The 120,807-nt window shown below is 52.8% G+C and overlaps 32 protein-coding genes and 1 non-coding gene across 33 annotated transcripts in view; 21 read left to right on the forward strand and 12 right to left on the reverse strand.

Moving 5' to 3' along the window:
* Positions 1-931, forward strand: part of CTHT_0072830 (uncharacterized protein) — a gene marked incomplete at both ends in the record, with an annotated part of 1,285 nt that extends 354 nt beyond the window's left edge. The window contains one exon of the mRNA XM_006697478.1: positions 286-931. Within this exon, the coding sequence (XP_006697541.1) occupies positions 286-931 (646 nt within the window). The remainder of the gene's footprint in view (positions 1-285) is intronic.
* Positions 932-6,396: 5,465 nt separating this feature from the next.
* Positions 6,397-7,135, forward strand: CTHT_0072840 (uncharacterized protein; the record flags this gene model as incomplete). The annotated part of the gene is made up of 2 exons (XM_006697479.1): positions 6,397-6,544; positions 6,795-7,135. 2 exons carry the CDS (start codon positions 6,397-6,399, stop codon positions 7,133-7,135), a joined length of 489 nt encoding a protein of 162 aa, XP_006697542.1.
* Positions 7,136-12,412: 5,277 nt separating this feature from the next.
* On the forward strand, positions 12,413-14,277 carry CTHT_0072850 (uncharacterized protein; the record flags this gene model as incomplete). Its single annotated transcript, XM_006697480.1, has 4 exons — positions 12,413-12,630; positions 12,711-12,784; positions 12,863-13,064; positions 13,149-14,277. 4 exons carry the CDS (start codon positions 12,413-12,415, stop codon positions 14,275-14,277), a joined length of 1,623 nt encoding a protein of 540 aa, XP_006697543.1.
* Positions 14,278-17,026: 2,749 nt separating this feature from the next.
* CTHT_0072860 (uncharacterized protein) lies at positions 17,027-18,748 on the forward strand (the record flags this gene model as incomplete). Its single annotated transcript, XM_006697481.1, has 1 exon — positions 17,027-18,748. One exon carries the CDS (start codon positions 17,027-17,029, stop codon positions 18,746-18,748), a length of 1,722 nt encoding a protein of 573 aa, XP_006697544.1.
* A 316-nt stretch (positions 18,749-19,064) lies between these two features.
* Positions 19,065-19,549, reverse strand: CTHT_0072870 (uncharacterized protein; the record flags this gene model as incomplete). The annotated part of the gene is made up of 2 exons (XM_006697482.1): positions 19,065-19,089; positions 19,170-19,549. The coding sequence occupies 2 exons, from the start codon at positions 19,547-19,549 to the stop codon at positions 19,065-19,067; spliced, it is 405 nt and encodes a 134-aa protein (XP_006697545.1).
* Positions 19,550-20,207: 658 nt separating this feature from the next.
* Positions 20,208-28,097, forward strand: CTHT_0072880 (uncharacterized protein; the record flags this gene model as incomplete). The annotated part of the gene is made up of 2 exons (XM_006697483.1): positions 20,208-21,559; positions 21,611-28,097. The coding sequence occupies 2 exons, from the start codon at positions 20,208-20,210 to the stop codon at positions 28,095-28,097; spliced, it is 7,839 nt and encodes a 2,612-aa protein (XP_006697546.1).
* A 223-nt stretch (positions 28,098-28,320) lies between these two features.
* Positions 28,321-28,980, reverse strand: CTHT_0072890 (uncharacterized protein; the record flags this gene model as incomplete). Its single annotated transcript, XM_006697484.1, has 1 exon — positions 28,321-28,980. One exon carries the CDS (start codon positions 28,978-28,980, stop codon positions 28,321-28,323), a length of 660 nt encoding a protein of 219 aa, XP_006697547.1.
* Positions 28,981-29,617: 637 nt separating this feature from the next.
* CTHT_0072900 (putative ubiquitin-protein) lies at positions 29,618-32,294 on the forward strand (the record flags this gene model as incomplete). Its single annotated transcript, XM_006697485.1, has 3 exons — positions 29,618-29,656; positions 29,739-32,050; positions 32,123-32,294. 3 exons carry the CDS (start codon positions 29,618-29,620, stop codon positions 32,292-32,294), a joined length of 2,523 nt encoding a protein of 840 aa, XP_006697548.1.
* A 1,888-nt stretch (positions 32,295-34,182) lies between these two features.
* CTHT_0072910 lies at positions 34,183-34,253 on the forward strand. Its single transcript has one exon. It is a non-coding gene; the product is annotated as a tRNA-Gly (tRNA).
* Positions 34,254-34,467: 214 nt separating this feature from the next.
* CTHT_0072920 (uncharacterized protein) lies at positions 34,468-35,134 on the reverse strand (the record flags this gene model as incomplete). Its single annotated transcript, XM_006697486.1, has 3 exons — positions 34,468-34,552; positions 34,619-34,805; positions 34,861-35,134. The coding sequence occupies 3 exons, from the start codon at positions 35,132-35,134 to the stop codon at positions 34,468-34,470; spliced, it is 546 nt and encodes a 181-aa protein (XP_006697549.1).
* Positions 35,135-39,066: 3,932 nt separating this feature from the next.
* CTHT_0072930 (putative pheromone protein) lies at positions 39,067-40,449 on the forward strand (the record flags this gene model as incomplete). The annotated part of the gene is made up of 1 exon (XM_006697487.1): positions 39,067-40,449. The coding sequence occupies one exon, from the start codon at positions 39,067-39,069 to the stop codon at positions 40,447-40,449; it is 1,383 nt and encodes a 460-aa protein (XP_006697550.1).
* A 776-nt stretch (positions 40,450-41,225) lies between these two features.
* CTHT_0072940 (uncharacterized protein) lies at positions 41,226-42,697 on the reverse strand (the record flags this gene model as incomplete). Its single annotated transcript, XM_006697488.1, has 4 exons — positions 41,226-41,655; positions 41,796-41,979; positions 42,140-42,223; positions 42,688-42,697. 4 exons carry the CDS (start codon positions 42,695-42,697, stop codon positions 41,226-41,228), a joined length of 708 nt encoding a protein of 235 aa, XP_006697551.1.
* A 400-nt stretch (positions 42,698-43,097) lies between these two features.
* CTHT_0072950 (RNA methyltransferase nop2-like protein) lies at positions 43,098-45,857 on the reverse strand (the record flags this gene model as incomplete). Its single annotated transcript, XM_006697489.1, has 10 exons — positions 43,098-43,739; positions 43,798-43,852; positions 43,904-44,169; positions 44,223-44,357; positions 44,418-44,532; positions 44,590-44,659; positions 44,710-44,779; positions 44,837-44,885; positions 44,944-44,980; positions 45,041-45,857. The coding sequence occupies 10 exons, from the start codon at positions 45,855-45,857 to the stop codon at positions 43,098-43,100; spliced, it is 2,256 nt and encodes a 751-aa protein (XP_006697552.1).
* Positions 45,858-46,594: 737 nt separating this feature from the next.
* CTHT_0072960 (putative clathrin heavy chain protein) lies at positions 46,595-51,862 on the forward strand (the record flags this gene model as incomplete). Its single annotated transcript, XM_006697490.1, has 4 exons — positions 46,595-46,684; positions 46,786-47,157; positions 47,218-51,447; positions 51,506-51,862. The coding sequence occupies 4 exons, from the start codon at positions 46,595-46,597 to the stop codon at positions 51,860-51,862; spliced, it is 5,049 nt and encodes a 1,682-aa protein (XP_006697553.1).
* Positions 51,863-52,824: 962 nt separating this feature from the next.
* CTHT_0072970 (60S ribosomal protein uL5) lies at positions 52,825-53,462 on the reverse strand (the record flags this gene model as incomplete). The annotated part of the gene is made up of 3 exons (XM_006697491.1): positions 52,825-53,201; positions 53,262-53,403; positions 53,460-53,462. The coding sequence occupies 3 exons, from the start codon at positions 53,460-53,462 to the stop codon at positions 52,825-52,827; spliced, it is 522 nt and encodes a 173-aa protein (XP_006697554.1).
* Positions 53,463-53,916: 454 nt separating this feature from the next.
* Positions 53,917-54,816, forward strand: CTHT_0072980 (putative RNA splicing factor; the record flags this gene model as incomplete). Its single annotated transcript, XM_006697492.1, has 5 exons — positions 53,917-53,949; positions 54,033-54,041; positions 54,110-54,163; positions 54,218-54,623; positions 54,683-54,816. The coding sequence occupies 5 exons, from the start codon at positions 53,917-53,919 to the stop codon at positions 54,814-54,816; spliced, it is 636 nt and encodes a 211-aa protein (XP_006697555.1).
* A 1,308-nt stretch (positions 54,817-56,124) lies between these two features.
* On the forward strand, positions 56,125-57,068 carry CTHT_0072990 (uncharacterized protein; the record flags this gene model as incomplete). The annotated part of the gene is made up of 3 exons (XM_006697493.1): positions 56,125-56,197; positions 56,518-56,590; positions 56,846-57,068. The coding sequence occupies 3 exons, from the start codon at positions 56,125-56,127 to the stop codon at positions 57,066-57,068; spliced, it is 369 nt and encodes a 122-aa protein (XP_006697556.1).
* Positions 57,069-61,366: 4,298 nt separating this feature from the next.
* Positions 61,367-65,630, forward strand: CTHT_0073000 (pyruvate carboxylase-like protein; the record flags this gene model as incomplete). The annotated part of the gene is made up of 10 exons (XM_006697494.1): positions 61,367-61,493; positions 61,664-61,684; positions 61,759-61,766; positions 61,851-61,862; positions 61,930-61,967; positions 62,025-62,056; positions 62,122-62,241; positions 62,304-62,365; positions 62,419-65,460; positions 65,514-65,630. The coding sequence occupies 10 exons, from the start codon at positions 61,367-61,369 to the stop codon at positions 65,628-65,630; spliced, it is 3,579 nt and encodes a 1,192-aa protein (XP_006697557.1).
* A 1,944-nt stretch (positions 65,631-67,574) lies between these two features.
* On the reverse strand, positions 67,575-69,845 carry CTHT_0073010 (uncharacterized protein; the record flags this gene model as incomplete). The annotated part of the gene is made up of 1 exon (XM_006697495.1): positions 67,575-69,845. One exon carries the CDS (start codon positions 69,843-69,845, stop codon positions 67,575-67,577), a length of 2,271 nt encoding a protein of 756 aa, XP_006697558.1.
* Positions 69,846-75,049: 5,204 nt separating this feature from the next.
* CTHT_0073020 (uncharacterized protein) lies at positions 75,050-76,354 on the reverse strand (the record flags this gene model as incomplete). The annotated part of the gene is made up of 4 exons (XM_006697496.1): positions 75,050-75,164; positions 75,443-76,017; positions 76,093-76,190; positions 76,279-76,354. The coding sequence occupies 4 exons, from the start codon at positions 76,352-76,354 to the stop codon at positions 75,050-75,052; spliced, it is 864 nt and encodes a 287-aa protein (XP_006697559.1).
* Positions 76,355-77,493: 1,139 nt separating this feature from the next.
* CTHT_0073030 (tetracycline:hydrogen antiporter-like protein) lies at positions 77,494-78,963 on the forward strand (the record flags this gene model as incomplete). Its single annotated transcript, XM_006697497.1, has 1 exon — positions 77,494-78,963. One exon carries the CDS (start codon positions 77,494-77,496, stop codon positions 78,961-78,963), a length of 1,470 nt encoding a protein of 489 aa, XP_006697560.1.
* Positions 78,964-80,067: 1,104 nt separating this feature from the next.
* On the forward strand, positions 80,068-81,041 carry CTHT_0073040 (uncharacterized protein; the record flags this gene model as incomplete). Its single annotated transcript, XM_006697498.1, has 2 exons — positions 80,068-80,530; positions 80,674-81,041. 2 exons carry the CDS (start codon positions 80,068-80,070, stop codon positions 81,039-81,041), a joined length of 831 nt encoding a protein of 276 aa, XP_006697561.1.
* A 478-nt stretch (positions 81,042-81,519) lies between these two features.
* On the reverse strand, positions 81,520-83,478 carry CTHT_0073050 (putative ER to golgi transport protein; the record flags this gene model as incomplete). Its single annotated transcript, XM_006697499.1, has 3 exons — positions 81,520-81,542; positions 81,631-82,798; positions 82,954-83,478. 3 exons carry the CDS (start codon positions 83,476-83,478, stop codon positions 81,520-81,522), a joined length of 1,716 nt encoding a protein of 571 aa, XP_006697562.1.
* A 2,434-nt stretch (positions 83,479-85,912) lies between these two features.
* Positions 85,913-86,720, forward strand: CTHT_0073060 (uncharacterized protein; the record flags this gene model as incomplete). The annotated part of the gene is made up of 2 exons (XM_006697500.1): positions 85,913-86,082; positions 86,156-86,720. The coding sequence occupies 2 exons, from the start codon at positions 85,913-85,915 to the stop codon at positions 86,718-86,720; spliced, it is 735 nt and encodes a 244-aa protein (XP_006697563.1).
* Positions 86,721-86,953: 233 nt separating this feature from the next.
* Positions 86,954-87,918, reverse strand: CTHT_0073070 (uncharacterized protein; the record flags this gene model as incomplete). The annotated part of the gene is made up of 2 exons (XM_006697501.1): positions 86,954-87,182; positions 87,254-87,918. 2 exons carry the CDS (start codon positions 87,916-87,918, stop codon positions 86,954-86,956), a joined length of 894 nt encoding a protein of 297 aa, XP_006697564.1.
* Positions 87,919-88,796: 878 nt separating this feature from the next.
* CTHT_0073080 (uncharacterized protein) lies at positions 88,797-89,168 on the forward strand (the record flags this gene model as incomplete). The annotated part of the gene is made up of 2 exons (XM_006697502.1): positions 88,797-88,807; positions 88,886-89,168. 2 exons carry the CDS (start codon positions 88,797-88,799, stop codon positions 89,166-89,168), a joined length of 294 nt encoding a protein of 97 aa, XP_006697565.1.
* Positions 89,169-89,712: 544 nt separating this feature from the next.
* Positions 89,713-92,541, reverse strand: CTHT_0073090 (dipeptidyl aminopeptidase-like protein; the record flags this gene model as incomplete). Its single annotated transcript, XM_006697503.1, has 2 exons — positions 89,713-89,813; positions 89,871-92,541. 2 exons carry the CDS (start codon positions 92,539-92,541, stop codon positions 89,713-89,715), a joined length of 2,772 nt encoding a protein of 923 aa, XP_006697566.1.
* A 1,209-nt stretch (positions 92,542-93,750) lies between these two features.
* CTHT_0073100 (uncharacterized protein) lies at positions 93,751-95,237 on the forward strand (the record flags this gene model as incomplete). Its single annotated transcript, XM_006697504.1, has 4 exons — positions 93,751-94,012; positions 94,067-94,353; positions 94,429-94,891; positions 94,972-95,237. 4 exons carry the CDS (start codon positions 93,751-93,753, stop codon positions 95,235-95,237), a joined length of 1,278 nt encoding a protein of 425 aa, XP_006697567.1.
* Positions 95,238-97,012: 1,775 nt separating this feature from the next.
* CTHT_0073110 (uncharacterized protein) lies at positions 97,013-97,986 on the forward strand (the record flags this gene model as incomplete). The annotated part of the gene is made up of 2 exons (XM_006697505.1): positions 97,013-97,627; positions 97,729-97,986. The coding sequence occupies 2 exons, from the start codon at positions 97,013-97,015 to the stop codon at positions 97,984-97,986; spliced, it is 873 nt and encodes a 290-aa protein (XP_006697568.1).
* Positions 97,987-99,372: 1,386 nt separating this feature from the next.
* On the forward strand, positions 99,373-101,871 carry CTHT_0073120 (uncharacterized protein; the record flags this gene model as incomplete). The annotated part of the gene is made up of 8 exons (XM_006697506.1): positions 99,373-99,444; positions 99,670-99,824; positions 99,990-100,046; positions 100,098-100,218; positions 100,274-100,739; positions 100,956-100,980; positions 101,048-101,543; positions 101,605-101,871. The coding sequence occupies 8 exons, from the start codon at positions 99,373-99,375 to the stop codon at positions 101,869-101,871; spliced, it is 1,659 nt and encodes a 552-aa protein (XP_006697569.1).
* A 3,922-nt stretch (positions 101,872-105,793) lies between these two features.
* On the forward strand, positions 105,794-107,045 carry CTHT_0073130 (putative thioredoxin protein; the record flags this gene model as incomplete). Its single annotated transcript, XM_006697507.1, has 3 exons — positions 105,794-105,875; positions 106,058-106,611; positions 106,680-107,045. The coding sequence occupies 3 exons, from the start codon at positions 105,794-105,796 to the stop codon at positions 107,043-107,045; spliced, it is 1,002 nt and encodes a 333-aa protein (XP_006697570.1).
* A 4,640-nt stretch (positions 107,046-111,685) lies between these two features.
* CTHT_0073140 (uncharacterized protein) lies at positions 111,686-113,311 on the forward strand (the record flags this gene model as incomplete). The annotated part of the gene is made up of 1 exon (XM_006697508.1): positions 111,686-113,311. One exon carries the CDS (start codon positions 111,686-111,688, stop codon positions 113,309-113,311), a length of 1,626 nt encoding a protein of 541 aa, XP_006697571.1.
* A 2,734-nt stretch (positions 113,312-116,045) lies between these two features.
* The window catches only part of CTHT_0073150 (GTPase-activating protein (GAP)-like protein), a gene marked incomplete at both ends in the record, with an annotated part of 5,251 nt that continues 489 nt past the window's right edge, over positions 116,046-120,807 (reverse strand). Inside the window, 2 exons of the mRNA XM_006697509.1 lie at positions 116,046-120,099; positions 120,180-120,358. Coding sequence (XP_006697572.1) covers positions 116,046-120,099; positions 120,180-120,358 — 4,233 coding nt within the window. The remainder of the gene's footprint in view (positions 120,100-120,179; positions 120,359-120,807) is intronic.

Consider the following 120,807-nt stretch of genomic DNA (forward strand, 5'->3'; position numbering starts at 1 on the left):
GTATCCCATCTGCCTCCTTGATGAAGTACTAAAAGACCCTGAAGGACATCTCTCCTTCCTGTTGCCGTGGCAAGCCTATCCGGGTACGGGCATTCCCGACAGAAATGTGTTCACAAAGCAATTGGTTCGATGGAAGGCGTTCCGCAGTTGGCAGAAAGATTGCCGAGGGATTCGCACTGATGAAAAGGAATTCGACGCATACGTTGAGGATACTAAGCGCAGAGATCCCGAATGGAGAGGTGAATCGAATTACGAACATCAAGAATTGATCGATCAACATCTCAGAAGGCTTCAAGCTGAATTTGAGAAGACTCCCGAGGCAAAGGACAGCAACAACAAAGGCGCAGCCTTCCGGGAGTTCGTTGAGAAGAGGAAACAGCGCAATTTGGAGGTTGGATGCACATGGCCGGGAATGACAGAAGCTGAGTATCGGCAAGCGCTCAGCGTGCAGTTCAACCTGGACAAGTACCGTCATTATCGAGCTCACCTTGGTCTGCTGGCTCTTGCCCGAGGCAAGCACGGATTTCCCGAGTACGTTGCCAAGGCTAGGCGCCGTCTATCTGAATTTGGCCTCACCCAGACATTCGAATTTGACGAAGACCCAACCCGCCAAGACAAGCTGACAACATGGATCGAATATCTCTATTACGAGTTGTTGTGGCACGATTACCATGAACGTTCCATTAATCGGATGCAAAGAGAGTATGACGAAGCCTGGGAAAAGCTCGTTGCCTCAAGAGTTTTACAGTCGATGAAGACGGACGAGACACTGCGAACAACTGAGTCCATACTCCAGCGTGCAAGCGAGAGACAGCATGCTGAACAGGCTTTGGCGGCTGCTGAAGAGCTGCTAGAAAGGCATTATTGGAGACCGCCAAAGCTATCCATGGTGGTTCGAGTCTTTCTCTCCAGCAGCGGAAGCAAAGATTAAAAACAGCTTACACTGGATTGCTCAAGGCCAAGAAAACGCTGAAGATCATCACAAGACGAAACAATCTGATTGCGGAGTTTCTCCAAAAACACGGGGCTATTCAGAGGCCAAATACAACTTACAGCGTCAGCAACTTCTACTCCAGTGGATTCTTGCTCAGGTACCGCATGTTGAAGAAGAGGTGAACGCATTCAACGGCAACAACACTATAACATCTGGTCTGGACCATACGCATCGCAAGAAGCGCCATCCGAGCACCTCTATAGAGGATATCGGTATTTTTGCACACCGCAGCAATGAGCCTTGGGATGAGCGGCCTGCTAAGCGAATCCGGATAAACAATCAAGGAGGTGCACTGGGGAACGAGGACGTCCAACTTCGCCGCAGCGCTCGTATTGCAGCGCGGCGCAGTCACTGTTGGAAGACAAGAAGCAAGCCAGCATTTGCCTTCGTCGGAGCGCTCGTCTCGCTGCTAAACGCAGCTTGCAACGAACATAGGGAAATGAAAGGCGCCGAAGGCAAGCCTTCTTAACTCCCCTGAAGGAGTGGGATTCTGGTAGTATAACACGGATCACAGCCAGGGCCCTGCTCTCTCCCAACTCCGCCAATTTGCGGGAAGGCATTTCTAGCTGAGCTAGGCGGCCGCCTTTGCTGCAACTATGTTTGCATGATGGAAAGGTTCTAACAGTAGAGATACCCCAAACAACCGTTACGCACACTGCTTTTGATGTTGGTTGGTTCAGATAGCAGCTTGTTCCGTTGTCTTGTACTTATGAACTAAAGAGTTCGGATTAAACATTGGGATGCACGCAAGACTTAGGCAACCTTTTTCTCTTGGCTTTGAACGGTTCAAGTTAGTGATTGGTTGGCTGGTTAGGGTTAAAGTTGAATAGAGTAGGGAGGGAGATATGTTTGAGTTCCATGTGTTCTTCGGCTTCTTATTTAAATATATGGTTGAAATAAACTCATTTATATCCCCCTACTTTTTTACTTTCAACCACAAGTTCCACAATAACAATTCTCTGCCTCAAGCTTCCTTCCTCACTTACAATGTGGGCCGCCAGCTATATATTATTTCTTAGCCTAGCTTTCTCTACTTCTTCAATTCCTTACCTTACCATCCTTCTACCTTCTTTCACTCATCCTTCAACCCAACTACACACACCCAATCTTCTCAAACTCACATGATCAGCAACAACAGCATATACTTAACTATCCTTCAGTCAACTCTACCCCCAAATCTACGAGTTCTAATACACGCCACAAATCCTCGAGTAACGGAACTCTACCATCTACTCACTCGTAATATAACTCTACCCCTCAATCCACCCAAAATCGCAAGCATTTGGATGACGGAGATTTTCAATCCACTCACTCGCAATCCAACTCTACCCTTCAATCTACTCAAAACCGTAAGCCCTCGGGTGACGAAACTTTACCATCTACTTACTAACTTTACCCCTTAATCTGCTCAAAACCGCAAGCCCCGGGTGATGGTGGCTTACAATCTAATAACTCTGTACCCAACTCTACCGCTCAATTCACTCAATCCGCCCACAAGACCGCAAGCCCTCGGGTGATGATGGCTTACAATCTAATAACTCCATCCAACTCTACTCCTCAATCCTCTAAACGAGCGAAACCAATGATACAAAGCCGCACTTTCTCACAGGATGAATCTACTCACTCACTTCCTAACTCTACTCTTCAATCTACTCGCCCCACTATACAAGGTCCTAGGTCCTCGAGGGCTGAAAATACTCTGCCTCAGCCCCAATGTCACGACCAACAACGACTTTAGCTGGAAGAGTGGCTTCAGTGCAACTCACTGATCGGAGTAGAAGGGAGTTGTGACCCATCAAACTCAGGCATCCGCCCCAACAACTGAGCATTGGGAAAGTGTTCCTCAACACCCAAGGATGTTGACTCTCAACAGTTTGTGTTATTGAGGAAGAAGGAAGCCACAAGAGTGCATGAGATGTATATAGATTCCAAGCAGGGCCATCTGGCCCGAGAAACTGTCCAGTCAGCATACAAACAGTTACTTATGAACTGGTGACTGCAACGGCCACTTTGGTTGTGTGAGAACTCCTGTCTCTCAATCCAGTAGCCTAGCATCTCTCGAACCCATCTCAGGAGGTCTGTCTGGATCGTTACAGAGGAGGCACAGGAACTGATCCGTGAGCACTTCCGCGATCACGAGGCAGCCACTAAGCATGCGCAGCTCGCAGCGCAGGAAAGCCGTGGCTCCATTGAGTACCCTTTTGTGTATTCCTCGGAAACGGAGAGAGATAGGCCAGAGGGACAGCCTGCAGGAGGACCAGAGGTCCAGAAGACCCAAGCCAATGCAGTTTCCGCTGTGTGTCGGAACACTGTCACAGCAACCCTATGCCCGATCGAATTTGAGCAAAGTTGGGTTACACCCCCTAAACCCCTCTCCAACCGAGGCAAACCCTCCTTACATCATTGGTGTCCTTAGGGAAGAGGCAATTTACTCGAAAAAGCTGAGTCGCCACTGGAACAACGCGGCCCTAGTCATTTGGGCTAAGAGCCATGTTGAGATGCAGGATATCGGCGTACAAAATACGACGAGACTGCCCGGCTTTCTGCTAGCAAGAACTGACTATAACATAGGGAGGATGAATACAGATAGCCGGCGGATGAGTCTCCCGAACAGAGATAAACAATTCGCGGAGCTGGATCACTACGCTAGTGTTGCTTCTAAGATCCATCTGGCATCGCATCGGCTCCTTAGTTCCCTGCTACCACGGCCCCGGTCTCCTCCGTCGGGCCATCAGCTGCTGGTGAGCTTGCTCGAGGCTGGCTCCCAGCGTGTTTTCTCTCTCTTTTTTATTTTCCTGCAGCAGCGCGTACTTTAACATCACTCCTCGGTGTGGCAATATAAGTCCCAGGTCATGGACCAAGTATCTGCGACCCTGGAAAGACAATCAAGACCGAGAAGACACATTGTGGGCCTCTGTGTTCTAGACCGCATTGCTTTCTCCTGAACATTCTCCTCCCACCTCCCTCCTTTGTGTCCTTGTTGGCATGTGTTCTGGGGCACATCCGCAAGCATCATTGGATCATCTCCACACCCGCTCACACCTCCCGCTGTGCCTCGTCTGACTCCCCCTCACATCATACTCTTATCATTAACTCCTCCTAACAACAGCTAAACTTCTCTGGACACACCTTGACAGCATCAAATGTGTGGAGATTTTTCTGATGTGCACGGCGAATACCCTTGTCATCTTCATCAAAAGCAAAGCGAGAGTGGCTATTGGATATTGGCGTTGTAACCGGAAGGCTTTCCGATGCAATTCAAACGATGTGACAGGGAATTGAGTTTGCTTCGTTGTATCTACTTACGCCCCAAATCCTTTTTCGTTATATGTGCATTTTCCTCTCACTGTCTCATGTTTTCTGCCTGACAACCGCTCTACCAATAGGATAGCGCTAGCTGTTGATCGTGGTTATGCAGTGAGGACGCCTTGCTCCCATCTCTATGGAGGCTCCAGCTCCTTTTTTGGCGCGTGAACTTGAACGTATGGTTTGCATACTAGATGCCTAGCCTGGATAGGACTGTTAGCTTTCAATTTTCCATCACCCTCGTTGCCAAAACTAAAGCATTATGCCACCCAAATCTAAGCGATGAGTAATTTGTTTTGGTACCAGCATTCACAGAAAGAAGCTCCTTTTAGCCAATGAGTGTATTGGTGAATTGCGCACTTCCATGCTTTGATGCCATTGCTTGCCGGCCCCGGCAATCAGTAGTGAGGCCAACTTCAGCCCTCAGATTCGGGTTGGAGCAGGACCACGATGTCCATTCGCAGAAGACGCGAGCCTGCCGCACAGATCATGGAGGAGATACTGACCACCGGTAGCTGGGATGTTGGTTAATCAGTGGCCATCTGTGTTGGCGTGAAGAATGGATCAAGGAAGGGATTAGGCAACAATTCACCAATACTACAGGTGGTCTGGTAAGAAAGGGAGTCAAAGTGCTTTTGCTAGAGAGGGAAGCCCCAGCCAGGTGCGGGACTGGAGCTCCTGTCAATGAGTGCAAGGCGAAAAATCCCAGATTACAAAATCGCAGGGACTTTGCAGGGGTAGCAATGCAACCCGGCAAGAGGGTGCCTTAACTACACAACGACCACAACTCAAGGCCTGAGAGATGATCGAGCCGCATAGTTCGCGCACTAGATGCCTTACTCGCGTACTACTATTGGCTTTTTACCTGCCTACCTCAAGTTATGATATATAAATGTTAAATCAGCAAGCCTACTATATCTTCTCAACCACTTTTCCTTAACCACCAGCGCTAGCATTCATTCCCTAACCAATATCTATTTTGTCATCATCTCGCAACCACTATCAGCCTTCTTTCCGAGGGGCATAGGATCAACTCACCGAATATGGAGCCTACCTCGGACTTGTTAAAAAAAGAGTCCAATACCAAGGCCATCACTGTCGAACAACTTGCGACTGAAATCAAGGGCATCTATGATTATTTGGTCGTGGTTGAGAAAAAATGTATTGAAGTTGATAATGCTCAGAGTACCGGGCGAAATGTCTCCCTGAACAAGCTCTCTGATGAGCAATGGAAAGCTCTCATCGCACTTCATTGCACATACCTCAACGAACATTGTGATTTCTTACTTGCCAGCCAACATCCCGCTGCAAATGAAGCAGTCCGTCTGTTACCAATCAAATATAGTATGCCCGCTCGCATGTGGAGGTACGGCATTCATAGGTTCTTAGAAGTTCTGAGAAATTGGCTCCCGGCTAGCTACGAGCATATGATCTCATTCATATATTTGGCATACTCCACGATTGCTCTCCTTTTCGAGACTGCGCCCGCGTTCGAGAAGACTTGGATGGAATGTCTCGGTGTCTTGGCACGGTACCGCATGGCAATTGAGATGGATGACAACAGAGACCAGGAGATTTGGGCTGGTGTTTCACGTCAATGGTATTCCAAGGCGTCCGATAAGTTCCCGACAACGGGGCGTCTTTATCATCATCTCGCCGTTCTCCCCCGCCACAATGCAGTTCAGCAGCTGTTCTACTACTTGAAGTCGTTATGTGTTGAAAACCCTTTTATAGATGCTCGGAAGAGTATCATGACTTTGTTTGACCGAATCATATCTCCTACGCAAAACGCTCAACAAGCGAAGCTCGCACGCCCTGAGCTGCTTTTTGTCAAGACTCACGGCATTCTTTTCTGTATGCTTGAGGGTAAACAGCCCCAAGAAGATCCAAAGATACCGATGAACGAAATGTTCCAATTACTCGATCTACACATTACGCGGTCAAATCTTTACTGGTGCTCAACTGAGTAAGTACGAGGCACGGTGAGTTTAGAGTCATGGATTTTTTACTCTTTCATCATCCCTTCTACTAGTGGGAAATGCTTGATTACTGATGTTAAAAGGTATCACATTGGTCTTGCCAATATATGCGCATTAATGGGCTATGGATTTGAGGGTAGCCCAATTGCCAAGGCTCTCAAGGATCAACCATCTGCCGGCGATTCCCAGAGTCAGAAGACATCAGATGAGAAACCACAGAAGTCTGAGGTCATGGACATCACTCTGAAGATTTACGATGAGACCTGTAATATCGTATTGCGACGGTTCGGCGATCCCAACGTCCTCTCTTTCCTTCATGTCAACTTGGTCTCTTTATCATTTGACTTTCCGACCAGACGCCTTACGTTACGTTACAGCCTTCTTTCCTTGGAAGCTAGCAGCTGAAATACTGAATACGTTGCTCGATGTTTATACCACGGACCAGGCTCGTCCTCTCCTGGTTGCACGCATGGAAAGCGATGAGTTCCCAGCCTCAACTGACATGTCCAAATCAGGTTCGCAGTCGACCGCTACTGTTATGGTTCTCCCTCGTCCTCTCCCTAATGACTATGCTCTCCGTGGCTTCTCTTGGGTTGAAAATTATTTCCCGAGGAATAATGAGGATCGTTCAAAGGACTGGTTCGCAAATGATCGGATTGATGATGAAGAAAAGTATCTTGAGCAGAATTCCATGGCGGAAGAGCGCAAAGACCGTTGCTTGTGGCTTGGTCACAAGATCGCCATGAAGCTAGACATCAAGTGGCTGCGGTATGATTCCAAGACTCACAGATTTAGTGCTCTTGACAACATGGCGCCTTGGCTGCGCCACGACTATGACAGTGGGTCTGAGGGGTGACCTTGATTATACATATAGAAAAAGCAGAGAAACCTATGGGAGAGTTGTTTAAGGAAAAGAGAGGAAGTGATATACATCAAAATATATATTTAAAAAGTAATCTCTGTTCCATTTTACCCCTTATTTTTGAAATTCCTCTCTACTTGCCCATTGAAATAGCTATTCTTTAACAGTGTATAGACTTTCTTCCTAACTGTACAATGTGTTCTAGATTAAATGTTGTTTTAGCTGCTTTTTATAACAATTCTTTCCACAAACAATCCATTTACCTTCATCAGAAGGTAAATTAAGGATATGTTTCGAAGCTAGATGTTGGATATGACGATCCGAATAGACCTTCTGAAATGGGTTCGAGAAATACCAGGTCTCTGGACCTGAGAGACAAGGTTCCTCACACGGCCAAAGTGGCTATCGTGGTCACCAGCTTGTAAGCAACTTCTTGTAATTGTCATGACCAACAATGACTCTATCTGGGAGATTAGCTTCGTGCAACTCACTGAGCGGAGTGGAAGGGAGTTATGACCCATCAAACTCGGATATCTGCCCCAACAATTGAGCATTGGGAAAGTGTTCCTCAACACCCAAGGATGTTGACTCTCAACAGTTTGTGCTGTTGAGGAAGAAAAAAATGGAAGCCACAAGAGTGCATGAGATGTATACAGATTTTAAGTAGGGCCATCTGGCCCAAAAAAATCTCTAGTCAGTAATACAACATTTGCTTACCAACTGGTGACCACAACGGCCATTTTGGTTGTGTGAGAACTCCTGTCTCTCAACCCAGCAGCCTGGCAACCATCGAACCCATTCCAGGAGGTCTGTCTGGATCGTTACAGTAATATTGCTGACTGGAGAGCTTCTTCGGTCAGATGGCCCTGCCAGGAATCTATATACATCACGTACACCCTTGTGGCTTCCCTTCCTTCTCAACAGCACAGACTGTTGAGGGTCAAGATGCTTGGGTGTTGAGAAACACCTACCAAATGCTTGATTGGTCGTGAGATTGGATGATTGAGATTGTTAATTGATAGTTGGAAGGGCTCTGCGCTTTCATTCAAAACAAAGTCAGCTCTTGCCCACCGGCGTCGTGAGCACGACCGAGCATCCTCATGGATAATATGGGTCAGAAATACAATTTAATTCAAGGTGAGCTCTGATGAAAGTCAAAATAGCCAGGAGTAAGTTATTAGTAACCTAGAGGGATAAGTTAATATAATGTAATATAGGTATAGGAGTATAACCCTGAGTCATAGGTAGACTCTAACACCCGTATCTCGGTCAATTCAGGGAAGTAAGGAAACTGTGGTTTGCAATATTCTATATCTTTTTTGCGGCTGTGTAGTGCTAGGTGCATGCCTATTGGGCGCAAAGTTTTGTAGTCCACAGTTTTGTACCATTTCCGACGGTGAGCCTCCCTCGACCACTATACCGGCCTCCCCGTCAACAGTGGCGACTTCTTTGTCCCAACACCACAATTCTCGCTCGCCATATAAAGATTCAATCCAACCGCCAGAGTATACAACTCCGCGCTCAGCTGATCCCATGCCCATTTATCCTTCCGCGCCACACCAATATAATCCACCGTCAACACATTCGGCCAATGCTCCGGATCCATCCCGTTCACCCCAGAAAAGTACAGCGCCGGGTTCGCTGCCTGAATCGCAAACGCCTGCAGCGAATATGCCGTTGCGGCCACCGCATCCTGCCCCGCGTCAAAGACAGCTGACGCGGGGACCAGCCTCTGTTTATTCCGCAGAAAGCACGTCTTTTGTTTACTTTATTCCGCAAAAAGGAAAGGCGCTGGTTTTCTTGCCAATGCAGTCCACAATCATGTGTGTGCATGTGGTCTTGCACGCGGATGCGCAAACATCCATAAGTCTTGCCGCGGCAGCTTGTCTGGCATGGAAAACTTCTCAAACACAAGCGCCAACAGGCCGACCGGGGCCCCAAGCCAATCCCTTTCCGGGCTGGAGGAATGGGGTCCTTCTCCAGGGCTGTGGCGTGCGATTTAGGAGCTGGGCTGCAACACAGAGCTCCAAGCGTCTGCGCTTGAAGGGCTGGCTCGGCTGCATTGGCGCCTTGGGCCATTGTGCCGAGACGTCAATTCTTTATCATCATTGGACACGCATTCGATGCTTGCTGCTTGATCATTTGGGTGAGCGGGTCGCCTTTTTAGCACAGCGAATTGGGCCTCGAACGCAACCAGCGATCAACGCGAAAGGGAGAAAGTGAAAGCCTTGTAAAGTACATCTCGATACAATTGCTGCTGTCATTGCTGTTCCTTTGATTTGCATGCACGACTCGCTCCTCATTTGCCATGTTTTTCGAGTCGATCAGATCCCAATATCGCAATCGACAGACAGAGGACAGTGATGACGAGTCAGAACGTAATGACTGGCGAAAAACAACGTCTGCTGGACGATCCTGTTCGGCCTTGGAAAAGACGCCGATGCGAAGAACAAGGGTGCTTGGTCCCAGCCCTGCTGAGGCCTGATGACGTCTTTACATGAGTAGGACGAAAAAGGGCTGAGAACAATGGGACGTTGCAGACGACGAAGGTGCCCTTTGTGCTGCTCGTAGCTTCAAGCTCTCTTCATTGTCATCGACATTTCTGCTCTCTGCCATATCGCCGACATAACTTTGATCGATGAGGAGGGGGATGGGAAACGGTAATTTCAACGACAGGACCGTTCAATACATACATAAACACAGGGCAACGCTAAAGCCTGCCCTAAGAACCCCTGCATGCCGCCCAGCAACCAGCGGGTAACCAGCCCCGCAACGGACGGGGAACTTCGTTGCTAGGGGTGCCACGGTTCGAGTCTTGGCGAGCAATTTCATGACGGAGGTATCCGTTTCCAGAATGTTGGGCTAGCAACTACAAAGATAATGGCTTCTCGAATGCTTTGATCGAACGGTGGTGATAATATCTCTTTGGCGTTTCCAGCTCATCGGTATACTCGGTTGAGAGAACGTCGTGAAATTCGAGCTGCGACAAGAACCCAAACGGCTCTGCCCCAAGCAACAACGCACCGTCATCAACATGCGTCCGTGCTCGACCTGCCCAAAACGCCAAAACGGGAAGATGCTAAGGAAATCTGAGACGCCTATCATATCTCCAGCAAGCTGTGAAGCCTTCTATTGAACGTTAACATCACGTGGGTGATGCAGCGCATATAGATAACAGGCTGGCTTCCACTGTAGATTTTACTTCAATCTTAGAAGGATGGCGAGATCAAAATTGATCCAAGGTGTTTTTAAACTGGGCTCCGTTGGTAACGACACGAAATTTGCCTGGCAAAGTCGGAGTGTAAACACTTTTGCGTGAACAAGTGTTGAGATCGATCGTTTGGTGCTAGTTCTATATCAACTGAAAGTGTTGAGGAAAAGTATATGTTCGTGGTTGAAGTAGCCTTTCATCATCAAATGTTGAGTCTATGTATTTACATGGTCCATTGAGCATTTTTAGACAACGACAGATCTCAAAGGAGGAAATGCTAGCTATTTGGTGGCCGAATGGAAGCAAACTCGAAGATCGAACAAGTGTTGTTTGCTTTGTGACGGCATCTTGTCTATTTGTCCAACGTTCCATGATCAACCAAGAAAATTTCTTCCCAAAGGTGTTTAATCAAACTCTTACGCATTTCTTCATCAATATGTCTTAGTAGGAATTTGTTCAACGATGAGACATGAAGTTGTTGAATTGGGGGCTGCTGCTGACAGCTGTGATCTTGGGGCGCCGAAAGCGGCACATCAAACATCTCCCACGAGGCCGTGTCGCAGCTAGAGTTAAGACCTATGATTTGTGTACATGATTCGAGCATGAGGTCGATAAAAGTGACGACATGCGCCATTCTCAGCCCTATGATTTAAGAGGTACCCTCTATCAGGAAATCACACACGAAACGTTACCTCACTAAGACAAGAGCTGCATGAGGAAGCTCCCACAACCCCACACATGTGCTTCGAGCGCGGGCAGGGGTCAGCTCTTCCTTCCACAAGCTAGGGGCGCTGCACTACCCTTGCACCAAGCAACAGCAGTAACCTTGCTGGAGCCAGCGACCTCCGTCTCCCCTGACAACCCGGAGGAAAAGCGAGCGCCGTTCGATCAGCAGGCTTCCCTGTCAACCCTGCTAACAGTGCACAACTTGTCTGCAAAAGAAAATCCTTCTCAACTGCCTACCTAGCAGCCTTCGTGAGTGACAATTTGAGCAGTTTGCTGCCAGCAACATTTTCACATCAAACATCTTATCTCAATTCGAGAACGGAGCTGGAGTTCCAAGATTCAGCTGAGGCTGGACCGGGCGTGCATCCAATCCAGTGTTTGAGGCGCTCCATATCAAGTTGGAGGGGTCGCAATCTTCAAGGTCACTAAGGTTACTGGTGTAGCCTGCTTCCATCTGCAGCTCCCGCCCACCTGCATTCCCGCATAACCATAACCATTCTCTTCATCCGACCTTGCATCATAAATCTTCCCTTTCATCCAACATTTACCAATTCGCGTGATTGCTGCGCCAGTCTCCTCGCTGTCATCGGGACGATTGGCAATCACCGTCTCGCAACGCCAGATCCAAAAACGGACGCCCCGACAGTACGGTACTTGCTCTCGCCGTACACAGCCCTGCCGCGCGGTGCCTGAAGTAACCTGCCGGCCAACATCAGCATTCTTTTTTTTTTCGACGTCGCTTTGACGGTCGAGACCCGTGCAAACAAACCGCCTTTTGTCAGGCAGCTACCCGACCCCAGCCCGGATCTTCCGCTTTTGGGGCCCTTGAAAGGTCGGTTCGTGGCCTGGGCTGCAACGAAAGCGGGACCCCCGCTGTAATTTGTACGGCTTTGACCTCAAACTTACCGTCCCTGGTTCTGCCAGTCCCAAAACCGCAGACCGCCCGCGTTGCACCGGACGACGAGAAAACTGAAGTACGGGCCCAGCAACCACCAACTCCTGCGCCCGATCCTTCTTAACCACAGCCAACACCCAGAGCTGTTGCTGCCCATTGATGCAACAGCAACCTTCAGAGCACTTCTGCGGCGTCGTTGCAGCATTCGAACATTGTTGCTACAGTCAGCCCGCGAAGTATACCTGCGTCGTCCCGACCTCGACATTCCTGGTCCGTCCCTGACTTCTGAACCGCGCCTGCACCTTCACCTGCACTTTGACCTCCAACAGTCCACAGACTCAGGAAGGCCGACTGTCCGAGAGGGATTGACAGCCCTTTCTGGTCCAACACACCTGCTTTCTTACCCTCTGTGCATGCAACAGCACTCGCTTGTCACACAATGGACGCTTCTTCGCCGCTGGCTGCCATGCGGCCGGCGCCCGCCTCCCCCTTTAACCAAGGCAGTGTCTTCGGGAAGCACCTGAGGGCGAACCGTCTTACTGGTACATACAAGTTCCAGCGCAACAATTCCGATCTATTCAAGTCCGTTCGGGGCTCCTCTCCCGCGGCGTCTCTTGCCGCCGACTTGTCGCAGAATTTCAAGCTCAACGATGCAAGGTAAGCATTGGCATCCAAACCCCTAGCCGACAGCTATGACACTTTCACTTGTACTTTACTTACACTCCATTGTCCTATAGCAGCCCGATGTTTCCTACTCCGCGGCGCTCCCTCTTTACGACGGCAACGATGATCGATGCCAGCGAGGGGCGTGGTAAGTGCATAATCCCTTTGTTGCTGGTTGACATTCGCCAGTCTGGATCGAGGGACTAACAGGGGGCTCTTGTTTTAGACTACGCTACTACGCCGCCTCTGCCTGAGTCCCCAGCCCTCGATGATTCGGATATGATGGATATGTCACCGCTGCCGCAAAAGGCTTCCCGTCTCGCCCATGTCGAGCTGTCGTCTCCAACCCCCGGTGCCGACGAGATGCTGCTGGAATCCCCCACTCCGCATACACATTCCCTCGATACAGTCAAGTCCGGCGCGGTCGAGTAAGTTTAATTGCACATTTCTACAACCACATCATCGACTACCAGTAGTGACTAATCTCCAACTTTTCTCGTGTCTTAAAACAGCCGTCGAAAGTTGTGTCTTAAGCGCCCATCTCTTCTTCGTACCAAGGGTCTCACATCGAATGGTCTGACATCCCGTGCTCATGGGGATGTCCAGGCTCCTCCTTCGTTCCGGTTGTCGACCGGAGATGACTCTAACATAAGCACTTCATCCTCCCCTATGTCTTTGAGCGAGTGCTTTGAGGACTCCCCCCCGCAGGAGCATTGCTCTCTGAACATAGAGAGTCCGACCACTATGGCTACTACCCGCGCCAGGGCTCACCTGAGCGCTCTTCACTCAGTGCGCGATGGCTCGCCCATTACTGCTCGTAGGAGTGCAAATACCTTCGCTAGGACGCGCAGGCAGTACAGGCGCTCGCTCAGCATGTTCGAAAACCCCGAAGATATAATTAAGGGCAAAAAGGATGGCCCTACTGCAGCCCCTTCAACTTTGCAGTCAATCATGGACATGGAAGAACCCCATCAGCTCATCTTGCCTCACTTCTTTACCGATGATCCAACAGACACCATCCCCCGTATTACTCGTCAGACTTTGTTAGATGTGCTGGACGGCAAGTACAGCCAACACTATGACCATAAGATGGTCATCGACTGCCGGTTCGAGTACGAGTATGAAGGTGGCCACATCGACGGTGCTGTCAATTACAACGACAAAGAGCTGCTGGCAGATCACCTGTTCCGTCATCCTATGGAGGGTCGCACCCTCCTCATCTTCCATTGCGAGTACTCAGCTCATCGCGCCCCCATCATGGCCCGCTACATTCGTTCCGAAGATCGGAACTACAATGCGGACAACTACCCGAAGCTCACATACCCAGAGATTTACATCCTCGATGGTGGCTACAGCTCCTTCTTCTGCGAGCACCGTGAGCGTTGCTATCCCCAGGCCTACGTCGAAATGAATGATGCCAAGCATGTGAACACGTGTGAGCGGGAGATGAGCCGCCTGCGCCAGCAACGCAAGGGTCTTAGCCGGGCTCAGACGTACGCATTTGGGCAGCGCGGTCAGAGTCTTGACGAGTCTCCGACAGCCCTCGGCCGTGGTCACCGTGATCGCGAATTCTCCAAATTGCTCGCCGCGTCTCCCCTTGGTTCTGATCGAGCTGGCACTAGGCGTGTGGCTTCCTTCTAACTTAAGGGACATCGATATAGACTTGAGGTCTGACTCTTGCATGAGATACCCTGTTGACGTGTTGTCTTCTGCATGCGCATATTTCTTTGCTTCCGGCACATAGCTTTTCTTCCCTTATCGCCTTTAATATTGTTTCGACATGACGTGCTATTCTCCTCCAGACCAACTTCGGCTCAGGCTGCGAGACCTGTTTCCTGACGATAGGATTGGCGATCCAACGACCGTCGGCAAACACGAGCACGCCTTCTCTTCTCTTTTCGACTTCGACTTGTTGGCATAGCGCGGCGTTATCCAGGCATATCGGGCCTTGGATCCGGCATCCTCTCCGGCTCGTGACAGCCTGGATATTTTTTTTTCCCCCCCTTTCGTTTACACTGCATTGCCATAGAGCTCGACACAACCCGACTTGCATCCTCTCCTTTGTGTAAAGCATAATTTCTATCTTGGCGGAACGGCATACATCATATGATTGGCCATTCCACGTCCCAGTGCCAACAACAACATGGTCCTGGACAGCATTAATAAACCTTACCAGCGATGGCCACACGTCACTGCACCTACTCTACCTGAGCTCCTGGGTAAAGGGTCCTCTCTGGGCCTCTACCAACCCTTCAACTGTACAGACACCTATGACTATCCTGTTGGTCCAGTATCTCATATGATCAACACTCTACTTAAACTTTCCTTTGTCGGTTTGCTGTGATGATACCTCTTTTCCTTTTTCACTCTGGTATAAAAAACGTGATGGATGATGGATGAAAGAACAAGGCTAGTTGCTTTCACGACACGACCTGTGCTTCGCGCCACAGGTTTTCTCAAGGTGTGTTGTGGAGGACGGGGGGATTTTGCAGTTTGCACGAAGAATGGAGAGGGAGACTCAATGGCATTGAGATGATAGATGGCGACTTTGGACAGGGTCTTGGGTGATTCCAGCTTTTCCTGTCCCGGTAATATGGGATGGGGAAGGAGATGGGATTGGGGGAAGCAAATAAGAGAGGGAACTCATGTCATGGGGATGAAGATTCCTGGCCTCAATGAGAATATCGGGATTGGTGGAGGGGATTGATCATGGATCTCAGCTGGGCATGGAGGATAATAATGGGTTTGCTCCTCTTGGGCAATCTCCCACTCATCAGCCCCTGGGTTTGTGCGCTTTTCTCATCACCTTTGCTCTTCACGTCTGAGCTCTGGCTGCCGTTGATGATGCTTTTCTCCTGTTCCGGAGCAAACTGCACTGACTTTGTACATATGTACATATCTATTATCTCTTCTCCCCATTGCCCGACCATGGGCCCTCTTTTTATGCTCTGCTGATGATTTGGCAGATGTACACACACACACACACACACACACACAGCCTCGTAGCTAGTGAAATGCAGCATGAAATACATAGTGTAAATGATTGTACACTTATGTGATCATCTGATGCCTTGGTTGGCAAGGTGAATGTAACGAGACGAGGCTGAAGGTGCGGTGATGTGTTGTTCGATGATCGTCATCAGACTGGTGGGTCTTCAACAAACCAGAAGGGAAAAAAGTAAACATAACCCCTGCAGTGTTTTTGACGAATGAACGCGTGACCTTTTTGGTTGCTATGGCAAAGCCTACAGCATGACATGTCATTTTCGATGGGGACGTCTTGTTCGCCTGACGGCAGTGTCTTGCTAACCGTTCTGAGCTTGAGAGTCCGAGAAAATGAGACCATGAAAATGATACCGTGTCCTGGGACACAGTGCAAGATTTTTTTTTTGCCCTCTTAAGGTTACGTGCTGTAAGGATTAGGTGTCATATTATAGGTAAGAGATACGGGACAGTCCTGTTCCGTCCGGCTGCTAAGGTTTTAGCCCATAAATGACAAGGCATGCAAACAATTTGGCATGAAATGCATTGGTGGTGCGCTTACGGAACGCCCACGTCAGTGGGCATCTACCATTCCAATAATATACCGACGTGAACATTGCTGCCGAATGCAACAAAATAACTCAAAAGGCATGTGCACTCTTACAAAACAGGCCTGCTGTTTTATAGAATCTTTCGTATTTCTTCCCAAATTCTCCAGGGATCATTCCGGTGCTGGCTCGGCGAAATAAAGCAGCAGGAAGGCTCTGGGGCTAAAGGATTTGGCGCTGCTGAATCTCCGTGGTTGCCGGTCTTGGCACCGGAAATGTGGGGTACGGCACCGGAAATGTGGGTCTTTCCTCCGGCGTCCGAGGCCGAGTCCACACCCGAAAAGGCAAGCGTGGTGACCGGAGCCGGACCTGAAGCAAGACGTCGCAACTCAGATATACCATTGAATGAACCTTTTTGAGATGGTTATATGGAATATCCAACGGATCTTTGAGAGTTTCAACATCCGAAGTCATTCTATGTCCTCGGATCCTTAGGGCAGAGTGCTTTAGGATAGATGCATAACTCCAGGCTTCTCTGTATCGGGGACCAGATAAGATAAGGAATCGCAACGCGACCTGCATCATCGGCGCGACAGGCAGGCTGGACCGCGCCTTCACTTGAACAGCTTGCCAGCATCAACCTCAGGAATCTCATCACAACGCAAATGATTCAGTCTAATTGAAGTTATTCGTTTTCTTTCAGGTCAATTTCGCCTGCCGTAAAACAGGTCTATACAATTTTCGCCGCATGGGGATTTAGTTCTGGCTTTTCTCTTCCTTCTCCCTTACCACAATCTCCGTCCACTTCAGCTTCATCGCACATATTGAACTTCTGAAGCAATCAGATGGCAGCCCCCAAGATGTCAGTCCGCGACTGCCGCCAATTTGCTGGTATTACATCCACTAACAACCTCAGTGTCGTTTTCGGTAGCATCGATGGGAAGCTTCGCGCTGCCTTCGAGAAACTCACAGCAGTCCACGCCAAGAACGACTTCAGTTTTGCGATCATCACAGGCAACCTCTTCGGCTCCCACCACGATGAGCAGGAACTCGATGACCTCTTGGAGGGCCGCATCCCTGTTGCCTGTCCGACTTACTTTACCGTGGGTACCGTCCCTCTCCCCCAGAAGGTAATCGACCGCATCAAGAAGGATGAAGAAATCGCCCCCAACCTTCACTTCCTCGGCAAGCGTTCCGTCACCAAGACATTGGAGGGTGTTCGCATCGTTGCCTTAACCGGGTGCTTGAACACAGAGATCATAGCTGGCCAATCCCAGGAACAACACGAACCGATGTATTTCGAGGGCGATGTCTCGATCCTCCGCGGCGCCAACTACGCGGATATCCTTATTACGACCGAGTGGCCCGCCAACATCTGCAACAACAGTGCAAAGGCCCAGGAGCTCAAGTTTCCCCCCAACTTCAAGAGTGACCGCGAGAGCATCGCAGAACTGTGCGAAGCACTCAAGCCTAGGTATCACTTCGCCATGTCGCCTGTGGGCGACTTATTTTTTGAGCGCGAGCCCTTTGTCTATCCCGAGTCAGAGAAGCCCGACCACCGTAGGTCTACTTTCACTCGTTTTATCTCCATGGCGTGGTTCGGCAATGAGGCACGGGCAAAGTCAATGTATGCCTTTGTCCTCAGAGATCTGGGCAATGATGCCCAGCCCCCTCAGGGCAGCACCCTTTGCCCTTTCACCAAGCGTGTTGCCGTCACTCGAAAGCGTGAACACGACGAGGGCGGTTTTTCACGCTTTGCCCATGACCACCGCCACCATGACCATAAGCGACGCCGGCAGCACTCCCCCCCACCGGGCCCCGACAAGTGCTTCTTCTGCATATCGAACCCCAACTTTGCGGTACACATGGTGTGCGCGGTCGGCCTGGACGCCTACCTGGCCATCGCCAAAGGGCCACTGCCGGGGCCCGGCACCTTTGCTGACTGCGGGCTGCCCATACCAGCACACTTCATCATCGCGCCCCTCAACCACGCCGCTTCCATCAGTCGAGCGTCAATGGCAGAGGACGAGGCCTCACGCACGTTCGCCGAGATGACCCGCTTCCGCGAGTCGCTGCAGGGCATGGTCTCCAAGCTTTCGCAGCGCCGCCTGGGTGCCATCACCTGGGAGATTAACCGCGCCCGGAATATTCATGTGCACTGGCAGTTCGTGCCCATCCCCACTGAACTGATTGCTAAGGGTGTCGTGGAGGGGGCATTCCGTGTGATGGCCAATGATCTGAAGTTGGGTAACTTTGTGAGCCAGGAGTTCGGGACTGCTGATGATATGCCTGGCGACTATCTGCGCATTTGGACTTGGGCGAAAGTTGGTGATCGGGATGGTGAGAAGATTCTTGGCAATTGCCTTGTGCTCCGCTTTGACAGCCAGGTCCGTTTTGATCTACAGTATCCCCGCAAGGTGATAGCCAGGTTGTTGGACGAGGAGGACCGTGTCACGTGGCAGAATGTGGTTCAGACTCCGGAGGAGGAGGCTGCCGATGTTGCAGCGTCCCAGGAGGCCTTCTTTGAGTGGAATTTTACGTTGGAGCACGAGAAGGAGAAGAAGGATGGGGCTCAGGAGTAGGGTCAGAAGCAGGACCAAGAGGAAAAGAAGGACGAGAACAAGAAGGATGGTCAGGAAGATGGTAAGGAGGAGGCCCAGTAGGGTAACCAAAAGATGGATGAGGATGGTGTTTAAGGTAGTATAATGGAGCCCTAAACGGGCATTGATGCCGAACAGGCAAGTGTCGGAATATACCCCGTTGAGTTTCGCATGTTTCCTACTAACTCCCTTGTGATTCATGTACTGCTCGCCTATTCCTTTTCCATATCTTCCATATCACCTCCATCAGCAGTATCTATACAGAGACCGTTCTTCTTTAGGTCGAGAGCAGGCAGGCTCATATCGCGTGATACTGCATAACCCTGCCATAGTCAAACCGTCAGCATCAAAGCCCCTAGTCGATTTCCCCTCATTATCCCGAGACCAACAACAGCAGACTCACTTCCTTTTCCTCTGTTTCATCATAATCCTTCCCCCACAGTTATCACATCTCAACTGCTGGTTCGCCTCAAAACCCTCCTCCGCTCCACAGTCCTTGCACGTATAGTACACCTTGCCGTCCGGCGTGTTATACCGGTTGCGCGTGCCGGGAAAGCGGCACTCAGGAGGGGCTGGAGGCGCTGGAACGGGAATTTCGCCGGGCGAGCCGTCGCAATTGCTGTTGTTGAAGTCGCCGTTCTGCTGCACGATTCCGCTTGACTCGTCAATGTCGAGGAGGTGGCCTCGGAATGGATGGTTTTGGTGGGTTGGAATGCCCATTGGACTGGTGTAGATGTAACTGTAGGCTGGGTTGCGGGAGGGGTTGTTGGAGTTGTTCTCCATATTGTTGGTATTTCTCATTTGAAGTGTGAGTTCAAGTCATCTGGGAAAGGGACTGTTGTTAAGTTGTCATACCCGTTGACAATCGGGCAACCTAGGGTGTTTCCCTGAGGCTGGTAGGGCTCTTTTGTAGCCATTATGGACTATGTAGGTCACTGGTGGTATGTTTCTTGTGAGAGTCACAGAGGGTTCTTTCACTCCGCTACTGGAGATGTTGGCTTGAAAGTTGTGTAAGCGGAATGTCGGTCAACGCCAACGAGGATGCAAGTTCTTGTAAAGAGATTGATATTGCGATCATTTCGGACTCTATTAGCTTTATCGAATTCATCGCTCAACCTTTGGGAAACTGCGATTTTCCGTCTGATCTTTCGTTGACTACTCTCACCTGTTCAGGAGCAGGTGGATGTAAGTATATGCAATTATTCGCATGAACAAGAAACTTCGATACAAAGATCTAAATGCGTATTAAAGCAGTATCTTATCGATAATGCATCAATCGTGCAGCTCAGGCCCCTCACTTATCTTATCACCTTATCGTCCTCGGTCTCTGCTCTCCCGCCAAAAAATTTCCCAGAATCGAGGCCGCAGTGCTCGCGCTTCCTCCATCGCGCGCTCGTTGTCGCAACACAGGTCAGAAAGACGGCATCCCAACACCGCCATCATGCCGTCTGCAACATCGGGCCGCATTCTAAAGACGTCGCGGGGGTCGAAAAAGACCCCCCATCAGAAGAATCATCGATGGGAGTCCTTCAGTCAAAAGATCTCTAAACTCCATTCCCTAGACCCCCTCCGCAAGGTCCGGCGACATGATCTCGACGCCGAAGACCTTTCCGTAACGACCTCGTATCTTCGAAATGGCCTGGACAAATGGGCCGAGCTCAACATCTCCCGGCCGTACCAGGCCTTCAAACGGGAGATCAACCCACTTACCGAATCGCTAGCGCAGATCCTCTATCACGAAGATCGCATCATGGACTTGCTTGTCGAGTACATCTCCCGCCACGAGAAGGAAGCGCTTGAACCGCTACTAGATTTGGTCACAGCGTTCGCGCACGATCTTGGTGTCCGTTTTGAGAAGCATTACCCGAGAGCTCTCTCCCTGATTGTCGACTTGGCCGGTTCAATGCACGATGTCGAAGTCATTGAGTGGACATTCGCTGCGCTTGCCTTCCTCTTCAAGTACCTTTCGAGATTACTTGTTCCAGACTTGCGCCCTACATACGATGTTGTTGCACCTCTGATGGGCAAAGCGAAACACCCAGGTCACATCGCCCGCTTCTCTGCTGAGGCCATGAGCTTCTTGGTCAAGAAGGCTGCCGCCCCTAGCCATAAGGACAAGGCGCTGTCTCTGTTTATTGAACATGTGAAGAAGGATCTGGAGAGCATGGTTGGCACGAAGCAATTCGACTTGTACAGCCAGGGTATCATGACTATGTTTGCCGAGGCGATGAAGGGTGTTGGAGAGGGTCTGCACTCCACAGCCCCGGATCTCTTTTCCGCGCTGATGCGCGCTGTACCGAAAGAGGAACTGTCACTGCCAGAGCGGACTGTCTGGTCAGACGTCTGCTGTGGCGTGATCACGAGTGTGATCCATCATTCAAACACGGACACATTCAACACAGTCGAGAGTCGAGTTGTCGACGATGCAATGGCTTGCCAGCAGCAAGTCTTGTTCATCCGTGTCTTTGGCACCATGGCTGGTGTGCGGAAGGGCACGCGCATCCACGACTGGGCTTCGTTTGCCAAGGCATTGAACCAGATGCTCGTGTCTCTGGGTACCCAAGCAAAGCAGATTGAAGTGATGGACTCTTCTCGGGTATGGAAGCATATCATCGTCAATTCCGCCATCGTGTGGAGCCGGGCTCCCATGGACGCTCTCATTCCAGCGATGTCCACATTCCAAACTGCCATGACCAAGGAGCCGTGGATGAAGTGGTATATTCCCTTCTGTTCTTATTTGGCCGACCAGAACGCTGAGCGTTTCCGTGGCCTGTTTTTGAAGGAATTCCAGAAGTACGGTTCTATCCTAATCTCTCCTACTGCTCCGTGGCTGACTTGAGTTAGGTTTATTGTTGCACATTGGTCTCAAGGTAATAATGAAGACTTGCTCTGTGTCCTTATCCCCCGGATGGTAGAGTCTGGAGGTCTACCCGCCCCTGGGAGCAAAGAGATCTTCCCACTCCCACAATCATGGCAGGACCAGATTGTGAGCAAGTTCGTAAGGCTCGAGGACACTCCTTTCCCAGAAAGTGGTGGATTTGGAAAGGATCCCGAAACCTGGAGAGATAAGTGCTTGCCCAAATATTCGGCTCGTTTGCGTGTCCTGAAGTCGACCACTGTCCACCCCTCTACCAACTCCCGGATTGCCGAGGTACTCCTTAAGAAATTGAAGCTCGCTCTCCGCCCGTCCTCCTCTTTGCCGACCGACGAAGCCAACTTCATCACCAGCGATGGCTTCCATGCCTATCTCCGCATGTGCAAGGCACCTGGGTCGATTGATCCGAGCCTGGCGCCCTTGCTCAGAGCTGCTGCCCCACGATTCTGCCGGTCACCATCTTTCCTTCAAGCTCTCCTGGCCTATGAGCAGGAAATCAAGGCCAAGGGCAAGAATACTCCTGAATCGGACAGTGGTGCTGAGAGCTCACATGAGGAGCATGAGCCTTTGATCAACTGCCTTATCGCCAACCTCTCTTCACCTTCCCACGAGTTGCGGCTTGCTTCGCTTCAGATCCTCGAGGTCTTGGATTTCACACCTGACTCGAACAATGCCCTAAGCATCATGATCCAAACAGAGGAGATGCCTCTGAACTTGCAAAGTGTTCGTGCCATTGGCGCGCATCTCCGCAGGCTCGGGCTGGTATACTCCCACATTGAGCAGGACTCTTGGTTGGCTCGGGCTGTGCCGTCCTTTTTGTGGGGCATGATGACCGTCCCTCTTGCGCCTGTTTGGGATGATGCCGTCGAGGCGATGAAGAAGGTTGCGGAGAGCAAGCACGGTGAAGAGGTATTGGCCAACATTGCCTTCGACTGGTTGGACGTGCCGTCTCCCCAGTGGTCTGGGCCCTACAAGCCGCCGGCTGATGATAATCATGGGCCTCTTACCAATTTCGAGTGTCTTAATCTCATTCACTTGACCGAGGCGGCTGAGGCCACAAACCAAATCATTGAGGAACCCGGACAGGACATGCTCTCTACCTATGAGGAAGGCCAAAAGATCATCGATCTGCGATCGGAAAGAGCAAGGAGCAAGGCTCTCAAAGCGCTTGCTGCCCTGCCTTGGATGGCGGAGAGACGGTCTCGTAAGCTAGTGCCTCACCTGTTTGCCTTTACTGATGACAGTGAGACGCCAGAGGAAGATATAGAGGAGGAGTCTCCGGAGTCAGGCGAGGGGAGCTGGAATCTTGCCGACAGGAAGGACCTCATCAAGGTGTTTTCGCAGTTCAGCAACCCACGCGTGCTTTACCTGAGCCAGAAGGTTTACCAGGCTCTGCTCAAGCTTTTGGCGAATGGTGATATCGAGCTGCAAAAGCTGGCTCTGAAGGCTATCCTGACCTGGAAGAGCGAGGGCATCAAGCCGTATCAGGAGCACCTCGAGTACCTGCTCGATGAAGCCAGGTTTAAGAACGAGCTCACGGTTCTGTTCCAAGGCGACAACAAAATCCTGCCTGAGCATCGCTCCGAGGTCATTCCTGTCCTCCTGCACCTGCTCTATGGTCGTGCGATTTCCCGCAAGGGCGCGGCAAGTGGTCGCCATGGTCTTCATGCCACTCGTCTGGCCATCATCCGCCAGCTTGATGTGGAGGATATGGGCAGCTTCCTGGATATCGGCCTGGGCCCTCTTCGTGCCATTCGTGTCGTTGATGAGCAAGGCGTTCGGGAGAGTGTGTTTGCTCATGAACCCCTTCCACCGCGCAAGCAGGTCGGTCTGCTCAACATGCTTGAGGCCGTTATCAACGAGCTTGGCACCAGCGTCGAACCCTACATGGATGCTCTCGTCAACTCAGTTCTCTACTGCCTGGTCAATGCCTGCAGGAAGCTTGGCGTTAGCGCCGAGGAGCCAGAGTCCGGGGAAGGCGGACAGATTGAGAATGAATCCTTGTACAGGGTTATCAGGACGACAGCACTCAAGTCCCTGTCCAGGCTCTTCCAGAATGCTCCTGACTTCAACTGGGTGCCGTACCGCGAACTTATGGTCAAGGAGATCATCAGTCCCAGGATCGAGAAGCTCCCGGTTGAGTCAACTCAGGGTGTGTCCGCTACCTGGAGGCTGATGGCCACCTGGTCTTCTCTGCCGAAGGCAGCGCCGTTCCTCAATGTCGACAAGCGCATCCTGCCCAAGATCGTGGAGACACTTTCCATTGAGAAGGCAAAGGATGAGGTCAAGGTGTTTGCACTTGATATCCTCAAGAATCTCATCAATCTTGCGCAGGCCCCGGAAACTGAGTCCCAATTCAATGAGCTCATCAAGACTGAGCTCTTGGATCCTAATACTGACCTCATCCTCAAGACCATCGGCGGCGTGCTGCATGGTCAATCCGATATCGGCCGCGAGCTCTTGTCCAGCGCCGTTGACACTGTCGTCGTATTCGCGCCCATGATCGAGGTGTCTTCGCATATCCAGGATATGCTAGAGATTGCTACTTGGCTGCTCAATCAACCCTTGCGCAAGGTTAACCCCAAGGTTAAGGGCGCTATCTTGTTGATCCTCAAGCGGTTTATTGAACTCGACGACCTTCAGAGCAACCAGGAGCTTCAGCGCAAGGTCTACAGTACCATTTCTGCTCTCTTCGGATTCTTCAAGGACAAGCAGAACCGGCAGACGCTTGCCGAGGTCCTCGATGTGTTTGCCAGGCGTGAAGTGTGGGCTCAGGAAGTGTCGGATATCTGCCGTGGTCTCAACTCCTATGTTGAGCAGCGGCTGGATGAGCCTGATTATAATACCCGCCTTGCGGCTTTCAACTCCATTACCAAGGACCGTGATAAACCATTCACCCTCGACCAATGGATGCCACTCGTTCACAACCTCCTCTACTTCATCCAACAGCCCGAGGAATTCGGTGTCTTGTCCTCGAACTCGGCCGATGGCTTGTGCAAGTTCATCTCCGCTGTTGAGTCTGTCTGGGCTACTCCCGACCAAGCAGCATGGATCGATGTCGTCGCGAACATCATCCTGCCCGCTATCTACGCTGGTTCCAGAGACCCATCGGAGACTGTCCGCCGCGAGATCCTGCGTGTCTTCGGCTTCCTGGTCTCCCATCTCCCCCAGTGGGAGCTGGTGGCTGACTTGACCTGCCTGGTCCCTGAGTCGGAAGACTCCGATGAGGCTTTCTTCTTCCATATCATGAGCCCTGCGGTGTCGAGACAACTCCAGGCTCTTCGCGTGCTTGAGGCCGCTAATGACAAGAGAGAGTTCCGCAGCAAGCACATCAGCCAGTTCTTCATCCCGTTGTTTGAGCACTTCATTTTTGATCGACCTGAAGGTGGTGATGACCATGGCTTGAGTGCGCAGGCTACGAACACCATAGCAGCGTTGACTCTGTCTTTGGAGTGGCAGCAGTACCGTGCTATTTTGAGGCGGTTCATTTCCTATGTCGAGTCTAAGCCTGATTGGCAGAAGCGCGTTGTGCGTCTTCTGGAGAAGGAGGTTGACGCTTTGCGAACGGCCGTCGCCTCCAAGAAGCCCGCTGATGCCATGGAAGTTGATGGCGAAGCGAAGCCGCGTCGGCTTGCCTCGACTCTCCCCGACCAAGAAAAGCTTGGTGCTGAGATCGTCAACAACTTCCTGCCGACGCTCCTTAACTACATTCACGAGAAGGACGAGACTAACGTCAGCGCTCGTGTCCCTGTCGGCGTCATCATCGCCAAGCTCCTTACGCTCTTACCCGACCAGTTGCTCAATGAGAAGCTGCCTGGTGTCCTTACCGACATCTGCCACATTCTTCGCAGCAAGGCCTGGGAGTCTCGCGAAATGGCCCGTGACACGCTCTCTAAGATCGCGGGTATCTTGGGCCCGGAGAAGTTCGAGTTCATCGTCAGAGAACTGCGCGGTTCTCTGCAGAAAGGCTATCAGCTGCACGTCCTTGGCTACACGCTGCACTCGATCCTGCTGGTTGCCATCCCATCCTTCCCTCAGGGTTCCCTCGACTACTGCTTGGGTATTATCATGACCGTCATTATGGACGATATCTTCGGTGTAACTGGTCAAGAGAAGGATGCGGAGGATTATGTCAGCTCGATGAAGGAGGTTAAGAGCAGCAAGAGTCAAGACTCGATGGAGCTTCTTGCCAAGACGGCGTCCATTACACGTCTAAGTGAACTAACCTTGCCTCTTCAGTCGTTGCTGATGGAGAAGCTTGACCTGCGGACTGTTCGCAAGATTGATGAGCTCCTGCTCCGCATCACGAAGGGCCTTCTGGAGAACCCAGCGGCTGCTTCCCAAGAGGTCCTGGTGTTCTGCTACGAGGTCATCCAGGAGGTCTACAGGAGCCAGAAGCCCGAGGAACTGCCCAAGATGGACCCCCGCTTGAAGAGATTCATCGTGCAAAAGGCGGCCAAGAAGAGCGACGGCGCTGTTACTGCCAAGCATACGTACAAGATGACCCGGTTCGCGATCGATATTCTTCGTGCTGTCATGAAGAAGCACGATCATCTGCGCACGGCGGCTAACCTTATCGGCTTTCTGCCGGTTCTCGGTGATGCAGTCTTGGCCGTAGAGGAGGAAGTCAAGGTTTCCGCTTTCAAAATGCTCACCGTTATCGTCAAGGTACCTTTCAAGAATAACGAATCGAACGGCCTGTACAAAGTCGCGCACAAGGAAGCCATCAAGTCCATCGCAATGTCCTCCAGCACACAATCCGAACTTGCTCAGGCCGCGCTCAAGTTGATATCTGTCATCCTTCGCGACCGTCGCGACATCCAGATGAGGGAAGCCGCCTTGGACATGCTTCTCAGCAAACTTAAGGACGACCTGACGGAGCCTCTCTACCGGCACGTCACATTCAACTTCCTGCGTTCCGTTCTCGACCGCAAACTAGAGACTGCATCCGTCTACGACACCCTAGACCACGTCGGCACGGTGATGATCACCAACGACGACAAGGACACGCGCGACCTAGCCCGCGGCGCGTTCTTCCAGTTCCTGCGCGAGTACCCGCAGAAACGGAACCGCTGGGAAAAGCAGCTCAAGTTCATTGTGGCTAACCTCAAGTACGAGCGTGAAGGTGGAAGACTCTCGGTCATGGAGTGCATCAACCTGCTGCTGAAGAAGTCGGCGGATGAGTTCACGCAGGAGGTGGCGGCCACGTGCTTCATCCCTCTCGTGTTCGTGCTGGCCAATGATGACAGCGATAAGTGCCGGTTGGCGGCTGGGGAGTTGATCAAGGAGACGTTCCGCGTGGCCGACAAGGAGAGGCAGTCCCGCTTCTTGACGCTGCTCCGAGGTTGGATTGCGCAGGATGGGAATATGGCCGTTGTGAAGCTTGCGCTGCATGCGTTTGGGCTGTACTTTGAGGGTCGGGAGCCGAGTGCTAAGGATATTAATGACCTGACTCTTGTTTACGACAAGCTTGTCAACGTCCTGGGAGATGAGAAGGCTCTGGAGGACGATTGGGAGTTAGCCCACGTTGCCCTGGGCACCTTACGCACCTTGGTCCTTAAGCACCCGCAGAAGGTCCTGTCCGGGGATGCGACCGACCTCTGGGCCGAAGTCCAGGCCCTCCTGGCCCACTCCCACACTGAAGTTAAACTCAGCGCCATCCGACTCCTCAGCATGTACCTTGCCGACTTTGCCAAAAACACCACCAAGGGAGCCAAGCTGCCCCTTTCCGGCTCCCATGGCCTGCAGCTCGACACGGACGACGTGACCGACCTTGTCCGTCTCTCCCTCGGCATCCTGTCCGCGCCCGAAGTCGACGAGGCCTTGGCACAGGAAGTCGCCCAGGTCCTGCTCTTCCTAGGCGGGTACCTCGAGCTGGCGGGCGAGGACGACGAAGAAGAGGGCGACGAGGCCGAGGAGGACGAGGCCAACGACGCAAAGGAACGCGCGCACACCGCGGACGTGCGCTACCTCTTCTGGAAGTTGGCGTCTATTATCCGGAAGGAAAGGCCGCCGAAGCCGGAAGTGCTCGTTAGCAAGCATGTGGCGATGGATCTGGTCGAGGCGTTTTGCAATCGGGTGTCGGTTGAGACGATCATGGCGTCTATTAAGACGATCCTAAGGCCGCTGAGGAACTTGACGGATCCGTCGATCAAGCCGCCGCACTCGTTAAATGATATCTTCCGGCAGCGGTATGATGAATTGAAGAACAAGGCGCAGACGGTTATGGAGCTGTTGCAGAGGAGGCTGGGTAGTGCCGAGTATACGAAGGCGTTGCTTGCAGTTAGCGAGATGGTGCGGGAGAAGAGGCAGCAGAGGTCGACGAAGCGGAAGATTGAGGCGCTTACGGCGCCGGAGAAGTACGGCCGGGAGAAGAGGAAGAAGTTTGAAAAGAAGAAGGAGAGGAGGAAAATTAAGGGTAGGGAGGCCAGAGAGTTGCGGAAGTTATACCATTAGACGGGTTTGGGTTTGGGATTTTGTTAGATCTTTTGTTTGGTTCTATTCGGAGATCCTGTAATGAGATGGGTGAATCAATGTTACTTGTTCAAGTATGGGTATGTTCCAATGCCGTGAAATCCTCTTCCATGAACATAAATAAATACAAGCACTATCCCGACGCCATCCCGAGTCTATCTACCGTATAATACATGGCCCATCCGGTTTGGTTACCGCCCCGACACTATTCGGCCTTATCACCTTCCGGCTTCTCCCCAACCTTCACACTCTTAAACGACCACCCCGGCGGCTTGTCATCCTCAATAACGGGCTTCCTCTCCGGCTCCGGGAACGGTGTCCTCGGTGTAGCGGTCCCATCCTCCCAGAACTCGATATCCCCGTCCTCACCCAGCGTCCCTTTCTTGACCAGCTCCCCACGCTCGCGCAGAATATCCTCGACCGTGCGCGCCGTGTCCCCAAAAATGCGCAAATGGTCACTGATCACGTGGCGGTTGCGACACTTCGGACATGCGATCAGCACCGAGCCGTAGTGGTAGCCTTGTTTGGACACCCGGTGACGTGAGCGCTCGCCGCAGGGCTTGCATGTGAAGGTCAGTTCGTAGTGAGGTTGTTGGCGGATGTTTGGGATGGCGGGTTTGGGGGATTGTTTGTCGGATGGTTGTTGTTGGTCGGAAGAGGATGTTTCGTCGCGGATGGGGGCGTAGTTGCGTGGTCGGGGGATGTTGTGAGCCAGGCGGAAGGGGATCACGGGCTGGATGGCCCTGAGGGAGGTTGACGCTCGGTGCTGTGGAGCAAGAGTTGCGCAGACGCGGCTTGGTACAGTAGCTTGGAAGAGCCGTGTCAGGCTTTGGATCGGCCCAGCGAATGCCCGATTTGATGCCATCTTAAAGTAATGCCGACTTGTAGTTGAGGAAGAGAGGGCACGGGATGAAGGGTTCTGTTACAAGAAAATTGCGACAATGCATTCTTCTAAGATGTCAGCGGACTTGAACTGGCTTATCGATAGAGAAGCTTAGCGTGCCAAGGCCGCCCCGCAGCGGCATTGGTGGGGCAAATGGAGAGCTGCTGGTCAACCACGAAGCTTCAAAAGTGGGGCAGAGAACCAGGGGATCACACAGCTTCAATCCGTCATCAGGCATCCGGCAGCGTCGAAGGGAGCTTCAACTTGGGCAATTGCCGCCTGCACTCGCCATCTTTCTGACTCTGTCCGGTGAGCCGAAAATTGAAGGGGATATTATTCTCCTGTGATGCAATAATCCTTTAGCACTGACCCATTGCGCACAAACAGCTGAACAAAAGATGGTTTAAACACGCCGCTCTCTGTCCTACCCAGCGGCTTGTAACACCTTACACCATTCCCACTCCGCTAGTCACCCTGCGGTACTTCCTATAACAAAGCCTGTATTTAAATAGTTGCAACTATTCTTCTTCGACTTCAAAACTTTGACCATCACACCTACCCGAGCCTACTCCCCATCTCCCCTGCCGCGTTTCCAAGCCTACAGATTCTTCTTCACACGATGTCCGCCCGCCCGAACAAAACGCGGCCAATCCGACGGGTACGTCGTATAAGATTATCAGACCCTTGATATATATTCTGGTGGACCTCATACATCTCGCTGACTTCTGTGGCCACCACAGCCCATTGTGAGCCGTGATACTGCCGATTTCGACGTCTGTTGGGAGACTTTGCGCAATGCGATCACGGACATCCATAACAAAAACTCGAGCCAGCTCTCCTTCGAGAGCTTATACCGCGCATCCTACAAGATCGTGATCAAAAAGCAGGGGCAGCGGCTCTACGAAAAGGTCAAGGAACTAGAGGAGGAATGGTTTCGGGTCAACGTCCTGCCCCGAGTGGCTGAGCTTGTCAACAACAACCTCCTGAGCGTTGCCCTAGTGCGCATGCCTGGCCGCAGTAACAATGAGCGCCGCGAGATGGGAGAGAAGGTCCTACGTGGTATCCATCGTGAATGGGAGGATCATAACGTCTCCATGAACATGGTTGCGGATATTTTGATGTATCTGGAACGCACCTACACGGCGGAAGCGAAGCAGCCTTCCATCTTTGCTGTCACGATTGGCCTCTTCAGGGATCACATTTTGCGGAATACTCTCTCCAATGAGGCATTGCTACCAGGGCAGACGTTTGATATTTTCGAAGTTATCATCCAGATCCTCTTAGACTTCATACATATGGAGAGAGAAGGCGATGTGGTCGATCGCAATCTGATGCGCCAGATCACCGCAATGCTAGAAGATCTGTATGAAACAGATGACGAGCTTACGAACGCTAAGCTTTACCTGACCGTGTTCGAGCCGCGCTTCCTGAGGGCCAGTCGCGACTTTTACAGGAGCGAGTGCGAGAAGCTTTTGCGGGAAGGAGACGCAAGGGCTTGGCTCCGACACACTCAACGACGTCTCCGGGAAGAGTTAGAGCGGTGTACGACATCGCTCTCTACCCTCACCACCGAGAACATCACACGAGTCGTTGAGCAGGAGCTTATTTCAGCAAAGCTCGACGAATTTCTTGCCCTCGAGGGCAGTGGGATGAAGGCAATGATCGACGATGATCGCTACGAGGATCTTGAAATCCTCTACGATCTTGTCTCGAGGGTAGACAAGACAAAGAATGCGCTCAAAGGCATTCTCCAGAAACGAGTGATGGATCTTGGTCTCGAGATCGAGAAAACGCTCAAAAACACCGACTTCTCTGTGCCCGCCGCTGGCGCTAGTGCCGATGGAGAGGAGGCGGCTGAGGGCGGTGACAAAGCAAAGGCCCAGCCCCTGAACGCTGCAGCTCAACAAACAGCTGCGGCGATCAAGTGGGTTGATGACGTTCTCCGGTTGAAGGACAAGTTCGATACAATATTGTCACGATGCTTCAAGGACGATCTAATTCTGCAGTCAGCCATAACGAAGAGTTTTTCCGACTTTATTAACATGTTTAGTAGAAGTTCGGAATACGTCTCACTATTCATCGACGACAACCTCAAACGCGGTCTCAAGGGCAAGTCGGAAGAGGAAGTCGAGACGGTGTTGCAGAAAGCGATCGTTCTCCTTCGATATCTCTCAGACAAGGACATGTTCGAGAGGTACTACCAGAAGCATCTTGCTCGGAGGTTATTGCACAACAAATCCGAGATGCATACGGAGAAGGAGCTTGTCCGCCGAATGAGGACAGAAATGGGCAATCACTTCACCCAAAAGTTTGAGGGCATGTTTAAGGATATGGAGTTGTCTAAGGACTTGTCCCAAAGCTACAGAGATCATGTCCGTAATCTTGGGGACACGGAAACGAAGACTATCGAGCTGGGCATCCATGTGCTCACTAGCAACAACTGGCCACCAGAGGTCATGGGCCGTAATGCGACCCAAACCGGGGAAGGAACCAGGGCGGATTGCATCTACCCTCCCGAAATCAAGCGTCTACAGGAGAGCTTCTACAAGTTCTACCTGAAGGACCGCAGCGGTCGCGTGCTGACTTGGGTCGGTACTGCTGGCACTGCGGACATTAAATGCATCTTCCCCAAGATCCCTGGGAAGGAGAACGGTCCTCTCAGCAAGGAACGCCGCTACGAGCTCAACGTCTCCACCTATGGCATGGTTGTACTCATGCTGTTCAACGACCTTGCCGACGGAGAGTGGCTTACGTTCGAGGAGATCCAAACCAAGACAAATATCCCCCAGCAGGATCTTATCCGGACGTTGAGCTCCCTCTCGATCCCGTCCAAGTCCCGAGTCCTCCTAAAAGAGCCATTGACAAAGAGTGTTAAGACGACCGACAAGTTTGCCTTCAATGCGCAGTTTGTTTCAAAAACGATCAAGATCAAGGCCCCAGTGGTGAGCAGCACAAACAAGGTTGAGGGTGACGAGGAGAGGAAAGAGACGGAGAGGAAGAATGACCAGACCCGCGCGCACGTGGTTGATGCGGCCATCGTGCGGATTATGAAGTCAGTACCTCTGTTTTCGTTGATCCCTTTCTATCTCTCTTTATCTCGAGCCAATACTAACCTCTAGTACAGACAACGCAAGGAACTCACCCACACACAGCTCACCACCGAAGTCATCGCCCAGCTTGCTGGCCGCTTCAAACCGGATATTTCCATGATCAAGAAACGTATCGAGGACTTGCTTATTAGGGAGTACATCGAGCGTATTGATGGGGAGACTGCCGCGTACCGGTATTTGGCTTGAACGGTGAGGTTGGAGATGTTATTTTAAAAGAGTTTTTCTGTGCTTATTTTTGGCTGGGAAATGCTTCTTTGGTGGTGTTAGATCGGTACGTTTCATGGGTCTGATCTTTTTTTTTTTTGTGAGAAGCACGGGTGCATCTAAATCTAGCCTGTTGGCGAGTACATTCTGTTTTGTGGTCGATATCTTAAAGAAATTTTAGGGCGGTGAAAATTAGATATGAGGGATAATACCTACCACGCATCGTGCTATATTTCTCATATCAGAGGTCCATAGGCACCTTGGTGTATGTAGACTTTAAGGTGATCGATCTTCAACCGTTAGTCTCCTCCCAGGGTCTTTCAGGGGTAAAAGGAAAACTGCTATAACCCTAACCCCAACTCTCGCCCCCAAGTCACTGGTTACTGCTTTGCCGCAGGGAACAAAAACACTCCCTAGAAAACTGATCTTCTATTTCTTTGTCAGTCGTGAGATACAGTGAATTGTACTTATCACCACCCAACGCGGTTTTTGCGATAGTAGACTACTTCATGGCCTCCCTACTGGAAGATATGCCCGAAGACTGGCCCAGGTACCGCCGCAAACCTAACAAAGAGAACATGATCACACGCATGGCTTACACCCTCCGCGGATTTGACATGCACCTCATCCAGAAGAGGGCGTTGGATGTCGCCAACTTGTGGAGGCCCAGAAATTGTCACATGGACACGGCAGTCCAAGGAAAGGGATATCCCCGACTGCCAACATAAGGGACACCAGAGACAGGATGATTGTGAGCAGCACAAATACGTGGTTGATCCAGGAAGATGTCTAGAGCCGGATGACCGAAGAGGATGAGCCATATGGCCGAGGCATGATGAGGATTTTATGAAGGAAGCTGCCCAGTCATGATAGACTTCCCTTGGTTCCTCCTCTCCCTGGTACAAGGACACTGAGGACCAAGAAAGATTATTACACGTAGTAATTGACTTCGCTGTGCACCCCACATTGTCAGTGGCCATCATCTAACCCATTTGACCTATTGTCGATCCCTGCCTGCACCAGACCAAGTCACCCTTTACAGAAAAGGCATGTCGAGCATCAACTTGAACCGGCTGAATCGCCACATCGACGACATGCGCATGCGCGAAATGAAGTGAAAGAGAACTGGATCCAGACGGACTTCGCGACGCTCCAGATATTAAAGCAGAACGACATTTCTTGTATGATATGCTTTGAGGAGTTCAATGACCATACCAGCGTGTTTGGACCAAACCCCGTGCGGAACAAGTACTGCCCTGCGACGGGAGGACCCAACCACTATGCATTGGTTCGCTGGGGAGCGTATAATGAAATTCGCTTGAAGTGTCAATAACGAGCTGACGGGCCCCCCGCCACGGTGTCCGATGTGCCGGATGCCTTTTGCGGCAGCCGATAGGTAAGAGCCATTATTGTACCAGCCGGTTGTCATCCCAGGTACTTCTCCGTGGTTGAATATCGAGGAGGGTCAACAAGATGGCAAAGGGGACGCTGAAGCTTTTGAGACCATTTTCTGCCACACAGGACGACAAGGGTGATGAAATGGACTTTTGCGGTAATGACAGCGATGCTACGATCCCGAATGATGATAGGGATGATATCGGCTCAGTTCAAGTGGCCAGGGAGGATATCAGCTTGGTGTAGTATATATTTCAATGAAAATGTGCATATGAAAACGTACATATATATCATTCTAAAAGAGACCAATGTGAAATTTTGTGTTTGTAAAGTCTGTGAGACGGTAGCATCATGGTAAGCCACAAAGTTTGAAGACACCGTTGCGGAATCTTAACACTAGAGTTGGGGACGGGACAAAGCGGCCCTCTTAAAATTCTCCCCGCCATGAGCCCCGACATCATCAAAACGAGTGCCAGCATCAGTGGTTTAGTGGTAAAATTCATCGTTGCCATCGATGAGCCCCGCGTTCGATTCGCGGCTGATGCATTCCTTTTGTCTCGAAACCCAGTTCGACAGTGATATCCATCCTTTTGGATCTCCATTTATTTCGGTGGGGTCCTCTCTTTTTGGTCTTCAGGGGTCAGGAACACGACATGGCCACGGATCCAGAGTCTTGAATTCCCTCTGCTCTCTATTCCAGGGGTGTAAGTGGATCTTTGTCTGTGATATTCAATTGTACCTACACAAGGTTATTGACAACTCAATGTGCCCCGGGGATGTCAGCGGGATCTGTATACGGGACATCGCTGTCATCCGAGTTCCACTGATCAGTCTCAGCTGGTTTCCTGAAAGGCAGCGTTAAGCAATGTTCCTCACGTTACTGTTTCGACACACTGAACCTTAGAACTTACCAATAGTTATGACACAGCGTATCCGTCAGCTCATACATATAGCCAAACAGCGTCTCAGGATTCCGGGACCACTCCTTATTGGCAATATGGTGACGCGACGGGCTTTGCTCCTCAGCAATCCTGTCAAGCGCAATAGAATCAATAATGAAACGCTCATAATGGCCGAGGATATCCCATACATCATTGGCTAAGCCATTTATCAGCAATCAATTGCCTATTAGGCTTCAAACAAGACCACTTACGATCTCCTCTAAGCGGCTCCTCCCTCTCCCTGCTGGTAATCTCCCAAACACGTTGCTGTACCTTGGCCTCTAGCTCATCTGCATTTTGAACAAAGTACTCTTTCATAATCTCGCTGCCTAGAAGATCGACCCAACCGTGCTCTTCAGCTGGCTTGAGCCAGTCTTCGACAAGGACGGCGTGGGCGGGGGCAACGACCTCGGCGATCCAGGCTTGGATGGCTGTCCAGCTGTTGAAGCCGAGTAGCAGACAGAGGGCCGGGCGTTTGAGAACCATAGTGGTTGGTTGCAAATGGATGAGGATTGGAGTACAGCTCGGAAAGTTTGACTAGGCAAGTGGCTAACTCAGGAGATAATTTTTGGTGGTGGTAGATATGCTAAAGTCTCTGGTTATGGGAACTGTGTTCTGCCATGGGCACAGAGAAGAGCAAAAAGTTAACGATTTTAAAAATCTACAATGGGGATTATCTTGCCTCTTTCATGAAGAAACGAACTAAGAGGTCCTTAATGACGACACAAAACCGTTTTTACCATGGCACTCATGCTCAAGTTGAGACTGATCGTTTCATGCCTGGAACAATCATGATGTGTCAAGATCGCAGAACAATTCTCAAAACTTGACGCTGTACTGTGCTCGTGAACATGAGATCAACCAGGTATGCCAGAGTCAAACGGGAGCCGGCTTCATATATCTCGAAGGCGAACATCAGCACAGCAGCAATTTGCTATCACCGATCTCATGATGTTTTGTGGACATCTAGATCACAAAATACTGATTATAAAGGTCTCAGTGCATTGTACTGTGTCAATAAGCCCCTGTTCAGCTTCGGGAGTCGTCAGCCAAAACAGAGACGACACTCCAAACAAAGACATTGTTCTAACACCGCCATCACGACATTTCGAGCATCTTCTCATTGAAAATACATCATTGCTCCTCAAGAACATAAACAGCCCCTATGCTGTTTTTGTCCCCTATACACTGCCATACTTTGCCTCTCGAGCGCTCCTCAAAGAGCCAAGGTGAAGTAGACGGGCAGCTGGATCCTTTGCCCGCCCTCAAGAGGAAGCCATGACCTGCCGGGTCCTTAGTCCCAATAAATATGGAAGCAGTTACCCTCGACGAACAACTTGTTTGAGTTTCGAGCTCTGCCCTTTTTTGAGGGTAAATGTCAAACGCTCCCTTCAACAGGCTTCATCATCACCTAAACCAAAAACTAAACAACAGCAGTCATTTATCGTGCACAAGGTCCGTAGAGCTACCTTGACCAGTACCACATCCAGCAGTCCGATCCGATTGATCCTTGAAGATCTTGCTACTAAGTCACCGGCATCGGGACCTCCTAGCAGAGCAGCTCTAGGACTGGCCACTGGGAACGTGGTCAGTCATGTGGAACAACAACTATCGGGGCAAACATCATCCAAAGAGCAGGATAATACTGTGAGGCCACCTGTGTTACCAGGCTCTTGTACAGCAAGCCATTCTTCGGCACCTTGTTGTAAGGTTCACACTCATTGGCAGCCTGGAGAGAGGGAAGGTGAGAGGGAGTTGGAATGGGAATACAAATCCGTCTATCGCCTTGCCAGACATAGTGTGATGACTAATCCCGAAGGAGGGAGACCCAGCAGTGCGGTTGGATCGTCACCTGATTCTAAGGATGTTACAAATACTGCTGCTGCTATGTCATCGCCATCGGCTAAAGGGCAGAAGGAGAAGATGAGGATGCATATGGCACGCTTGGGCCCCTTGGCTCCAGAAGGGTACAAAGACATGCCAAGATGCGATGATGTTCATGATGGTCGTTATGAAAAAGACGACGGCTGTCAGCTGGACGGCGCCGTCACTAGTCAACTGGATTGGCGTGTCAATAAGGATGGCGATAAAGAAGAGGATTCCGGAGAAGCAGGGAACTTTCCTATTCCAAGGCTACTTCTCACCACCAACAGTAGCAAGACTTCTTTCTCCACCTGCCCTTGCTCAAGGAGTTTGCTAGGTCAAGAGGTGCCTTCGGATCTAAGAGGAAGGAGTAGGCAATCATTCATCAAGCACTTCCAGAATGATGCTCAAGTTGACGACAGACGGACTTTGCCCAGCCAGAGGAAACCTCTATCAAGCAATAGACACATTGTGGAACCTCGTCAGGTTGAGAGGGGATACCGTCAGGTGCTCTGTCAGATAGTGGCATGCCGACATGGCGGTGATGCGGGAGAAAGAGAGAAGCCTTGGCGTCTATATCCAGAGCTTAGGAGAAAACCTGGTTGTCGGTCATTACGAGAGTCTACAAGCAGAATGGGACAGTCGAATTGAGAATGGGTTAATGAATATTGATGTCAGGGAGAAGATGAAGTGTAGAGGGGAGGGAGCGCCAAGACGGAAGAATAAATAGATCCCTGGGAGTGATTCCGAGTGATGAGTGCAGACGGATGTGATGGAGGGGGAGGTTTTGGCACCTGTAAAAGCTTCTTGGATGTTCTTGGTACTGAAGAGTTTAGGGTTGAGGGTGCGTAAAGAGGATATCGCGAGATTTTGTTGTGAGTGTCAGGCAAAGCTGTAGAGCATATGCCCGCTTGGGTATGTGCAGAGTCGCCCCAGTGCTGAGAAGGCTATCGTGATTATTAAATTCCGTGTCTTTAAACATGCTGTTTGATGAACTTGCAGGTGGCGGTTATTGTTCAGAGTAAACATTGACTTCCAGTTTCCATCCCACAAGGGCTTGAAGCAGTGATGCTGCTAGCGATAATGTGAAAGCTGCATATTGCATATTAGAACAAAGAGCAGGTCACAGGTGATATAACCACAACTTAAACAGCATAGCCTCTGGAGTGGTGTCTGCAAGAGAAGGTGGGGGGTGGTTGTCACTCGATAGTTTTGCCCTTGCAATGGGCCACAGCAAGACCACACCGAAACCAAAACCTTACCTTTCAATTGATCTGTGCTTGCTGGCAAACTCTGGTAGAGACGAAAGAGTTCATTTCATCAGATCCGGAGAGACCAGACCCCCGGCCTTCCTCTCAGCTGTTCTTGCCGACAGAGGCTGCGTCAAACATTAACAAGGGATCGGCTAACATATTTAAGCTGAAATCAGTGACAATATCATCAGCTCCTATGCTTCTTTCTTTCCCTGTAGATCATGTTTGCTGTGAACCATACTTCAGTTGGAGGTGGCCGACAATAAAGATCCCAACGAGCCAACTTGTTTTGATCCAAAGCTGCCGTTGAATAAAGGGCATGAAACCTGGAGCCTGCGGGTCAAGCTTGCAAGAGATATTCTGCGTCATTGAAACAGTCGCCGTGTCCGGCAGATCTGCACGACTTCCTCTCATCCTGCAGCTTCCACAGTACAACCCCGTCTGCATTCCTCAGCTTTCACAAGGTCCAGAAACTTGCCACAAGCCAGAGATGTTAGAGTGATGCAAACTGCCAGAAATATTTAACGCAAGGGTGAAAGAGGAACTGTACCTGCGGTGTTTGGTGGGCGTGGTCGTCGTTCCCTGGTTGGCCGTCCTCCGGAGTCGAGGCTCCAGACCTTCCTAGAACGGGTTTGAACAAACACTGAATAGGTGTTGCCCTCCCAAATGCCATGGTGCGTATTTACTGACTCGGCCAGATCGACAAACACCTGCAGCGTGGCTTATGCAAAGCCTCGGACAATCTGGAAATGTCTAGTCGCCGACTGGTCAAGCATCCCCTGCTGAAGTTCGCTTTCCGAGACAGCATGCTCAGAGGAAAACCTTTGTTGTTTGATACGCCACTCTTCCACAAAACTTCCCCATTGGGGTATGAATAGCTCCTTGGAACATTCCACTCGACAAGGAGACTTGCTCCCTTACAGATGTCTTTTTGTGCCTTTCCAAGAGATTGTGTCGTAAGTGCGGGTTGCTCGGTCATCAGCAGCTTTGAGACTAGGTCATGCGCGAGAGCAAGGGAGAGCGAGTGCCGCTTCGGGTGAAGCATGCTTTTTCACACAATAAGCATCATCCTCCCTGAATAAATTCTCAATAAATGACGTCTATAAAACACCATCATGGCCCTCGTTATTGATGCAGCCACGATTGGGCGCTCATCCTGTTCAGAGATCTCAAGTACTACCTGAAGGGCAGCCAAATTACAACCGCCTCTCAAATTATCCTTCATCAAAGCTATCATACCAACAAAATCTCTTACCATTGTCCCTAAGTTCTTCTATTGCACATCAAGGAATAACAAGAACGATGAAATACACCTTCCCCTTCACCATCCTGGTGGCGGCCGTCGCCGTCGACGCGGCCGCCGTCGACTCGGTCAACGAGAAGCACTGGTGTGAGATGGCTGGCCAAGCCTGCGATACCGTCAAGCGCGCGGCCGAAGCTTTTGCCAACGCCCTCTCTGAGACCTCCCACCTGGCAGCCCGTGACGACTCCATGAGCGAGACAGCCTTCATTGCCCGCCGCCAACTGGACGAACTGGCCCTTGCCATCGCCGCCAGCCATCACAACCCCGTCGTCTACTACAACGCCCTGCGCTTCGGGTACCATCCCTACGAAGAAGAGGACGCTGGCGAAGACATTAGCAGCAGCAACGACGATGACAAGAAAACTGAGAAGCGCGGCCTCAGGGGCAGCTGGTGCACCCGCTTCCCGGGCCAGCCCTGCTGGAAGCGCGAATGGAACCCTGAGAAGCGCGAGGCTGTCGGCGTCTGGTGCAGCCAGCTGACTGGCCAAGCGTGCTGGGCACATGAGAGAGACCTTGAAGCTGCTGGCGTCGAGAAGCGCGGCTTGAGGGGTAGCTGGTGTACCCGCTTCCCGGGCCAGCCTTGCTGGAAGCGTTCGGATGGTACTGAGACGCTTGACCCTCGTGAGGCTGCCGACCCAAGTGCCCTCCTCCTTCCCACTGCTCAACCCGAGAAGCGCGGTCTGAGAGGTAGCTGGTGTACCCGCTTCCCCGGCCAGCCATGTTGGAAACGTTCCGACGGTACGGAAACCCTTGATCCACGTGAAGCTGCCGACCCTTTTTCTGTTCTTCTACCCTTGGGTCAGCCAGAGAAACGTGGCTTGAAGGGCAGCTGGTGCACACGGTTTCCCGGCCAGCCATGCTGGAAGCGCTCCGACGGCAGCGAGACTCTCGACCCCCGCGAAGCAGCCGATCCAACCGACATTCTGCTCCCGGTCGAAAAACGTGAGGCTTCAACACAATCTCGGTGCACTGGGCAGTCATGCTGGAAGCGCTCCGAGGTCTCCGCCTCCAAAGGCAGTGCCTCCCCGCAATCCTGCACCCGTTTCGTCGGTGAGTCCTGCTGGAAGCGCGATTCTAGCCCCGACGCTCTCTGTCAACACAAGCGGTGCATCTCCGAAGGCGGCGCTTGCTGGCGGGCGAAGCGTGCCGCCGAGGCCGTGATCTCCGCGATCGACGCAGGGAATGCAGCAAACGCTCATCACACCAAGAGGGAGGTTGAGAAACAGTCGTGGTGTAAATTGTTCCCGGGGCAGCCGTGCTGGAAGCGGGCGGCGGAAGTGGAAAGGAGTTGTTATGGCCCGGCGGGGGCGTGCACTAAGGCGACGCGGGATCTGCATGCGATGTATAATGCGGCGAGGAGCATTCTTGAGGCCAATAACTAAGTAAAAAAAGGACAAAAAACGGAGTAAGGGTTGTCGTGGATCGGAAGGGTTGGAAAACTTTCGCTTTTCGATTCAATTCGTTCTTCGCCATCGGGACATATTTTTGAGATTCAGGATGGCAGCTGGAGTCTCCCAAGCAGTATTCGGCTCGTAAAAGTATTACATCAAGTCCTCACTAACTGGGAGGTGAGACAATAATAGGGCTGCCAACCATTTTGTTTCCTTTCTTCAGCCATCAGGACATATCACTGACTTCTTCCCATCATCATATTAGAGGTGATGGGTGTCCATGGCATACTGGCAGAGTTTGATGACAAATCTGTAGCTCGCTTGAGAATCGTAGCGCTACAACAACAATAATAGACGCATTTATTAATTACCTTGGTCCAGTGTGGATGGCGGGATGGGGTTGTCGGTTGGCTGTTCTGATTGTGAATAAAAAACCAAACTGGAGTTACCTGAGAATATGGAACAAAGGTATGCAGAATGACTCCGTAACTGCTAGAACTCGTGGGCTATTGTGCGATTATATTTATCTACCTGTCTATCCTCTATGTGACATTGCCCTTTATGTGCAACCGAGTGAAGCATCGGAGCTCCTGACCAGTGCAGGGCCCATAATATATGGTGTATAGAGAAAATCTTTGTAAATCAAAGCAGAAAAGAGAGAGTAGAGCCGAATCCGTGATACTATCACGGCTATCAGCATGGAGACCGACCAGCCGTCTCCATTGCCACCCTTCGCGGCCCCCCCCCTCCCCCCTTTCCCCAACCCCTCACATCAACAAGCGCCAAGCACCCAACAACAGTGCCGCGAAACCAGTACAAACCCCTATCAACCACTGCAATGTTTGAAACTTAACCTGCTCCAACTGCTGCCTTAGCGCAGCCGCCTCCTGCTCAATTTTGGTCTCAGTTTCCTTAATCTTGAGCTCTTGAGAGACAGCCTCCTCGCGGATGCGGCCTTTCTCCAAGTTAAGGTCGAGCCGCACGCTCGCCTGCGTGCGCCCGATCTCGTCGCGCAGCCGGCTGCTCAGCTTGGCAATGTCGTTGGTGAGTTTCTCGTGTGTTGCACGTGTGGTGTTGTGCTCTGTGCTGTCGGCGGACAGGAGCTCGCTGCGTAGTTTGGCGAAGTCGACTTTTTGTGTGTAGGTGATTTTGGCCGCTTCTTCGCGGGGGACCATGGTGCGGGTGAGGTTTTGGATGCTGTTTTGTGGGGAGGGAGCTGGTTAGGGGTGATTACACTGCCTGGCTTCGTGGGTTGCGCTCAGGTGGCAGAAGAGGTGGGGGGGGAACTTGGCTTATAAGGGAGGTCGCAGGGCAAGGGGAGACTTAGAGGGGCTCACCTCTCCTCGATGACGTCGTTTAATACCCTCATTAGGGCCACAGCTTGCTCCTCGGTAAAGCCCTCAGCTTGTAGGCGCTGCACAAAGCGGAGGGTATCGAAGTGGTGGTCTCGTTGGCGAGCTGCCGAAACGTGGAACGAGCGCCGAAGCTCAGGGGAGGGGGTGATACTGCTCAAGCGCCTGACTGGAGGTCGAGCACTGCTTGCATCATGCTGCAAGGGCCCAAGAAAAATTTGCCTTTTTGGCGCACTCTGGCATGCCGTATGAAGAGACCTGCTCGTCGAAGAGGCATGCCGTCCGCATTCCCTAGCAGCTTGGGCAGTCTGTCTTGCCTGATGAAATACCACCGCCGACGCTCTCGGCAGGGTCCCAGTGGTCGACAATGGGCTCGTCCAGCTCAGGCGAGGCAGCAGGAAGCGTGGAATAGACTGTGCGGCACTCATATTCGCTGCAGTGACCCAAACGAAGGACGGACAGAGATGTGTCATGTAAGAGGGAAATCCAGCGACCTTAGGGAAACGGCGGTCCTTGACCCGATGTTGTGACCTCATCCGTTCCGAGCTGTCATTACACAAGCCTCGTATCTTATCACACTGCCACATACAAGCCACAGACCCACCGCTCAGGCAGGACCCTACAAAACCATCAAAAATTTTCCCGCTTTTTCCTCTCACTCTTTTCTCTTTTCCTTTTCCATGAACAACGCTAATTCCAACATTCTAATTTGTTCCGTGCGGTTTGAGAGGTTCCCTTCTGTTTCGACAGTTGTGTAGGACCCAGGACCAAAATCGCAGGGTACAGAATGGAGAGCGACGAAGCTTTTTCGACGCTCAATCTTGGGTGCGGTTCTCCCCTTTTTCTCGATGGGGAGGGTCGCAATGATTGAACGTACATTTCTGCATCGTACTCGGGGGTTTTTGTATTAAGTAGTAATATGCATCAAGAGCATTGTGCTTATGACATTGTCTGCTCCGGGAGTGTGTGCTTGTAGGGTCTCGAGGTGCCATTGCAGGCACGATTACTTTATTGGGGCTGCCTTCTGATGATCCAAGAGTTGCCGTTCAAGGAGTGGATTCAAAGTGATCTTTGCGGAAAAGGGAAGAGAGTTCCTGCGAATGTAAATATATAATGAGAAGTTTATGTCCTATACGGTTTCTGGTGTCATATGTTGTCAACGTGAAGCAGAGTCTAGAATAGAAACAGCAAGCAAGCAACGGATGGTTAATTACAACCCAAACCATGATATATATAGGTACTCTCTACATCCGCTCAAGCATTATCTAAACAGTGAAACCCAAACGCCTATTTCTTCCCTTTGGCCTTTTCCTTCTTGTCATTCGCCTTGTTCTGCTCCTTCACCTTTTCTTTCGCACCCTCCTTTGCCTTCTCCGTAGTCTTCTCCGCCTTAGCCTTAGGCTTCTCCTCCTTGGCCTTCTCGGCCTTCTTTTCTTCGGCCTTCTTTTCCTCTGTCTTCTTTTCTTCGGTCTTCTTCTGCTCAGTCGCGGCCTTCTTCGTCTCACCGTTGGCACCTTCCTTCGAGGCCTCACCATCCTTATCGTCCTTCTTGCCCTGAGGCTTCTTCAGTGCGCGAGGATCCAAACCACGTCTCCTCATGGCATTACGCTTAGCACGCTCCATGTACACCTTATCCTCCTCATCGTCCCAGCCGCCAAAGTCATCCTCCTTCTTCTGCTCCTCGGCGCCAATCGGTGTCTTGTCGATAATCTCCTCCTCACCCGTGGCATTCGCAGGCTTGGGCTGATCCTTCTTGCCGTTGGCGAGGACAGCGTTAGGAGGAGTCGGGCCAATTTTCTTGAACTTGGCCACGAAGAACCCGTCGACGTTGTACAGGTGCGGGTAAAACCTGCGCGTCAACTTAAGACTGGGGTGGAAGGTCTTGCCCATGTAACTGGTGAAGCCTTCCTTACCGAAGGGAAGACCGGTCTAGGAGAGAGGATTAGCGCGCTAGGCTATTTGAAAGATTGATTAATTCCGAACTTACCTCAACCAACTTGACGTTGGGGCGCCGGCTCAGGGCATAGTTGACTACCTCTTCGCTAAGAAATCGTTAGCAACTAGTCATACATTTCCAAGGTCATTTGACTTACTTCTCCTCCACGCAAACGCTACATGTCGAGTAGACAATGTAGCCACCAGTCTTGCTGGCATGGTTGCACGAGTCAATCGCAGCAAGCAGAAGCTGCTTCTGAGTATGAGGCAGTTGCATGAAATCCTTCGCATCCCTGTTCGTCTTGACCGAAGGATCCTTGCAGATAACGCCAGTACCAGAGCACGGAGCGTCCAACAGGACTCGGTCGAAACCACCGATGACTCGAGGAAACTCGCGGGCGTCATAGTTGCAAACAATCGTATTCTGTATCATTGTTAGTCAGGGGCTATCAAAGAGAAGACAAGAGGTTGACAAACCCGAACACCGAGACGGTGGATGTTACCAATCAAACCCTTAGCACGAGACTTGCTAGGATCGTTGGCGAAGATCACACCAGTGTTCTTCATCAGCGCTGCCATGTGAGTCGTTTTACCACCGGGAGCGGCAGCCATCTGGGATGATGTTAGTCTCGAACTAAATCGATTCAGACAGAATAATATGGTCCCGCATACATCAAGACAGCGCTCGTTTTCCTGGGGGCACAGGGCCATGACGGGAAGGAAAGAGGAGGCAGCCTGGAGGATGTAATGGCCAGCCAGGTACTCGGGAGTTGCACCCAATGGGACCCTGTAAGAATGGTCAGTTAGTTCATCCACATACCCACAATCGACTCTTTAGACGTACTTCGAGTCAAATACCTGCAGTCCAACCTTGGACCACTTCCCAACAGGCTCCAGAGTAACACCGCGGTTAACTCGTGAAGTTAGCATGATTCGAACGGGGGTGAGCTTGCGGGTTACTCACTCAACGCCTGGGCGAGATCGCGGCGATGTGTGCGAAGGGTGTTGGTACGGATAACGACAGGACGGGGCGTCTGGCCTAGGCGTTAGCTTGGTCTACGATACGCTGATAACAACACTAAAACACTCACCTCGTTGGCCTCGAAGAAAGCGAACGCCTCCCTAGGAGGGAAGAGGTTCCTGGATGAAGTCAGCAGGCTGCCTTGAGCAAGAAACCTCATCTCAGGGCTTAACGCACAGGAGCTTCTCGGCCAGATATTCGTTGTAGCCGTAGTCTGCGAATACCACGTCAGCAAATTCGACCCGTGAGTAAGCTGAGTGCCAGGAGAGCATACAAGCACAGATATCCTTCAATAGCTGGTTGGTATACTCCGCCCTACTCCGGCCCTCCTCAGCCAGATTCTGGAAGTCCTCAAGAACACGAATTGTATCCGTGATTCTGGTCCGAAGCATCTGAAGATCGGGGGCAAGCAGGCCATTCGTCTTAGCAGCGAGCTCGTCCTCCTCATTCCCTTCCAAAATCTTAGGTTTGTCTCCATCAATGTTGGTTTGAAGGGCCTGATTCCGGATTTCCTCTTCATTCTCCTCCGCTTCCCTGGCCAGCTGCTCGTCCAGCTTCCTCGAGAGACCCTCGATGTTGGCAGCTGTCAACTTCTGCTCAATTTCGTCCTCGTCCTCATCTTCATCGTCAGAGAAGACGAACTTAGTCTTCTTGCCGGGCCCTTCGTCCTGCTCCGAGTCGTAGACAGAATCGTCGTCGGAGGCCATAAAATCAGAACCGAGCTTCGGTTCGCTCGTATCGGATCCGCTGATGCTAACATCGTCGAGGTCGGAGCCGCCAAACTCGTCATCCATTTCCACGTCAGATTCAGGCTCAGACTCAGGAAGCTTCTTGGGCTTCGGCTTAGAAGCCTTCTCGCCATTGCTTGGTGCGCCGGGTGCCTTCTTGGTACCATTTGTTTGCTTTGTCGTCGCCTTATGTGGTTTCGTTTCCTTCTCCTTCGTCGATGTACGACGCTTTTTCGCTGAAGGGGCCTCAGCCGGCGTAGTGTCCTCGACAGGAAGGCCCTTTTTCCTCTTCAATTTCAAGAAGTGCTCCTCGGGTAAGGGCTCGGGAGGGCCCTGGTGCTTTAAGCGACGCTTGGTACCCATTTTTATGACGTCTATCACAAATGGTTTGCCGTTTGTTGCTGTTCGTTGGGATGCAGCCCGCGACCACTGCTCGCTTTGCGGCGGGACGCAGTCCTCCCGCAGAACAATTTTCCATTCAAAATCTTTATCGATAAGCCATCACGCATGGGAGTCTCGAAGGCTCAACAGCATCTTTGATTGGTCATAGTTGACCCCACTCAGCGCTATTCCCAAATTAGGACCCCTGGCGCGCCTCAGGCTGCGGGAAAGCTGGCTGACAACGAACCAAAGCACGGCGCAGCGCCTGCCAGCCAAGGGTTGTCTCTTGGACAATTAGATCGCTGTCCTGTCTGCAAGCCAGAAGCCAGCAGCCAGCTCCTGCCACACCACAACAAAGCCGGGCCTGTGTCCTCGATTTTTTGCCAATCTTGTGCGCTTAAGGCAGAGCCTTTTCACTTCTCGCGACTAATCAGCCTGCCTGCTGTCACTTTTGCCGAACATTCACATCGATTGACCCCCTGCGACAGCGGAATCTCGCGACAACTCGTTCAGTCCTGTCGTTAGGCTCCGCCCTCGTTTCGCTCTAGGTCTCCAGGTCCCGCTGTGCCGGCGGTCGCTCCACCGCATTTCCACCCCCTTTCGCTGCGAACGTCACTCTCGGAGCTGCCTACTTTCCCTCCGCCACACATCACCAACTTTGGACAAGTTGGCTGCTTCATCTTCCTAATCCTCGCGCAGCCGAGCGCATCACGACCACCATGGCGCCGGCTTTGCCCATCAAATTTCAGGAGCTGCTACAGCTCAGCAGCTTGGGCGTCAACCCGTCCTCCATCACCTTCAACACCTGCGTATGCCTCACCAAGCCCCAAGCCCCAATGAAGCCTTCCCTCCCATACGGCGACTTGCTCAGCTGCCTGCCCGTATCCTCGCTGACACTCTGCCCGTATAGACACTAGAATCAGACTCTTTCATTTGCATCCGCGACAAGAAGGATGAGGTCTCCCAGCCCGAGGTTCTCATCGTTGACCTGAAAAACAGCAATAATGTCATCCGACGCCCCATCAAGGCCGACAGCGCCATCATGCACTGGTCGCGCCAGGTTATTGCCTTGAGGGCACAGGCGCGGACACTGCAGATCTTCGATCTCGAGGCGAAGCAGAAGCTCAAGTCCACGACTATGAGCGAAGACGTCGTGTTCTGGAAGTGGGTCAGCGAGACGACGCTGGGCCTGGTCACGGAGCACGGCATCTATCACTGGGATGTCTTCGACCCTACTCAGGCGGCACCTGTCAAGGTGTTCGACCGCAATGCCAACCTTCAGGTATGTCGTGGTGACTGTGTTGTGGCTGCGGGGCCCCCCTGTTTGCTAACCCCGCCGTAGAATAACCAGATCATCAACTACCGCGTTAGTGCCGACGGCAAGTGGATGGTTGTGGTTGGCATTTCCCAGCAGCAAGGCCGCGTTGTCGGTGCCCTGCAGCTGTACTCGAAGGACCGCGGTATTAGCCAAGCCATCGAGGGCCATGCCGCTGCATTCGGCACCATCCGGTTAGACGGCGCCCCGGAGGATACGAAGCTCTTCTCCTTCGCTGTCCGCACCGCCGTGGGTGCTAAGCTGCACATCGTCGAGGTTGATCACCCCGAAACGAACCCCGTCTTCCCCAAGAAGGCTGTTGATATCTTCTTCCCGCCCGAAGCTAGCAACGATTTCCCGGTTGCCCTTCAGATTTCGCAAAAGTACGGTATTATATATCTTATTACGAAATATGGCTTCATCCACCTCTACGATCTGGAGACGGGGACTTGCATCTTTATGAACCGCATTTCGGGAGAGACCATCTTCACTGCCTGCGGCGATAAGGAATCCAAGGGCGTCCTGGGCATCAACCGGAAGGGTCAGGTGCTCTTTGTTAGTGCCGACGAGAACACGATCGTTCCTTACGTCCTCGAGAGCCATGGTACCGAGCTGGCGCTCAAGTTGGCCTCTCGTGCTGGCTTGCCCGGCGCCGATAATCTCTACCAGCAGCGCTTCGAGCAGCTCTTCGCCAATGGCAATTACCATGAAGCTGCCAAGGTCGCCGCCAACTCGCCTAGGGGTTTCCTCCGGACTCCCCAGACCATCGAGAGGTTCAAGCGCCTGCCCCAGCAGCCTGGCCAGATGTCCTTCATCCTTCAGTACTTTGGCATGCTGCTCGATAAGGGCTCCCTTAACCAGCATGAGACCATCGAGTTGGCGCAGCCGGTGCTGGCTCAGAACCGCAAGCAGCTGCTGCAGAAGTGGCTCACGGAGAACAAGCTCGAGTGCTCCGAGCAGCTCGGTGATATGGTCCGTCCTCACGACATGACCATGGCCCTGGCTATCTACCTCAAGGCCAATGTCCCGCACAAGGTCGTCGCTGGCTTTGCCGAGACTGGTCAGTTCGAGAAAATCCTGCCCTACTGCGCTAAGACTGGCTACCAGCCCGACTTCGTCCAGCTGCTGCACCATATGGTTCGCATCAACCCGGAGAAGGGCGCCGAGTTTGCCACGACTCTGGCGAACCAAGAGGGCGGTCCGTTGGTCGATCTCGAGCGCGTTGTCGACATCTTCCAGTCCCAGGGCATGATCCAGCAAGCCACGGCATTCCTGCTCGATGCCCTCAAGGACAACCGGCCGGAGCACGGTCACCTCCAGACCCGTCTCCTCGAGATGAACCTCATCAATGCTCCCCAGGTGGCTGATGCGATTCTCGGCAACGACATGTTCTCGCACTTCGACAAGGCCCGCATTGCCAGCCTCTGCGAGCAAGCCGGTCTGCTGCAGAGGGCCCTTGACCTGTATGAGGATCCTGCTGCTATCAAGCGTGTTATTGTCAACATCCCCGGCTCGGCCAACTTCAGCCCCGACTGGCTTGTTGAATACTTCGGTCGTCTCTCGGTTGAACAGTCTGTCGACTGCCTCGATGCCATGATGAAACACAACATTCGCCAAAACCTTCAGTCTGTCGTTCAGATTGCGACCAAATACGCCGAGCTTCTTGGTCCCCAGCGCCTGATCGACCTCTTCGAGAAGTACAAGACCGCCGAGGGCTTGTACTATTTCCTAGCCAGCATTGTCAACGTCAGCGAGGACCCAGAGGTTGTCTTCAAGTACATCGAGGCTGCCACCAAGTTGGGCCAGATCCGCGAGGTCGAGCGCATCTGCCGCGACAACAACGTGTACAACCCCGAGAAGGTCAAGAACTTCCTCAAAGAGGCTAAGCTCCCTGAGATGCTTCCCCTTATGGTTGTCTGCGATCGCTTCAACTTTGTGCACGACTTGGTGCTCTACCTGTATCAGCATCAGCAGTTCAAGTCGATCGAGATCTATGTCCAGCAGGTCAATCCTTCGAGGACTCCTGGTGTCATTGGTGGTCTGCTCGATGTCGACTGTGATGAGTCTATTATCAAAAACCTCCTGTCTACTGTCAATCCTCTGTCGATTCCTATCGATGACCTTGTTCGCGAGGTCGAGACTCGTAACCGCCTGAAGCTTCTGCTTCCCTTCCTCGAGGCCCAGGTCGCTTCGGGCAACCAGCAGCAGGCCATCTACAACGCCCTTGCCAAGATCTACATCGACTCCAACAACAACCCGGAGAGGTTCCTCAAGGAGAACGACCTGTACGACACTCTTGTTGTCGGCAAGTATTGCGAGAAGCGCGATCCAAACCTGGCCTACATCGCCTACCGCAAGGGCCAGAATGACCTTGAGCTTGTGAATGTTACCAACGAGAATTCTATGTACAAGGCCCAGGCACGGTACCTGCTCGAGCGTGCTGACAGGGAGCTGTGGATGTTCGTTCTTAGCGAGAACAACATCCACCGCCGTTCCGTGGTCGACCAGGTCATTTCCACTGCGGTACCCGAGTCCACGGATCCTGCCAAGGTCTCCGAGGCTGTTGCCTGCTTCCTGAATGCCGACCTGCCTGCTGAGCTCATTGAGCTCCTTGAGAAGATTGTCCTGGAGCCGTCCCCCTTCAGTGACAACCAGAACCTGCAGAACCTCCTCATCTTCACTGCAGCCAAGGCGGACAAGGCCCGTGTTATGGACTACATCCACCGTCTTGACAACTTCTCTGCCGACGAGATCGCCAACGTATGCATTGAGGTCGGTTTGTTCGAGGAGGCCTTCGAGGTCTATAAGAAGATCGACAATAAGGAGGCTGCGGTCAACGTCCTCATCGAGCACGTTGTTAGCATTGATCGTGCCCAGGCTTACGCTGAGGAGGTCGACATCCCTCAGGTTTGGAGCCGGGTTGCCAAGGCTCAGCTCGATGGCCTACGCGTCAGCGACTCGATCGATTCGTACATCAAGGCCGAAGACCCCAGGAACTATGCCGAAGTGATTGAGATCGCCGTTGCCGCTGGCAAGAACGAAGAGCTCGTCAAGTACTTGCGGATGGCCCGCAAGACCCTTCGCGAGCCTGTCATCGACACTGCCCTTGCTTTCTGCTATGCTCGTCTTGACCAGCTCGCAGAGCTCGCAGACTTCCTGCGGGCCACGAACGTGGCTAACGTTGAGGAGTCTGGTGACAAGGCTTATGCTGAGGGTCTCTTTGAGGCTGCCAAGATCTTCTACACCAGCATCTCCAACTGGGCCAAGCTCGCAACCACTTTGGTGCACCTCTCCGATTATCAAGCCGCCGTGGATGCTGCCCGCAAGGCCAATAACATCAAGGTCTGGAAGGAGGTTCACGAGGCTTGCGTCGAGAAGAAGGAGTTTCGCCTCGCTCAGATCTGTGGTCTCAACCTCATTGTCGATGCCGAGCAGCTGCAGGCTCTCGTCAAGCAATATGAACGCAACGGCTACTTTGACGAGCTCATCAACCTGCTCGAGCAGGGTCTTGGTCTGGAGCGTGCCCACATGGGCATGTTCACTGAGCTCGGCATTGCGCTGTCCAAGTACCACCCCGAGCGCCTGATGGAGCACCTGAAGCTATTCTGGAGCAGGATGAACCTGCCCAAGATGATCCGCGCCTGCGAGGAAGCCCACCTGTGGCCTGAGCTCGTCTTCTGCTACTACCATTATGACGAGTTTGACAACGCTGCTCTGGCGGTTATGGAACGCCCCGAGAACTCGTGGGAACACCAGCAGTTCAAGGAGATCATCGTCAAGGTGGCCAACCTGGAAATCTACTACAAGGCCATCAATTTCTACCTCGAGCAGCATCCCACCCTGCTCACCGATCTGCTGCAGGTCCTGACTCCCAGGATCGACGTCAACCGTGTTGTTCGCATGTTCCAGAAGTCGGACAACCTCCCTCTCATCAAGCCGTTCCTGCTTAGCGTGCAGTCCCAGAACAAGCGCACGGTCAACGACGCCATCAACGACTTGCTTATCGAGGAGGAAGACTACAAGACCCTCCGCGACTCGGTCGAGAACTACGACAACTACGATGCCGTCGAGCTGGCCAGCCGCCTGGAGAAGCACGACCTCATCTTCTTCCGCCAGATTGCGGCCAGCATCTACCGCAAAAACAAGCGCTGGGAAAAGTCTATCAACCTGTCCAAGCAGGACAAGCTGTGGAAGGATGCCATCGAGACCGCTGCTATTTCGGGCAAGCCCGAAGTTGTCGAGGAATTACTGAGATACGTAAGTTTTCACGCTACCTTAGCTCTAACACCTAACTCATGCTAACTGTTCCCCGCAGTTTGTTGACATCGGCAACCGCGAGTGTTACGTGGGCATGCTGTACGCTTGCTACGACCTGATCCGCCCAGACATCGTGCTGGAGCTGTCGTGGCGCAACGGCCTGCACGACTTCACCATGCCTTACATGATCAACCTGTTGTGCCAGCAGACCAAGGAGCTGGCGGCCCTCAAGGCCGACAACGAGGCACGCAAGGCCAAGGAGCAGGAGAAGGAGAAGGTTGAGGACAGCACGCCCATTCTCGGCATGAACCGCCTGATGATCACGGCTGGTCCCTCCTCCGCCCCGGCCCCTACCTCCCCGTATGTGCAGCCTAATGGGTTTGCACCGCAGCCTACTGGGTTCGGTGGCTTCTAAGGAGTAACTGGTGGTAATTGATTGGTCTCTCTTTGCGGTGTTGTTAGGGTGGCAGGTGTCATAAGACGGAATGAGTGGGACCAGGACCTTTGGTTGGTGTAGCACTTTGATGATTGACGGGGAGGAGGATCACAATTTCGTCTGATAACCACCTCTCTTGCTATGTGCTACCTAATTATAGTAGTGGCTTTTGATACATTTGTATGATAACCATATCCGGTTGGTTCTCTGATGGAATTTGACGTGTCTTTTCTGTCGGGAGCTGATCCGTACAATGTCTCTACTCCTTGCTGCCATCGATGGTGTGTTGAAGGGACAAAAGACCCGGCCATCTTGATATCCCAAAGTAACATGGATGCCCTTGATTCTTTTCGACACGTACGAGGCGAAGGCCGTTGGCTTTGATTGCGGCCTATCTCAGGGCCATGGCTGATCATGAGCATCCCCGTCTACAATGGCGATATTGGTTCATCTTCCAGATGGCAAGCAGTACGAGTTCAGGTATAATAGTGAAGAGCAACAACTTGGGGCTGCCTATTAACATCAGGACTTTATATTTGAGAGGCATTCCATGGGCGACGACACTACCACTCTACAGTCCGGACCTGTCACGACAAACGCCTGCCATGACAAGCGCCGCAAGGGAACTACATGGTTGTCACAGAGTTTGAGGGATTGGTAAGCCGGCATGGGCGCCGGTCGGTCTCTAAGGCCGTGGTCTCGACTGAAATCTCAGATCGAGCCTGATTGACGAGCATGAGCTCATCAAGGTGGAAGCACCATTTAGATACATGTGTTCCGAGAAAGTCCCAAACGTCCCACATTTTCCATGAACCGGCGAAACAAATCCCTCCCAGAGAACTCCCATGCTTGTCCAGCCCGAGAACTCCTCCGCTCCCTGTAATGCCCGTGCTTTTTTTGTTCATCACCAACATCCCCGTTCACCAATCCGGTTTACTAATTTACCGGACGATGCCATCGAAGCGCTGCTTGAACCAGCGGATGGTCTCCTCGCGGGTGATGCGGTGGCTGGCACCGATCCTGCTCTTGCAGCGGCGGCGCTTGGCGACGCGCTCACCGGGGCGGGTCATGCAGCAGTAGAAGTCCATGCCGTAGATACCGATGCTGGGATCGTACTTGATGCCGAGATCGATGTGTTCGGAGATACCGAAGCCGAAGTTGCCAGTCTCGGAGAAGTTGCGGCGGCGGAGCTCATATTCCTTGACCTTCAGGCCACGCTCCAGAATCTCCTCGGCCTTGGGGCCGCGGACAGTGACGTGGACAGCAATCTTTTCGTTACGGCGGATACCGAACTGACGGACGGTGTAACGAGCCTTGCCTGGAGTGAAGGGTTAATATTACGGCCTTGAACGATCTGGTCTCAACCGCCAAAACGTACTGTAGACGGGGGTTTGACCGCTCAGCTGCTCCAACACCTTGGCGGCGCGGGTCAGCCTGTCACCAGACTCGCCGACGGAGATGTTCAGGACGAGCTTCTGGATGCGGAGCTCCCGCATCGGGTTCTGGGCCTTCTCGGACGACTTAACATTATGTTAGTTAGAGTTTATTACGTTTTGCGCAATCGATTCGGGCATACCATGGCGGCGGTGTTGTCGAAATTCCGGCACTGGGCGAATTGTCGATGGACCAGAAATTTGGGAGAAGCGATGCCGATTTTCACGCTGGATTTTTGGCAATTGTGCGTTGTGGGGCCCCGTCGGAGTGCCAAGCAGGGACTTTGGTGGGGGACAAGCCGCATGTGGCGCTAACCTGAAAGTTGTGGCGGAACGTGCTTGGTACGGTGGGGCACGCGTGGCTTCTCTTCGAGGCGGGAGCTTCAGCCTCGCGTCAAATTTCCAAAAGTCAGCTCCAGCCTGCCTTCCACGCCTCTAGTACCAGATTTCTTGGCCAACCAGCGCGCGCGACTCTACAGACCTCCACCAAGAGAGTAGCAGAGAGCTCGCAACAGACGAAGTGAAAACCCTTCGTCTTCGTTTCTCACCGACATCTTCTTGTAACTCTTAAGGAGCTACTCTGTAGCCAAAGTCGCCAAGATGTCGTCGTCCCAGAACAGGCAGGGCAAGATGGTAAGCCGCTCTTCTCTGACCGACTCGCTTTACAAGGCAGCATTTGTTGACATCAGAGCACTGACAAGACTTGCTATTCCTAGGCCGGTTACGTACGTATCGCCACGCATTTGAATCTCAAAGTCTCGCTGGAAGAGGAGGGTTTCTAACGTTTTCTTAGATCAATTGGCGCATGCGCGTCACTCTGAATGACGGGCGCCAGATGACCGGCCAGGTGGGTACCCTTTCGTCTTCTCTCCATCGCAACCATTGCTAACCATAAAATCAGATGCTCGCCTTTGACAAGCACATGAACCTCGTCCTCGCAGATACCGAAGAGTTCCGCAAGACCAAACGCATGCAAGCCAAGCCTAACTCGTCGACTACTCAGACCCTCATCCAGGAAGAGAAGCGTACTCTTGGTTTGACGATCGTTCGCGGCGCAAACATCATCGCGCTTTCTGTCGAGTCTCCCCCTCCTGCCGACCCGAGTGCCCGTCTCGGCAAAACCACAGGTGCCGGGATCGCCTCGACCCTGACCGCTGGTCCTGGCGTTGCGCGCCCTGCTGGTCGTGGTGCGGCCGCCCCTATCTCGTTGGCTGGTCCGGCCCCCGGTGTTGGTGGTGCAGTTCCTCCCCCTCCGTTCCCAGGCTTTCCTGCTGCTGCTCCGCCTGGCTTCCCTGGCCGGGGTGGCCGTAAGTGTTCCTCCGTCTGCGCCTTCAATGATCGTTCCAGTCGCTGACCTTGTCAACAGCTGCCCCGCCCGGTTTTCCGGCCGCTCCTTTCCCTCCGCCGGCTGGCTTTCCCGGCGCGCCTGGGTTCCCACCTGGTTTCCCTCCTGGTGGTGCGCCGCCGCCGGCCGGCTTCAACCCTCCGCCCCGGCGCTAAATGTCATGCTGATTGCTTTATGATATGGAACATGTGGGCTGGAGATACTGAGATTATCTCATGATCAGCTTTACTCTGCCCAGAAATAGTGAATAATCCTGTTGGTGATTTTCACCACACATAATGGAGAATGGATGGGTCTGCCGGCGTTTGGGGGTTAACGGGAACTGTGGTCACGGCAAATTGCGGCCTGTATTCTAACCATACTCGTAGTTCTGAGGGCTCACTGAATGGAGTGAGTGAAAGACGGACTTCATGCCATCCACTTTCAGTTCTGTCTTGTAGCGTCCATATCTCTGGGTTCATTTGTATACTTCCTCTGTCCTATCCATTTTTGGACCAGTAGATGCGGCTCGCAGATAATCAAGCACACGTATTGCAAGGTATTTGACGGTTTCTTGTGGCATTGAATCCCGGATACTGCTTCCAACGGTCAGCAGCACTCTTATGGGATGCTAAATGGATCACTGCCCAGAATGGAGGAACTCTTCCCTCCACCTTGCTGACATTCCCCTCAACTTTGTTGGTTGCCAACAGGGAGTTAAAGGTACTTTGTGTTTAGCTCGCGCTTGAGGGAGGCGCATCAAATACACGAAGGGAGCATGTTGCTTGACATAGTTGGAACACATGGGGAGAAAGAACTATCCGTATGCAGAATCGCATGCTTACACAACAGAGGGACTTGTTTACCTCTGCTAACTCGTTTGTGTGACACAGCAGCTGCTGGTTGCAATGTCAAGCAATCTGTTGAGAAGCCGAAGCAACTATCTGGAGATGACTAGACACATCCTCACAAACATCTCCATCTTAGTTAACCATATCGCGTCAGTCTTAGACAAGTGAAGACAATCGAAACAGAAAATTGCGGGGCATTCCATCAAAATTCAAACAGCCAAATCCCATCTAGGAAGCTCTGCAAATCTCGTTTGTGGATAAAAATCGCCATCCCATCTTCTCAGATAGCCCATGTGCCAGGTGGACGTGTTTGCCCCAACTTTGCCCTCGCGCTGATATCCAACAACGGCAGAATGGCAGAACACTGCGAACCTCATTGGACTGAGATCTTGATCGGAGTGACGTTGTCAAAAGACCGCGAGCCACTGCAGGGGGTCTTGGGGTCCGTGCAGGACGGATGGACCCTTGCCCGCTGCGCTGCGTGCGTTCGGAGAGTCCCCAAATTTCTGTGCCCAGCCTGTCAACAGCACTCCGATATCCATAATCTCAAAAGTTCAGCATTGCCCACGACAAACCGTCCACGCCGCCTAACCCAACCAAACCCCTCCCAAGTACTAGGAAACTACCGTCAAAATGGCTGCTTTTATTAAGGCGGTTAACGCGAAGATCCGATCGAACCCTGTGTCGAACTATATCTGCTCGACACGTAAGTTTTTTTTGCCCTTTTACAGCCTGCAGCTATACCTCTGGTCCCTCCAGCTACACCGGCCGGTCATCGGACAACCCCCTACACTTGAGATGGCGAGTGTTATATCGTCACAACGTCGCACGCACATTGCTATGGAGGTTTTTTGCAGGCTAGGCCTCATGGATCATAGCACACTTTGCACGAAGCTCATCCTGCCAGATATGCCTGCTGGAGCTGTCATTGCTCCCCGCGGGGCATATCTGCGATTGCGCATCACATTTGGATATAAGAGTCCACATCTTACCTATGGCCCTGGCTAACTGATGTGTTCACAACAGACTTCTGGGGTCCCGTCTCCAACTTCGGCATTCCCTTCGCCGCGGTCATGGACACACAGAAAAGTCCTGAGCTGTACGTTGTTTCGACCCCTCTTCACCGCCCCCCCCCCCACCAGGAGCACTGAGTTGGGCAGCTGCGATGCGGTGCTGGATGGCTTGGCCTGGCCGTGGCAGTCTGAGTTGATTTGAGGCTCTATGGAACAGAAGGACAGACATGACATAGCATGACGTCGCCAAGCTATACACGGCCACTGCAGCTCCCAGCTGTGTCTATCTGTGTTGCTCCCTGCTTCTCGGCTTACCCACTAACACAACACGCCAATACTAGGATCTCGGGCCCAATGACCTTCGCCCTTTGCGTGTACTCAGCGACCTTCATGCGGTACGCGCTGGCTGTCACGCCGCCCAATTACCTCCTCTTCGCGTGCCACTTCGTAAACGAGTGCGCCCAGCTCACCCAGGGCTACCGCTACCTCAACTGGCATCACTGGGGTGGGAAGGAGAAGGCTGGATTCGTGGATACTCCCAAGCCGAAGGAGGAGCAGAAATAAGGTTGCTCGGGAAAGAGCGCTTATAAAGTTGGTTGGGTTCATTTGTGGGGAGAAGATGGTGGTATGGAGGAAGTAATGTGTGATTATGTGGCGGTTTGTCGAGAAGGCCTGGGTAGATGTTTAACCCGCGCTTTTCGCTCACCGTCGTTCAGTCACTCCGGGCGGTTGGGGGCTGCTTGTTCGCAGGTCTATTCGCTCGTGCCCGAGATCTCCAGACGACCTTGAGACATGGGCGTGTTTCTGCATGGGTTGTGGAGAGCCCCATTGTGTGTGTTACAACCATCCGTCGTACACTTAGGCATGAGCGCGCATCGGATCGCAGGGAAGAGAAGGGGGAGGGCAGACCGGTGTGGACTGGAGAGAGAAAGAGAGGCTGTTGATAGACAGGGTTTCACTCCTGGGTCTTACTTGCTCTTCGTATTTTGTGTGTTGGGCATTTAGACGGGGCGAGAGAGATATCACATGGATTGTTTCTTCCTGCAAGCTTCTCTTTAACCATCTTAAGGGGTTTTTCAAGCTGAGAATTCGGTACTTATAACATTAGTTTTGAGGAGGGGGAATACAGGCAACGGTTTAATGACATTCGAGAACATTTCCTTTTGTTGTCCTTCACTTTTTGTGGCACATGTCCTCAAGAACTACTTACCCATTTTTGCTTGCTTGCTGCTCAACAGCATTCTTCATGCGAGGTTGGAAGTCCAACTGCAAAGGACGCAGAAGTTTGGCAACCATATCTCAGAGCGGGTCCTACACCAAGGATTGTTTCTTTCTTATCGCGTAGTGTCAGACAAAAGGTACATGATACGGAGTAGCGTCGGCCTAAAACCCAACTTCCTGCATATTCTGTATGCAGAGACGAGACGCAAGAGACATGACCGTCTTGGCGGCCATTCACTTCTCATCATGGTGAAGGAGTTGGACCGGGACGAGGACAGCGGCATCCGGCAGAAAAGATAAACTGCTAAGGACGAACGGAGTTAGATAAGCCTACCTTACCGACGTTGCGTCTCAACCTCGACGGAAGTGTTACCAAGGAGGTGACATTATGTCTGGGAAAGGGCGGTTGTAGTGCTGTGTCAGCTCAACAAAAAGATAGGAATGATTCTAGAGCTGATCACACAGATGATGCCACCGTGGAGCACGAGGAAGGCTGCAGCACGCTTTTTTTTTCTTCCCCTGGCAGCAAAAACTTTTCGGCTGACCTAATTCGGCATTCCCTCACATGTTCTGAGGTGTGCAACATCTGAACATCGCAAGTCTTTCTTACCCCAGAAAGCGGTGGACTCTGTACGTAAGAGAGTCAGTTTAGCCTGGCAGCTTGGCCCGACTTTCAGGGGTCAAATCGATGGAGGCCCCGTGACGGGAGCCGACTATCGAGACCTTGATGGTCTGCTCTGCTCACCGTTCTGGTTTTGGCTCTCTTTGTGTGAGTCAGATAGAGAAAGTTATTCTTGTATGTCGCTGGTGTTACACAGAGCGTTGTGACTCGGTTGTGGACATTGTGTTTCTTCGATGAGCCGTCTTGGCGGGACGTCGTCACCAGAGACAAAACCCAGCATCTCTCGTCTTGGCGGCTGAAGGGAGAGATTCTCCATGGCTTCTTCTTCCCCGGATTTCCTATGGCTCCATGCTAGCCCCAATATCCTTCACACCCAAAGTGTGTCCAGATACATACGCTCCGATGTCCCAAGATAACGTTGAGCCGGACTTACAACCGTTGATGCACCTCGGCCGGCAGGCGTCCTGTGCCAATCAATGGGCACCTCAATGGGGGCGGGTCCCGAGCTGTTACAGAGTTTCCCGCGGCTTGGGACCCTCGGTCGAGGTACCGGCCGGCCAGCCAGAGGCCAGCGCAACGGACCAAGGCGGCTCCTTGGATGAAGCTCTTGGCGGAGCCTACCTTGGGACCTAGGCACGTTTCGTTTCGTTTGGGGGGGGGGGTGTGAGACCCGAGATCTCGGAGATCTCTGGGCGGCGGCGGGCTCACGGCTGTTGATGATGCAAATCAACGGCCCCTTTCTCAACTTATCCTCGGCTAGAACGAAAATGCCGGAAAACAGGCCATTGTCAGGAGACGCTGCAAAACCAAGACCAGTCTGACCCCCCCGTCCCGAGTGTCGGCGACCGGCTGCGGGCCGGCCTGGGCGGTGGTTGGTTACCAAGACCAAGTACCGAAGGGGAATGCATCCAACAAAGTGTACTGGGTGCAACTTCGCCGTCGGATATGTTGAGGATATCGACGGCTTTACGTACAGAAAGCGACTGGTGAGCTTAGAGTAGCTAAAGGTACATGGGGTTGCGTGCGGCAGAGCTATCCCCCCTCATGGCAATTGCGGGCAGTTCGTGGGATATTTGGGGGTTCCAAGCCTCAAAGTGTCACGAGTTTAGCAAAGCGACTTAGACATTGTCCTCGTTTTGGTTGGCCAGCCACCATAAAGAGAGGGAGAGGTTCAAAGTTGCGGCGTGATCGCATTGATCCCACTTTTTCGCAACGAAGGCCATGTACAACCCTCGCGACAAGCTTGTCTCACAGCGGCTCGGGCAACGCCATTTCCACTTTAGAGATCCCACGATGGCACCGATGGCACCAAGGCGCCGCGGGGCAATTTGATTAGGCTGCCGGCTGGCGGCCCTGACGAGCGACGGGTTCAATCATGGGCCATCAACCCCACGGCTAACCCACGGCCGAAGTTACCGAGTCTAGGGTTGCGCTTGACCCCACTCTTTGGCTCGGAGGGCGGTGGTGGTGGGATTTTTTGGCGGACACCACACCTCGCTGCCAGCTCGTGGCCATCACGACTGCATGTGCGGCTGGCGGCTCGTGGTTGCTCCTGGGGCTCCGATCACCGGCCTGCAATTGGCCAACAGCGCATCGCAAATGGAAGCTTGTTCTCTGCGAGGCTCCAAAACTGCCTGCTGCTGTGTGTTGTCCGGCTCGTAGGCAGCCGCAACCCACTATCAGAAAAAAAAGCCAGGGCATGTGTCAAGCGGAGCCAAGGGGCCAAATCACGATCAAGAGGAATCGAGATTGGCCACTGGCAACGCAGTCTGCAGCTGCAGCGCAGGATCATTCATCTTTTTGTTAGGATCACCAGGTACAGGCAGCATGATGCAGTGCCACAGCAGTACTTACATCCAGTCATCCATGAGCACCATATGGAAGATTCGCGTGTCTTGCAAATATTCTTCATCGGCGACATAAGCTCATGGTTGCGGACACGGACTGGATGGACATGGACACGGGTGAGGGATCTCCTGATGGTTGCCCTGTTTGCAGCTGCCTGTGGAACATGAAATTGATAGTAGCTGGTATTTGAGGGCTCAGTTGATGGGGATGGTGGGTTTGGGGACTGTTGATGAAAACTAATCAACAAATTCTACGCATTTCAACCTGACCTCCCATATGGCAGTCAGTCTTCACAGCGACTGCCGTGGTGCAATTACCTGGGACGGTGAGACATGTGAAGCCCAACAACATGTGCTTTGGAGAAAATCCCCTCACTCACGGCCAAACAGTGTTGTTGAGGCTGTTGGTAGGGGTCCCCTTTGTGCTTGGGAGCAAACATCCAGGGCCGTCGCCGTCCATCAGTCTGATTCTCAACAAGCTCCAAAGAAACACACAGATCGGACCCTGGACGTCCTCGGCTTGAACAGTGCCGTTGCTTATGGTTGCCCTCCGCCAAAAACAACCAAGACCCCAAGCAGGCCGTGGAGTCTTGGAGTCTTGGACCGCCCGCCGCTCGCCGCTGCCAAGTTCCCAACAGGACGTGATTGCTGTGAGACCGGCGGCCGTGCTGCAAGCTAAGGTTTTTTATATAATAATAGCCGGAGCTCCACCCAAGCAACAAGCAGCATCTCTGTCGCAGACCCTCGCAGTGGTGGGCACTCCGCTGCTACGCCGCTACGCTACAGTACCTGTGCTTGTCCAGATACGCTACACTACAGTTACCCCACCGCCGCGTCTACCCCGCCGTCACCATCAATCCCGTCATCCTTGACACTTGACAGTCCCAATCGCAAGTCGGACTGCGCGGGCAAGCATTTGATAGCTACCCCACCAGCCCGCCAACCCTCTTTCTCTGCCCTCTTCGGCCCTCTGCCCCAGTGAAAGTTCAAAGTTGAACCCCCTCCACATAACCTCGCTCTGCTAGCTGTCCGCCCAGTATCCACAGGTCCTGTCCCTGCACTTATCCTCCGTCTCTTTTTCCCCTTTCCCCTCTTCCCTTCCCGTCCCCTTCTCCCGCCTGAGCTTCCTCCCCGCAATTGACCGCCCCCGGCGCACGCAATCGACCCTCACCATGGCGGCCGACAAAGCAGCAAGCAAGTATGAGGACGTCTTCGAGGACGGCGAGGTGCCCAAGGAGGAGAAGACGGTGCACCGCATTCGCGCCAACTCGACGATTATGCATGTGAACAAGATTCTGGGTTCGTCACCATTGCTCCCAGTCCCGGTCCCTGGGGACGATGGCTGGTCACTGCAGATGGCGCTCGCTCTGAGTGACGTCGCACACCGGACGAGCCTCTGCAGCCTCCCAGTCCTGTCCAATTGCGTGAGAGAACATGGCTAACACAAGCACTTTGTTGCGCGCATGCAGTGGCCAACAGAGGAGAGATCCGTAAGTCATGACCCGGGCCCATGTTTTACGCTCTTTGGTCTGATCTGGGCTTCTTGCTGACTCTTCGATTCCAGCTATTCGTGTATGTTGCGATCGAATTGACAGACACTCCCCCCCCCCCAATTGACCCTTGAGATGGTATACTCACGGACTTTGCTTTCCATAGATTTTCAGAACTGTGAGTCACCTCCAGATTTGCGCCGGATCGGAGGACCATCGGACAGTGTCTAATCATGACCATCTAGGCTCACGAGCTTTCGCTTCACACTATTGCTGTCTTCAGGTTAGACCCTTCCGCATGGGATTATCTTATCTTTCTTTCTCGGCTAACAATTTGCAGCTATGAGGACCGTCTTTCTATGCACAGGCAGAGTATGCGCCAAACCCAGGCACTCCGAGGTCCCTTGAGAGAATAGCTCACTGATATATGTGCACAGAGGCCGACGAGGCCTATGTCATCGGCAAGCGTGGCCAATACACTCCTGTCGGCGCCTACCTTGCTGGCGACGAGATCATCAAGATTGCCGTTGAGCATGGCGCTCAGATGATCCATCCCGGTTCGTCGAGACCCTGAATTGCGCACTCAATGCGTAGGGCATTCCGCACTGACACTGTCAAGGTTACGGTTTCCTGTCCGAGAACGCTGATTTCGCTCGTGCCGTCGAGAAGGCTGGCCTGATTGTGAGTCATCTCCCGTTCCTACTACCAGGAGACGACACGCTAACATGCTGTAGTTCATTGGCCCTCAACCCGAGGTCATTGAGAAGCTCGGCGACAAGGTCTCGGCCAGGAAACTGGCCATCGAGTGTGGCGTTCCGGTCGTCCCGGGTACCGAGGACGCAGTCGGCACGTTTGAGGAGGTCAAGAAGTTCACTGACAAATATGGCTTCCCGGTCATCATCAAGGCTGCCTTCGGCGGTGGTGGTCGTGGTATGCGTGTCGTGCGCGAGGAGGCCGACCTGAAGGAAGCCTTTGAGCGTGCCACTTCCGAGGCCAAGAGCGCCTTCGGCAATGGCACCGTCTTCGTCGAGCGCTTCCTCGACAAACCCAAGCACATCGAGGTCCAGCTCCTCGGTGACAACCAGGGCAACATTGTCCATCTCTACGAGCGTGACTGCTCCGTCCAGCGAAGACACCAGAAGGTCGTCGAAATCGCTCCGGCCAAGGACCTGCCGGCTCATGTCCGCAATGCCATCTTGAACGATGCCGTCAAGCTGGCCAAGTCGGTCAACTACCGCAACGCTGGTACCGCTGAGTTCCTCGTCGATCAACAAAACCGCTACTACTTCATCGAGATCAACCCCCGTATCCAGGTCGAGCACACCATTACCGAAGAGATCACGGGTATCGATATCGTTGCTGCGCAGATCCAGATTGCTGCAGGTGCTACTCTGGAACAGCTTGGCCTGACCCAGGATCGTATTTCAACCCGCGGTTTCGCCATTCAGTGCCGTATCACCACCGAGGACCCGGCCAAGAACTTCCAGCCCGACACTGGCAAGATCGAGGTCTACCGCTCCGCTGGTGGTAACGGTGTCCGTCTGGATGGTGGCAACGGCTTCGCTGGTGCTGTCATCACCCCCTACTACGACAGCATGCTTGTCAAGGTCACTTGCCACGGCTCGACCTTCGAGATTGCCCGCCGCAAGGCCCTGCGTGCTCTGATCGAGTTCCGTATCCGCGGCGTCAAGACCAACATTGGCTTCCTGACCACTCTGCTCACTCACCCGACCTTCCAGGCCGGCTCGTGCTGGACCACCTTCATCGATGAGACTCCCGAGCTCTTCGACCTGGTTGGCAGCCAGAACCGTGCCCAGAAGCTGCTGGCCTATCTTGGTGACGTTGCCGTCAACGGCAGCAGCATCAAGGGCCAGGTTGGCGAGCCCAAGTTCAAGGGCGACATCGTCATCCCGACACTGTACGATGACGATGGCAACAAGATCGACACCTCGGTCCCCTGCACCAAGGGTTGGCGCCAGATCATCCTCGAGGAGGGTCCCAAGGCCTTCGCCAAGGCTGTCCGCAATTACAAGGGCTCGCTCATCATGGATACCACCTGGCGTGATGCCCACCAGTCTCTGCTGGCCACGCGTGTGCGTACCATTGATATCCTGAACATCGCTAAGGAGACCAGCCACGCTCTGCACAACCTCTACAGCTTGGAGTGCTGGGGTGGCGCTACCTTCGATGTCGCCATGCGCTTCCTCTACGAGGATCCTTGGGACCGCCTTCGCAAGATGCGCAAGTTGGTTCCCAACATTCCTTTCCAGATGCTCCTGCGTGGTGCCAACGGTGTTGCCTATGCCTCACTGCCTGACAACGCCATTGATCACTTCGTCGACCAGGCCAAGAAGAACGGCGTCGATATCTTCCGTGTCTTCGATGCCCTGAACGACATTGATCAGCTCGAGGTTGGTATCCGGGCTGTCCAGAAGGCTGGCGGTGTCTGCGAGGGTACCGTCTGCTACAGCGGTGACATGCTCAACCCCAAGAAGAAGTACAACCTGGAGTACTACATGAACCTCGTTGACAAGCTGGTTGCCCTCGACATCGACGTCCTCGGCATCAAAGATATGGCTGGCGTCCTCAAGCCCCAAGCTGCCACCATCCTCATCAGCTCCATCCGCAAGAAGTACCCTGACCTGCCGATCCACGTCCACACCCACGACTCGGCCGGTACCGGTGTCGCTTCTATGGTTGCCTGCATCATGGCCGGCGCCGACGTTGTTGATGCCGCCACCGACAGCATGTCCGGCATGACCTCTCAGCCCAGCATCAACGCCATCATGGCCTGCCTTGACGGCACCGACAAGACCCCTGGCCTCAACCCCCAGCATGTCCGCGCCCTCGATAGCTACTGGTCGCAGCTGCGCCTGCTGTACTCGCCTTTCGAAGCTCACCTCACCGGCCCCGACCCGGAGGTGTACGAGCACGAGATTCCTGGTGGTCAGCTCACCAACATGATGTTCCAGGCCTCTCAACTCGGCCTCGGCTCCCAGTGGGCAGAGACCAAGAAGGCCTACGAGCAAGCCAACCAGCTCCTTGGCGACATCGTCAAGGTCACTCCTACCTCCAAGGTTGTTGGCGACCTTGCCCAGTTCATGGTCTCCAACAAGCTTACTCCAGAGGATGTCAAGGCTCGTGCCAGCGAACTCGACTTCCCTGGCTCGGTGCTGGAGTTCTTCGAGGGCATGATGGGCCAGCCCTACGGCGGTTTCCCTGAGCCGCTGCGCACCAACGCCCTGCGCGGCCGCCGCAAGCTCGACAAGCGCCCTGGTCTCTTCTTGGAGCCGGTCGACTTCGCCAAGGTGCGCAAGGAGCTCACCCGCAAGTACGGCCCCGTCTCAGAGTGCGATGTGGCCAGCTACATCATGTACCCTAAGGTGTTCGAGGACTACAAGAAGTTCGTCGCCAAGTACGGCGATCTGTCGGTCCTGCCCACCAAGTACTTCCTGTCGCGCCCCGAGATCGGCGAGGAGTTCCACGTCGAGCTCGAGAAGGGCAAGGTGCTCATCCTCAAGCTGCTGGCCGTCGGCCCGTTGTCCGAGAACACCGGCCAGCGCGAGGTGTTCTACGAGATGAACGGCGAGGTCCGCCAGGTTACTGTCGACGACAAAAAGGCGTCGGTCGAGAACGTCAGCAGGCCCAAGGCTGATCCTACCGACTCCAGTCAGGTCGGCGCTCCGATGGCCGGTGTGCTGGTCGAGCTGCGCGTCAAGGATGGCTCCGAAGTCAAGAAGGGCGATCCGCTGGCTGTGTTGAGCGCTATGAAGATGGTATGTTTTGTCCCCCAAGGAATAAGGTTAGGTTCTGATGCTGACTTGTACAGGAAATGGTCATCTCGGCGCCACACAACGGTGTCGTCTCGCAGCTGCAGGTCAAGGAGGGCGACTCGGTCGACGGCTCCGACCTCATCTGCCGCATTGTCAAACCCGATGCGAAATGAAAGGGCGCGTGCTAGTTCTGATCGTGTGGGCGAGGAGCGAGCGCGCGCCAAGGGTTCCCACCGTCATCCTCAAGTGGATGATAAGCCCCCGCCGGACAACAAGCTCCCACGGAGAAAAAAGAAAAAGAGGAAAACCAAGGGTTTCCGGCGGTAGGTTGTGTGGTGGTGGTGTCCGTTTCAAGTGAATATCCATCCTCACCATGGTTTTAAGGGGAGTATTCTCTGGGAGATTTTTGTTTGGTGGAGAGATAGACTGAAGGAGTATGTGAATAACTTTTTTGTTGTCTTTTTTTGACGGTTTCTGTTTCTGTTTATTTTCTCTTTTGTGTCGTCGGGCGGTAACACACATGGGAGAAATCAATAAATGAATATGTTCTGGTTTTTGTTGTTTCAAGTATTTTAAGGTATGAGCAAAAAATGCATATTATCATCATCACCCCATACCATATTGTCAATGCACGATGTCAGCAGGTCTGTCATATCATATCAGTGGTAGCATGAAGGTTAGATCATCTAGGGAACGAGAAGCTGAGGGGTGCATGCAAGGTAAGTAGCTTTTTTTGTGGATTTTGGACCAAGTGGGGTTGTGAGAACCGGTTCCCATATTGTGTGATGCTGTGTTCTCGGTTCTGGAGTGTGTCCTTCTCTGTCTGTTAATAGGACGTAACACTATGTGCTGTAGAAAGTGAGACGTAACTTTATGTTGATCTTACTGAGCACAAAGTTCAAAGCCAAATTCTAAGAGACTATGGTGAGATTATAAGCATCATTATCGATGTTGTGTGATGTGTGTGACCTTGATGACGCTTTTGAAGTCTGAGTTAGACAGACGGCCGGGAGTAACAATGTGATAGCGTTGACGATGAGGCGTACACTGAGGTATCACGGCGCCAAACACCCGCATGCCGCTACACCAAGGTTGAACATATTGTAGTGCAACTACGTTACGTGTCTTTTTGTCTCTACCACTGAGGCTAACGTTCGCCAGCCAGTCAGGTCAAGTTATACTACATTCCACTCTCCCATCCTCATTCCTCATTCCATAGGGCCATGGCTGCCACTCTAACCGACTTCTGGCTGGATACTTGTTTGTTGTTGGGGGAAATGCTTTTTGGTAATGGTATCTAGCTACTGATGAGGAAAAAAAACAAGGTAAACGATATTGAAAAATGGAAACGAGAGAAATCGAGCGACAACTGAATTCAAGGTTATTTTGGCTAATATTGGGAGGAATATATGAAGCCAGCTCCGATACCCTCCTCCTCTTTCAGGTCCCAATGATTTAGCAAATCCACCGAACCAGCACCAAGCCCATTCCATACCGTTCCATGCCGTCCAGTAGCTGTCCTGAACTGTGCTACACCATTCCGTGCTCCGAACTCCAGTAGACTGTGGTAGTGTGTCCTGAAAACTTCAGAGAAAAAAAGGAGCAAATGAGACTTATCCATAGACTCAGACGAGTGGCATCAATCAATGACTTTTTGTTGGGGAAAACTTGACTGTTGTGATGAATTGGAAAGTGAAAGAACAATTAAAGGAATTGGAAAGTAAAGGAGGGTGAGGGGAAAAAAAAAAGTGAGACGTGGAATGATGGCTGCCTGCCTGTGATGTGTAGTGATGATAAGTTAGGCAAATGCTCTTGGTGTTGAGAGATCCGACCGAACAGCTTGCAACGCAGGTCAAAGATTCTTTAGGGTATTTAGGGTGTTGTTTGTTCAGCCGCTTTTCTTTGGCAACTGAACTGATGCGAATGGGTTGGAGAGTTGACGAGCAATATCATCACTGTATCTCATTGTAGCCAAGGGTATTCCAAACGCCAGCCTGGCTTTCTCAACGCTCATCAAGATAAAGGGTTCCTATGTATGAAGGTAAGTAGCCAAATGAGCTCTCCAACCGGCCGTTGATCCTCCTGGGATGTCAAGCTCCTAATGAAGAGTTGTCAACTTAGATGGCTAATACCGCCGCTTGCTCCGACCTCACACCACCCCGTCCCACGTTCCCTCCCGCCACACACCTAATCGACGACGGGGACGGGGACGTAGCAGACGTCTGCGCAGTCAAGGGGGTAGTAGACGAAGTCGAAGTCGAAATCGCCGAATACATCGACGACGTATTTGTCGAACCCGAAATAGAAGAGCTAGATGACGGAAGAGCTAGTGCAGGGGCCGAGAGCTGTGCCGCGGGGTGGTGATACCCGTATTGCATGGTCGTAGCAGGGGCTGTAGTTGTATGCGGAGGGAGAGGGAAGGGGAAGTGCGTCGTGCTGACGCTGTATGGGTTCAAATTCCCCTTCAGGGAAGTCATACTCTTTGTCGGGGTAATTGGCTTGCTGGGACCGCCGGGGGAGGAGCGCTTCTGCTTGGAGTTCATGACCCCTTTACCTCCCTGTTCCTGGCTCTGGTTTTGACCTTGCTGCATCGCTGCCTGCCTGGACTTCTTCATTGCCACCTGTCTTTTAGTTAACTGCCCATCCAACACCATATCCACCAACCTCTCCGCATCGCGATGCAACTCATCCAACTCCCTAGCATCACTGCATCTCACGGTTCCATCCTCATATGGCAACCTGAACGCAGCGAAGACAACGCCACGGTTGGGGATGCGTCTCTCCTTCTTCCCCCCTTGCTGCTGCTGCCCCCCCCTGACCTCGGACTTCGTAGTTGTAGTGGGGGGGTTAGTGGTGGGTGTGTACCCTGTATAGAAGGAGCATGAGTAACCCCGGGCAAATTCATCCAGCGACGCACCCTCGCTGCGATACTCGAGCCATCCCTTGGTGCGCAAGACCTTTTGGTGAACGGGGGCTGAGATGCGGAAGGGGCACATGATGGAGGGGAGGCCGTACGCGGCTAGCAGGCGGCCGGTCATACTGCTAGCGGTGTTTTGAGGGGTAGTGTTGGTCGGGTTGGTGGTGTCATCTCCTGAGCTTGGACCCGATAGAGGCGATGAGGTCGGAGAGTTGCTGGAATTGGAGTTATTTCGCCGCCCAGACCGGGTGATATTTGTTGGCCAAAGATTCACCACATAAACCAGGTCAAACTCATACTTTGTCGCAATACGCGCAGCCTCCAATGCCGCTGCCGCAGCAGGCCGGCTAGCGAGCGGAGGGCAGAGAGTGAGCAGCTCGAACTCGCAGACGGGAGATGAAGGTGTTGAGACCACGGGGCTCTGGGGGTTGGAAGAGATGCGCAGGGGAGGAGGCATCAGAGGCTTGGTGTGGGTGGTGGCGACGGGCTGCGAGTCGGCGATGTCTTCGTCTTTGAGGGCGAGGAACTCGCCGAGGGTGGGCTCGTGGAGGGATTGGGCTGGGTTGGAGTCGGGCTTGGAGGGTGTTGTTGGATCGGTGCCCTTTGTGGAGTGTTGGTTTTGAATGGTTGAAGTTTGAGTCTGCTCAAGACCAAAGAACTCAATTTCCTCAGGGCCCGGCATCGGCAGGGGGACGAGCCGAGGCGACAATGGCGCAGCCTCGTCGCTCCCATCAGCTGGCACAATGATCTGGCTCTCACGCTGAGACTGGACCGCGTCGCCGAGCGTCTCCTTCTCATTCTTGAGCATCTCCTGAAGTGCCTCATGGGCCTTGGGCTGCTCGAGAGTGTTGTGCGACGACCGACGTTTCCTCTCGACTTGCGACTTAGGCGAGACAGAAACAGGAGACGCCGACTTAGCGGGAGATCTGCCGCTGCTGAGCGAGTACTCGGTCCTGCCGGTCGGACTGGAAAAGTTGAGCTCGAATAGCTCAGGGGGGATGTCGAAGGTAGCAGCCGCCAGGAAGAGCGAAGATGATCGACGCGGAATATCAGGCCTTAACTTAGGAAGAAGACCCTTTTTTGGCGTTTTGGGATCCGGTCGGGTAGACTGAGGGGAGTCGGCCAGCCGGGTGCTGCTGCTGCCCGGCTTGGTTGGAGTAGTAAGACGCGGCGTGCTCGGTGACTCGGGCAGGCTTCTAGCACGACGGGTCAGGCGAGGCGCCATGAGGAGCTCATCACGGGCGACCATGCGCGAGGAAGTAGGGCGGATAAAGGGCGGTTGGGGGAAGTGCACGAGGTCGTCGTCATCCTCTTGCTGGAACCAGGTTGAAGAAGCAGCCTCGGGCACGGCGCGGCCGAGGTCGTGAGAGGGCTTCGACTTTTTGCGCTTGGAGAAGAGCTTTTCCAGCCTGTCGAGCTGTTTCTCGAGCTTCTCCAGGCTTGCTGCCATTGTGGTTGAGTCTATGGGCATAGTGTGAGCTTAATTCTCATACAACCAAGATGTGAAACGAACATACCAATACTGCTCGATTGCCAACGGTATGTATTGAAGGAGATTCAGGATCGACCGGAAATGGTCGCCTGTGGCTTGGAGGTTGGCAGATCGATCTGTTGAAGAATTTGTGGTGTAGAGATCGGACGGCGAACTGATCGACGGGATTTACACAGGTGGTGGGCACCGGGGAGAGACTCGGGAGGGTCTGTTGAGTAAGCCGACTGTCGACTCTTGACTTTGTGGAAACCGCTCGGTAATACAAAGCCCGTCAGGTACAGAGAGCAACAAGCATTGCCGAAGCGTTGGACGAAACGATTCCACGACAGGCGGATGGCGGGATCCAAAGTATGAAGTGAAACTATAAGTGCAAGATCCGTGGTGCGGCCGCAAAAAGGAAAGAAGAGAGAAGTGTGGAGAGTGTTTGGAGGATCAAGCGTTGAAGGAGTTGAAGTAGGTAAAGTCGAAGAAAATTTTTGGGAGGTTGAAATATTATTGAATTCCTCACAATAGTAAGTACATTTGCTGACTGAATAAAATGACTGCAAAGATGGAGGAATTGATGCTTGAACCATATATGCGCGGGGTATCGGCAGGAGTGTAATCGAGGCCGGCTCGCAGGAGGGCCCCAAAAAAAGACTCCTGTCAACAAAACACAACAAAAGCACACCGATCGACCTCCTTCCTTTTCCCTATTATTTTTTGCCCCAATATGCCAATCCTATTGTCTGAAGAAAAGGCTGAGGCAAACAAGCGTTGTCAACTCGGCGGATACCAGCCGGACGGGACTGCACCAGACTCGAATAAGTAGGTCTAAGGGCGGGGAGCTGTCAAAAGCAACAGGCAGCGAGAAGTTGCCGACTTATACACATCGAACACCGACTGCTCGTCTCGGCACTGTGTCCGAAAACAACAAATCGCCACGGGCCATGGGTCTGCGGCTGTGCTTGGCCAATGGCAATGGCAATGGCTTCAACTGGGGCAAAACTGACAGCATCAACAGTGACAGCTGCAGGTGAGCGAGCCCAAAAGCAGACAGACAGAAGGGGGAAGAGGCCAAGAGGAGAAGAGAATAAACGGACAGCCCCGAGCCCGGGGCCAGCAGGGAGATAGGTTTCTACCTCTAACCCACACACCTTAGACACACACACACAAACACACACAACACACCCCCATACATACATACATACATACATACATACATACATACATACATACACACATACATACTTACACTAGCGCACAGTCAGACACAGCCAGAAACACCCACGGCGGCCTGCGACTGGCAGGAATTTTCTGCAACTGCAGGTGATCCAGACTCCGGGTAACGAGCTTTGAGAGAGCGAGGGAGAGGCCGCCACCTAGACACTGGAATTAGGCAACGGACATATCGCCAGAGTCGAGTCAATGCCGTGCTCTTTGTTTCTCGTCTTTCTCTCTCGCGGCCGCAGCAGAGTAGCTCATCCCTGTACGACGCCATTGTCCTCGCAATGTCTCTCATGTCTCTCATTTGACGCATCACCATGGCCGGGTCGGCCGCCTGGAGCCGTTGTGCAAGGTTACCAGCGCGGACAGACCCAAACAGCTTGAGTTTAGAGCTCTTTAGAGTCTTGAGCTTTGACAGGTGCACAACAGCTCAATTACACAAACACACGGTAAGCAAGCCGTCGCTGTGGTCTGGACAGATCCAAGACTGAGAGATCCGCGAGCGCGAGCATATCCTTCTTCCGACGGTGTCAACGCGCCCGCAGAGCACGAAAAGCACCGGGCTTTTTGACTCTTAGCTCAAGAGTAAACGTCGGGGATGCAGGCAGCAAGGGTCCAAAAGTTGGATCATGACTTTATCAGGCAAAGTCGAAAAGTCAAACTTACAGACAGCCGCATCCCCCACATTGCCTGCCCCGGTCCCAGCTTGGCAAAGTTTTTAACCCCTGTTTATCCCCCACCCTTGATCTTGCCGAGCTCGGCTCTTCCGCCTGTCAACGGCTGCCAGACTCACAGAGCCCAGCCCTGATTTCCCTTTGGGGAAGGAAGGGAGGGCTTGGCCTGAGTGCCAGCCAATCAATGTGCTTTGCAGACAAAGGCTTGGCTACACAGTACCCAGGTGGGCACCGCAGGAGCACTGCGGGGCTGGACATCACTCGGCTGACCAGTCGCTTGTCGTCCAAGGCTCGAGCAAGATGCAGCTCTGAGATCCAGGTGGACGAGATCAGGTTGCAATGAGATCCAGATCGATGAGATTGGTGGTTAAAAGGAGAGGCCCGGGGGGGTGAGGGTGACACTGAATGCCTAACATTTTTTTTTGGCTTTTTTCTGGGAGGGAGTTTTAAAAGTCCAATCTTTTTCTGAGTTTGCTTGTCAACCGTGTTGAGTTTCCATCTCGACCCTCTCGCCGCTCAACGCCAACCTCCGTTTGCGAGACGACAAGCCAAGCTGTCGTCGACAGTGACGTGCCCACTCCCTGTGCATGCATCTCGGGGAATCCTAACCGATCGCGCACCGGCATCGCATCATAGGCCTCAGCCTGCCTTCCTGATGTGATCGACAGTGCATTACAGGACACTTTAGGCTACCCAACTAATGCGTGTTCTCCCAGCCCGCGGCGGCAAGCCCCATGCCTCGGCCTCCAATCGACGTCCTCAAAATCCATGGTCTTCTGGTTCTCACAAAAGACAAAAAATATGATAGACCATCGCGTCTGTTTAGAATGGATTTTCGGTGTGAGCTCACATGCCAGAGAACTAACAGCTCATTGGGGTTAACCAACAATCCCGACTTGCTTGTTTGTTTGCGAAAAGAAGCAAAAGTCCCTGCGCGGACGGTCGCCGTGGCTCTCAGCAGCAGGATCTTGCACACCGATCTTGCTTGAGCAAGTCCGCGGGTCGTCGGGGAAGTCTCCTTGAGTTGACAGATTGCAACAGCATTTATCATAACTTTTTCTCATTTCCCTGCAATATCTGCGGGCGACATGGCCATCATCAAGACGCTGCCGCTTTGTCTTGCAGCAGCGACGAGGGCGAAGCTATCAGATCTCCCTCGGACAAAGCCGATTCAACCGAGGCCGTTCTTCAACTCACGACTCCACAAACTGACTAGCTACTTCAACCAAGAAACTCTCTCAGAAACTCCCAGGACCATACGACTTACAAAGTACATGTTTCCCTGCTGACTGAACGGCTGACTAACCAAGACCACAAGAGAAAACTCCCCAAGCCCTATCCTCTCGTCCTCTCATTCATCGGAAAACTTTCCGACCAGCATCCGTACCCCCACACCTCGGAAGAAATATGATGCAACTCGAGTCCCCTCTTCCTGGATTCCCTCCCTCACATACTCAAGCACTCTCGAAACATCTTGCCTTCCCTGGCCCTGGATAAGCAATATGTAAGAAGGTAGGTAACCAGGAAGCTGGCTGAGGTCCAGCAGATCTCAGGTCCGTGTCCCTGACCCGGGCTTTGGGCCTTCTCTCCCTCAAGCCCCGCTTTATCCCGGATCGTCTCCATAAGGTACTTATGGAGTTATCGCTGCTTCAATGGGACGCCAGAAAGCGCATGTCTCAGCCACGGGGGGTTGGTTTTTTGCTTGTGGTGGCGCTATTGATTTTTTCGAAGGCTTTTTGTCCAATGATGGAAAGCATAGGACCACCATCACGGGTCCTCCCGTTGCCACGGCAGGTAATGGGCAAGACAAGGCTAAGCACCGGTCGAAGCATTGGGCCTGCCTCCAATGGTGGCGAGTGAGGAGGGTTCAGCTTCAGCTCTGCTTCGGATGAGATGTGAGTGTCAGGGGATGGGGAGCACGCTGTCTTTGTTTCTCATGCTATCACACGTGGAGGAGGCACACGTGAGTAATGAAGAGGTGGCTTGGGCTAGCTCAGTCAGTGGCAAGCCCTCCTCATATTAACGGGAATTGCTCCTCTGTTTCAGAGCGACCGTGTCCTGGGCCATAGACTCCTTCACATTGTATCCCTTACTTACCTACCTACCTACCTCATGGGCCCCTTCCCAGTCCCCAACTAAACTTTCCGACTGCACTCCAACTGTGGCGCCGCACATACGCTACACAACAGAGGCCATCTCGCAGGTGCACCGGAGCAAGGCTTCGATCTGTCCTGTTCTGTCTGTTCACAGTGGCCAAGGAAAGACGCTACGAACTGCCTGATCTATCCAAGAGCCCGCGCATTGATAATAATGGAGCGGGTGTAACCTTATAACCGGGTGATTCTGTGATGTTTTTTTTTTTTGGTCTTCGTCTCGTTATCTGTTTCTAGTAGTAATCTGTAACTTTCTTTGGGAGTTCTTTCAGCCTCGAAGTTAGAGGCCAGCCTTTGTGTTTTCGAGATCTGCAAATGAGCTGATGGTTGCGTAATGCAAGGTTGGCGAGGAATGTTTTGGATTAGAGAGAGATCAAAAAAACTGTCTCGCCTTGCTAGCAGCTAACTTGTCATGGCAGTGGTACCATTAACAAACTTGCTTACCCTGTGTTACAGACGAATGGGTTTGGAATTTGTCGATCTTGAGTTTGTGTGTACGTACTTTTTTTTCTCTCGAGAAAAAAAAAACAATCCATTGCCATGCTATGACTGGCATACGCTACCAAACATATGTCAAGTTTTATGTGTGTGGTACGTACACTGTCAGACTTCAGGAGGCTCAAACAGGTGCTACACTACACTGGTCGACTCTGTATACCATAATGGGTCACCGACAAAAGTTCTTGCCACGACAAGTTCCCAAAAAAGGAGGATCAGCTATCTTGTTCATGATGACTAACACGACTGTCTTTAGACTCTTTTAGATTCGACGCAACGGCGCCGAAATGAAGTTCTGAGACGCGCTGAAATGAGAATCGTCGCGCCGGTTCCTCGGTGGGTCGGTCGCTTGTTTCTGCCTTGCCCCTGGTCTGGACTCTTGTTGGACTCAACTTGGGCGTCGATCTCCCGCTCTCTTGGGTTCTTGGGCTTCTCCATTGCTACGGTTCGTCCCGCAGTGCTGGCTTAGCAGTACCCCTCGGTCGACCCCTTACAGTCCCAAACAAAGTTGCTGCAGAGGAACTGCATGGAACGTGCAGGTGATGAAGTGTAAATACATGACAGGTAACCAACAAGTGTAGAAGCATGAATATTTCCAAGTGACGACGGGGCACGTCGGCATAAATTTTCTCTGCTGTAAGAGTAATCATCATCAGAGTCTCGCCGCGCCACCGGTCTCATCACCCTCATCGCCGTCGACATCAACTTCCCCAAAGATGTTCATGAAGGCGTTGTGCACTTCGTCCGTCAAATCGCTGGCTTGTAGGCTGCGACCGTGTTTTGCGAATGCCAGGCGGGAACATTCCTGATGATGCTTTATCGTCAGCACCAAACACACACATACACACACACACACACAAAACACGCATATCCATCATCCCCTGATAAAATCTGGACAAGTAATAAAAAAAAAAAACTCACCCTCGTAACCACACTCCCCCCAAAAACTGCCAACCCCACCAACTCCCCCTCTTTCAGTGTCCCACCATGCTCCCAAATCCCATCCAAATACGCCTTTCTCCACGCCAAAAATGTTGCCACACACCCCGTCAACGTGTCCCCCTGCCCGCCGCTCCTCTTCCGTCCCCCCTCCCAATCCACTACCATTGTCTTCTCCCCATCACTTAGAAAGTCCTTCTTCCCCTTCTGTAAGACCGTTACGCCGCCAAGGGCACGGGCGAGTTTTTCCACTCTCCCTGTTTCCGAGGTACCATCGTCTTCGATCCCCAATGCTTTGGTGACGCGATCAAATTCAACCACGTTGGGTGTTAGCACGGCTAACTTGTACCCCCTTACTAACTCTGGCTTATTCTGCACTATCAACAACGCATCCGCGTCCAAGACTATCGGCATTCCCCTCTCCCGGGCGGCCGTAATAACAAGTGCGCAGGTATCATGCATGAGGGGGTCGCGGCCCAAGCCGGGGCCGATGACGAGGACGTGTAAGCGGGAGAGCATGGCTATGATGCGGGAGGCGAGGGAGTGAGGTTCGGTTGAGGCGTCGGTAGTGAGGGAAGGGGATGATGGGGAAGGGGAAGAGCGCATGTAGGGATGGACCATGAGGTTGGGGGAGTAAGATTTTATTACTTGGGCGGCTGTTGGGGTGCAGATGACGTGCGACTGGAGGGGTCAGTAATGTGTGTAGATGGAGTCAGAGGATGAGATAATGGCGGAGGAGGGGGAAAGGGGAGGTACCATATCACACCCCAACTTTGCTGAAGCCATCGCAGAGAAGTAGGGCGCGCCGGTGTAGTCTTCGCTGCCGCCTATGACGGCTACGCGGCCAAGTTGGCCTGGTTTAGGAGGTCAGAAACATGTTTCATGAAAGGTGAGTTGAGAGAGAGGAAGGGGGGGGGGGGAAGGGGGGAAGAGTAAAAGTACCTTTATGGAACTTGGACAGCAGAGGCGGGATCATCATCCTCACGCGAGAGAGGATGTCCTTTGTTGTGGCTGACATGATTGCGGGAGGTGGGGGGTTTGGTGTCATGCTTGGGTAAGAATCGATGGTTGTGACTCTGGATTTTACTCAGGCCGGTAACGGGTAAGATGATTTAGTTCGAATGCGAGGAGAATCACTTTCCTGGACCGTTTGTTAGCAGTAGCATCCAGATTGCGGTACGCCGAAGTACCTTACAGCAGAGCCTTTCTAGGGAGGGGTCCTGTCGTAAGCTAGATCTGACTTCTTGAGGCTCCAGACTCTTCGATATCAACAGGCAGTGAGACTGGGGAGATGAGACGAGCTCCAGCTTCATTGTATGATGCGTGATGTCAGAGGATCCGCCCGCCCCGCGACGGACAAGCTCCCCGGCTGGCCCCGCACCAAGCGGACGTTCCGGCGACCCACTCGGAACGGAGACCCGCCGACTTCCGAGGCTTTACTGTGTAGGTAAGGTTAGATGGTGATGCTTCAGTCAGGGGTTCGAAGCATGCCGATTCACAGTGAACTTGTGTCCCAATAATAAATCAAAAGGACGGAGATTCTTGAGCTTGGTAGGATTAAACTACCTTTTTGTTATTGTCATTGGCCATGCTGTTACCTATCTTGGGCAGCAAAAATGAAAAAGGAGGACAAAACCCTCGCTGCGGAATAATACTTTGTTTTCGAGATAACAACGCAACGTTATGTAGAATTGAGCACCAGCAAGTCAACCGAGATCAATCTTAGGGATGCTCACGTGCTGATATTACAATATCAAGCATATAAAGCTCATGAGGTCCAACTGTGCTATAGACTTTATTAATCAGGCATCACAGGTTTTGTCATCGATAAACTTAGACTCTTCTTCCAAAGGAAGGTGGTCAAGAGAATTGCGACATCACAAAGTTACGCAAGATCCACGAACACAGTTGGAGCCTGGCGTCCCCCCCCCCACCCAAAAAAAACCCCGGTTAAGACCCACATTCTATGCGATCTGGCGAATCAGATTGTTGAAGACTTGGGTTGAGATGAGACGAGAGTTGTTCCAGTTGCTGGGGCGTCAGCAAGAACATAACTTCATCCATTCTCGATATTTTCTTTCTAAGGCTCTCGGCCGACATGCGACGGATTTTCTCACACAAAATTAAGAATTTCTCGATCATCAGTCGCAGTCTAAGATGAGGTCCTCCAGCGAAAACGGCGTCAGAGACGCCACCGAGCAGACACCGCTGCTGTCGTCAATTAACAACACTGTCAACACCGAACAGCATCATGACGATGGTAGCAAACCCGATGAGAAACCGCTCCCCATCTGGCAGATCGCTGCGCTCTGCTACGCCCGCTGGGTCGAGCCAGTGGCCTTCTTCTCCATCTTCCCCTACATCAACCAAATGGCACAGGAGAACGGCCAGCTGGCCGACACCGACGTGGGCTTCTACAGCGGCCTGATAGAGTCGCTCTTCTCACTCACCCAAATGCTCGTCATGGTCCTGTACGGCCGCGCGGCTGACCGTGTGGGCCGGAAGCCCGTGCTGGTATTCTCCCTGACGGGAGTGTCCTTCGCCACGATGCTCTTCGGCCTGGCCCGCACCATCCCCCAGATGATCATCTTCCGCTGTCTGGCCGGTGTCTTCGCCGGTACCATCGTCACCATCCGGACGATGCTCTCTGAGCTGAGCACACCCGCAACCGAGGCCCGTGTCTTCAGCTGGTTCGCCTTCACTGGCAACCTAGGCATTCTGATCGGCCCCCTCATCGGAGGTGCTCTTGTCGACCCAGCTCACCAGTACCCCTCTCTCTTCGGCCACATTCGCTTCTTCCACGACTACCCCTACGTCCTCCCCAGCCTGGTCATTGGCACGATCGGTCTGACCGCTGTGGCCGTCACGTCCCTCTTCGTCCAAGAAACCCTCGTCAAAGCTAAACAACCCTATCCCCTCAACGGCTCCTCCCTTGGTACCCCCTCAAAACCCCCCTCAACCTGGAACCTCGCCAAATCCCCCGGCGTGCCCATCGTCCTCTACACCTACGGCCACATCATGCTACTAGCTTACTCCTACACGGCCATCATCCCCATCTTCTGGTTCACCAAAGTGTCCCTCGGCGGGCTAGGCTTCACGCCGCTCCAAATCTCTCTCATGCTCGGGCTCAACGGCCTAGCCCAAGCCATCTGGACCCTGTTAGTCTACCCTCCCTTACACGCGCGCATCGGTACAAACGGCATCCTCCGCGCGTGTGCGATCGCATACCCCTTCTTTTTTGGCACCTGCCCGTTGATGAACGCCCTGTTGAGGAGTAACATCCCGGGGGCAGAGTCCATCTTCTGGGCGGTTGCGCCGCCACTGTTGTGTCTGGGTGTGGGGGTTAGTATGTGCTTCACGGCGATTCAGCTCGCGCTGAATGAAGTGAGTCCGAGCCCGGTTACGTTAGGGACGCTGAATGCGCTCGCGCTGGCGATTAGTAGCGGGGTGAGGAGTTTTTCGCCGGCGTTATTTGCGAGTTTGTTTGCGGTGGGCGCCAGGACGCAGGCGTTGGGGGGGTATGCGATTTGGGTGTTGATGGTGGTGTTGGCGGGGGGGTTTACGGTGGTTAGTCGGCGGATGCCAGATTATGAGGCTATAAGGAGGGCGAGGATAGAACGGGAGTGAGGTAGTGTTTGGGTAAGGAGATTTCATCAGAAGGACAGAAGTAGATCTCTTGTGAATAGGGCATAGTTAAGCTTTTTCTATATGAGGTTTGAAGCCGAACTGGCAGAAGATTCGTAGGGAGGTGGTGTAAGTCTTTGCCTATATCTTTTGTTCCGCTCGTGATTTCCCATAGAGAAACAGTTCAGTCAACCAAAGCTTCCATCAATGCCTGCCGCTTTCGCGTAATTCATATTTGATCACATTCAAGACCCTCGATCAATCGATAAAATACCTTCAAAAGTCTATCACACCATTTTCATCAAGCGTTCCATGGCCATTAACGATGGTGAAAGACCATCATCTTAATTCCATCCGCGTCCCAAGATCCGAAGATCCCTGGCACCAAACCGCTTAAGGCATAACCCCCATTTATGCAACAAGTATCCCCACTCCAGCCGCAAGGCTGGCCAATCATATCCTACAGATCTCCCTCTTCAGCTCCCTCGCGCCAGGCTTGGCGCGTTCGGCCCAAGCTGAAAACCCCTTGCTTGCTTGCCTGCCCTGTTATAGTTCCCTTGACCTCCACACCAAGCCCCCTGTCTGGGCCATCCAGCCACCCGCTTTCCCTTTCCCTTGCTGTGCCGCAGCCGCTCAAGCGTCTTCCCCAACCCCAACCAAACCGATCTTTTCATCTTTTCAAGCCGGTGCGACTGCAACTTTGTTGTTGTGGTCGGTCGATGTTTGGTGACATCCATCGGCGAGAGAGGGGACGAGCCCGGCCAGGTTCAAGTTGAAGTGTGAAGAAGAGAGAGCGAGGACCCATTCTTGCGACGACACTTTGCGATTTGCGAGTGGAACAGCTTTGCTTGCCAGCGATCGCCTGTCTGCCACGACAGCAAACGCCCGGCTCTCTATCAACCCAACTCATGCACGGCGACTGAAAAGGAGAAGAAAATTTGAGCCTCGACTGACAGCACATACAATCGATCGGAACAAAAGACACAGTGCATCCTCCACTCACCAGTGGAACTCAAAACGAGCCCAAGTCTCAAAGAGCTCCCACCAAAACAACCCTAACCCCGGCAAATAACCCTAACCTCAACCCTCGAAATACGGATAGCAGCCATGGGCCTAATCGACGACGCCTCCTCCATCCTCTCCGCGCGCACCTCCCACTCCAAGCGCTCCTCCAAGTCCCACAAGCGCCGCCATCGCGAGCGCGAGCGTGAGCGCGGCCGCGGCCTCGAATCCGACTACTACACCTCGCGCGCAGCGCGCAGTAAATCACGTTCTCGCTCGCGCTCCCGGTCTAGGTCCCGCTCCAAGCATCGCAGCAGCAAGAAGTCATCTAAGACCGGAGGGGGGTACGTTGCCGCGCTCGGGGGAATCGCATCGAGCATTTTGGGGTTTGGGGGAAGTGGGAGTGACAGTGATGATGAGGCGTTTGCGTATGGAGAGCATTATCGAGATCCGGCGTGGGAGAGGGAGTATCAGCGGCAGAGAGAGTACCGGCGGAGCGAGAGGGAGAAGGGAGGGGGGCTGTTTGACATGCCGGATCTGACGCGGTCGTCGTTTTTCTCGAGCTTTGGTATGTTCATCTCATGCACTTTATCACTCACTCTCCCTCTCACTTTCACACTCACATCCCCACACTCATCCCCACACTCATCCCCACGTCCACTTTTACACCCAGCAATACAGTCCTAAGTGAACCTCTGCTAACACCCACAGGCCGCCCCTCAACCCCCCGGGCCTCTTACTACTCCCGCTCCCCGCGCCCAGCCTTCCTCAAGCGCCTGCGCAAAAAATTCCGCCGCGTCACCCGCGATATCCAGTCTTATGCCGAGCGCCATCCCATACAGATCTTCACCCTCGTCATCCTGCCCTTGATCAGCGGCGGGTACCTGACCAATTTTCTCGCCAAGCTCGGGCTTAAACTGCCCAAGTTCGTGGAGAAGCTGCTCGGTGTGGCAGCGAAGGCCGGTAGGGGGGATTCAATCGGGGCGGTGAATGATGCTGTTAGGTTGGTGACGAATGCCGCGGGGAGGGGGGGATTGAGTGTGTCGAAGTATGTTAAGAAGGAGAAGGGGAATTGGTGACGATGGTAAACCTGAGGGATTGGGCATGATCTTGAGGTTATTTTCTTGGTTGGGTTTATGATTCTTTCTTCTATCTGGGTACCCTATTTGCATCAATGATTTGATGGAACGATGACGGATGGCTGGCTACGACATGATGGACGGACGGACGAACGGATGGATGGATGGATGGATGGATGGGGGAATGACCGAACCGTTGTTACGGACGTAATGAGGTTAATGAAGGACTGGCCTGGCGTTTCTTTGGATAGGTACTTTAGTCCCTGTTTAAAAGGTCCCGACAACAAACACTTCCACATCTCACTGCTACCTGGGACAGATGTTCAAGGAGACCCATGACCATTTAACAACTCTAGTCTATCTTCCAACCTACATGAGATCCTCGCATCCATCATCATCATCAATCCACCCAAAAGGAGAAAGGACACCAGCCGCTCCATTAAACCCGTTACGTATGCATGCATAGGCGTAGTAGACCTTACGCAGCAGCAGCAGCCATGACTAACCGAAAAGACGAAAACCTCCCCGATCACGAACCCGCGAAACTTATTTCACCTCCTCTCTTTTTTAGACGAAGACGATGTCTTACCCTCCTTGCTGCTCCGGCTACTACGATGATGATGATGCCCATCCTTCGTCGACGACGATGAAACCTTGCCCTCCTTGCTGCTCCGGCTGCTGCGATGGTGATGCCCATCCCTCGCCGAAGACGACGACTTACTGCCGCTGCTGCTCTTCTCAACCGTCACCGAGACAGGAGCAGGCACAGCGGCTCCACCGTCATCCGACGAGCTGAATGGCTCACTATCCCCCGACAGCCCCGTCATCCCGTTGCCGTTGGTGTACCCGTTGGTACCAGCAGCCTCGGGAAGTGGCCCCGATCCATAGCTCGCGTACGCATCCATATCCACCGCCGGCATCGTCGTGGCGGTCAAGTCATTCACGCTGCCCCTCACAGACGCCGGGCCCGAGCGATACGCGCCCGGCAGGCCGAGCGACGAGGTCGAAACGTTTGGCGCGGGGCCCATAGTCATATATTGGAAGGGGTCCAGAGTAGCAGTAGAGCCGACAGCCAGCTCCGAGCGGCGGCCGTAGGAAGACGGCTCACGCTCGCTCGGTGCGCGGCTAGGGGCTCTGCTTCCTGGGTTGCGGGAGGCGCGTGAGCGGGTCGACGAAACGGTGCCTGAGCGTGAGCGGGTGCGTTGTTGCTGTTGCTGTTGTTGCTGTGGTCCCGGACGTGGAGGGGAAATGTCGCTTCCTAGTTCGGGAGACATTTCCCGGGTGTCAGCATTGTCAGCAGAGCCGCTGCTGTTTTCCTCAGACGAAGGGAGTTCCTTAGTTTCCGGCGGCTGAGGGAGAGCCGCGGTGCTGGAGCTGAGCTGGGTAAGCGGGATGGCGACGCGCTGACGGCGCTGACGGCGGCGCTTTTGTTCTTGCAGTAATTGCAGGCGCTTCTGGTAGGCGGCCAGCTCCTCCTTGCTGAGCTTGACGTCGGTGCGGCCTTTGGCGTGGGCCTTGCGGATGCGCCGCTCCGCGCGGTCCGCCAATTCTTCTTCCTCTGGGGTCAGAAGAGGCAGGCGAACGTGGTCGTCATCATCGCTGTCGTCGTTCGAATTGTCGTCTGAATCATCATCCTCCGAAGTCTCGTCGTAATAGCCTCTCCGTGACCGTAGTGCCCCGGACGACTTCCGCGGCACAAGGGCACCCTCTCCATCCTCCTTGTACACGACATCATCCTCCTCCTCGCTGTCCCTGACCTCCACAATATCCCTGTCATCCCACCATCCATCCTCCCCATCTCCCCCGTGGCGTGCGGTCCGAGAGTGGTACCTCCCACTCCGGCCATCACGCCGTGGTGGTCTTCCCCACCGTTGGGGCGCAGGTTTGGGAGCTCGCGGCCGACCACCTAGACCGCCTCCCCGGAAAAAGCCTCGTCGATCGGCTTGTCAAGAAGGGCAGCGTGGCCCAGGATGACCACGCCGCTGGCGCCAATAAGGAACATCATCGTGCCGAGAACACCAGAGATGAGAGCGATGGGAATGGCAATGACCCAGAGGCCGGTGTAGAGCTGGACGGTCGACCAGCGGTTCTGGCCGAACTCGAAGTCGCGGCCCTCCATCTTGCCGATGAAGTACATGCCAGCCGTGACGAATATGATATCGAAGAGTAGCAGCCAGTTGGTGACGACGCTGTAGACGGCGATCAGGCAGAAGACCAAGGCGTAGTTGCTCGAGAAGTAGCCCAGGTTGTAGTTAATGCGCGACTGCATCTCGCCGAAGTTGTCAGGCTTGTTCATGCGCTTGAGGTCGAGGAACTCAGAAAGGGGCCGCAGGTTCGATAAGCGGCTGGTCAGCGAGCCCGAGCGCAGGCTGGCGAGGCGGTCGCCCACGTTGAGGCGCGACGTGAGCACGTCGATGGGGATGGATATCCGGGCCATTTTTCCTTTTCTTTTTTCTTTTGTGTGTGTGTGTGTGTGTGTGTGTGTGTGTGTGTATTTGATGGATTGACTGTATTGTAAGAGATCAGAAAGCAGGACGACTGCGATTGAGTCGGAAAGTCGATGATAGATGGCGGCTTGGGTCAGTGTGGGAGATCTGGCAACAAACACTTCGGCGGTCAGTCCCTGGACGAATAAAAATAAAACTCCTGGCCAGCTTGGGGCAGCGCAGCCACAAAGTCAGGGGCAGCGGGGACCCGGGAGCGGCGCGAATGAAACGTCGCCAGCGGGCTCCGGTGGGCTCCAGTGGGTACGTACACTGCTCCACTGCCCCTCTATGCCTGTGAAAAGTGGCAGCGCGAAAGTTCGGATGGAGTCGATTCGTACCTGACCGAAGACTTGACGCTCGATGGGTAATGCCTGATGCTTGATGCAACAGGCGCGAGTGTCGTGTATTGATGTGTAATCCGCAAATGGATTACGATTCGGATGGAAGAGATGAACGTCTGTTCAAAGGGATTGCAAATCAATGGGACTCGAAAGCCAGTGTGACAAGCCACAGAGCTGGCCCCTCAACGACCACCAGCCCTGCAGCGCGGGGCTAATGGTCCTCGCTGAACCCGAACCCTGGCCTGCCGTCACTGGCGGGGCTGGGGTGACTGATTCCGAAGACAGACGCAGGCTCTCGATCCTCCGTCGATCGTCCCTCAAGACAAGTCTGGGACAGACTCGAGGGGAGGAAAAGGCTTGAGAGAGAAAGAGAGAGGGGAAACGATCATCGGCGGACGGGAACTCAACTGCCTTTTCTAGCTGCCGAAATATGGACCCGGTCGGACGTTGGGCAGAGTGAGATGCCACTTCGCCTGTTACCCATGCCCGCTATCCGCTGCGGTGCCCGCATTGCCTGGGCTCAGATTGCTTTGCTTTGCTTTCCTTGCAAGTTACAGCACCGCTAAGCTGATGAGTTGGCTGGTGGGGCGGCAGCTTGCGTCTGCAGTTCCTCCGCAGCCAGCCCGGTCCCCGTTTGCGCATCGCATTTGAATCTGAGCCTGGGCAGAAGGGTCTGGGCCAGTCAACGGCTGCAGACATGAGGCATCAAGATCGTCAGAGGCGGGGCCATGGCGAACAAGGTGTCGCATATGTGGCCTAACCCAAGCAGCATCACAGTCTGATCTGGCGTACGGATTACATGGACGTCCAAACGAGATACACGAAGTCCATGAAGCACGACACCGTTGCTGGCTGGCATCGTGGCGGGCTCCCGAGAGATTTGGGCTGGTAGTCGAGATCCCGGATGCCAACCGGATGCCAACCGGATGCGGACCATTGCTGCCCCTCAGTGCCAACGCCACTGGTTGTTGATGATGGCGATATTTGGTTTTTATAGATCAGTCTCGATTTAAATCTTGCTATGGTGGGGGGGCCTATCTCGGTGAGCCCCTCAGTGATCTCTAGACCGAGGTGAGGGGCTTCAATCTTCGGCATCACAAGCAACATGCCAGCCGCACCGGCCCATTAAACTCTCCACTCTTAACTTCCTGATCTTTTGACTCACTGCAGCCCCCCTACGGCATAAAGAAAAAAAAGGAAAGAAGGCAGTGAGGCAAACTGGGAAGCTAAGGATGAGAACTGACTGGAAAGTAGAAAAGAAGCATGATAATTACTCGTTTAGCCCCTGCCCTAGGGCCCATCACAAATTCATACTTCTAATTCAACCTTCTACAAGTCAAAAAGCAACCGTGTCTGTATTGCCAACCCCTCAAAGACCCTCCCCTGATCTATTTTTGCGGACCTCCGAAGTGGCCAGGGCCAAAATTACAGCCGACACCGGCCCTTTATGGATTTATGAAATGCTACACAACCTGCAGGATTCTACGTGACGTCAGGCGTAACCACCACGAACGCGTGCAACCCATGACAAGCAAAGCCTGCTTCATGCTAATGAGGGCTCCATGAACCCGGATCGCGGGCTGCGGCGAAGAGAAAGACCTGAAATCTGGAGAGAATCAAGTAGTAGGAAATAATTTTTGGAAATGCCCAGGGAGTGTTGCAACTGGTAGCTTCTTCTCTGGGTTTTTGGGGCTCTCCATGTATGTTCTTGTGGCATTCTGCCGGGAAACGTTCGACGGCAGCAGCACGCGGGTTTTTGCAAACATGTTCTGACTGCACACACGCACACACACAAGGAAGCCTTGGATACACACCTACTCTGGGCCTTTAAGTTTTGACCTTCCGTGTCCTCGTCCCATCCTTGATTGATGACTCCTTCCAGCACGCTCAAAGCAATGGTGTGGCATGACCGTAACTTGGAGGGATTGCTCCGGGATGCAAAAAAATATATCAGTAGCTCTTATCAAGTTTACTCCTGAATTGCTGTCTCGGTAGCCCGTATGAACATAAGAGATTCGTGTTCGATTTCCAAAACTACGTTAACATGGCATCTCTCAAACTTCTTACCACTACCAGTCTCCTAGCTCCCCTCATCTCTGCTCTCCCAGCACCTTTTTGGCAGAGCAATCCGGTTCCTAAGCGAGTAGCGCCAATTCCCCCTTTCAGAGTAACAGAATTTGCTGCAGGGGCGGTGGTACTCAGCAACAGGAACTAGTAAGAGCACTCCGCCCCGATTCCAAGCATAACTGTTCCCCTCAACAATACCCATACTAATATAGGTTCTCAGCATCCACTTCACCCTCACGCTCTCCCTTGCCGAGCCCCCCGTCTACTGCCACGCCCTTGGCACAGTGCACAACGAAGCGATTGGAAGTGTCCCGCAAACATGGTGTACCAAACGACCTCTGGCCGAACTCGTTGAAGACACTTTCCTCGAGCCGGAACTGGCGACAGGGGAAGAGATTAAGACACTATACGATCATGAGGAACCTCAAGTCTGGTTCACATTGACCGTCCAGGATGAGGAGGAGAAACAGCCGTTGCCGATCGGGAATGATACCATCCTTGATGTGAACAAAACCTCACATGGGGCACTTAATCGGCAGGCTAGTACCCTTGGAGGAACTCGTGTTAGGGGGAAAGGAGGCCCGGGGAAGCTGGGGGGAGCTGAGCTGCGAATTGTCAGGCATCTGCACGCGGGGAACGGGACGACCGTATGGGATGAAGCGATACATTATATTGATGGGAAGGAGACGCCTTGGGTTGGGGAAGGGTTGCTGGCTCATCAGGTGTATGCTGGGCCGGAGGAGTTTTGGGTTCGGGCTTGGAGGTTTGAGAGTGTTGAGGCATGATGGTGTCTGTTTGGAGTTGGGGACTAAAAGTAAGGAGATGAATGATATGGGGCAGGCTGTTAAATAGATCGTCAAAACGTTGACATTAAACTGGATAGGGATAGCAAGAAGTGAAACGGAAAGCTGGGCTTCGCGTATTTACAGAGGGGAAAAAAAAGTTATCTACGGGCTGCTGGTAGAGTCAAAAGCCCTCATACCTTGTTTATAACCACAAAAATGCCTGTCTGAGGACTTCACAAAGACACACACCCGCCAGCGCTGTCTTCCACAAAGAGTCCTCCATAGAGAAGCCCCTCATCAAGATTAGGTGACTGATAGCCCGAGTTCACCACATCACTGGTCCCCGTCGGTTTCTTCAGAATACCAATTTGGAACTGACCCTCACCCGCATTGTTGTTGTACACAGCGCTGGTTACCGCGGTCAGGGGCTCATCATCCTTGGAGTAGTAGACTTGCAGAGTACTACGCCAAAACGTCAGCTCTCCCATTCCCTCAACGACTCAAACCAACCCCTTTGTTTACAAGCAACTTACTTCTTCTCATAATCCACCGTAATCGCGAAATTCTGCCACCCCTCCCTCTCAATCTTCACCGCCCAGATCTGCCTATTATTCCGATCCAACACCTTCCACGTGTCCGCCGGCAACTGCGTCTGCCCAAGAATCGCACCTCCTTCGAAATTAAACTGATTCGCCGAGTAGTCCGCCGTCTCATGCCACACGTTCAAATACTCATGGCTCAAGTTCAACGGCCGGGCATTATCCCACCTAACACTAAAATGAATCGTCTTGACGCCCTTGCTACCCGCACTGCCAGTGTTGCTGTCCCCCTGAAATTGGAGCCCGGCCCGACGGAACCCGCGCTGGTTCATGAAGATGCTTGCGTCGCTGATGGTGACTTCAATGGGTTTGTGTTGGTCGGGGTCGTCGAAACGAGATGGAGACACAGAGGGGAACTTGATGATGTCGGACCATTTGAGGGTTTGGCCTTTGACGTAGTCCGGGTTGAAGGGGGACGTGCTGTAGCTGTCGAAGTCAGTGAGCTGGGTGGTGGTTTTTATGCGGCCGTCGAAGATGATGGGGCATTTGATGGTGCCTGGTGCGGCAGCGGCGGAGGGGGAATGGGGGTGGCGGCTTGGAGGTCGGGCGAGGACCGCTATCGCGGTGGTGAGGAGGGTAAGGAGGAGAGAGCGGTGCATTTTGCTATGGGTTGGAAGAGACGAGAGCGATGCAAGGACACTGCAGACTAGTGATTCACCATCACTAGAGCATCCAAGATCTTCCAAGGTCATATATAAGCCAGCTCTTCCGGTCAGCACATCATAAACACTCCTCCTCCTCGCTCATCCTCCCCATCCTCCCTTAATTTCTTCTCTCGGCGCTCAGTCATGCTTCGAAATCATTGCGGAGGATGAGGCCATCGCCGGCTGAATTCACGCCGCAGCCAGCGGTGCCTTTCCGAGCCGCGGAGGGTCCATTATGCTGTCTTCCGCACCATCTAAATGGCGGAATGACAATGTCGCCGCCGTGCCTTGTTGCCGGAAGGAAGCTAGCTTCCGAAGAGCTAAATTGATTGTGGAGACAGCAGTTGGGCAAGGGAACCCTAACCCTTGTGCCATGCCACTTTCCCACAGCCGACGAACCCTAACCCTTGGGCAACCCCTGGCAACGTTTCAGGGGCTTCAGGGGGACGGTAGACGCAAAGTCTCCAAGCTCACTGTTGTCAGGGAAGAGAGAGGAGACCACAGATTATAGTTGAACGTATAGTGTCACGTTCAGGGTAACTCTGGTAACTTGACTAGTATTGAGTGTTAGGTATGGGCTGCAAGCGGAAACACTCCGTCAGTTCGAACCTCTCCAGCATCCGCCCCCCAGACAACCCCTTGAGAGAATGAGAGAGCTTTGTCTCAGGCGCCCAGGAGAGGCATATCCTCCAGCCATCAACGTCATGCCTCTCTTGATTTCGCGAATAGAGTTGTCAAGATATTATGCAAGTCCAGAGTTCTCCCGGGCTCGGACACCGAGAAAGTCCCAGATTCAGGATAACGATGTCTGTATAGAGACCCGCGACTTGGACATGGTCAGTATGTGTACTCTCAAATCATCTAGTCCCGTATCAAGTCCATATCGAAAGCCTGAGCATCGCTAACCCTTCACCCTTCCAAGATCCTCAAAATGGCCGAACCTCCCCAAAACTCCCCAGAAGCCCAACAACCCAATTCTCCAATCTCCCCACCCCTCCCACCTGCAATACTTCGATGTCTCCGGCGATCCCATTTGCTGCTTCTCCTACGCTAACAGGGTCATCGCGATGAACGATATCCGAAGTGCCCAGTTAACCGGATCGTGCGCATTCTGGGGTACCGTATACGGCCTGAAGGTCAGGAGCCGCAACTTCGCCGCGGGGATTGGCATGACGCTGAAGACCATGATTGACGAGCTGAGTTGAGGTGTTTTGCTAGTATGGTGGGTTTTTCCTATTTTTTTTTTCCTGTGCAAGACTTTCATGGCCATGGAGTAGACGATGAATCGATGGACCGCTCACTCCTGGATAGCTCTACTGCGCCCGCAATGAAACCATATTCCGTATGGTGGCTGGGACGCAGGCACGTGGCAGGAATGCTATTATCTCCCTTATTTTTGATACTGGCGATTTGGGAGGACACGCTCAGGTGTGTGCGTACGGCACGGTGACCATCGTTTAAGAAGATCGATCATGAGAGAAGAGTGGGAAGAATCAATCAAGGCCTCAGAGGGAAGTCCTTGAGTTGGGGAGCGTGGGTAGCATTTATATGCACATTGGTAGTTTACTGTGTTCCTGAAGCGGAATGGAGAATAAGGGGCTATGTATGCGCAACCCGCAACTTGAATATTAACTGCTGCGGTGCTGAAGTTATGCACACGATGTGAAGCTGAGATATGTGCCTTCAACGCCAAACGCCATGCCACGCTAATACCCAAGCAGTACTAACAATAATTAACCAAACCTTATATCATACGGATGCCCGCTTTGTCTTTGTCTTCCCATTAGGCTTCGCGTTGTTAACTTTGAGCCACTCCCCATTGAAGGCATTGATGAGCCAGTTCGTGAGTTCTGCCAGTCAAAGTTAGCGACCATTCCCTCCAAATTTTCTCCAAGAAAGCCACTTACTGTCATACACGATCCTATTTGCGTTATGAAAATAAATCCCATGATCACTGTCCGGAAAAACATGCACATCATAATTTTCCACACCCACAAGATCCAGCCGATCCAGCAGCGTCAGCGAATTCTGGAAATGCACGTTATCATCCGCCACACCATGCATGATCAAAAACCGCACATTCTGCGCCAGCGCCGTCACATTTGTAATCGCGCTCACGTCATACCCATGCCCATTCTCCTGCGGTGTGAGCATATACCTCTCGGTATAAATGCTGTCATAAAACCGCCAGTCCGTCACGGGCGCGACCGCCATCCCATACCGGAACGTCTGCCCCGCGTCCTGTTCCAACGTCTTGAGCGTGTTGAAGCCGCCAAAGCTCCAACCCCAAATCGCCATGCGCGTTTCGTCGACATACTTCTTCTTCGCCCAGATCTTACCGGCAGCGATCTGGTCGTGGGATTCCCAGTGTCCCAGGTTGCCGCGTGTGATGATGCGGTTCTTGCGGCCGATATAGCCCGTGCCGCGGCCATCGACGGTCACGACAATGTAGCCCAGGCCGGCGGCGACATAAGACTGCCAGTCGACGTCCCACTTCTTCTTAACCATCTGCGAACCGGGGCCGCTATACTGGTAGAAGAGGACGGGATACTTTTTGTTTTCGTCGAAGTGTGGTGGGCGGCGTTCGACGTAGTTCAGCTTGACGCCGTCAACTTCGATGGTGCCGTAGATCTTGATGGGGAGCTCGTACTTCTTGGCGTTTTCGGCTAGCTCTTTGTTCTCTTCCACGATGTATTCGTACTTCTTAGGGTTGCTGGGTGTGCTGATGACCTTTTGCCAGGGGATCCTGGGGCCTTGGTAGGACAGCAGGAGGTAGCCCGCGCCGGTGGAGAAGGAAGCAGAGTAGTAGCCCTCTTTGGAGGTGTCAGTCACGGGGGCTAAACCCTCGCCGGTCAGTGAGACCTGGTAGACATGTCTCTCGATCGAGGATTCCTTCGTCGCAACAAAGTAGACAATATTCCTCTCCAGGTCAACAGCATATTCAGAGTCGACAACCTCCCAGTCGCCCGAGGTAAGCGTGATAGGCTCCGGATTGTCCAGCGGTGTGAAGTAGTGCAAGTGATCGGCATCCCCGTTCACCATCAAGTCAATGTAACCATCATGCGGCCTACCCTTGGCCGGGTCGGAGGGGATGTATTTGGTCTGATGCGTAATCTCGAACCAGCCACCATCCAGGGCCTTGACATCCAAGACCCGGACTCTCTTGCCTGTGCGCGCAACCGGGTCGATCAGGTTGAGGTGCATGATATCGCTAACACGATTGGTCTCCTTGACCAGCACCTTGTCACCGGCCCACACAACCTCGGTGATAAGCCGATCGTCGTCGGGAAACCGGTCTGGGATGTCGACTGGGAAGACCTCACCACGAGAGACATCGTAGAACAGGAGCTCTACGATGGGGTTGTGCGCGCCAGCCTTGGGGTACTTGATCCAGAGTGTTTCAGGATAGTTCTCCTCGCCTGGCTTGGGCTGCTCGCCGCTGGGCCGTGACAGGAAGTATTGCACCGGGTATTCCGGCACGCCGGTCTCGTTGGTGCGTAGGAAGGCGATATACTTGCCATCGTCGGACCACCAGGTTGCGCTCGAGCCGGAGAAGACTTCTTCCTCGTAGACCCAGTCGGGCACGCCGTTGAACACCTCCGGGCTGCCGTCGGTGGTTATTTGGGTCACCTTGATAGACCCGACATGGCGTAGGTACATATTGTTCTCTCTGGTATAAACAACGGCGTCGCCAGTAGGACTCCATTTCGCAAGCTGGATGCGGGCGCCAGGCTCGCCTGGCACCAGGGGCTCAGCCTTCTGGGTCTTGACATCAAAGATCCAGTAAGCCGCGAAGTAGGAGTGCCTCCAGTTGCGCTGCACGTCCGTCGCAATGAGGACTCGCTGCAGGTCCTTGCTCGGCTCGACCATATCAGCCATGTAAGTCTTCCCGCCGTAGTCAAACCATCCGCTCTCAATCAAGGTCCTTGGGCCGGGAACCTCGTCGCGAGTCGGCTTTCCAGTCTTCGATCTAATATCCTCGACAACCACAAACGGCTTCCCAGGGGCACCCTTCTCCAGCAACAAACCATCCTCTCCATTGGGACCAGCAACCCAGCGGATGGAGTGACTCTCCGGACGCCAGAAGCTGCCCATGACCTGGTCCATTGTAATCGCCTTCCCCGAGCCGCGATGCGCCCCCGTCGCCGCGGGGTCATGCTCGACCTTAGACGGGTGCTGATAAGACTTGGTCGAGACATAGACAACTAACCCACCCAGCCAAGCAGCTACCAGTAGACCGGCAACGATCAGAAGGATCCTGCGCATGCCGCGGTCCATTTCCCGTTCTCGGGGCTTGCCATGTTGCCCGTCGCGGCCGTTACCAAGGAACGGGCCAGTCTCGAGGTCATCGTCGTTGACATCATAATCATTATCGTACGGCTGCTCCTTGTCTTTCTTCAGAGCGGCAGCGGCCTTTTCGGCAGCGACGCGCTCGTCGATCCGGTCAAAGACGATGCTGGTGGTGGAAACGGAAGACTCGGACGATTGCGACATCCTTCTGGAGGGGCTGCCTGTGCTCTTATCATCATCGCGACTCGAGCCGGGTCTTCGAGGAGGGTTGTCGGTGTAAGGGGGCATCGTAAGAGTAAGCTTTCAGCTCGGCCGGCAGCCACGTAGCAGTAAAGCAAGAAAGGGACCGGGGACAAAGCGATGAGAGGATGGGACGCTGGGCCAAGATCAAACAGACCCAAGCGACCCGTCCAAACAATAACACCGGCTCCTCAGTCGAATGGTCAATGAATAGCGTAGGGAGAGGTAAATTGGTATGGCTAGGCTAAAGGTTACGATGGTGTCTTTGTTGGATGCGAGATGACACCATGACTGATTGCACCGCGATAGGTATTCACCACCTCCCCAATTGGAGGTGCTGTCAGCAGCTGCACCAACTCCCAGGGGGGATTGGGCGTGACCCGGCTCTTGGCAACGGCGTTGAATTCGTACCCTAACCCTTTTCTGCTCTACTAAACCTCGGCTTCGCTATTTTCCCGCCCGGGGGAGCCATCTTCGCCCCCACACCTCTTCACCTGGGTTTGAGTTCATCAGCTTAGGGCCAACACCAGGCCTGCGTTTGAAACAACGTCAATCGTGTCACCCACGAGAGCCTTGCAGTTCCATTTTGTTTCGAAGCCTAACCACTTGCGTGTTTCCAACTCTGATCATCGATCTAAACTTGTCTTACAATATGTTTCAACAACGTGGTAGGCTGGTTAACTCTGCACCACATCTCGACTTGTGTCACTCTGCCATCAACGACTGAAATGTGTTCCCATCACGATATATATTGACTCTTTTGACGAGGCGATTGGGATTTTCGGGACGATCTCTGTGGGGTCTTTCCATGCAAAGAGCCTCGATGTCTTGTGACAAGTGACAATATTACCATCGGTTTAAGCACCCAGGGGGACGTTGGCTCCGAGTCGGTAGCCGCTGACCACCCATGCATCCCGAGCCTGGTGGTCATCCCGACCGGGTTGTTCCACCCACCGGCCCAGCCTACATTGACAGGCTAATATCATGGTCGGGAGTGTGGGATGAGGAAGATACCAATGAATGACATCTGGAGGCTAATTTTAATTGCCAACATTTTTCCCCGGGATCCCCTGGATCACGGAGTTTATGCATTGAAGAATACATTGGGTGATGTGCACAAACTCCCACAAACTGTTATCAAGATTTACTCATCACTTGCTTCTCATTTATATTCGGGTAGCTGTCATACCTCGCGGTGTTTGTGTGAATTGGTCGCCTGTGACCCACATTATTCCCCTTTTACCTAGGGTCATCAAGATGCCCTACTCTTTTGCTGTCGAACCCTCCATCAGTTCGTTTGCCACTTCAAGGACTGAGCAAGGCGTTCTTCGTTCCGGACCGGTCAAGTCATCCCAATGGAACCAAATACAGCTAGACGGACTTTATCAGCTAGTGGTCTGTGAAGTCCGCCAAGATGGCATCACATACCCCCTGGACAGGGGAAGTAGACAAGCATTCGCTGTCGCCTCCGTGCTGGATCTTGGCTTGCGGATGCTAGAGAGCCCACGGGGAAGGGACTGTAAGAACCTATTGTCCAGTTCTCGGTTCGGCTACTGATACTCTCTCCCTCTAGGTCTCGCAAGCCTTGCTCACAAAGCCATCCGTATCTGGAGGGAACGTCCAGTGCCCGACCCGACGCGTGAGTGCGCCTTGATAAACGTAGGCGAGGCAGTCAACGAATTTTTGCGCAGTGTGAGGCATAGCTTTCCCCTCGTGAAGCTGAACGACCGCAACGGGTTCTGCCGTGACGAGAGCTCTAAGAGAGATTTCTCAGCATGGACCAACACTGAGTCATCCTCGTCAAGCCGCCAGTTCTCTTTTGACCCCAAGGCTGCTGCCGTGTTGCATTTGAACTCTCAGGTCAGAAACATCCGCTATAGTGTCTTTGAGTTTGAAAATATTGCTTGATACTAACACCTCCCCCCCTCCTTTTAGCTCGTCCGTGACCTCTACCTCTCCCGTCTGAAAGCCAGCACCGCCAGCCGGCACCATCCCCGCTCCTACGACAACCCTGAGCAGCGAAAACACACAGCCCGCTTCCGACGCTTCCAACTTCACCTTGCCGCCATGGTCACGCACCACCTTTGCCATCTGTTTGTGAACTTCCTCCGGCAGCAGGGACCCTTGGCCTTAGAGGTCACCGACGCTGACATGATGCGCCTTGTCAGCCGATATGACCCAGGGGCAGAGTTTGAGGTGGAGTTCTTTGGTGGTAGACTGAAGTTGTTCATAGACTGGCAGCAAGGGAATAGTAGTGCGGATGAGGAAAAGGAGAGCTACGAGGGGAAGAGTTACGTCATCCGTCGCGGGGGAAAGGGCAAGACTCTCGGTGGAGGGGCCACAAGAAGAGTGGCTGCGCTTGTGGCTGAGTACAAGATTGAGAGCTACCTTTCAGGAGGTATGTTTTCCCTTTTCCTATCTCTTCCAAGGCTCTCTCTCGGCCCCTTTATGTGCAAGAAACTGACCGCCATTTTGCAGACTTTTCTATCCCTCTGCTCTCCGAAGTTGAGGGAGACGTATTGGAGCTTGACTGGTACCACGACATCAAGAGAAAATATAGCACCCCTCGTAATTCACGGTCGAATGAAGGCAGCCAGGAGTCCAGGCGTGTTGCCGAGATCGGATCATTGTCATATCAGCTCACTCTGACCACACCCTGGAGTATACAAGGCGAAGAGTATGAAATGCTGAAGAAAACTTCGCTTGACCCGGATGTTTGTCTTGCCAAAATGGAGGAGTACTAGAGTTCTTTTGGGATGTTTAGGTAGTGGTTGCCTAATGCAAAAGGTCTCAAACGAGAATAGGGGCTTGGAAGTCCAAAAACAAAGGGTTTTCGCTGGTATCCTCCGTGACACCGTCGCAAGCAAGACAGCTCATAACCCTTTAGATGTACAACACTAGCCTGTTAAAACTTAGTTTTCAGCTTTTCAAAGCTGAATCCCGTTGAGGCTGCGCTCTCACATCGTAAGTGATGCCTTTGCACTCGCATTAGCCTGAGGCCCATAATGCGACCCGACAGCCCTCCGCTCTCGCAGTGACCGATAATCCAACCAAGACGTATTCCGTACTGATTCTTCCATCAGTTGCTATGATGGGAGAAATATCCTGCCCCGAGCTCAGCTACTGGCTCCGTTCACACAATTTGGAAATAGCCTCGCATCGAGATGCGGGAAAGACGAGCAGTGCCGACATAGACCTGGAGGATATCTCCGATGGCACCAACACTGATCCAAACTGGCAAGTCGGCGACGAAGCCAGCTGTCAAAATCGGCCTTGCCGAAGTTTTTTGCACACACAAAAACGCTGACGCGCGTCCGTCTGTCGCAGGTGTGGGTGGCCTGAAACTTTTGGTTCACCGCCTAGTGGCGGCGGACTGGAGATTGTGTGGCTAGATGATGAGGCCACTACGTCCCGAGCTGTTCTGCTTTGAAAAACCTGTGTGAACACTAGAGCAAAGAAAAAAAAAACTACCATGCCCTTGCCCTCGTGATCGTTCACACCCGTGTAGAGCGCCATATCGGACACTTTTCCGTAAACTCTTGTAATGCCAGTGTTTTGCTGGAATGGATACCTTATTATGTGACCAGAGCTTGGTTGCTCAAATCGCGAGCCTTCAAACTCAGGGATTGTCTAAGAGTCCAGACAACGCAACATCAGAGGTTATTTTTATCAACAGATCTGGATATTTAGACTCTGTAGTCTCTGGGATACAATAGTTTATTTATCTATCGGTGGTAGAAGTTTGTAGAATTATTCAGCCTGGTCGCATACTTCAGGGGTAGATGAAACGGGTGGCGTTCGGCATGCACGCAGCGCGCTTAGGTTTATCCAAACCTTTACGGTGCTCCCTTAGAGCCTTTTTTAAGTGACTCTATGTCGTTCCTGCCTTAGTATTCATGTTCCCGTAGATGGTCCATTTCGAATCAGTAAGCCTTTTGTTCTGTCCGTTTCAAGGGGTTGTGCAGCTCAGCAACCGCTGGGTTCCCCAAAAGGGCAGATAGCGCGGCTGAAGCGTGCGACTGTCTTGAGACGCACAAATATACGACGAACAGAAAATGTGTCATTGGCGTCCATGATGCGATTGAGGACCAAAGTTCGCCTGTAGGCTATCTTCAAGTCTATTTTGGAGACGGTTGAACGCCTGGGCTTTGACCCTCCCTTATTGTAGCCTGCCTCACGCTGCAAGTATCTGAGATCCCCTGAACGGAACGGCCGGTAACCTTAGAGCACCGTGGAACCTCGATCTCCTAATGAGGCGAAGGAGAAATAATACGGATCAGGCTGTTGTCAAGGCAGTCCCATCTACCGTTTGTCCATTCTGCTAGTACGGGGTGCCCTGGCAGTCATTATTTCTAGAGCCTGCTGTTCACTAAGTGCTAGAATAGGGAGAATATAAAACAGTTAGTTCATTCGGTGACTAAATTTCATCCCTTCCCTGAAAGTTATACTGTCTTCCGTAATACCTATTATTTAAGTTGTAGACCCCATCTAAGCGCCAACCCCTGAACTCAGACCCATCATGAAGACCACAGCTACTCAGAACGAAACCGCTAACTACTCGAGAATACCGGAGTTTGAAGCGCTGCAGACCCAAGCGCAATCCTTCAATAATGCAGCCGGAGAACTGCAAGACGTTGAAGCGAGTGTTACTCCGGAGCAGCTTTCCCAAGTCAGGGGGCCTCAAGAGAGCCTTTACGTCCATCATTCTCAGCAGACTGGAGTTTGGGCCAGCAGTTGGCAACCGCCCCAAGCGCTCGAAGGCTCTCCCTATCATCTCAAATACCAGGACATCAACCTCCTTCCGCGCTATAGGGACTATACCCCTTCTCCTACCCCTGAATATGGAGAAACTCTGGAAGAGAGGATCCGTGGAGTCGGAGCCCATTTAACGGAGTTTGAACCGATGCATGCAAGAAGCGATAGTAATGGCAGCCAGAAGTCAGTCATATCCATCTTTGATGGGAGTCAGCGCTCTGGCGCTGCTCCGCAGGCTGCTGCTGGGACCGACAACTCTCCAGCAGAGACGGCTCCATTGGAGCAGACAACCGCCCCTAAATTCCGGCCTTACGCCTGCCAGCTGTCGAAAGGATTCAGGAGGAGGATTCCATTCCGCTTACTCCCGCCAGGACTCTCGGTCCCTTCCAAGGGATGACATCCCCGACGGAGAAGGTTTGTCTAGCCACCATGCTAGCGATCGCACAGAGTCACGCAGGGAAACTGACTCTTCAAACACAGTCCCAGAACCGTTCATACGATGTCGCTGACCATCGAACCGAGTCCTTCAAGTCGAAGAGGAAGCAGTTGCCGAGTCCTTCTCGCGCTGCTGGCGCAAGCAAGAGGTACAAGACGCGGAAGATACAGAATAACAGGGATTCAGACAGCGCTGTGCAGCCGGGGAAGACCAAAGCTCCCCTCAGCGGAAAGAAAAGTCTCAACAATGGAGACCAGACTGAGAAGGGTACTCAGTTTCCCGAGAAAGCCAGGAGGAAGTAAATATCGGCTGAGATGAGTGCGTTCTGGATGCGTCTCATCTACAACCCCCCGATCTGAGCTAATTCTTTAAAAGAAACGTCAAACTGTGCTCTTTCCATACAAACCCGGGAGTGAAAAAACAGACTAAAACGACTATCCTCCGGGTACTTCCATCAACTCAGCAAGCTTCTATCAAAGAGCTGGTTCTCTCCAAGGAAGATCACGCTGTTGCATCTCCTCACCCATTCCCCCATAACGGCCTGCAACGGATCATTAGATAGATGTTGGTAACAACGCAAAGGATAATATGGTTACGGTCAAATTAGCATGACATTTCCCTTTCCATATGAGCTTATAATCTGAAGTCCTTTTTTTTGTTTTGGTCGTGGTCTAGGTCAGACTGCTGGAGTTGGATACTTCATTGAAGGGTTTGAACAGGGCAGGGCCAAACTTAATTTTCTCGACGCATGTCTGTTGTTTGAATATTCGATGCAATCCCGGTCATTCTACAGATTGTTTGAAAAGAATGAACTGAGTTCTGTTTCCTTCGCCTTCGAGTTGTCTTTGAATCACTTGATGCTAGAGTTGTGGGTGAGATATATCACCCAGCGTATTTTGTGTGAGAGGTACAACGTGACGAGCTGGGCTTGAGTCTTGGATGGGATGAAACTAGGCTGGGCTGTTGGGCTTGGCAAATGGTGAACAAATGAAATTTAAAAGGCGCTATAATGAGGGGGAGGGGCAGTAGAGGGGAAGTGCCGAAAGATGATATGCTGCCAGTGAAGATAATAGAGCATTTGGTCCCTGCTGGTAAATAGGCATCGAGATTATGGAAGAAAAATGGTTTAAAACATCGTTTTCCACTCCTGTGTCCAGCAGGTTGGGCTGTTGAGGACAGCAGTTGCTGAAAGGCTTCATCCCGCATACCCTCAAGCTCTGCCACATTCTCCGGGATTACCCGGAAACCGAGACCCCGGTAACACAAACATCCAGAGGGAATCTCGAGTAAAAATTCTAGGGGATGGAAGGCTCAGGCCCAAATGATTCTGCAATAGCAAAGAGATATCGAAAAAACCGTGGATCAGCCGGGCAATCGCAAAAAGGCGCGTTTCACGAGTGAGCTTCCGGTTGTGTTCGAGAGCTCGAGGTAGGAGGTTGCCGAGTGGAGTCTCTCGGGAGTCTGAGAGAGAGCAAAATTCTCGCTGACGGCTGATTGGCTGGTACTCAGCTCAGGGCCCACCATCCAGTCTTCCAACCCAGGCCTGCCAGCCCTTTCTCGACAATTTTCCTCACGCCGGCTCCTCCAAACTTCCCATCAACTCCTCCGTCTCAATCTCCCCTCCACGCAATTGCAACTAGATTGCAATTGTTTCCCCTCGACACGTGAGGCGACCACACACATTCAAGATGTTCCGGAACGCCCTCCGACAGAGCACCCGCGCCGTCGGTGCCCTCTCTGCCTCGAGCAGAGTCCTCGCTGTGAGTGACAACCTTCTCCGCCCGACCGACCCGGTGTCAATTCCATCAACCGTCGCCCGCACGCCATCTCAATCCGCCTGCATGCCCTCTAGAGCTCAATTGAGCTTTTGAATGGCCTGCGCAGTCGAATTGAGCCAGCGCTGGAGCTTGGAGATGGGAGCTGCGAATTTTTTGCTGTTTTTGGCGCCCTGCTTGGGTTTCGGCTTGCTAACTTGTCCGGAACAGCGAAATGCCGCACCCGTCGTTGCTGCTCGCCAAACCCGCACCTATGCCGAAGCTAAGGCCTCCCCGACCGAGGTCTCTTCCATCCTCGAGCAGAGGATCCGCGGTGTCCAGGAGGAGGCTGGCCTCGCCGAGACTGGCCGCGTCCTCTCTGTCGGGTATGTGTTTCAGTGTTGGGAAAGTGAGAGGTCTTGGCGGTGGTCATCACCACCATCGCCGGCGCCGTCCCATGAGATATCGGACTCGGAGACCGCGGGCCCGCATCATACGGCCGGGAATCGGCTCCGCACGGAGAATCTAGGCTGACTGCGCCTCCCTTACAGTGACGGTATCGCCCGTGTGTATGGCATGAACAACGTTCAGGCCGAGGAGCTTGTCGAGTAAGCATGACCCCTCTTTAGTGAGAGTATGTGGGGCCTAACGCCTCTCAGGTTCGCCTCTGGCGTCAAGGGCATGTGCATGAACCTCGAGGCCGGCCAGGTCGGTGTCGTGCTTTTCGGTTCTGATCGTCTCGTCAAGGAGGGTGAGGTCGTCAAGCGTACCGGTGAAATCGTAGGCCACCCAGGACCCTTATATCAATCCCAGCAATCTTCTAACATAAAACCAGGTCGATGTCCCCGTCGGCCCCGAGCTTCTCGGCCGCGTCGTCGATGCTCTGGGCAACCCAATTGACGGCAAGGGCCCCATCAACTACAAGGAGAAGCGCCGTGCCCAGCTCAAGGCCCCCGGCATTCTGCCCCGCCGCTCCGTCCACGAGCCTGTCCAGACCGGTCTCAAGTCCATCGACGCCATGGTCCCCATCGGCCGTGGCCAGCGTGAGCTGATTATCGGTGACCGTCAGACTGGCAAGACTGCCGTGGCTCTGGATGCGATCCTCAACCAGAAGCGCTGGAACAACGGCACCGACGAGAAGAAGAAGCTTTACTGCATTTACGTCGCCGTCGGCCAGAAGCGTTCCACCGTCGCTCAGCTCGTCAAGACCCTTGAGGAGAACGATGCCCTCAAGTACTCCATCGTTGTCGCTGCCACTGCTTCTGAGGCTGCTCCTCTGCAGTACATTGCTCCCTTCACCGGTATGCTCCTTCCCTCAACCACCACAATCTCACACCCGCGCTTGTCGCCCCATTCCCACCCCACTTTCACCCCACTTTTTTGGCCTTACATCGTTACACCCATACACGGTTACCATACCACCATCCACACCTGCTCCTATCATCACCCACTACCCTCGTCGATGATTTGATTGTTTTTCGAAGTCTATATCAACGATGCTAACGTTAAAATTTCAGCCACGGCAATGGGAGAGTGGTTTAGGTCTGTAAAACCCGTTTTTGACGCTCTTGCTGTTTTGTAGTGTTCTAAGTGCTGACCGTTGATATAGGGACAACGGCAAGCATGCCCTGATCATCTACGACGATCTGTCGAAGCAGGCCGTTGCCTATCGTCAGATGTCTCTGCTGCTGCGTCGTCCTCCGGGCCGTGAGGCTTACCCCGGTGACGTCTTCTACCTCCACTCCCGTCTGCTGGAGCGTGCCGCCAAGATGAACGACAAGCACGGCGGTGGTTCTCTCACTGCTCTGCCCGTCATTGAGACCCAGGGTGGTGATGTCTCTGCCTATATTCCCACCAACGTCATTTCCATTACCGACGGCCAGATCTTCCTGGAGTCCGAGCTCTTCTACAAGGGTGTCCGCCCCGCCATCAACGTCGGTCTGTCCGTCTCTCGTGTCGGTTCCGCTGCTCAGGTCAAGGCCATGAAGCAGGTTGCCGGTTCCTTGAAGCTCTTCTTGGCTCAGTACCGTGAGGTCGCTGCTTTCGCCCAGTTCGGTTCCGATCTCGATGCTGCTACCAAGCAGACCCTCAACCGTGGTGAGCGCGTAAGTATCATCCAGGACAGGAAATTCTTGGGGAAAGAGCCGATACTAATATTCTCTACAGCTGACCGAGCTCCTCAAGCAGAAGCAGTACTCGCCCATGGCCGTCAACGAGATGGTTCCTCTCATCTTCGCTGGTGTCAACGGCTACCTCGATGCCGTCCCTGTCAACAAGATCCTCCAGTGGGAGGCTGACTTCCTGACCCACCTCAAGACCAACGCCCCGGAGATCCAGGCCGCCATCGACAAGGAGGGTGCCATCAGCAAGGAGACCGAGGCTAAGCTGAGGGAGGTCATTGAGTCCTTCACCAAGAGCTTCCTCGCTGCGTAAATCCGCCAGTAATACTTAGTGTTTTGGGGGATTCACGGGAGTTGGGCTCAGGGTGAAGGGTGGGAGGTGTCTATACCGCATCGGCCGTGTGTTTCTAGTCAGGGGGTTTTCCGTCTCGTTCGTGCTGGAACTAAAGGGACGACGCGTGAAGGGGAGATTCCGCCGTCAAACTAAATGTAAAATAGAGCGAGACAATCGAGCACCGAAATTCCTTTTGTCCTGAATTGATGGTTTCTTCCTAACATTGCGGCCCTTCTAGGCGTCAATCTGGAGCAGGGGTGTCTCTCTCATCCGGCGTCCGCCAAAACGTTCAAAGCGTTTTCATATCCTCCCGCTTTTCTCAGTCGACCACGCCAGCAGCGCAGAGAATACCCACAGTCGCTAAATCTGCTTTACTTCTTATTTTCATTTTTATCTTTCTTTCCCCCTTTTTCCATTTATTCTTCCATTTATTCTTCCAGTATTCTTCTATTGATTTTCCCTTTATTCATCTATTTATTTTTCCAATCCTTCTTCCCCTCCTTCTTCCATTTACATTCCATTCATTCCTCTATTACTCTCGTCTTCCTTCCTCCTTTATTATGCCTCTGAACGTAGCAAGCATTTATTATTAATAATTCGATCCGGGACCTTTTTTGCAGCTTATACTCTGTCATCTGAGAGTGTAAAATTGTTAATCTAGAAATGGTGATTGGCATATTCTCATCCCTTATCGTGGGGTGTAAATTCAAGCGGTAGAACAAAGTGGGGATCAAAGGTAAATGGGTGGGTATGAAAAAAGAGACGGAGCTTCAATTTACTTGAGTACTGCAGGCATCTAAGGTCTGTGGCGTTCCCTGAGGCAGCTAGCTATATCATATGAGTTGAGCATCATGCTATTGTCATCTTGCTCCTAATAGCACTGTTCCGATAAAAACTTTACATGCTTCCTACTCCGGTGGTGTAGACAACCATGATCTGTTAGGGAGGGTGATCTGTCCTACCATGAAGCTTGGTCTTTCTATGTCTTCCTTGTCCTATAACTTACATGAGTCTTACACTTTGTCTTGTTTGACGTCCAAACTAGGTTTTTTTTTTTTTTTTTTTTTGTCTAGTTATCACCCTTAGAACTCCCACCGAGAAATTAGTTGAGGGCTCGATCTCCCTTCTCTTCAGGGTCATTTTTCTTCGATGATACCTAGGCTTTTTATTATAACCATTTTACCCAATTATGTCTCCTTCCTAAATAATAACAGCTTCTGTGACTCTGTAAAAAGCGAAAAGACGTTTGGACATCTTGCTATAGTCATATGTGGAGAGCTCTGTCCCCTTTCAACCTATCCCCCTTTCATTCATTCCTCCTTCATTCCATTTCAATCCTCCATTTTTCCCCCCTTCCTTCTTCCCTCTCTTCTCCCAGTCTCCATTTTCATCTTGCGGTCTTCTACTCCTCGCAAACATTCTACCAACCCCGCAACCATCCTCCCGCCCCGTTCAACACCAAGACCGCAGCTCCAATCTACAGGTTTTCCCTCACTCCATCCCCTCTGACACATTAACACTCCCCAATGCATGATCACCATTTTGGACGTTTGTTGGGCATGATTAGTTTATGTTAGCACAAAGCATTTTGTTGTCGAGAAAACTGAAAAATGGGGAGAAGTGAGCTAAAGGAGCGAATTATTTTTCTTGACTTAGAAGGGGGAAGGGAAGGAGTGAAGCAGCATGGAAAGGACGGAATTGTCCAAGGCCTGAAGAATCGAAAGCAATAAGAAAGGGTACAAAAAAGAGAAGAAAACGGACAGCAAACCGGCCTCTCCTCTCTCACCGACCTTTCGCATGCCGAGTGGGCATGAGAAAGCCATAACTCTGACGCTGCGAAGTTTGGGTCTCCCGAGCTGCCCGACCCCAGGATTTCGCATTGCAGTAATGGTTGTGCGGTTGGTGGGATTCTTCTAGCAAGCCCTGGCTCACTCGAGGACGACAATATTTGTGGAAAGTTAGGTTGGGCAATTGGCCTATGGGGCAGCTGGGCAGCAGGACACGAACATTACTCGACATTCGCCTGACGCTGACAGGCATCCGGCAGTCTCCGTATTTTGCATGGAGGAGCCAGTGGAAGGGCCTGAGACATGGTTGTAATGCCCCGAGGCTGGCTGGCAGGAACCGTTTACAAGCTTTGGCTTTCGAATGCGACAGTCACTTGGGCGGACGAGGATACGTTTAGTTAGGACGCCGGCTGGACCATAGGAGAACGACCTCGGGACCTTGAGATTTGTATACGCTAGCCGACTTGGCAGGCTAGCTCGAGTTGACCAGAAAGGCGGCTGGATTGTGAGAGACGATCGTCTGCCCAAAGCTTGCGCACAGAGCATCCGGCTACACGGATTGTGACAAGGCAGCCGGGACGGTGGCGGGGTGTTAGGAAACGGTTGCCGGGCCTTGGGTTTTACATGCTGCAGCCGGCTGTGTGGGTTGATAGGAAGGAGCTGCGAGGCCACGAAGGGGGGTTGGGAGATGGACTGCTAGGCTCGGTGGTGTGCATGCTGTGGCCGAGTGTGTAGTTTGGTTAGAGGTGGTTATGAGGTCAGCAGGGTGTTTATGGACAGCTGTCTGGTTTGAAGCTTTCCATGTTGTAGCCGGTCGAGTAGGTTGAGAGAAGGTGGTCATAATGCTGCTATAGTGTTGAGGGATAGCTGCCGGGTCCAGCAGCTTGCATGTCGTGGCTGGTTGGTTCAATTGACTAGAGGTTATTGCAATGTTTGTCTGACGCCTAGTGGTTGTTCTGCTGGTTCCTAAGCTTATAGTTTTTGCGGCCTTGTTGCTGGGCCCAAGTGCCGGCTCTGCGACCTTTAGCCAATATATGGCACATGTATTGTATAACTCTTCAGCCAGCAACTACAGGACGCTGAAACTCTTCTTCGAATGGAAGCGGAGCACAGACTTCATAAAACGTCCAGTATACGGTAATCAACCAACCACAAGCTTTCTCGCGACAGGTATTTAGCGACAAGTACTGAAGGTGAGCAGAGCGGGGAAGGGCTTAAAAATTTGGTGTTTCTTCTAGAGGCATAAGGCAAATGAAGTTCAGCATTCGGGGTTAGGATCTTGAATCAGACAATGTTGAAGTTACCAAGGATAATCTTTTGGGCACAGCTATAAAAAGACCTGCGCGGAAAGGAGCGCATAACCTAATTAGGCGAGATTTGCGAACACTGTTGCGTGCTGATATGGGCCAGAAGTGCCTATACGGCATGTGGTCAGGAAGAAAGCAGAGAGGCAAGAAGCAGAGCACCAACGGCACATGGATGGGTTTCATATTGGGTATACCGTTATGGTAGGTACGTATATAGAGTCAAATCCTTTCTCGGTCACCTTTGTTAGAAAAAACAACATTAGTACTATTCTTACTTTGCGGCTACTGTTGAGAATGCAGCTAATAAGAGTATTTTGCTGAACCTTCTTTCTACCATTACGAGATGGGCCATTCGGTACTTTCAGAGCATTCTTTTTGGCATCTTTCCGCGAGTCTTTCTGTTCAATTCCAGGCGCACCGCTTGACGAAATTGCGTTTCTCAGAAAACTATAGTGGAGGAGCTCCTAAAGAGAATTATGCGTTCTAACCCATTATTATAGTATACAAGAGGCGTTAGGTCTGAGGTCATTATATCATTATCATTTCAATTTTTGAAGGTTGCTCTTCGAAACTCAGCTGTGATCTTGCTGTCGAAGGCTTTCGGAAGCTGAGACCCTGCAAACCAATCAGACGAAGGCTCGGCAGGTGCCGCTTAAGCGCTAACCATATCAGGTTTAAGGCTGTAAGGGCCCACCCCCGCTTACGTTCCTGCAGCCTAGAAGCTGGTTCGCGGGGGCAGGGTTTCTGCTCTCGTCGCCTGGATTCCTTCCCAACCTGCACCTGTACAAGAGACTCTCTCGGCTCAACATGTCGTCAAAAACGGTCAATATCGATTCGCCGGGGCAGTTCAGCGAGCTTCTGAAGTCCTCGAAGATTGTGGTGGCAGATTGTGAGTTGCCCCGCTCTGAACCCGCGACAGCCCGGACGCCGAGCCCAACAGGAAGACCCCGCCAGCTCCGTCTCCATGGTTAAGGAACCTGTGAAGCTGCGGCTGCGCGCGACCGTCTCCCTACTTCGACTCAATGGGACATTGTCTGACTCTTGAACTGCGATGCTGACATGTTACTACAGTCTACGCCGACTGGTGCGGGCCATGCAAACAAGTCGCGCCCGTCTTCGAGCAGCTCTCCTACACCCTCTCGCGTCCGAATCTCGTGACGTTCGTCAAGGTCAATACCGACAAGCAGAAGGACATTGCCCAGGCATATCGGGTCACCGCGCTACCGACGTTCATCGTTTTTGCTAATGGCAAGGTCATCGAGCGTGTTCAGGGCGCAGACCCACTCAAGCTGCAGCAAGTAGTCAGGAAGCTCAATGACAGGGTGGACTCTATCGGTAGTGGCGGCGGTGAAGGGAGCAGCAGTGGAAGCGGCGGCGAGCGCTGGCTAGGCGCCGAGCTGCCGCGCGGCTATCAGGATATTACGGGTGAGATTGAGCTCCCACGGTGCGAACTGCTGAATGTCGATGGGGACACTGGCAGCGTGCGGGTGCTCTTCAGCGAAAAGAAGCCGAGCGCGCTGTCGGGGAGCAAGAGCCCCAACAAGGACTGGGTTGAGAGCGATACCGATGAGCAGATGTTGCTCTTTATGCCATTCCAGTCTATGCTGAAGCTGCACACCCTGCAGGTACGTCTACCCGATCTCAACCCTAACGGTGTCTCTGCGGATCGCTTGCTAACTGATGATGATGCCAGCTCACATCCCTACCCCCACGCTCCGAAAACAGTGACGACGACGACGAAGACGAGGTGCCAATGCGGCCACGGACCATTAAGCTGTTCACCAACAAGCCACATAACCTTGGGTTCGAAGAGGCAGAGGATTTGAGTCCCACACAAGAAATCACGCTCACGGAGAAGGACTGGAACGCAGACGGCACCGCTAACATCCCGTTACGGTTCGTCAAGTTCCAGAACATTACCAGCTTGGTGGTGTTCATTAAGGACGGGGACGGGGAGGGCGAGAAGACGAGGTTGGATCGGGTGCGGCTGATTGGCGAGGCTGGTGAGAAGCGGGAGATGGGCAAGCTGGAGAAGATTGGCGATGAGCCGGGCGAATAAGAAAAGCCACATACGTGAAGAAGGCATGTTGTTGGGTTTGCACTACCACACCGAAGGGGGTGATTGGGACGGGAACAAGCCCTCGTTCGCATAGACTCAGATATGGCATTGATACAGATATAAGGTTCCATTGCCTTGTGTATGGCTGGAGCGGCAGAGTAGAACTGTGATGGGCTCTCTTTGCAGGGGGCATTTTCTTAACCAAACATCTAACCGAAGGGCTCCCAATCAAGATCGATAGACACGAGCTGAATGCATGGCATGGGTTTTGCAGTTACACAGGGGCATCTTCATGGAGACTTGCCCGGGCGCCGCGTGGCCGTTAGACAGAGACCGACAAGGATAAAATCAAAATTAGGCACCATGAGAACTCCCCACATGCTGCTAACCACCCAGGCAGGCCATAACCGTCCGGTTTTTTTTTCCTGGAAATCTGGACATGTGACGATCATGGGATCAACGGCACAAAACGCGCCATCGGTCCGCACAAACTCTACTTTGACAGGGAGGACGCATAAAGCCGGGCAAAAACGTTCGAGAATCTGGTGGCAGTACAATGCCGTCGGCTACGCCAAAACATAGGCGAGCTGACAATAAAGTAAACCATAATAGCCGCTTAAATCGGTTAGACAAGCGACCGTCATCGTCACCCTCAGCTTCAGATCATCAGCACAATTCCCGGTAACGAGGACACTCCAACAAAGAGCCTCATCGGAATTCGGCCGACGACCAACTAGCAGACAAAGCCGACAACGCATATGCAATGCTTCAAGCAAAGCCGCAAAATAGATTGAAAGTTTTGTGTCTGGCTTCCCCACCACCATCCAGCCCTGGGAGGGATCTTCTCGATGGACTTACTGATGGGGAAGCCAGCCTGCAATTAAGATTTATCTATGCCACAACTGACACTACGGATACCATGGGAAATGGAATCATAGCAACACGGGTAATGTTATGAGAGTCGTGGCAGCCGCACGAGGGAAAAAAGAAAAAAGGGAAAGCGAAAGGACTCCGAGTGCGCTGCGTTGATATTGAAAATTTTGGTGGGGCGGATGCTTAGTCAGATATGGGGCATACTCGACCAATAAAATCAGGGAATGGCTCATTTTATGGCCCCACAGTTCCAGAGGACCGGAAGAATGTTGGTCCCGAGCCATGTGCAGCTTCCGCTTCAGGAAGGCCAGGGTCCAGGCTGCGTGCCACCAGGCGAAACACTGACCGGGAAGCAGGCGAGCATGAAGTCGGCGAACAGTCTCCTTTCCCCCACCCTACCCCCCTTCGGACTGTCAACCGTGACCTCTGGCTTCGCTGATGCGCATGCGTTGTTCGCCGAGTTGCGCTGCTGTCTTGGATGACACCCTCTGCATGGCCACGCATCGGAGGGCCTTCCGCATTCGATGAGGTGGTGGAATGGTGATGACCAAAGCAGCATCAGCAGAGTTCCATTTCAATTCTGATGTCACTGATTCAACACCATCAATCTATGTCGCGCAACTCTCGTCGCGGCCAGTGCATCGCATGGCCTTTTCTGTGACATAAAACTGCCGTGGCAGACCCAAATGGACGACAGACGGACTGGATTGCGTTAACGACTTTCCTGCTTGGAACGCATTGCGCGGTTTACCCAATCCTGCATCCCATCCTTCCAGCAGAGGAGCTCCTGTTCGTCTTAGTACAAGATAGCTACGGTTCACCTGTTGCGCCAGCTGCAATCACGTCGACATTTCCGTTCAATGCCGGCATCTTTTCGTCCCATAAGTCTGTGATGTTAAACCCGAGCTGGTACTCCTCGTATGGAAGTTCCGCTCAGCATCGCATCGCATTTGCATCATCGACCGCAATGACTGCCAGTTCGTCCCGGCTCAGCACACGGACTGGCCGCTGCCCCGCCAAGCACAAACGGGGACTGATCGACTGTCATTCTCAATGTTGTGTTTGGCGGTTATGCGGGGCCCTCAGAGACTTTTGGATCTTTTATGGGATGTTCGTCTTGGACCCGGGGAATGTTGCTACGGGCAGTTTTCCTCATGTTTGATCTGTCTCACGATCTCCCCCATCACATACTTACACTTTTCACGGGCAAAGTCCGGCACGGATGTGGCGTAGACCCAAGGTGTTTGAGATCCATGTCCAAGCCTACTCCAAGGTAGCATCGATATCTGCTCCCCCACAATTTCGTCCATGCTTTTTCCACGCAGGGCCATCGTCCGAGCAGCACGAGATGAACCCTCCCACAATAATGTTAGGACATATAGAAATATGGATCCATATTGAGGGATATGGAGTGCATGCAGATTTGATGTAGGGACACGCAAGATGGCCATGGAGCTGGCAATGGTTGGGTTACGAAGTCTGGGACGGATTTGTGATCTCATGATGGCTGATGCGCTCTGATATTGTCATTTCTAGGGCTTGCTTGCCTTTCGGGGCTTCTTGGCCTTGCCTTCCAGCATCCAGCCCTCCATCCGAGCCGTCAGCTCGCCTATCGGACGGCCAGCTAGCCCTCATCCCGCACCAACCCCCCCCCGGCTCTCCTCTACCGTAAGGACGGCGCCCATCCTACGCTACCACCTACTACCTAATCTACCTCACCTCACTTACAAGTTACAGCTAGGTCACTAGGTTTACGTACCTACTACACCCCTCCATCCTGAAAGCCGACGCACAACCGCAACCTTCGGACGACGGCACGTTACCATGGGTCTTCCAGATCGGTAAGCCTGAGAAAGCTAATGAATTGGAACTCTGCAGAATTACAACGTGGCCCTTATATACTAAGAATAGATCCATGGCACCCATCCATGACCTCGCCCATACCCACCACCCTCTCCCCTTGGACCTCGTCGATCCCCCGAGGTGAAGTCGTGCTGTCGCCTGCCTATTGGATCGAGCTAGTGCTACCTTCGTACTATACGGATGCTTTCGACCTGCTAGTGCTAGGACTCGGAAGAGCCCTATAGGTCTGTGGTAGATCGGCTACGGTCGATCACAACCGAAGACAAGACTTCGCCTAGGTACAACTAACAGACCCCTGCCCCTCATGCGGCACCTAGGTGCTGAGATCGTCAACTGCCTTGTTTGAGAGTCCATTTGCTCGCCAAAAAAAACGAGGTGTACTGGGCTATCATTGTTTCCGGTACAGGAATCACGTGCGTGTGTGGCTTTCCCAGTCAGGGTGTTAGTTTGAGTGTCGGCATTCGCTAAAGAGGATATGACAAGATGATGACCAAGCCAGTTGCTACGTCGGGAGCAGTATAGTATGTACACTGTATCCATCGTCCACTCGTTGTTCGGTAACTTCGGTTGAACAGTGGCTCTCTTTGTCCCGCCTGCTTTGCTAAGTCACCTTGCCTCCGCCGGCGTAACGTGCTCTCGTTTCGCCTGGACAAGATTTCTGCTTGCGGAAACTTTGGCAGGTTTGAGCACGTCACTCCTATCTCGTTTCGTTTCGAGTGTGGTTTCGTGTTTACGCACATCTGCTACGACGTTGGGTTGGTGTTAGCACGGTACTCTGGGCGTTCAGTCCTGCTCTTCCTAGACCTTAGCAGAAAAGACTGGAAAGGAAAACGGAAGAAGAAAGGGAAGAAGATAGGAAGAAAAGAAGAAGGAAGAAAGGAAACTAGTGAAAGCACCACACTAACACCAACCCCAGGGTGTCCTATGTCAAGAGTTCATGCTCTTCACTCCCAGGCGTCGTGGCGTCATGGATTATCGTCCAGTCTCGCCCACATGGCAACCCTCCACCTGAACTTCAAACCCGTTTTCAATATCACTCCCGCTCGGCCAGCTCCCGCTGCTTGGAATCGGCACTCCCCCTACAGGTTACAACCAATGGTTGTAATAAGCCGCCTCCAGGCAGCTGGATTGATTTAGATTGGATTGGATTGATCAGCGTTGACTGGTCCTCCTGCTCCCTTTGTCAAGTGACTAAAGAGTTAACCAACCCATCCAGCAGGGATGACCACGGTCGTGCAGAGACATTTTAATCTATCCTTGAGCACCCTCCCCCCTTCCCCCCCCCCTTTTTTTTTCAAGCGAGCTTCCTTTTCGTTTTTGTTTTTTCTTGAACTCCTGAACCTCTGCAGCTATGGCTCGCGAGAGCCGCCGCATGACGTGATACTACGCCGTAATATTTGCGCTATAGACGCTCTGTCTGCGGCTGAAGCATCAGGCGCATTGACAGACATCTTCTCGAGCTGAGAGCTTTTGCTACTACACTTCTAATTGCGCATTATCTGCCGTTCGTCGACTCTTCATAAGCTACCTTCTCCCTGCTGTGTGTCGTCCCAATCCTGCATACTCTTCGCAAACGTGTGTCCTATCCTGTCTGCCCACGTGCATGTCTGACTCCACTACGGAGAGCTAAACGGCCGGATTATTGCCCGAGTATACGCTGCCGAAGCTATATGACAGCCTACTATAATTCAGTGGCTATAGTCAGGACCCAGCTCAACTGACAGCACGGGAGTAACCTGGAGATTGACATCGACATCAGGAGGCTGGGACGAATATATCTTTGTGAACTTATACCCACAGTAGAAGGGCTTCTTGGCATCAAGAGGCTCGACACCAACAACATATCTAGAACTCCGAGGCTGCTTTGAGGAGAGTTGGGCAATTCTGATAGGAACCAAACCAGCATGCACTACGACCAGTTATTCCCCTGCCACGCCCCGGCCCACCAACCGGGGCAGTTCACCTACTTTCGACGACTTCCCGCCGAGATCCGAAACATGATCTGGGAATTCGCCCTCCCTGATCCCCGGGTCTACGAGGTCCTGGACGCCCCGAACGCAAAGCACAAAACCCCAGCCGACAAAGGCCTCATGTTCGCCAACATCCATCACGAACCGCCCCCGGCTCTGGCCTCCGTCTGCAGGGAAAGCCGATGCCTCGTCCTGCACCACTACAAACCCCTCACCCTAGGCAATACAACAAAATACATCGACATGTCGCGGGATGTTTTGCTGCTCGAGCCGTACCTTTTGGTCAAGAGATTGCACAGGACGCTGCACTTCATGAGCCAGATCCCGTTGATTAGGGAGAACATGACGCAGCTTGCGCTGGGGACGTCGTATGGTGTTTATCCGGGTATCTTTCATCCCGTGCTGGGGAGGAAAGTGTCGAAGAATAATATGACGAAGTTGTTGATGGCGCTGGCGAGGTTTCCGAAGTTGAAGACGTTGGTGTTTGTGGTGCATCAGGAGTTCCAGTTCGAGTTTGACTTGAGGCAGGTGGGCGGTGTGCCACCGATTCAGGTGCCGGAGGCTTATCGCCCGGCAGCACCTCCGGTTGGGCATGTGTTTGCGGCTCCCAACGGGTATATGGCTACAGCCGACATGCCGCATCACGTTCAGCCTACAACCGGCTTACCTTCACCAGCACACAGCACTACCTTGTCGCCCTCCCCACGTCGAGCATTCCCGCATCAACATCAAAACCCCTTAACCCCGTTAACTTCCCCCTCTCACTCCCCCATCCAGCACCCAGCAGTCCCGGCTCTACAAACATCACCTCAGCAGTTCCCACACCAGCACCCCCCTCAACAGACCCCTCAACCACAACAACAATCACAACCCAAGCATCAACAAATCCACCAAGCCTACCGCTTCAAATTCGACATCGAACGGAACATCAACTCCCCCGCGGGGCCCCACGGTCGCCGCCCCTACCATACGAACTCCTTCCTCTACTACCCCTTCTCCGTAGGCAACCCCGACGCCGAAGAGGACACCGATGTCTGGACGATGGCGTGCCGCTCGGGGGTGGCTTGGGGTATGGGTTTGGGAGTGGGTATGGGGCATGGAACTTTACCGGCGGGGTTGAGGGGAATGTCCGGGCCGGGGGCTTTCGCGCCGGGGTTGGGACTTGGAGGGTTGGGGTTGGGAGGGGGGATGGGGGTTATTGGACAGGGAGATGGTGCTGGTAGGGAGGAAGAAGAGGAAGAAGGGGAATGGTGCGATCCGTGGCCGACGAATGATGACTGGAGGAGGTTTAGGAGGAGGTGGGTTAGGGCTATGGTTGCGGCTTGTCTTGGGGATCCTGTTCCTCAAGGAGTTGAAGAGGAAAGCGAAGATGCTGGGGCTGGGAAGGTTCAGGGGAAGGGGTGTCCGCTGAGGAAGCAAGGGATTGGGAATCAGGGGGCGGGAGGAGGGAAGATGGGGAAGGAGAGGATTTATTTGCCAGAGTTGTTGAAGATGAGGATTAGGGGGGCGAGTTTGTTGTGGAGGTATGGGAGTGGAGTTCATCATGGAGCCGCGAGGTAAGGGAAGGCGGGGTTGTTCATGTCTGTTTTTGGGATGAGGCGTATGATAGGACGGCCACGGAGTGGGAAGAGTTTGGCTTGTATCATTTCTCTTTGGAGTCGTTTACTTCTGAAAAAGGGGCCAGGTTGGGGTAGAGAGGACAGCTTAGAAGTCCAGTCTTTTCCGGATGATACAGGCTATGGGCATATATGCTTTTGTTAATTACGTTACGAGATACCCTCGCTCGCTTTGACGAAGCTAAATGCTTGTTCAGCTGGCGAAGAAAAGTGACATACAGGACATGGTTACGCTCAAAAAGACATTATTTCACTCCTCTCATCGTACGGTCGTCTAGGTATATGTCTGCTGTCAAAGTGAACCTGAACTTCCTTTCTTCCCTACGTAGTTCCTGTTGTTATTGTTGTTTTTTTTCCCCTTCCCCCATCTCCTTTTCGCTTCTCTTCATTGCATCATGGCTCCTTCAACTGCCTGTCCGCCACATGTTGGCATATCTACTCAGAGCGTTCTGATAAGCAAAAGGGCGTTAGCCATACTACTTGGCCAGTGGGATCCGGGTAATATATGGAGTAATATTCTAGAAGCATCATCCAACTGTTCATATATGCAACATGGGGGCACATGTCACATACAACATCGAACTTGTGTGTGTGTGACAATTCCCATAGTGACCACCGACTGCATATAGGAGGGGACAGATTAAACCTGGCCTGCCACATCAGGAAAGTCATAGTCACCAGGAGGACAGAGTCTTTTCCTATCCAGTACCGTAGCCTTCCTCCTCCAGTTTTTCCATTTCCCTTCCCCTTCATCATTCTATCATTGATATATTATCCGAACTACACTTGACGTTATCAGGTACCAAAGATACCCTTGTCCACTTACAATGTTCATCTGGTAGGTGCTTCCATCCAAGGCCAGTTCCGTTCAGCAGAGATATTCATGTATGTACCAATCATTCTTGTCAGCTTCCGGAATTTATGTGATATATACCTTAGCCTTTAGTTTATCTTGTTGATAATGCCATTTGTTGTTTCCTCTTCTCTTTCACTCACTTGACTTTGAAGCTTTTTTTTGGGGGGGTTCTTGATCTCTTTGTGCGGATGCTAGTAATGTATCCACCAAACATTCAGTTGTAAATGACTGCTAAACCTTGCTCATTGGTAAATGTCGGGAAGTCTGTCCCTAAGAGCAACTGAGAATGCCCCCTTCGGGAAATAATGCAGTCAAAGACAAACACTCCCCTACAGAACAAGCGTGGCCTTCAGCAGGAGGTGATTGTTCTTAGCAGGTTTGTGCGCCAGTATGATGTATATGAATTTGTGTCTCCTATGTGATGAAGGATGTGATGGGCAGATGAACTCGATGTTACTTATTCCTCTAGTTCCCAATGAAAACAATATCAAGAACGGTTAGCCATTGCCATGTTACTTCATAAAGAGATAGACTCTTTGTGCCACATCCTCCATGAGCACCAAGTCCCTCACGGATGTCAAATGACTCCATAAGGTTTGGCTGAACGGCTGTGTAAAGGACAAGGAAAGGGCACGGTGAGCTGAGAGCAAAATATATATATATATATATATATATGAATGGAAGAAGACCAGATTGAAAGAAGGAATGATCATGAAAAGGAATGGAAAAGAAGAATGGAAGAAGGAAGGGAAGAACGAATAGAAGAAGCTATAAAAGAAAACAATAGAAAATAAAAGAAATAAAAAAATGGGAAAACACAAGGGAATACGGTAAGGAGAAAAGGTTGGAAGGAAAGGGGGAGAGGGAATGTAACCCTCACAGGTCACCTCCCACGAATCCAACAAATACGGGGCTCATACCAGCTTAAGTCACAACACCCACATCTACCCCTAAAAATCTCCAAAACCCCACATTATACTATTAAGCCTATCTACTAATAATAATACTGCATGGTAGGTAGGCAGCTAGATAGGTAGACATGCAATCTCTCCTCCCATCCATCCAAGTTTGCTTTCCGCTCCAATAGAGCCCAAAACAGTGGTATCTCCTCCACAGTCGAAAGTGTAAAAGCACTAGCCAAAGATCCAACAACCACCAAAAAATAAAGAAATGCCAACAACAACAATCCTCTCCAGCCCTAGTAAAGTGAATGTTAAAATTATAAGCCCAATATGACGCTGACAATCCCATCCAAGTTATTTCGATAGTGGCCCGTCATACGTGACCTAAATGTTAAAAAATGTTCCAAATGATGATAATAATGCCCCAAGTGTACAGGAAGCGAAGCGAAGAGGCAAGGCAAATGACATGATAGATCCTGTGCATATCGCATTGCATGTTGATGTTTGCTTCATAAAGAGTAGATAGATGATAGTACCATTATGCATGAAATGCACATCCACATGTCCTTGTTCATTTGGGCAAGTTAAAGTAAGCACCCGGTTGCTCCTCCTTGTAGGTAAACTCAGGTCATAGATACTTGAAGATCAAGGGGGAAATGCAACATAGGTAGGTATTTGAAAAAAAAAAAAAAAAGAACATGTTGTACAACAAAAGCAGTGGTATCTTTGCCCAGGTATCAAAAATAGCAGGAGTTTAAAAAAAAAAAAAAGGTACAAAGGGGTATGGGTGGGTATGTATGAATGGCATGGGCACTCCCCACACCGAAATCTCCCAAAGGCGAACGAATAAACGATAGGGGCAATTAACCAGGAGGAATGAGATCTTCAGTCACAAAAGAATCCAACGTTACCACCCGTCATCAAAACTGCGTCTCCTCCCTCAACCGACTCTTTGAAGGTTGCTGCGTCAGCTGCCCCATAAACATTGCGCTCTCCCTACGACTGCGATACGTCTGCTCGTACCCAGGCGTCAGGCCATTCTCATAATGCGGCCTGTCATACCCAGCCGGCAGGGACGAAGCGTACTGCGGGGGCGTGGAAAACCCGGTCTCATATGCCGGACGCAGAGAGCTCATGGACGCTGACTCGTGCATGATGCGCTGTCCGGGAGGGGTAGGCGTGTTGCGCGCAGCCATGTTGGCGGCGTTGAGCTGGGCCATCTGCTGCATGGTCATGGGCGGCGGCGTCGGGGTGCTGCGGTTGCCTTGAGAATCGAGGGAGTCAAGCAGGCGATGGCGGTGCGGCGAGTCGCTGTGGGAGGTCGATGGTCTGGCAGCATCTGAGGGGCGGCGTTCCTGGAAGGATGTCGGCAGCGAAGGACGGCGCTCCTGAGTGAACTCGGGTTCGGGGGCAGGAAGCTCGTAGTCGGCGGGGTTAATGCCGAAGATGGCCTCGAAGTTCTGCAAGAACATGGCGAACACCGGAGCCGGAATGTTGAGCGTAGGCGAAAACACGATGCCGACGTTGCGGACGTTCATCTTGTTCACATCGGAATTGTCGATGATCTTGATCAAGAACGAGATCAGGTACTTGAGCAGCGTTGCGTTGGGTTGCGGGAGCCGTGCGACGAGCTCCGACAGCGCCGCAAGCTTCTGGCTCTGATCCTGCATCTCCGTCACAGCCTGGAACTGAGGCCGCAGCTCGTTCGTGAGTATCGTCGCGGGCAGTTCACGCAGGTACAGCTTGAGCAGCGAAGCCACAGCATGGATGTCATGGTATTGGCTGTCGTTGAGCAGGTTGACGTCGCCCTCCTGGTTGAACCGCTCGCGCAGCTGCTTGATAACCACGCTCGAACCGCTGAGCCGGAAGATACCCTCTTCAGAGACAGCGTTCTTGGCCTCAAGGTACTGGATGCACCGGTACACCACAGCTGGCAACGGCACCCTGACGTCCACTGGTGAGCAGTACTTCACCGCCTCTGCCAGACTGGCACCAAACACCTCACGGACAGGGCCGTTGAAAGGGTTCTTGGTCTGCGTGGCCGGAGAGTTTCCGCCCTCACTGCCAAACAGAGAGTCCTGGCCATCGCTCGAGGTACGCGTCTTGGGACCAAATCCAAAGAAGCTGCGCTTCCGGGCCTTCTTTTCCTCCTGGCTGGGCAAACCCAGACCCAATGGTTGCTTGTTACCCCACGACTCCGAGTTCGTAATGACATGCCCATCGCGCGGAGCAGAGATGTTGTAGGACGCTACCGTGGAATGGCTGTGAACGGAGTCCTGGTCTGGAGCACCATGTTTCTTTCCTGGGTGCCCTGACGGCGCCTCTCCTGGCTTGGTCGCCTCATAACTCACGCCGACTAACTCCTCGTCGCCATTTTGCTGCTGCTTCGCCTGTCCGCTGCTCTTCTTCTTGCCGTGGTTACGCTCGGAGCCATTGCGGTCGTGTCCGTGGTGATCTTTCTTCGACTCCTTGGACGGCTGCTGGGACTCCTCTTCCTCCGGATCCTTGTAATCGACCCAGCGTATCAACGCATCGACCCACTGGTCGCGCTCCTTGTCGCTCTCGGCGCACAGCACATGCTTCGTCATGCTGTTCGGGTCCTTCTTCTTCGGCTCTAAAATCAAGAAGGCGTGGCGATACTGATTGTCACCGTCTTCATTCGATCCCTGCGACCCATCGTTCGAGTGATTGGTCTGTTTGCCGATCTGAGCTCCACGAAGCTTGATCGTGCCGAGATGTGCGCCGCCGGGAGTCTCGTAATACTTGAGCTGAGGGCCGTCCAGGACAAAGTAGCGAGCCTTCCATCCTCCAAAGTTCTTCCCTCTCTTCGTCAAGTAGCCACTGCGATACGGCCGGCCGCCAGGGCCAACCCGTTCGTGGCCAGAGTCCGAGCTACCCGTCTCATCAGCGTTGGGCGGCAGAGTGTTGGTCGAGAGATACTTGCACAATTCCAGCGCGGTATCATGGTCAAGTGGAGTGTTCAATAGCTCATCCAGGTACTGGTTGAGCGCGTCGCGACGAGCATCCAGCTTTGCCGGTGAGTGACCGCTGAAGAGGGACCTGTCGGGAGTCTTGGCGGTGAAGTTGGGGCACTGTTTCAGCCTGTGATCCAGCTTCGCCAAAGATGCAGAGTCCTTCTCAATCCTCCATAGCTCACCGCCGTCAGCTCTCGAGTAGACGGCCAGGGTGAAGACCGGATCTTCTTCGAGCTGGGTCAGGGAGATTAAGCTGGCCCGAGAAGGCTTCATACGGGAAGAGGCAACCTTGATGTCGATATGCGGGAGGGCGTTGGGAGGAAGCAAAAGATCGGGATACTCCTCGGTCACAAATCCCTTGTAAATCTTCTTGCGCTCCGGCGGGCGCTCCTCGTTATTTGACTTGGTCGGACTCGGCGTCGAACCGTGTTCCTTATTAGCAGCGCTAGGCGGCTGATGTGACTTCAGGGCAGGGGCAGCATCGCCGGCTGCTGGGGATGGTGTGGAAAGAGGGGTGTTGGGCGGTAGGGGGATGGGCTGCCGGGGAGGACGGGGGGATAGAGGCATGCCAGCATAGGCACCAGCCCCTCTAGGAGAAAGCGGCGGCGAGTTTGGCGAGCTGAGTGTAGTGACAGGCCTGGGGCTCACAGGCAGACCTGGACTCATGAGAGGAGGCGCCATGGCACCCAGAGCACCACTCAAGACACCCGCCAGCGAGGCAGGACCTCTCGGCGGGAACATTGCCCTAGGAGTGGGCGGTGCCTGGTCCTCAGGGGCCTCTTCCTTCGGCATGCCCTTCTGGCTACTGCTCTTCTTGCTCTTCTTGGACAAGCTCCTGAGCTCCGCCTCTTTCTTCGCCTGGATGGCACGCTCGCGGTCATCCTCTTCCCGAGTCCTCCTGCGTCCTCTCCTCTCCTCTTCATCGGCATCGTCCACTTCGAGAATCTTGTCGTAATCTGTGTCCGTGTCTAGTTCCTCTTCTTGGGAGACATCGGGCCTCGGCTTCGGGTTCTTAAGGTGCAGCGGCGCCGGCGGCGGTTTGCGCGGGGGCGGGGCAGTCGGCGGGGGAAACTTGCTATCATCGAGCTTTGGCGATCGATCAGGCAAACCAACTGGTAGCTGGGGAGGAGGTATCCTAGGCGGCTCGCGGGGCTCCAATCGGGATGGCGGGATGTTCACATGGATATGTAATCCATTCTCCTCCTCAGCTTTCTTGGCAGCAGCCTCTGCCTCGAGCTCTTCCCTCTCGTGATCGAAGTGATCTAACGCATGATCGCTCGGCTTCGGCATCGACTCAACAGGATTGAGCAGGTCTTCAACGCCCGTCCGAGGGCTGTTGGATAATCCATGGTCCCCGGGAGGAGTAATGGGATAAGGCGCCAGGGCAACGTCAATGGGTGACGGCCTGGGGCTGTCGGCCGTCGGCACTGGCGACGCAGGGATCTCGATGACCTGTTCTCTGGTGGCTGAGGGATCGGAATTGACACCATTGGTGCCAGCCTGTTGGCCATTGGGCACCTGAGGAGATGACCCGGATCGGGATGCTTCTAGCAACTCCTTCAACTTTTTCTTATACTTTTCCTTCTCCTTCAGGGCTCGCCTGAGGTCCCGGTCAAGTTCCAGGATAATTCCCCTTTGTTTGTCGACTAGCGACCACAGCTTAGCGTTTTGTTGTGCTTGTGACTGCTTCTCTTTGAGCAGGTACTGGATGACTGCCTCGGCGCTGCCGGCCGTCCTGATCAATTGTTGGATGTCGGGGAGCCCGTCCGCATCCGCAGCATTGGATTTCGATGTCGCGGCAGACATTGCCGAATCGATTGATGGATTTTTCAATGTGCCCTTCACGGGCTCGGTCCGCGTGGTTGTTGTGGTGGAAGCCATCGTCGAGGATTCGCTCGAGGGGCCCGCGAGATGAGCTCTGACTTGAGTTATGACGAGGGTATCGGAATCACGACGGACTGCATCCGGAAACGCAGGTGAGCGGGGGGAACGAGCTGGTCTGTAGGAAGAGACGAGAACTGTCAGTGCCCATGTTCTCTCCTGCTAATCCAGGGTACCTATCCGTGAGTAGGCACGCACCCAGGGCTTCTGTTCTCGGGAGTAGTGCTTCCTGAAGAACTGCTGTGGTAGTATGTCTTTGCAGCCTCTCCCGAGGCTCCGTCGTCAGGGGCTTCGGTGGTGACGATGCGGGGAACGGCAGAGGCGAAAGTGGTTCGCGAAGGGCTGGGGCTCGTCGGTGGCGACGAGGCGTTATGCGACTGATGGAGAGGACTCGTTGCAGATATGAGCCTAGACCTGGGCCGGGTAAGAAAACCGGGATCAGTATATTGATTTTATGGATTGCTCGACAGCCGTTACACAACGAGGTTCGGGCAAGCGCCAAACAAAGGGCTTGGGCCAGGCCAATAATGGATGGGATGCGGTGCTACTGTGAAGCAGGCTGGGCCAGCGGGAACGGGGGAGGGCTCGTTCCAACTACCCAGGTACGTAGCCGTAGTGTAACGGGATGTTGACACGGAGACTGAGGGGCGTGATGCAGCCACTGTAGGACGCAGCACGCAGCTCCGTTGCCAATCGCCAATGAGGCAGGCAAGACCTAAACAAAAGCACAAGCTGTCGCGTCCTGGGGGAGGACCAGGCACGAGACAGAGACCAGAGAGAGAGAGAGAGAGAGAGAGAGAGAGAGAGAGAGAGAGAGAGAGAGAGA

Source organism: Thermochaetoides thermophila (genome assembly GCF_000221225.1).
Source record: "Thermochaetoides thermophila DSM 1495 unplaced genomic scaffold scf7180000011823, whole genome shotgun sequence".
Taxonomy (NCBI): Eukaryota; Fungi; Ascomycota; class Sordariomycetes; order Sordariales; family Chaetomiaceae; genus Thermochaetoides; species Thermochaetoides thermophila.